Here is a 144,179-nt window from a genome sequence, read left to right as displayed (position 1 = left end):
GCATGGAGGTTAAAGAACACCCTACTAACGAATGAATGGGTCAACCAGGCAATTAGAGAAGAAATTAAAAAATATATGAAAACAAATGAAAATGAAAATACAACAATCCAAACGCTTTGGGATGCAGCGAAGGCAGTCCTGGGAGGAAAATACATTGCAATCCAGTCCTATCTCAAGAAACAAGAAAAATCCCAAATACAAAATCTAACAGCACACCTAAAGGAAATAGAAGCAGAACAGCAAAGATGGCCTAAACCCAGCAGAAGAAGAGAAATCATAAATCAGAGCATAAATACACAATATAGAATCTAAAAAAACGGTAGAGCAGATCAACGAAACCAAGAGTTGGTTTTTTGAAAAAATAAACACAATTGATAAACCTCTAGCCAGGCTTCTCAAAAGAAAAGGGAGATGACACAAATAGATAAAATCATGAATGAAAATGGAATTATTACAACCAATCCCTCAGAGATACAAGCAATTATCAGGGAATACTATGAAAAATTTTATGCCAACAAACTGGGCAACCTGGAAGAAATGGACAAATTCCTAAACAACCACACACTTCCAAAACTCAATCAGGAGGAAATAGAAAGCTTGAACAGACCCATAACCAGCGAAGAAACTGAATCTGTTATCAAAAATCTCCCAACAAATATGAGTCCGGGACCAGATGGCTTCCCAGGGGAGTTCTACCAGATGTTTAAAGCAGAGATAATACCTATCTTTCTCAAGCTATTCCAAGAAATAGAAAGGGAAGGAAACCTTCAAGACTCATTCTATGAAGCCAGTATTACTTTGATTCCTAAACCAGACAGAGACCCAGTAAAAAAAGAGAACTACAGGCCAATATCCCTGATGAATATGGATGCAAAAATTCTCAATAAGATACTAGCAAATTGAATTCAACAGCATATAAAAAGAATTATTCACCATGATCAAGTGGGATTCATTCCTGGGATGCAGGGCTGGTTCAACATTCGCAAATCAATCAACGTGATACATCACATTAATAAAAGAAAAGATAAGAGCCATATGATCCTGTCAATCGATGCAGAAAAGGCCTTTGACAAAATTCAGCACCCTTTCTTAATAAAAACCCTTGAGAAAGTCGGGATAGAAGGAACATACTTAAAGATCGTAAAAGCCATTTATGAAAAGCCCACAGCTAACATCATCCTCAATGGGGAAAAACTGAGAGCTTTTTCCTTGAGATCAGGAACACGACAGGGATGTCCACTCTCACTGCTGTAGTTTAACATAGTGTTGGAAGTTCTAGCATCAGCAGACAACAAAAGGAAATCAAAGGCATCAAAATTGGCAAAGATGAAGTCAAGCTTTCACTTTTTGCAGATGACATGATATTATACATGGAAAACCCGACAGACTCCACCAAAAGTCTGCTAGAACTGATACATGAATTCAGCAAAGTCACAGGATACAAAATCAATGTACAGAAAACAGTCGCATTCTTATACACTAACAATGAAGCAACAGAAAGGCAAATAAAGAAACTGATCCCATTCACAATTGCACCAAGAAGCATAAAATACCTAGGAATAAATCTAACCAAAGATGTAAAAGCTCTGTATGCTGAAAACTATAGAACGCTTATGAAGGTAATTGAAGAAGATATAAAGAAATGGAAAGACATTCCCTGCTCATGGATTGGAAGAATAAATATTGTCAAAATGTCAATACTACCCAAAGCTATCTACACACTCAATGCAATCCCAATCAAAACTGCACCAGTATTCTTCTCGAAGCTAGAACAAGCAATCCTAAAATTCATATGGAACCACAAAAGGCCCCGAATAGCCAAAGTAATTTTGAAGAAGACCAAAGCAGGAGGCATCACAATCCCAGACTATAGCCTCTACTACAAAGCTGTAATCAACAAGACAGCATGGTATTGGCACAAAAACAGACACATAGACCCATGGAATAGAATAGAAACCCCAGAACTAGACCCACAAACGTATGGTCAACTAATCTTTGACAAAGCAGGAAAGAACATCTAACGGAAAAAAGACAGTCTCTTTAACAAATGGTGCTGGGAGAACTGGACAGCAACATGCAGAAGGTTGAAACTAGACCACTTTCTCACACCATTCACAAAAACAAACTCAAAATGGATAAAGGACCTGAATGTGAGACAGGAAACCATCAATACCCTAGATGAGAATGCAGAAAAGACCTTTCTTACCTCAGTCGTAGCAATTTCTTACTTGACACATCCCCAAAGGCAAGAGAATTAAAAGCAAAAATGAACCACTGAGACCTCATGAAGATAAAAAGCTTCTGCACAACAAAGGAAACAACCAACAAAACGAAAAGGCAACCAAGGGAATGGGAAAAGATATTTGCAAATGACATATTGGACAAAGGGCTAGTATCCAAAATCTATAAAGAACTCACCAAACTCCACACCCGAAAAACAAATAACCCAGTGAAGAAATGGGCAGAAAGCATGAATAGACACTTCTCAAAAAAAGACATCCGGATGGCCAACAGGCACATGAAAAGATGCTCGACGTCGCTCCTCATCAGGGAAATACATATCAAAACCACACTCAGATATCACCTCACGCCAGTCAGAGTGGCTAAAATGAACAAATCAGGAGACTATAGATGCTGGAGAGGATGTGGAGAAACGGGAACCCTCTTGCACTGTTGGTGGGAATGCAAATTGGTGCAGCCACTCTGGAAAACAGTGTGAAGTTCCTCAAAAATTAAAAATAGATCTACCCTATGACCCAGCAGTAGCACTGCTAGGAATTTACCCAAGGGATACAGGAGTGCTGATGCATAGGGGCACTTGTACCCCAATGTTTATAGCAGCACTCTCAACAATAGCCAAATTATGGAAAGAGCTTAAATGTCCATCAACTGATGAATGGATAAAAAAATTGTGGTTTATATACACAATGGAGTACTACGTGGCAATGAGAAAGAATGAAATATGGCCCTTTGTAGCAACGTGGATGGAACTGGAGAGAGTTATGCTAAGTGAAATAAGCCATACAGAGAAAGACAGATACCATATGTTTTAACTCTTTTGTGGATCCTGAGAAACTTAACAGGAACCCATGGGGGAGGGGAAGTAAAAAAAAAGAGGTTAGAGTGGGAGACAGCCAAAGCATAAGAGACTCTTAAAAACTAAGAACAGGGGCGCCTGGGTGGCGCAGTCGGTTAAGCGTCCGACTTCAGCCAGGTCACGATCTCACGGTCTGTGAGTTCGAGCCCCGCGTCAGGCTCTGGGCTGATGGCTCAGAGCCTGGAGCCTGTTTCCGATTCTGTGTCTCCCTCTCTCTCTGTCCCTCCCCCGTTCATGCTCTGTCTCTCTCTGTCCCAAAAAATAAAATAAACGTTGAAAAAAAAAAAAATTTTAAAAAAAAAAAAAACTAAGAACAAACTGAGGGTTGATGAGAGGTGGGATGGAGGGGATGGTGGGTGATGGGTATTGAGGAGGGCACTTTTTGGGATGAGCACTGGGTGTTGTATGGAAACCAATCTGACAATAAATTTCATATATTGGAAAAACATAGAGAAATCTAAATAATTTAGTTTAGGCATGCATGGGTGGCTCAGTCGGTTAGCCATCCAACTCTTGATATCAGCTCAGGTCATTATCTCATGGTTTGTGAGGCCAATATCTGCTTCGTGTTCCATGCTGACAGTGTGGACCCTGTTTGGGATTCTCTCTCTACCTGTTTCTCTGCCCCTCCTGCTCGTGCTGCCTCTCTCAAAGTAAATAAACACATAAAAATAAATAATTCAGTTTAAATCATGAAACAGTAAAATAATCTATATATATCAGTATTGAGAATAGTCTAACTACCTAATGCCCTTAGAATGAAGAATAGCTTACTTCTTCAACAATTTTGTAGAAATCTTGTCTTTTTCATATTATTATAAATAGTGTATAAAGGCATTGCTGAATTAAAAAAAATCATTCAATAATCTCCGAATAGAAGTCTAAACCAAACATAGAAAATAGGTCAACCAAAATAACAAGTTCAGAATATTAAAGCAGTAGCATTCAGTGCTGCTTTTATATATGACTGAACTATACATATATAGCCATTTTCAACAACCAGTTGTAAAACTGTTAGCATAAGGAACTGAGCCAGGAGAAATAAATTAAAACTTTTATATAGTCCAAGAAGTTGAAAGATGCAAAATTCCACAAAAGCCATTTCCAGTGATGTCTTAATTGTTGGAAAACAAAGAAATGGCCTTCTTAAGTTAACTTGTGAGAAGGGTGGGAGACTCTCTTTATATCCTATTCAAGAAGGATGTACTACAGAATTCTTTAAATTAATCAAGACTATGAAAAGATAGTGGGGGGAAAGTCTCTGCTTCACAATGCTTTATAAAAATGTTATATAAGATGTATATTGGGTCATCACTCTAAAATGTCTCCAATAATTTATAGAGACATACTGGTGAGTGGAGTGTTTACAGAAAAGGTTGGTTCCAGATGAGGATGGAGAAGAGATGCTTGCTTAAATTGGAGAGATTTGGGAAGTTCCTGGCTGTACCCAAATCAGTTTGCAAATAGTCTCAGCAAAGATGAAAGAATGAACACAGTGGTAAGGGCAAGATGTTCACAGAAGAAGGGTTTTATTCCAGCCCAGGAAAAGAAATAAAATGTCAGTGTTTGTCAGTAAATTAAATTGATTTTGCAAACTAAGCTCAAGTTTGATGTTTGATATATCCACTATATAGCATTTTGATTTCTTAATAGAATTCAATGTTGTCCCATATTTTAGCTATTCCTAGGAATGCTATGAAAAGGAAATACATATTGGACACGACTTATGTTATTTCCTGCTTTCACACCTGGTTTGTTAGTATTGTTTTAAAAGGTACCATTCTTGAAGAGAATCAAAAGCCTACAACACTCTGAGTCTTATGTTTTTAAATTAGTGAAATGCTTACAAAGTCAAATGAATTTTCTTGTTATGTTGCCTACTTCAGCAAAGATATTCAGTAGTAGGAGAAGCCTGGATGTCCATGATCACAAAATATGAAGTGACACAAGGAAAAGAAAGAAAAGTACAATAGTATAAGTGTTCTGTCAGGTACAGAGTTCAATTTAAGCTAGTTTTCAGCAAAATGCAATGGACAGGATACATAATTTTAAAAAATATATTCCATAATTCATCTGTAATTTCTATGGCATTGGATCCAGGAGTTTGTAAGATGTCATTCACAGTTCAGTTTCTCTACCAATCAAGCCCATTTTCATCAGGCAATGGGCAAGTCATTGATTGAAACTCAAGATATATAAGACAGATATATACTTACAGCTTTGCAACATTTGTGATGAAAGTCAGTCTTATAAGCAAGACTTTCTCAATGGCAAAAAAAAAAAAAAAAGAAAAAAAAAAAAAGGCCTCCCTGGATTCAGGAGCCCATACCTGAAACACTTTGTAGAAAATCAGCACCTTTATAAGAATGAGGAGTTTGTTTCTTACCAGCAGGAAAATAAAAGAACTTAGACCCTGAGAATATTACCCTGGCCCACAAAAGGAATTTTTTCTGAACTTCATAAAGGAGGGGTCAGGTAGAACAGAGTTTTTTATCTGAGTGTAAAGAGGATTATAAGTGTTGTGGGATGGTAGGTGGTATTCCAAAAATGTAAATCAAGTGGCCAAGAATGTGTTTTAATATTTTTAATAGCCCTAGGCTTTATAATAAATTTTTGTAGGGTGAGAAGGTTTTTGTGTTGTTTTTTTTTTTAAATATATATGAGACTTTTCTCTTTAAAACCAGTCACTGTAATTTAATACTTAATGACTATGGGCTATAAGTAGTATGGTTTACAATTTAATTGATTATTTTTCATATCCTTTGGGGAATGTATTTTCAATTATTAACAGTGTAAAATATTACCTATTCTTCCTCTCATTAACACATTCCATCAAAAATGGAAAATGGAGACTCCTGTTAAAGTCTAATGTGATAAATTGACATTTTTCTTGCCAATTCTTTTCATAGTCGGGATACCAGAATTTTTAGAACCTGTTTAAAATGTAAATACTTAAATTAATAATTTTGAGATACAAAGAGTTAACATTTATATCTTCATGAAATCCAAATCATTCCAATGTTCTAAAAGAAATCTTTTGGAGAATTTCTATATTACCCATAATATTACACTTAGTAGATATACATGACTTTCAATAATCCACTAAAATTTTTACTCCTTATAATTCATATGAGAAATTAAAAGAGCATTCCATAATCATCAAAGTGCTTTTCAAATATAAACCAATATGAAAATTAAATGTTTTTAAATTGTATTTTCAAGTCATTTTTCAGTTTTACAAATACATGTTGAGTCCAGCTGAGTTCAAAAGTCATAATCTTTGTTTAGTTCAAAGTTTTGCTAAATGTTCATGTTCTGACACATGAATTAATTCAAAATTCAAAATTAACACATACGTATTTAATGTTGATTTGTTTAAAGTTATGCATCTTTCCACAATTGCCTGATTTCAAATACCTAAGAAGTTAGATCGATTTATAAAATGAATGTTAAAATTAGATATTTTTTGATATGAGTTTACATGGTCCACCAGGGAAAAGAAGAATAAAGTATATTAATATTGTAGAGATTATGTCATCATGTCTCCACCAAGTCCTGTTTCTATGTAAAACTCTACAATAGTGTCCATAATTTCATTTGGCTCCCTTTTCAACTAAAATGGCAGTTCTTCCTCCTTGGTATATTTCCTTTGTCACAAATCTTTATATTTTTTCTTGAAAATAAAACTTCTTTTGGTTTGGCTTTGTGGAATTCAGAAAATCTAAAAGTCAGATTAAAAATGTTAACTAAAAACCAAAAAAATACCCTGTAACTTTAAGGGTACAGAATTTATTGTACCCATGATATTATTTGTCCATTAGAATTCATTTTCTCTGAAGCGATAAAAAGCTTTTCTGCTTTTTCTGAAGACACATGTCTAGAGATATATATGTTAACCAGACAACTCTTTTCTCTAATTTTTTTTCTTTAAAATTAGTAGTCTAACTGATTATTTTTTCTAAATGAACTCAAAACTGTCTGACTTTTGACTCCAATTGCAACCTGTTTTAAATAATTTCTTGACTACACAGGTTTATAGTTGAATCAGTGAAGGACATTGCATGTAAGATTCATGTTTGCTGGTGTGTTTCTCCTTAATGTTTTTGGATTTCACATTCAGCAAACTGAGAAGGACTACTAATACCATAATTTAGACTTGAGAACTGTGAAATATAATGCAGAGTTTTATTTTATTTTTTTGTTTTGATTTTGACCCCAGGTACTTAGCAGTCATAACCTTGAGTATAATGAAATATATAAAACAAAAATTCAAGTCTTGAGAGGGAAAAAGAAGAAGACAGAGCCTGAATAAAATGCTTGCTGTCATAGTTTAGATCAAATTTTAGAAAGCAATGTGAACACAGTTCTATGTAGGTTTCATTCAAGGAACTTGAAAACAGAATCAGTCACTGCAGACTAAGTATAATTGATTCACTCATTCATCTATTCAATCATTCCTTTATTCAACAGGTAAATTATTCAGTGCTATGAAGTGCCTGGTTCTATGCTAGGCAATATATACAGCAGTGGGAAAGAGATGTGTCTGCTATCCAGGAGTTTAAAGTCTAATAAAAGAAATAGATATTAAACAAATAATGCTACAAATAAGTATACAATTACAACTGTGAGATATACTGTGAGGGGAAATGTTGACTGCTATTAAAGAACACAGACAGGAACATAAACAATTTGCTTATTCTTTGACTAACAGACCAAGGAAGGTCACCCCAAGGAAGCAGCATTTAAGCCAGGGCATGATAGGAAAGTAGAAGAGGAAAAATATAGTTGGTCACATATAGACCAACTCTTAAAAAAGCCCTACAGCATAAGAAGCTTAAAATCTTTAAGCAACTTCAAAAAGTTAAGTGGAATACCAACATGCAGAGTACAGGGTATAGGAGATTGAAGGTAATGCAAAAAACTAAACCTGGAGAGAAAGAGAAAAAAGTGAGAGGGGGGCATCAAATTATGCACAACCTTACAGGACCTGTTAAAGATTTTGAGCATTATTCTAAGAGTCAAAAGTAACTATTGCCCGATTTTCACAGGGGATGAGGGGATTTGCATTTGAGCTAAATTATTCTGTTTGTTCTTCAGAGAATGGGTTATAGACAGGAATTGTGAAGAAGGAGAAGAAGAAGAAGAAGAAGAAGAAGAAGAAGAAGAAGAAGAAGAAGAAGAAGAAGAAGAAGAAAGAAGAACAGAAGGAGAAGGATAAAGACTAATTAGAAAACTTCTGGGGGTGCCTCGCTGGCTCAGAAGAGCATGTGACTCTTGATCTCAGCGTCATGAGTTTGAACCCCACATTGGGCGCAGAGATTACTTAAAAAGAAAGAAAGAAGGAAAGAAAGAAAGAAAGAAAGAAAGAAAGAAAGAAAGAAAGAAAGAAAGAAAGAAAGAAAAGAAAGAAATCTTCTGTAGTACTCAGGCAATAAATAACAATAGCCAAGACTAATAATATCAGCAGAAAGAAGAAATGTGAGACACATTATGGATATAGACTTTTCAGGACTTGCTAACTTAGTAGACATGAGGAAAAAAGAAAATAAGTCTAAGATTGAAGCCATCCCAGTACAAACGAAGGCACAGAAAAACCTTGGATTGTGAGTTACTTGTTTTGCGAGTGTTCCCCAAAATGAACAAACATTTCTAATAAATTTTAACTTGATAAACAAGCGATTTCTCAAGCCACCCAGGCTATGGTACTTTGCCACAGCAGTCTGAATTGTCCAAGGCAGAGATGCTTATGAGACAACCAATTAGAGAATTTGGGTAGGGGGTCAGTAGAATAAGGTGTATGGTAATCAAAAACAAGTTTGTGCTGCTGTTGTAAACATACAAGTTGTAAAAGCCACACCTGTGGATGTAATCATCTAGGATTCTCCAGGACCAGCAAAGGGAACAAATGTACTGTACCTGCTGTCACCTTGATTTGGGCCCAGTGAAACCCATTTTGGATTTCTGACTTCAAGATCTATAAGATAATACATTTGTGTTTTTGAGGCCACTATATTTGTAGTAATTTGTTACAGCAGCAGTAGGAAACTAATGCAATCCCAGTTACCATAAATACAACAGAAGTTTATCCCTCTCTTCACCCTATAAGCAGAGGGAGGATATAGGTGTGAGAAGATAGATAAGGTTGTGAATAACATAAACAACAACAAAAGATACGGTTTACTGACTATAAAACATAAAACAGTTTTGTATCTCACTATCTAACAGCAATTTTATGTTTATTACATCGACTATACACGCAAAGACATATATACACACATTTCTACCTTTCTAAAAAACATTCTGAACCAACTGTAACATCTTATTTGTTCTCTCATTAATTCATAAGTTGAATATTTGATGAGTATTCATTTTATATTTGTATTAGAGTTATATATATATTTTAACCATTTTGAAAGTATACTTTAACAGAAGAAAAGTCATTAAAGCAGTCTCAGGAAAAAAAGCTATAGAAATAATAGCAGAGAGAGAATGGTGTCATGCAAGCCAGAGGATAATAACTATAAGAAGTATAAGAAGTATGTGCAAAAACAGCAAGCAGGTTGAGGATTGGGATGACTGATTGGGATATAACTAGCAGGAAGAGGGAAGTATTAGTCAATAAGGCTTAAAATAATTAAATGAATTAAAAAATCAGTGGGAGATAAGAAAAGGAGACAGAAGAACCACAGATTCTTTTCTTTTCTTTTGTTTTAATGTTTATTTATTTTTGAGGGGGGGTGGGGACAGAGAGACAGGGAGACAGAGAATCCCAAGAAGGCTCCACACTGTGAGCACAGCCCAATGCGGGGCTCAAACCTACTAACCATGAGATCATGACCTGAGTAGAATTAAAGAGTTGGTTGCTAAACTGACTGAGCCACCCAGGCACCCCATACCAGTAATTCTTATACGAATTAGGGTAATGATGGGTAGCTAGTGAAGAAAACAGCACTGTGAGAAATATCTCTTCAGGGTAATAAGGAAGGAGCTAGCAAAGAGGAAAAAGATGACAGTTCAAATTACAGGGACTAGGAGAGGGAGGAAAATTGCTGGAGAAAAGTCCTAAGAACATGCTTAAAGCACAGCTGAAGAAACTTCCTTGTGAAAGAAAAAGAAACTGTCTTCCACGTCACTAGAAAGGAAAGAGAGAGATAAACTGGAGGTTTTAGAGTGATTTTACACTCAATAAAACTTGTTTCCTTATTGGCTTCTGAAACAAGATTTGACCTAGGACTGTGGTAATAAAAAGACTCAAGCTAGGAATGGGTGAGGATTTTAATAGAAAATATAAAAAATACAAAGAAAGGTCAGTAAAATAACCATTAACCATCACTGGGGAAGAAAACTGGGGTTGAAAATCTGTATTAAAATCAGACTAATCTGGTTCTCTCTCATATTCTCAGATCTTCTCTTCAACATCTCATAAACATACAATGGTCTTCAGCATCTACTTATTTCTAATGTTTATTCAAGGTCTGATGTTCAATCTTTTAGTTTTTTGTTTGTTTTTAGAATTTATCTTTTAGAGAAGTTTTGGCTCATAGTATATTGAGCAGAAGGAGAGATTTCTCATACACTCCCTACCCTGACACATGCATAGCCTCCCTCATTATAACATGTATATACTCTGGTAGATATATGGCATTATAAATTTGTCCAAACCAATTGAATATAAACCAAGGGTGAAATTTAATGGAAACCATAGACTTTGGGAGATAATGATGTGTTAATGTGTAGGCTCATTAATTTTAACAAAGGCTTTAGCTTTTTAAAGGCAAATTATTTCTAAAATTCACCAACAGACCATGGGAATCTGTCACTGCTTCCTCACTACAGACCTACTGAACCAGAAGCATCAAACCAGAGGGCCTGAGAAGTACCAGATAGGTCTTTGATAAGATAATTAAGAGAAACACATTCTGCCCCACCAGGATTTTGTAAGAGTCCCAAACTTCCTTGCAACATATCTTGAAATGTCTAAGAAGGTCAGAATTCTAAAACTGAAAATATTTCCCGCAGTTATAAATTCTCATATACCACAAAAGCCTAAAAGGAAAATTTGGTCATCTATAACAATGTCACTCCTAGAGGCAGTGCCTAAGGTTCTTTAGCAGTTAGTAAACAGAACAGCAGTCCTGGAGAGTCCTCACTCTCCATTTCCTTTTTCTTTATCATGGGCTGTGGCACAAACTCACAGAGTCCACCCCTGTGATCAGGTAGGTACTGTAGTCATAGCAATTGTGTTATACTAAGTGAGGTAAGCCAGGAAAAGAGAAGTACTGTATAATATCACTTACATGTGGAATTCAAAAAGCCCAACTTATAAAAACAGAGAGTAAAATGGTGGTTATTAGGGGCTCTGGGAGGGAGGATAGTACAAATACTGTTTAAGGGCATGAACTTACAAGGAGTAGTGAATAAGTCAAGAGATCTAATGAACGGTATAGCAAATATACACAATATTGTATTATAATCATCAAACTTGTTAAGAGACTAGAACATAACTATTCCAACCACTAAAAAACAATAATTTTCTGACAAGACAGAAGTGCTAACTATTGCCACAATGGCAATCACATTACAGTATATAAATGAATCAAATCAGCATGTTGTACACTTGAAGTTTATACAATGTTAAATCTCAAATATAGTTCAATATTATTTTAAAAAAGAAAATGTTGAGAAACACTTATAATTACAAACAATGTGTATGGATTTAAATATAACAGAGGATTTAAAATACATTTATTATATATATATTTTTCCTTTTAGCTTCTGAAATGCCCTTCTTTTGTATATTTGGATTTTGAAAAATGTATAGTAAGGACAAATGCATATACTTTCTCATGTGGTAATGTGAAACTCTACTTCCAGTCTATGATGTTTTATGATATTTTTTCAGCTGTCATGTGATTCACCTATGAAAATCATTGGCATCTGAAACAACTTACTGTCTATATTATTTTTCAGTATGACTTTGGGATACTGAATTAGTGTATAAGATAAATAAACCTACCTATGGTATCCATGTATACAAAACCTATCACTTACTTTAAAATTTAAAAAAAATACAACTTTATAAGAACAATAGAAAATATGGATGAAAAGTATCTAGAAAGTACAAATATGAAAATAAGCAGAGTGGAAAAATAAAAGCAGGGTCGCCTTGAAGATCTTCTTTCATTTGGTCTTCAAATTCTGACTTCTTACAAAAATACCTGTAGCTATAAAATATAAATTAATGTAAAAAATGTAAACAAAACTCCTATTTTTAATTCAGATTGTGTTACTTGAAATTATGTTAATTCATTTTAAGTTACAACTACAGAAAATTAAATAATGTCCACATGTTTAGATAATTATCAGTAATAAACACCATTTCTTCAAGGATAGGAAATCCAGGGTTCTGTAATCTAAATTCCTAGCCTGTTTCTGTAGCCATAGCTCTCTATGTGATAAAGAAGTCACACACACATTTTAGAGGATACATCAACCCAATTCACAAATGTAACCAACTGGGTCTTTGGTTCCAAGCTTCTTTGCTCTCTTCTCCCCTGCTGAACTAGTATTAGCATATTGACTTGAAGAGAAGTCTCCATGTTTTCATATGTAATAATAAGATAGTAATAGCTAAACATTATGAGTATTGTCTGTGAGCCTGACCCTACATTAGCCACTTTTCATGAATTAATCTAAATTTCACAACAACCTTAATATACTCATTTTTTCAGATGATAAAACTAAGGCACAGAGGAGTATAGTAACTTGCCTAAAGTGACCTAGTGGGTGTGACACAGCTAGGATTTGGATCCAGACAGTTGAATTTCAGAGATTACATTCTTAACCACTGTACTCCACTGTTTCTCTCAAGGTAGTAACAAAGACTACAAGAGGGGAAGACACAAAGCAATTCAAAGGAAGAAGGGTCAAGAGTGCATTTCATAGAGAAAAGGGTACTGGGTACTTATACTTCCTTTCTCTGAAAAAACCCTAACTATAGCATATTAGACCTTCTTCTCTTTGGGAATCTAGTCTCTGCTGGATTACTCATGAGCATCAGATAAAAATAACAAAATGTTGCTAATAATGCAGTGTCGCCTCACTATGCTCATGATGTTTATACAATTTGGCACTAGTCAAAGTCAATACTCGAGGAGCTATGGAAATCAAAGTCCACATGTTACTGCCTTATCACATATTCAACCAAGTAGAGATTTAGATTTTTTTTTTTTACAGAAAAAATGTTCACAAGATTTTTATTTACAGTGTATAAATAGGGACTTGCAAAGGTAGCTATGTGAAGGTCTTAAAAACTTTTGTGTTCTCAATATTTAATAAAAATCAGTTTGGTTTTTCCTTTACAAAAAAATCACTGCCTTCACTTAATATGCATATCTTGCTAATCTAGTAAACATTTTTGTTTGATTTTTGTTCACTTATAATTCTCATTTAGTGAATTTACACTTGCTCTTTGCTCATTTTTACATTATCATGTTCATACTTTTCTTATTAATTAATAAGATCTCTAATTACTAATGTCATTAGCTCTATGTTCATTGATTAGCTTTTTAATTTTAATTATGGTAATTAGCCATACTAAATTTTAACGTTTTTATGTACTCAAATTTATGAATGTTTTTTCTTTAGGTACTGGGCCTTAGAAAATCTCTGAGTATATAAATATTCAGTTATATTTTGTTCTAGTAGATTTATAAGTTCAGTTTTTCCATATAAATATTTTACTCATCTGGAATTCAGTTTGGTATAAGGTGTGAGGTTGTTTCCAATTGGCTTCAACACCATTTATTTAATTATCCATTCTTTCCTCACTAGTTTGAAATGTCATCTCTATCATATGCTAAAATTCCATATATAGTTGTTCTGCTTCTGCATTTGTCTTCTGTTTCACAGATCTTTTTGTCTAGTCTGGCTCAAACCTACTGCATATTATTTTTATAGTTTAATAGTATATTTTACAATCTGGTGGGTACACTGTTCTTCTTTAAAAATAAAAGTTCTGGCTATTCATTAACTTTTTTCCAGATAAACTTTAGAATCACTTGACAAGTTCCAAGAAAGTCCCACTGGGAGTTTGATTAGAAATGTGTTAAGTTTATAGCTTAACTTGGAAAGAGTGGACTTCTTCCTCTCCAGAAACATCTCTCTCACCATTTAGTCAAAAATTTGTCTATTCCCCTCAGTAAAATTGGGCGATTTTCTTCAAATAGGCATGCATATTTCTTACTAAATTTATCCATATATAGTTCTATTCTTAACTAACTATTTTCCTAATATATTTCCTAACTATTTGTGTTGTATATTTTGTAACAGATGTGTTAAAATGGAAAGAATACAGATTCTCAGTAGTGCTTGTCTCCATTGTCTCCATATCTTCTTGTCTCCATCCTTTAATGGCCTCATGAACTTCAGCAAATTCTAAGTATTTCTGGCCTTTCATTTACTAAGGGGAAAGAACCTACCTTGCCTTTATTCCAGGTTTATTACAAGGTTCAAGTAAAATAATGCAATTAATACCATATTATTATATAATACTAAGCTATGTAAATGTCATGATATATTATGTATAAAGAAACACTAACTGTACCTCCAAAAAATAAAATTAAGAATCAAGATTTAAAACATCTAAATAATTGAGCTAAATTATTTGTATTGAGGTTAACCAGATGAAAGTTTGTGCATTCCACTTTCCTTTATACATATGTTCAATTCTTTTAAAATGAATAAGAACTATAGAATAATGAAAAATAATCTGATTTATATTTTACTCTAATATATTATATTTTGTATCCATATTAGGCTAAAATCCCATCACAAAAACATAAAACCTATGAATTCTTCAACTCTTCCAAAAATGGGACCAAAAACGGTATCAACAATACAAATACTTTTGTTTTTATTTAATTTGAAAATTCAGTTTGTTTTTTTTATTTAATTTACATTATATATAGAATATATACACATAAAAGACAAATGTCTCATCATTAAAAATGACATTTTGTCAGGGCACCTGGGTGACTCAGTCAGTTAAGCATCCGACTTTGGCTCAGGTCATGATCTTACAGTTCATGAGTTTGAACCCCGCATCTGGCTCTGTGCTGACAGCTCAGAGCCTGGTGCCTGCTTCGGATTCTGTCTCCCTCTGTCTCTCTGCCCCTCCCTTGCTTGCACTCTGTCTCTCTCTCAAAAATAAACATTAAAAAAATTTTTTTAAATGACATTTTGTCACATGCACAGTGCCATAAAAAATTGTATAATCATTTTAAATGGATATGATGAACCACACTTTCATATATCTAGGACAGTTACTACAATCATGTAAGTGGTATAAGCATTTAACTGCAAATACACACATTACCTATACATAAATAAAAATATCTGGAAAAAAATAGCCTTGCATTTTATTCTTGTGAGCTTTAGCAATTTGTAAAAATTTTAATTTTTTTCTATCTCCTTGAGACTAAAAGTACCTAATATCTCTCTCAGTACACATGCATATATAACAAAATTGTTTGTTAAAAAAATTTTTAAAAAGCCACCAAGCACATATGAAGGCCATCAAAATACTGTGCATTTTAATTGGCAACTTCTTGACTATATAATATAGGCTGTTGCCATACTTTTCAAATAGTCATGAAACCCTTAGTAAAGATCATTGTTAGTTTTTCAAGGACACAATGATAAAAAGTCCTTTCCTCTTTGCTGTTCAACACAAACACAAGCAACAAATGATTTATCTGAGGAAGTTGAACAACGCACCATAAACATGAACTACAAGGGGAAAAAAGTAGGCTTGCAGAACACAGGGGCATCTTCAAAAAACTCTACTACCCAGTGATCCCAACTCCGACACACTATATCCAACCATATTACTGCTCTGAAGACTTTTCCATATTAAAATTTCAGATCTACCAATTAGATTGAGAGTAAGATCTTCCCATTTTTCACTTAATTGAATTGATGCCAAAAATTGTTTATATGAGGGAGGAAATTATTTTCTTTAAATACCTAATAAAATTTGTTATTATTATTTTGATTTAAATGTTTGAAGTGATCAAACTTATAATTTTATTTGATTTGCATAAACAGAATATCCAGAATATTTCAAATATCCAGACTTTTCCTTTCATCTGGCTATAGAAAAGTCTACATATTAGTCATTACTAACCAGTGCTCTCTAAAGGTATAAAGAATTACTGAGTCTAACAATTTTACATAATTGAATCAATTCTACAGTATATTCCATTTTTCAGATAAAGATGAATTGTCCCTATGTCTTACCACATAACTCAAAGTGTTTCTGACCCATGTAAATTTTTACTATGATGCCTTCACAGGAGTCATTAAGCTTGGTCTGATAATCAAAATATGTATTATATTCATTGTGGGCATTTCAGTGTAATTGTTCTCTGGAGAATGATTTTCTTACTGAATTTTTACTCTGAAAAATTTGTCAAAATTTCAGTGTCTCATGAATCATTCTTGTAAGTTTTAAGTCACTGACAAATTTTAAGTGAAAAAAATATTTTAAGTTAAAATAAAAGCCTTTGCAAGCAAGATGCAACAATACATCTAATTTAAAAGGGATTAATCATTACCAATTTAGCATCAAAAGAACTGTCAAACAAAAGCAGTTCCACATGGGCTATGTCATGGAAGGCTAAAAAAGATGGGCCACTTACCTCCCCCCTTCTACCCAACTATAGAGGAAAAGAAATAAGCAAATAAATTAGAGTCTCAAAAGAACATGTGGATTTCTTTTATAACCATGCCTCTATAAGTAGAATCCACACTATCAGAGTCCCTGAAAAACATGGGGATTCATCTATAATCCATGTTTTCACCATGGAACATTGAGGAAGTCACTTTCAACATGTCCATTCTGCTATCCACATGTGCTTACTCTTTAGAATTTATTGGATTGATTTGATCTATTCCAGCAGTGACTCTGGCCATAGAGAAACTCTATTCCTCCTTCCTTCTGTCCCACTTTCCTCTCTAGTTTGCTCACAAAAAGCATTCTAGGGAAGACTAAAATTCTTTTTACACGCACGTGGGCAAGCACTGAGAGAAAAAGACAGAGGATGGGAGAATTATGGAACCTGAAAATGCAATGAGTAAACTAAGTGACTCTAGAGTCATATAGGTCTAGGTTATAAACACTCCTGAAGCTACTTAGTAACTGTCTAATATTGGGTATGAGGCTAGGTCTATCTGAATCCCAATTGTCTAATCTACAAAATGGGTTGGTATATCTACCTATTAGCAGAATTAGAAGGATTGAAACTATAAGAAAATCTATGGCACATAGTAAGTCTTTAATTAATAATATTTTACCATGAAGTATTTTGGAGGAAGAGAGTAAGGATTTATCTACTTATAAAACAGACCAAAACCAAATATTCAAGAATAACTTAATTGCAGTGTTGACATAATAATGTATAATGAAACTATACCCCTCTATATTTTTCACCTAAGAGTACATACAGAATATCTGAAGTTCTTAATTATTATATTAGATACAAGGTAGAAAATAGCTAGTCTTGCATTTGTATAATATTTTCATGTCCAGGAGATATAAAATAATTATAATAAAGATAGAAGAATTATAGAAGCATATCATGGTAAATATTTTATTTTATTTATATTTATCTCATTTTATGCCTGAGCTCTATGCTGTAGAGCCCCTGAAAAATTTTAATCCATTAAAATAATTTATTTCACATATTAAACACATTGTCTAGATGTGACAGATAAAAGTAACCTATAAAATATGTGATCAGGAAAAGTGGAAAAAGAGAAGAACTGACAATGCAGGATCAAAGTAGATATACTGGAATTAATTCAATGAATTTTAAACAGGCTAAAGCTTCCTTATTCACAATTATATTCATCTGTTTGAGTACTTTGAATTGCTGATAATAGAAAATGCAATTCAAAGTAACTTAACCCAATAAGAGAATTAATGTAGCATATTACCGAAACGTCCTGAGGTAGGTTTCATGTGGGATGAGATAAAGATTCTAGGTGCATATCTCTGATATTTCTCACCTCTGCCTTCATACGTGAGCCTTGCTTTTAGATCAGCTTCTCTTGGGGTCACAATATGATGTCATGAATAACTGGTGTCATACTTCCTCATTTACATTAAGGAAAAGGAGCAGGATATCATCCCATAATAATCTAAAAAAAGCTCTGGGTGTTCCACTGATTAGACTACCACTGTGCTGATTTCTATGGCCAAGGGGTATCATTTGTTGGTTGGATGAAGTCTTTCTTACTTGAACTAACCACTTAGGGTAAGATAGTCAAAATTCACCACTAGGGTTTGGGATGGGATCAATTGCTACCAAATTACATGGCTGCTACTAAGAACAAGTATAGTAAAAAGGACGTTGGAGAGGCAGCCACGATACAGTATCCACTATGTATATATACCACAGCTGAAGCTTTTTATGAAAACCAAAATTTCATGACAGAATGAAGAGACTGTTTATCACATGGTACACATGGTATAGTTCAAGTTTTATTGAGTGTGCCAGTTCCATAGCTGGCTATAATAATTAAAATTAGGCACACATAAGTGAAAAGTCTTACTGTGATGCCATAGTTGATTTAATATAAACGGGTAATATGAAAAGTATTATTTGTATCTTAGTAGTGATTGTGCCAAGGTTGTTTTGGGCAGAAAAGAGGGTGTGTCCAGAAAAACAGTATAAAAGTAGAGAAAATAATTTTATGGACTCAGAAATGTCAAATCTCAGAACTCTTTTTTTTTTTAAAGAGTGTAAGGAAACTCATGATTGGTTAAATAATAAGAAATCAAAGAGAATAAAGAAAACAGCCAATAGTGCTCTGCAGGCTAGCATATTTAGTCATTGTTGTATAAATTTATATTTTTAAAACGCATTTTCAGGGATGAGAGTAAAACAGAGGTTGAATAGGTAAAGTACAGATAATTTTTCAGTTGGTGAAACTATCATATATGATACTGTAATGATGGATACCTAACACGAGCAGGACAGAGTGAAACTCCATGTATGAAACTTAAAAAAAAAATCACTTAGGAGGTCAGGGGATCCCAGGATAGAATGCAGAATGTGACAGAATAACCTTTATTATGAACGCATTAATTAACCTTCCTAAAGGGAGTGAGGAAGAAAGTTGCTGACCTAAGCAACTTTGGAAATGTGTGGAGTTTAGAAGACTAAAGGCAAAAGGACTGCACATAGCACTATAAAGCTGTTTCCTGTCCAGGTTTCGGTTATCAATTCAGAAGCCACTATAATGTATATTGGAAGTGAATAATTAAATAAGTGGATAGTAGATGGTGAGGGCAAGTTTCTTTCTTGGTTTCTAATACTATTTTCTAGTAAAAGGAACCAAGAATCATTGGAGGAAAAATGGCTGATTCTAGGAATGAGGAAGAAAATATACAAGATGAATCTGGAGCACTGTACAGTGCCAGAAAATTAGGAAGTAGTCAAACAAAACCACAATAATGGTATATGTCAAAGGGACACAAGAATCAAATAAAACAGTTCTCAATGGCCAAAGCTGGAACAATTTGAGCGGCAAAATAAAGTAGTATTGGATTATGATGCATGTATAAAGTAAATATCCATCATTCTATACTGATACAAATAAATGATTGAATGAATAAATATATGAGAGATAATAGGCAAATATCCCATGTAGAATTCTAAATAGTTTATGTAGATATTTTACCCTTGGGGAGGTAGAACACAACTCCTCACTCCAAGAGTGTGGCCTGTACAGAGAACATAGTGAGAAAAAGAATAGCATTCCTTCTTTTCAAAGAGTGTAGTAAGAGAGAAAAAGAATATCACAGTTCAGAAACCTTACAAACCTTCACTACATTATCAAGATTAACACTGTGATAAGTCAGGTTGATAGTATGGACCCTTGATATACTTTTTCTCTGTGGTATTCCTCCTCAAAACTCATAACCCCAGTCTAATCATAAGGGAACACTAACATAAAAATACCAATAGAGAGAATCCACAAAATATTGACTAGTACTGTCCCTCTCCACCATACACACACACACACACACACACACACACACACACGTAAAACCTATCAAGGTCATAGAAAAGGTTTGGAAAACTGTCACAGCCAAGTGTAGCTGAAGGCAACATGATGATGAATATAACATGGGATCCTGGATGGGATCCTGACACAGAAAAAAATATGTGAGATGAAAGTTAAATCTGAAAAAAGTATGGATTTTACTTAATAATAATGTATCAGTACTTGTATAGTAATTTCATGTGACAAATGTACCATACTAATGAAAAATGTTAATAACAAGGGAGAATGGATGTGGGATATATGTATTATTTTAACTTTTTTCTGTATATCTAAATATATTCTAAAATTAAAAGTTCATTAATTTTTGAAAAATCCTAGTAAAGTAGGAAAATAAAGGAACTTCATTAAGTTTATGAAAGTTACCAATAAAAAGCCTCCATAGATGTTAAAAGTGAAATGTCAGATTCACTGTATTTAAAACTAGGAATGAAACAAACAAACAAACAAACAAACAGAATTCCCATCCCTGTTACAAGATTGCTGTGGAGGGTCTAGTGAGTATATTAGAATGAGACCAAAAAATAAAATATATATGAATCACAAAGAAAGAATAAAATCATTCTTATTCTCTTTAAAAAAAATGTTATCAGGAGCCATGTTCGATATTGGAAGGTGTAATGACTTACATCATGAACAGTGGCCAAAAGAATAATTTTGATATACAACATAAGCAAATAATCAGTTGAATTACCTATGTTTCAGTTGCTGGAAAAGAGAGAAAGTTTTCATATTTAATTGTTCAAAAATGAATCAAAGTAGTCAGTAGTTTCATTCTATTGATTGATTGATTGACTGATTTTTAAATGTTTGTTTATTTTTGAGAGACAGAGGGAGACACAGAATCTGAATCAGGCTCCAGCCTCTGAGCTGTCAGCACAGAGCCCTACACGAGGCTCGAACCCACAAACCGTGAGATCATGACCTGAGCCGAAGTTTGATGCTTAAACCGATTGAGCCACCCAGGTGCCCCACTTTCATTCTCTTCAAATGACAAAACCATATGATAATAAAACTATTAAAGTAAACCCTGGGGGAAAAAATTCTCAACTATACTGTGATTTTAATTACTTTTCACTATTGGATAAGTTGTTTTCAATGCAACAGTCAACTTCAAATTTGTCTGAATATTTAAGACAAAATAACACTGTAGTAGTTACTGTGAGTTTAAATTAAGATATAAAAATACAGTAACACTTGGTTTATTAACATTGTTGGAATATATTTAACAAAGGAAAGCTTTCCAAAAAGAGAAGTTTCTTGCTTTGTACACTGACTCTTTTTATTCTAGTCATTTTTTGAATTTTCTAAAAGGTAAAAATTCTCCACATTTTTTAAAGTTCTGTTCATTTATTTATTTATTTATTTAGAGAGTGCATTCGCAAGCAGGTGAGGGGCAGAGAGAGAGAGGGAGAAAAAAAATCCCAAGCAGGCTCCATGCTGTCCCTGCAGAGCCTGAGGTGGGGCTCAAACTCAAACTCACACACTGTGAGATCATGACCTGAGCCAAAACATGAGTCAGACACTTAACCAACTAGCCACCCAGGGACCCCAAAAATTCTCTACATTTTATTATTTGCTATGATTTAAATGTTTCTATTTAGGATCTTCATTCAGAACATTATAGGTTATATATTGTTTCTATACACATGGCTACAGAAGTTCATTTCTGCCACCAACAATTTTGTTCTAAATGATTACCAATGGGTATGTTTTTATGTTAGTTGTTTCTGTAAGTTTTCTTCACACCTGGTTGTTATATCACTCAAAAACATTCAACAAATATTTGTTATGCCCCCACAACTTGCCAGGAATATTCTAGAACCACAGATGTAGCAGTGAACAAAACAGACAAAATTCCTGTCCTCATAAAGTTTAGATCCAATCATTTCATAGCATCGTCAGGGTTTCTGTTTCTGCTGATTTCCCTCCTCTCCAACTGCAGTATTTGCTATCCATTGCAAATTCGTAAGATTCTTTTAAATGTGATAAGAAATTAAGGTCATTTATTTCATTAGATGCATATCACCTTAATCTGATGCACAAGAAATTCTAAATCTATGGCCTCTGAACAGCAAATAATTATGTATATTTCTTTAGAGCTAAATGCTTTCTCCACTAATTTCTGGCAGTGCCACTGTTTTTAAATATAAAAAGGAATTAGAACTCTGTAAGGAGGCTGGTATTAAATCTCAGCAAGTAGTTAGAAAAATATGAAGCAACTCAATTTCCTGGTCAAGTAAAATACTTTTCTGAAATTTACACCTGCAAGCCTTCCCACATTCTGTTTACTCATCTGCAGGGTTCTCCCAACAACTTTCCCCAAACATTTTCTACTGGTTCTTTAAGATACAGCACAGATATTACTTTCTCTGGGATGCCTTCTCTACTTTCACCAGGCAAATGCACTGCTCCCTCTTCTGGCCTCCTGTGGACATTGGTATGTACATCTACTGTGATACACATCACAACGTTTGAATTATTTAGTTGGATATCTGGTTACACTTGTGACTATGAACTCCAAAAGAATGGGGTGATGTGATCCCTGCTTCTACTCTCTGGACATTTACAGCTTAAGACATGGAATGGGTTTCCAAAACTTTGTTAGAGCAGTGTAGTGTAGTGGTGAGGAATATGAGCTCTTAAGACCAGGCTCTTGTCCTGACTCCACCACTCTGTCCAAAGTAAGTGCTGCCTGCAGTAGGACCTTAATACTCCCCTACCCCACTCTTAGTGTTTATAAAGCTTAGTGAATGACTCCTATCTCTTAGAGTTATTATATAATAAAAGAAATAACTTATCTAAAATATCTAATAGAGTGTTTTGGAAAGCTTCATTAACATTAATAGTATTATCCTTAATTTTAACTAAACTTACCATATTTGGTATGTAGTTGGTAAGACAACAATATTTACTGAACCACCATTGTAGATGGAGAAATAAATTCCATTGAGAAAAACTTAAAACACCAAATTCCTGTCCAAGATGAGTTCATAAACCTATAATTAACTATATGTAATTGTTGTAAATGCTGTGTACATATCTCTTGGTAGTTATACAGACATATTAACTTAGGTAACATTGTATAGAATCTTACAAAATTTTATTAACAATCTATACTATGTGCAAACATTTTTTGGAATGGGTTTAAATTAGACAGATGTGTTTTGACAGGCAGAATTAGAAAAAAATCATTGTCTCCCAAATTTTGCCACTTAGTAGATGAAATTTATATTTACTCTCAGGTGAAGATAGTAAAATAAATAGAAAAAGTCCTCACATTAAGATCATATATATTTGCTAGAATAAAGGGAATAGCTAAGGACATTTAGCCCCTAGATAAAATAAAAGCACAAAGGATTAATGTAAACATGATTGTATTTGAATTATCAGAAAACAAATACACCTCTGAACTTACTTTGCTTATGAATGACCTAATGAAAAGATAAGTTTTTTAGTATAGGGTAAACATGTCAGTTAGGGGAACAAATTTTAAAACCAAATTTTGGTTATGGAGCTAACGCTTAAATATTTGGTACTGAAATTTTAATATTCTTGTGCCAAACCTTTCTTATATATATTGTGAAACTGTGCAGTGGTGCTGAGAGCTCTTCCTTTTAAAATAATAAAATATGAAAGCTTTTAATTTATTGTTGAATTCAGTGTGCCAGCTAAATTTATCATAAACTCTTGAAAAAATGAAATAATGGTTTGCAGTTTCACTTTCCCAGATGATTAAGCAGGTTTATGGCAAGAACCAGAAGTTGATCTCCCATCAGTCCTGATCAGGCTAAATCAGCCAGGGATTAGCAAAGGCTGCCTGGAGCTCAGCTTTTAAAACAATGTGACAATGTAATAATTCCTTCCATCACAATGTTTCCTATCAAGAAAAAAAAAGATGATTCCCAAATAATAATTGATCCCAGCATCCTGAGGCATAAACCAGCCAAAACTTGTCTGATCTTTTTAATACAAAAATCACTATATATCAAGAATTCAAGTCCAGGTGTCTAGGGCTTTAAAATAATGTGCAAAACGTACTGAAGCCTCTGTGTTATGGTCTCATCTTTTGATTGGCTGGCCGAAGATTTGGAAATCCTTGGTCATGTTTATCTATTTCTGGTATCCCACTAGGAGTTCAATAATCTAGACCTCTCTGCAACTTGCCAGCCAATCAGTACTCAAGGAGAGTCATGCATTTGATGAAATGGGTGTGGAGAAAATCCCAGCCCCACAATCACCCCCTAAAATCTGGGGAGAGTACATACTTTTCAACACTTTCCATTTTCCCTCAACAGAGAGTTTGGGCAAAAGCAACAGTGATGAAGAGTAAGACAAGTAATGTCCTCAGTGGGGCCTGTACACCCAGGGAAAGTTATGGGACTCCCACAGACAGACAGTGATGGCAATTTTACTGCTCACTTACAGGAAGGCTTGAAGGATAATGAAGACAAAAAAACATATATCATGAGCATGAGCAGCAAAGAAAGGATGAAAGAGCAACTATGTTATTTTTCCCAGATAAAAAAAAAAATTCTGCCATTTATAATTTAAAATTTTGGTATTATTCAATTGCACTGGAAGAATTTGTATTTATTTTTATTTTTTATCTTTTAAGTTTTTTATTTAAATTCTGGTTAGTTAACACATAGCATAATATTCGTTTCAGTAGTAGAATTTAGTGATTCATCACATACAACACCCACTGCTCATCACAACCAACACCCTCCTTAATGCTCATCACTCATTTAGCCCATCCCCCCAACCACCTCCCCTCCAGCAACTCTCAGTTTGTTCTCTATAGTTGGTAGTATCTTATGATTTACCATCCTCTCTGTTTCCTATCTTATTTCATTTTTCCTTCCCTTTCCCTATATTCATCTTTTTTGTTTCTTAAATTCCATATATGTGTGAAATCATATGGTATTTGTCTTTTTCTGACTTGTTTTGCTTAGCATACTACACTCTAGTTCCATCCACATCATTGCAAATGGCAAGATTTCATTCTTTTTGATGGCTGAACATATACATATACATATATATACATATACAGCACATTTTCTTTATCTATTCATCATTCAATGGACATTTGGGCTCTTTCCATAATTTGGCTACTTTGATAATGCTGCTATAAACATTGGTGTGCATGTGCCCCATTCAAATCAGTATTTTTGTATCCTTTGGATCAATACTTAGTAGTGCAATTGCTAGATTATAAGGTAGTTATATTTTTAACTTTTTGAATAACCTCCACACTGTTTTTCACAGTGGCTGCATCAGTTTGCATTCCCACCAACAGTGTGAGAGGGTTCCCTTTTGCACTAGAAGAAACTTTAAAAGCTAAACACAGATAAAAGTATAGAGTGTGAAGTCAAGGAGAAAATTATCTAAGAGTTCTAATGCCCTTAAAGCGTCATCATTTCCCCATGAACAATAGAACTATTACAGCATATAAACCCCACTTGAATCCCTTATTTCTTTGTTTTTTTTTTCAATAACATTCCAGCAGCTGAAAAACTACCTTCACTTTCTACACTGTACCAGAGTATATAGTAACCATCACAAATTATCTTAAACTGACAATAAATTCTAAGCACTAATATAAAGCATGGCTTCAAATACTAATTTTTGTTCAAAATGTACATCATATGTTCTTTATGGATCAAGAATGTCTCTTTCCCATGTTGCAATCTGTATTTTAAATAGAACATTTTTTTAAAGTTTTGCCTATTGCTATAATATTCCTGATAAAAGAGACTGGATGGTTTTATTCATGGGACTTAGAATATTATAATAAACTGATCAAGAGGAAATGTTTTTGAAAACACACATAATAAAACACAGGGGCACATATATAAAGTAAGGCATCTGAATTACATTAAAAGACAAATATGGAAACTCAATAGTCTAGAAGCTATAATTTTAAAAGAAAGCATGAATGACTGGAAAACTCAAGAAGGTGCAGACAAGAGCTTTGATTGTTTGGACATTTTCTGTAAACTTTCTAAAATGTTCTTAGATAGCATCACCACAAAATTTTCTTTAAATATCATTATAAATCTTATCCCTACAATTGCTCAGAAAAAAATATGAAAGCATAGAATTCTAACTTTAAAAATAATTCAGTATGTGTGCATTCATACTGATCCACATACTATAGTAATAAAATCAGACTGACAAATATTAATAAGAGTTTCTTGCCTGTATGTGCAAGAAACAATACAAGTCCTCAGCTTCTGTGGGGATCTATCTGGTATGCCCCATAGTCTAATGGCCCAATGGAACCATCCCAGGCATTCAGTCTGGCACTATAGTCAAATCTGATATCAAGGCTTATCAGTGAAACGATTTGCATCACAATGAGAAAATATTTTACATTTATGCTGAATTCAGTACATTATACTTTTCCTAAAGCAGCATTCAAGGCATATTATTAAGCCAAACTTGAACATATATACTTACTAGATTCATATTTCACACTATTCCAATGTAGGTTCATATTGCAATAATACTTGTTGTTCATTTATTTCCTTCAAGGAGTGTGAAAATCCAACTGAATTGATGAAGTAAACATCAATTTGAGTTTAGAGGCTGGGGAAATTATGTGCCCCAGTTACTTTGGGGCTAAGGCAATGAATAGGAAACATGGGCATTTCTTAGAAGATCAGCATCATAGAACTATAATTTTAGATAAATATTGTTCAGCTAAATGTCTCACTTCTGGGGTATAGTTGAAAGCCATTTCAAATGCCTCCTTTTTTTAAATTTTTTAACGTTTTTATTTATTATTGAGAGAGCGTGAGCAGGGGAGGGGCAGAGAGAGAGGGATACATGGAAACCAAAGCAGGTTCCAGGCTCTGAGCTGTCAGCACAGAGCCCTATATGGGGCTCAAACTCACAAACCGCGAGATCATAACCTGAGCTGAAGTCGGATGCTTAATCAACTGAGCCACCCAGCCTCCCCTCAAATGCCTGCTTCTTACCAGATACTCCTTTTCCTGCTAAAAGAGTGCATATGTAAGACAAGTCACCATCAGATATTGATAGCTTTCATTAGAAACTTAAACAATTTCCAGGTAATAAGGTATTAAATGGCTTAAATAGAACAGATAAAGTCCGTGGAATCTTTCAAGTTTAGGGATCCTGGTTTGCTGCTTATAGCTTCCATTTTGCTTCCTTGCTTTTGCTCTTATTTTAATTTGATCTATCATTATTAGTAATAATACCCAATGTATAATATTTCACAATATTCTTTGAAACAGTGCTGTACCAGAAGAACAAGGACATAAATTTAGAAAGTTCAAATGTATTAATTTTATAAATGTATAAATTATTGTGAGCTGAGCTCTGTCTTTGCATCATTCCAGTTAAATAAATACTAACACTGGAGAGAGCATGAGAGAAATCTATTTAACTTCACATATTCTAATGTTGCTTGTGTTTTACTTTTCTTATTTTATTCTTCCTGGTGATTCTAGTGAATGTATACAAGAATAGTAAGTAGTCTTAATCAGAAATATCAAAAACATAAATTAAAGATTACAACTTAGGAATTTATAAGTTTAAACCAGGATGTTTTTTCTTATATAATGTAGAGTTGACCCTGAACAACATGGGTTTGAACTGTGCAGTCTGCTTGCATGTGGGCGTTTTTTTCCCCTGATAAATACAGTAGAGTACTGTAAATGTTTTTTTTCTCTTCATTATGATTTTCTTAATACTTTCTTTTCTCTAGTTTACCTTACTGTGAGAATACAGCATATAATACACATAACATACAAAATATGTGTTAATCAAATGTTTAATGCATAAGGCTTCTAGTCATGCAGGAAATTATTAAGTTATTCCTACCAGAGTCTCAGTACATTATTAATCTATCAACCCTAAAAAACATAATTTCTGAAGTTGATGTACACCATGAAAGAAAACTTTAAAAATTAGACAATAAAATACCTTTATGTTTTACCTTGTATTTCACAACAGCATACAAATATAAAATATATAAACTAAATTTGTGATATGTCACAAACATATAGTATCATTAATGTTCCATATACTCTCTTAAATACTAAAATAATAACAATAAAAACATCACAATATATAATAATTATCAAGGCTTATTATCTGCTAGGTACTATACAAAGCTATGTATGTAGATTATGTCAAACAATTTCCATTACAACCCTTCAAGTTAAACTCTTAATATTCTCTTTATAAATGAAGAAACTGTGGCATAGAGAAGACAAGCAGTTTGTTGGAGATAACAAATTACAAGGGTTAGAATCAAATTAAAGCTGAATTTTATTTTAAGGCATTTTTTAGCCTATTCATCACTACTTTAGGGAAAAAATAAAAGGATGAATATCCTTACAATTCACTTATGAAGAAGAATTTAAAAAGAAACATAGTAAGATGTGGTAAATTCTGCTAGAGAAGTTTATAGAAGTTGCCACTGAATACCTGGCCAGGTAGGTCACAAGAAGTTGCAAAGTTAAGAAAGACTTCACAGAGAATCCAATTCTCAAAACTTTCAAAAGATAAATCATGTGTACCAAAGAAACACCAAGGAAAAATGGAAAGTAGACTCCGTGATGTGAAAATATAGTAAGTCATGAAACACTATTTATCATAAATAGATATTTCATGTTATAAAATGTTAGTACAAGTTCAAGCAGATGTGTCATAATACTCAAGTAATCACTTATTTAAAAAGTTTATACCAAGAAATTTGCAACAATATAGTTTATCTAATGTATCTAGAACTCACTTTCTGAAAACCAAACCCTGAAATATAACACAACTATATGGTCCCCTTATACACGTTTTCTAGTTTTAATCTCATAACAACTCTTTGAAGTATATATTATTATTATCCTATTTTATAGGTAACAAAACTAAAAATCTGAAAATGTGTCATTTTCCCAAGACCACAGAGTTTATAGTTTGACTGTCACCAAGCCCATGCTATTCACCACGTTGTTATGCAGCAAAAAAAAAAAAAAAAAAAAGAAAGAAAGAAAGAAAGAAAAAAGAAAAGACAAAAAAGAAAAAAAGAAAAGAAAAAAGTGTGTTTATGTGAATACAAAGTCTGTGTTAGTCCTCCAACACAGAGATGGAGTTCTTACTCCATCTGAGTTCAAATGTTCAGCAAACTACAGTCCAAGGTCAAATCCAGCCAGTCACCAATTTTTGTAAAGAAAGGGTTGTTGTTGTTGTTGGTGGTGGTGGTGGTGGTGGTGGGGTGTGTGTGTGTGTTTTGGAACATAGCTATTTTCATTCTTTCACATATGCATGGCTGCCTTCACAGGACAACAGCAATTAAGTAGTTGCAACAGACACCCTCTGTCCTGCAAAGCCTAAAATACTATACGACTCTTTACAGAAAATATTAGCTGACCTCTAAATTACTTGACTGCCAAATATAGGGAAGTGGTGGTATAAAACTGTTTTGACAGGTGGAGTGTCTTTGCCATATATTAGCTTGCAGATAGGAAGCATGTCAAGAAGAACAGGACTTATGCATAAAGCAAGGGAATTAGGAAGGATGGAAATTAGGGCAAAGGTAAACAATTCATTCACAGAGCACTCAGAAGAGCACCTTGATCAGGCCAAGAGGCCTGATGACTTTCAATCTACTGAATGAAATAGACACCCTGATGTGATTTTTTTTTTACCAGCTTGCGTATGCATGAAATCCTTCTGTTAACAGCCTGTAGTTGTTGCTCTGCAAAGGTATTCATACTTTTTATGTAAACTGAAATTGTACAGGGTATCAGGAAAGAAAAGGTCCCTATGTTACTAGAAAGCTAATTATTTTTTTTAATTATTCTTTACTTTCTTAATGTTTATTTCTTTTTGAGGGAGTAGAGAGAACATGCGTGGAGGTGGGACAGAGAGACTGGGAGACAGAAGATCCGAAGTGGGCTTGGTGGGCGCAGAGAGAGCCCCATGCGGGGCTTGGACCCACAAACCATGAGATCATGACGTGAGCGAAGTGGGCCGCTTAACCGACTGAGCCACCCAGGCGCCGCTATTTTCCAATTTTAAATAATAAGTGTTCTTGTCTGAAAATTTTTCAGGTAGGTTTAGAATTAAGTCACTCTCCATTATTAATTCGATCACATGATTTTGATCATTAGCTCTAATGACTGACTTGCACAGCAGTCAGCCCCTAGAAGTAACTCTAAAAGTGAAAGTCCAATGGAATATTTATTTGCCCTAATAAGGTATATGCATTCAATGGAATTTAAACATTTCCAGCTTTAAAGGGGACTTGAGCTTAGATAATATGATTGTGTGTATGCGGATACACATCCTCCCCACACACATACACACCATCATACATACCAAGAAGCTTTCTGAAATTTTTAGCATCCTACATTATTGGCACATACCCGATGAATTTTAAAAAGCAGCAAAATTCCTAGTTGATGATACAGTTTCCCAAATCACATCCAAGCTGTTCCCTCAGCCACTAGTTCTTAAAACATGAAAGAAGAGGGCACTTTTAATTTGAAAAATGGGCTATAAAGTTCATATGGGAGGGAGAGAGAATTTGCCAAAGTGATTAAGTCCATGTGTGAAGGACTAAGCAAAACCTTCAGGCATTCCGTCGCACGTTATTTTCACTTTTTTTTTTTTTTTTTTAATTTACACAACCATGTGGGTGGCCACATGTCTATTTGTTTTCCTTGTTTTTCAACAAGTGAAACTAGAGGTTGAGAAGGGGAGGTTAGAGGGGCATGTTTTTTAACTCATAGAAGTCATGGTTTTATTATTTTCAGATTGAGCCAATGTGCAATTGAACAAAGTTCTCTCATTAGCTGAGCCCAAAAACATATGGTAATTGTGCCTATGAGGTTACTTATGTGCAGCTTATATATTTCAGACATTTCTACCTTTCATTTTACTTATACAATATTACACTTACACAGCTTACATTCTAAACCAACCAGAATAAGAATACCAATCTTTACATGAGAATTTCAGAGAAAAAAAACAGAATCTTTATCATGTTGATGATAAAAACTGTTGCTTCTAAAAGAGCATTCATATAACTTTCTTAATTTACATTATTCAAGATAAAGTAAATATTAAGTTGGCTTTTATGAATGGTCTTGCATGTTAAGTGTGGTTAACAATAAACAATGTGTAGAAGAAATTTTTGAGAATTTTGAGAATCCTTCTGTAATATACCTTGTTAAGCTCCTATGATGCACTTAGTAGAAAAACCTGGCCTGAGAATTTAGCAATTGGAACAAAATGCATGATAGGTTATTAACAAACTAGTATTCAGTATCAGTGTGTTTCTTATTTTAAACAGCATATTTCGGTATAAGTTTTACATGACTTCAATAATTCATTCTGGCAAGAAACTCCAACCAAAAATTTCTACTATTTTACTCAGCTCAATTTCACTTTTACAAATCTATGTGAAGAAGAATAAAGTGGTGTAAACCATCAGAAGATAAAAGCCTTACATCTCACAATGTAAAAATAGTGGCATGTGATCTATCTCAATGCAATTTTCCCTTTTGCAGATACGTGGTTTTATTTTATCCTAATGTGTTTATCATAACTTCTCTGTTCATGGAACAGCATCATGATCAGTCCTGCCAAAAGCCCTCCTTTGTTTTATATTACTTTTCTCCTTCATTTATCCTCACAAATTTCACATCTCTCTCCCATATATACCTTTTATTTTTTTATTTATTTATTTTTTTTTAAATTTTTTTTTCAACGTTTTTTATTTATTTTTGGGACAGAGAGAGACAGAGCATGAACGGGGGAGGGGCAGAGAGAGAGGGAGACACAGAATCGGAAACAGGCTCCAGGCTCCGAGCCATCAGCCCAGAGCCTGACGCGGGGCTCGAACTCACGGACCGCGAGATCGTGACCTGGCTGAAGTCGGACGCCTAACCGACTGCGCCACCCAGGCGCCCCTCCCATATATACCTTTTAATATGCTGCATCAATTTTCTTGCATATTCAGCTACCCTCACAAAAGATAGATTTCCTGTGTATATGCTATGCATTTTAATATACAGGAATGATACTTTGTTATAATTATACTGCCTTTTAATTTTTTATTGTTTATTTGAGGTGGGGGAGGGGCAGAGAGACAGGGAGGGAGACACAGAATCTGAAGGAGGCCCCAGGCTCTGAGCTGTTAACACAGAGCCTGATGCGGGGCTCGAACTCACAGACCATGAGATCATGACCTGAGCCGAAGTCCGATGCTCAGCCAACTGAACCACCCAGGGGCCACTAATTACACCGGTTTTTAAATTCTTACTCAAAAACCAATGTTGAGCACCAAGTCATGTTTCTTGAGGATACTTATATTTCAATTGTTTTTAATGGCTCAAAACATTTTGTGTATATGCCCATTATATTTAATCTATGTGCTCCCATAATGATAAACACCTGGATTATCACTACATACTCACTACCATACACACAGAAAACTGCATTGACATCCTTCATGATTTTGACTTTATGGACCTGTGCAAATAATTCTCTGGCATATATGCTTAGGATTTCCATAGAAATGTATAATTTCATTGTTCTCTCAATTGCTCTACAGAATGACTATACTGCTTTACTCCTATAAGCAGATCATGAGGCTTGTTGCTTCCACACATCTACACATTCACTTGGTGTTATTTGACATGTTCATAGTTTCCAATCTGATAGATTTAAACTGTCAAACAAAACCTTCTTTTTCTTCCCTCTGGTTACTAGTGAGATTGAAAATCACCCATTTTTTGGTGACTATTAGCCAATTTATGTATTCTTTCTTGTCAATTATCTATTCACATACTTTGTCTATTTTTATTCAAGGTTTCTCACCTTTTTGTTATCGTAGATTTGCAGAAGTTCCCTTGTGCTTTCTAGATTTTAAACCTATATTAATTTTAAATATTCTCTAAATCCATCATTCATGTCTTTCAACATAGTTACATCCATAAATTTTAATTCAGAGTTGGAATTTTCTCTCTTAAGAAGTCTTTATCCACCTTAAGGTACAATATTCTGTCTGTATGTGTGTGTGTATACACACATATGTATTTCACTGTATTACTTTTCATATTTAAGCCTTAGTTATTTGAATTCTATCTTTATAAACACTCTGATGTATAGATTCAATTTTATTTTTTTTTTATTTTGTATTCTTTATTTAGTAGGCTGGTTTCCCAAGACAATCACACAGGTCATCTTTGCTCAACTTTGCTTAATGATTTATGATGCTATCTTTGCCACAGATCAGTTTCTCCTATACCTATGACTCTGCATATCAACTCTGTAATTTTTTCCTTTAGTCTATTTAAATGTTACTATTTTTATACATATACTTTTTTTTATTTATCCATTTTGAGAGTGAGAGAGAGAGAGAAGAGGGAGGGAGAGATGAAGAGGAGAATACCAAGCAGGCTCTGCACTGTCAGCATGGAGCCTGATGCCACACTTGAACCCATGAACTGTGAAATCATGACCTGAAGCAAAATGAAGAGTCAGAGAGATGCTTAACCGATTGAGCCACCCAGGTGCCCCTTACTTATACACATACTTTTATTTTTCATTTGAAGTTTGAGAATAGAAACTCTATTGATAAAATAACAAAAACTCTCCTGATCTTTAACACTATGATTATTTTGAAATGTTTTAGTTAATTATCAAACATGTGGTAAGTTTTGGTAACTACTTATTTATAGCTTAATTCTACTGTGGTAGAGAACATACTCTGTATGATTTCACTCTTTTGAAATATGTTGACACATCTATTGTTCCCTGGCTGAAGGTTAATTTTTACAAATGTTTCATGTACACTTTTATATACTACAAAGCTAAAGTAATCACAACAGTATGTAATTGGCACAGATCAATAAAACACAGATCAAATGGACAAATGGATCAAATGCACAAAATAGACACAGATCAATGGAATGGGATAGAGATCCCAGAAACAAACCCATGCTCATATTATCAATTAATCTACAACAAATGAGGCAAGAATATACAACAGGGAAAAGACAGTCTCTTCAGTAAATGGTGCTGGAAAAACTTCATAGCTGAATGAAAAAGAATGGAACTGGATGACTTTCGTACACCATATACAAAAATAAACTCAAAATAGGTTAAAATCTAAATGTAAGACCTGAAACCATAAAACTCCAAAAAGAAAACATAGGCAGTAAACTCTCAGACATCAGTCTTAGCAATATCTTCTTTCGGGGATCTGTCTTCTCAGGCAAAAGCAACGAAAACAAAAATAAGCAATTGAAACCCATCAACTAAAAAGCTTTTGCACAACAAAGGAAATCATCAACAAAACCAAAAGACAACCTACTAAATGGGAGTAGGTATTTGCAAATGATATATTCAACAAGGGGTTAATATCCAAAATATAGAAAGAACTCCTCCAACTCAAGACCAAAAAAACAAATAATACAATTTAAATATGGGCAGAGAACATGGTAGACTTTTTTCCAAAAAAAGACATATAGATAGCCAATAGACACATGAAAAGTTGTTCAACATTGATAATCATCAGAGAAATGCAGATCAAAACCACAATGAGATACACCAGTCAGAATTGCTAGTATCAAAAAGACAAGAAATAACAAGTGTCAGTGAGGATGTGGAGAAAAGGCAACACTCATGTGCTGCTGCTGGGAATGTAAATTGGTGCAGCAATAATGGAAAACTGTATGGAGCTTCTTCCAAAAATTAAAACAATAAAAACCCATAAAATCCACCAATTCCACTTCTGGGTATTTATCCAAAGAAAACAAAAAAATGTGAAAAAATATATGCATCCCTATGCTTATTTGTAGCAATATTTATAGTAGCCAAGATACAGAAGCAACCATGTCCAATGGTAGATGAATGAATAAAGAAGATGTAGTGTGTGTGTGTGTGTGTGTGTGTGTGTGTGTGTGTATATATATATATATATATATATATATGAATATTATCCATAAAAAAGATTAAACTCTTGTCCTTTGTGACAACATGGATGGACCTAACGGGTATTATACCAAGCGAAGTAAGTCAGAGAAAAAAAAAAAAAAGATAACTTCTGTATGATTTCACTCCTATGTATAATCTAAAAAAACAAAACAAATGAACCAACAAAACAGAAATAGACTCATAGATTCAGGAAACCAATAGGTGGTTGCCAGAGGGAAGTGGGGATGGGGAGATGGGTGAAATAAGGGAAAGAGATTAAGAGGTACAAGCTCCCAATGATAAAATAAATAAGTCATGGGATATAAAATACAGCATAGGAAATAGTCAATAATATTGTAATAAATTTGTATGGCTACAGATGGTACCTATACTTATCATGGTGAGCATGTCATAATGTATATAAATGTTGAATCACTATGCTGTACACCTGAAAATGTAATTATTGTATGTCAACTCTACTTCAATTAAAAATATATTAAAATTGGGGCGCCTGGGTGGCGCCTGGGTGGCTCAGTCGGTTAAGCATCTGAAGTTGACAATTATTATTTCTTTAATTGTTTTTAAAATATAATTTTGTGATTTTTCTGGCTTCTACTATTTCTGTCAGTCTTATTTTTGCTCCTTTGATAGTAGTTTCTCTTATAAATTTTATTAATTTTTAATGTTTATTTATTTTTGAGACAGAGAGAGAGCATGAGCAAGGGAGGGGCAAAGAGAGAGGGAGACACAGAATCTGAAGCAGGCTCCAGGTTCCCAGCTGTCAGCACAGAGCCCGACGTGGGGCTTGAATCCATGAACCAAGGCTCCAACCCACGATGAGACCATGACCTGAGCCAAAGTCAGATGCTTGACCGAGTGAGCCACCCAGGTGCCTCTCTCATAAATTTTTAAAGTTGTATTGCTATCTTTGGTGTTCAAAAGGTTTACTACATTTTTAATCATTCTATTTTCTCCTATTTCTTAAAAAATGATTTTTAAAGCTAAGTTTTCCATTAAGTACAGCTTTAAATGTAGTTCACAAGTTTTTATATATAGTATTTTTATTGACATTCCATTGAAAGTATATCAAAATATTATTTGTAGTACTCATTGTTTGTTTGTTTCCTAATCAGAGAGAATATTTTAGCTATTCTCTATTGTTTCATTGTTATTGTGATAAAATCAGATTTCATAATGCAAATACAATGTCAACACATCATAATGTAAATATCCACACATCATAAATTTTTCTTTTGCATACACATACTTTCAATTTGCAGAAATTAAGTAAAGTCTAGTTCTAGTCATTTATTCTTTCAGTCACTGACATCACAGATTCATTAACAGAAATATTAAAATAAAAAATTGCTAAATTAACAGATTGATTGATTTTGGCGGGTTTCCTTTCACTCTTTTATGTATAAATAATCCTGAAGAAGGATGAAGGTTTTGTTTTGTTTTGTTTTTTAAAGTAGTCTTCATGTCGAGGGCAGAGCAATTGTGATCTCACAACTGTGAGATCAAGACCTGAGCTGAGATAAAGAATTGGATGCTTAACCAACTGAGTCACCCAGGCACCCTGAAGGATGAAGTCTTATTACTAGTATCCCAGTCTTCAGTCTCATTCAGTTCTTCCCACCACAGCCAGTGTTATAATTATAACATATAAATTGGTTCAAGTTATTTACATGCTCAAAACCCTTCAATATCATTCCATCGAACACAACCTAGAATCCAGATTTCTACAAGGCCCTATTATCTTCTTGCCTGGCCATTCTTCACTCACTTGTCACATATCCTCATTGCACAGGTCAAGATCATTTCTGTTTCAGTGATTTTTCTATTTGTTGTTCTCTCTAGACAACTCTGTAAGACTTGCTGTGGGAAGGTCTTGAGATCTTCCAAGGCTGGCCTCTTCTTACTACTCAGGTTTCAGCTAAGCTGTCACCATCTCACAGTATCCTATTGTGCTCATTCATTCTAAAATATATATCCGTACCACTCACTACTCATTTATCAACTTTTAATTTTGTAGGTAGCATTTTTGGAAATGCTTTGGAAATACTTTGTAAAATATTATATTTTCCACCTCAACAATATAATATACCAAAGAATAAGCGTCATTTCTGTCTCATTCCATAACATATATACTTAATCCATCACAGAAAATTGTGCTTGATATATAATAAATGCTCAGCTAATATTTAACACTTGTGAATACACACAAATTTATTTTCTGCTATGTATTGAATATATTCTGTCTATATTAGAACATAATCAAAGAATTATTATAGGCATTTCTTGAAAGTCCATATGTTTCTAGTTATTTTTGTCCTGTCACTTTTCCCAATTACCATCTGGAAATACTCTCTCATAGAATTCTTCCCCAGGATAATAAAAATGCCTGTGATTCTTCAATGCCTACATGATAAACTCTGAATCCCATTTCTACATTAACATTCTTCATAGCACTGATTGGATGTTTTATATTATGAAGGAATTACTGTTATTTTTAGGTGTGATAATATGTTATGGTTTTTAAAAAGGATGAAAGCTAGTTATCTCTTAGAGAAACATACTGAATTATTTATATATAAAGTTATATGATGGCTCATATTTGCCTCAAAATAATCCAGGGATTATAGGTGGGGGAACAAGATGGGCCCTATGCTGATAATTAATCTCTTCACCCTACTTTTGTAAATGTCTAAAATTTTTAATAATGAAAAAAAAAAGTCTTTAAAGCCTAACTCCATTTAACCTAACCAACTTTATTTTTGAATATTGATATGTGCTTTACTCCAGCATGTTAGCCTTCTCTGTGTTTTCTGAAGATACACATTCATTTCCCTTTCAACTGCAATATGTTATTTCAAGACCTACGTGCAGCATGAACCCTCTATTTTGGCTTAGGTGATGTGCAACTCCACTTTCCTACAGGATGCACTTGCACATCCATTTTGACAGTTAGTTAGCTAGTGTTCTAACACTTATTTAATTCTATTTCTTTAACAAGTCTCTTTTTTGTATGCTTATATACAATTCAATACAAAATAAACTGAATTTGAAACATCCCATATATCATCATCTGCTTATCAGTTGACCAAAATAAAATTTTATGAACACAAATAACTTTAGATGAGAATAAAATGTCTGTTAAATAAACAATATTCAAATTATATTAATTCTAAAGTATTTTAGATATAGAGGGTACATATCTATGGGCCATGGATTTTTGATAGTTTTACTGATGTATCATTGACTTATAAAAATTATGTATTTTTAAGGTGTAGTATTGTAAAAACCATGTATATTTAAGGTATACTGTTTGATGTTTTAGTATACATATCCATTGTGAAACGAGCACCACAGTCAGGTGATTAATGTGTCTATCATCTCCATATCATTACCATGTGACAGTATGTGGGTGTGTGTGTTAAGAAGATTTAAGATATAGCCTCTTAGCAAATGTCAAGTATACATAACAATATTGCTAACTATCATCACCATGTTGTACATTAGATCCAAAAATTTTTAATACCACATAACTGAATTTTTGTTTTTTCCCATCCCCCAGCCTCTGTTAGCCACCATTTTACTTTCTGCTTTTATGAGTTCAACTTTTTTAGATTCCATATTTAAATGATATCATTTAGTATTTGTTTTTCTGTGTCTGGCTTATTCACTTAGTATAATGTCCTCCCTGCCTATCCATGTTGTCACAAATGGCAGGATTTCCTTCTTTTGTAATGCTGAATAATATTTAATTGCATGTATATAGCAACTTTTGCTTCTCATCCATCAAAGGACATTTAGGTTGTTTCCACATCTGGCTATGATGAATAATATGGCAGTTAACATAAAATGCACATATCCCTTTGTAATTTGGTTATCAGCTCCTTTGGTTATATCCAGAATTGGGATTCCTAGATCACATAGTTCTACACTAAATTTTTTTGAGGATGCTCCATCTATTTTCCATAACAGCAGTACTAATTTACTTTTCAATTAACACTGTACAGGGCTTACCCTTTCTTCACATCCTCACCAACACTTGTTATTTTTTGTCTTTTTGATAATAGCCATTCTAATAGCTTTGAAGTGATATTTCATTTTGGTTTCATTTGCATTCCCTTAAAGATTAGAAAAGTTGCATGGCTTTTCATGTACCAGCTGGCCATTTGGATTTCTTCTTTGAAAGTGTCTATTTAGGTCTTTAACTCATTTTTCAACTGGGTTATTTGTATTTTTGGGTATTGAGTTGTATGAGGTATTTATATAATTTGGATGGTTTGGAAATATTTTTCCCATTCCACAGGTTACCTTTCCATTCTATTGATTATTTTCTTTGCTGTGGAAAAGCTTTTTTGGTTGATGTAATCCCAGTTGTCTATTTTTGCTTTTGTTGCCCATGCACTTGGTGTCATAACCAAAAAATCATTACCAAGATCAATGTCTAGAAGGTTTTGCTCTGTTTTCTTCAGGAGTTTTATAGTTTAAAGTTTTACATGTAAGTCTTTAATATGTTTTAAGTTGTTTTTTTTGTGTGTGTATGGTGTAATATAGGGATCCAATTTCATTCTTTTTGCATGTGTATATCCATCTTTTTGAAATATCATGTATTAAACAGACTATCTTTTATGTGTTATTATATGTTATAGATTAGTTGACCATAAATGTGTGGGTTTATTTCTGGGTTCTCTGTTCCATTAGTCTACATGTCTTCTTTTATGCTGTTATCATGTTTTGATTACAATAGCTTTGTAACATAGGCGTACCCTGGAGATACTGCAAATTTGGTTCCAGATTGAGGCAATAAAATGACTCAATAATCTTTTTTGGTTTCCCAATGCACATAAAAATTATGTTTACACAATACTGTAGTCTATTAAGCATGCAACAGCATTATGTCAAAACACAATGTACACACCTTAGTTAAAAATACTTCATTGGCGGAGCGCCTGGGTGGCTAGTTGGTTAAGCGTCCAACTCTGGATTTCCACTCAGGGCATGATCTCATGGTTTGTGGGACTGAGCCCTGCATCGGGCTCTGTGCTTAAAGTATGAACTGCTTGGGATTTGCTCTCTGCCTCTCTCTGCCCCTTCCTAGCTCACACTATCTCTCTCAAAATAAATAAGCTTAAAAAAATACTTTAGTGGCTAAAATCATACTAACCATAATTTGAGCTTTCAGTGAGTCACAATCTTCTTGCAGGTGGAGGGTCTTTTCTCAGTGTTGATGGCTGCTGACTGATAGGGTGGTAGTTGCTAAGGTTGGGGAGGCTGTAACAATTTCATAAAATAACAACAATGAAGTTTGCTGCATCAATTGACTTCCTTTCATGAATGATTTCTCTGTAACATGGACTACCTACCGTTGATACTATTTTACCCACAAACATTTTTTTTTTTTCAGAATTGGAGTCAACTCTCTCAAACCTTGCTGCTGCTTTATCAACTATGTAACATTATAAATTCTTTTCTGTCATTTCAACAATTTTCACAGCATCTTCATCAGGAATAGATGCCATCTCAAGAAATTACTTTCTCTGTTCGTCCATAAGAAGCAAGTCCTTATCTGTTACTGTCATCATGAGATTTTAACACTTCAGTCACATCTTCAGGCTCTACTTCTGATTTCTGTTACTATTTCTACCACATCTGCACTTCCACTGATGTCTTAAAATACTCAAAGTCATTTATGAAGGCTGGATCAACTTCTTCCAAACTCTTGTTAAAGTTGATATTCTGACCTCATGAATCACATATGTTCTTAATGGGATCTAGAATGGTGAGACTTTTCCAGAAGGTTTCCAATTTACTGCCCAGATCCATCAGTAGAATCCTTACCTGTGGGCAACTATAGCCTTACAAATATTTCTTAAATAATAAGACTTGAAAGTCAAAATTACTTTTTGACTCATGGGCTACAGACTGGATGTTGTATTAGGAAGCATGAAAACAACAATCTCATTGTCCATCTTAATCAGAGCTCTTAGGTAACCAGGTACATTGTCAAGGAGCAATAATATTTTGAAAGGATTCTCTTTTTTTATGATCATTAGATCTCGACAGTGAGCTCAAAATATTCAGTAAACCATATTGTAAAGAGATACACTGTCATCCAGGCTTTGTTGCTCCATTATAGAACACAGGCAGAATAGATTTATCATAATTCTTAAGGGCCCTGGGATTTCTAGAATAATGAGCATTGGCTCTAGGTTAAAGTCACCAGCTTCATAAGCCCCTAACAAGAATCAGCCTTTCCTTTGAAGCTTTGAAGCCAGCTATTGACTTCTCTCAAGCTATGAAAGTCCAAGAAGGCATCTTACTCCAATATAAAGCTATGTCATCTACATTGAAAATCTGTTGTTTACTGTAGTCACCTTCATTAATTACCTTAGCTAGATCTTCTGGAGAACTTGCTGCCCCTTCTACATCAGCGCTTCCTGCTTCACCTTGTATATTTCTGTTATGAACACAGTTTCTTTTCTTAAACCTAATAAACCAACCTCTGCTAGCTTCTTCACCTTCCTCGCATCTCTCAACCTTCATAGAACTGAAGAGAGTTAGGGCCTTGTTCTGGATTAGGCTTCAGCCAAATGAAATGTTGTGGCTGGTTTTATCTTCTAATCAGACCACTAGAACGTTTTCTGTATCAGCAAGAAGGCTGTTTTGCTTTCCTAGCAATAGTGTATTCAATGAAGTAGCACTTTTAATTTCCTTCAAGAACTTTTCATTTGCATTCATAACCTGGCTATTTGCTACAATAGGCTCAGTTTTCAGCCTGTCTTGGCTTTTGACCTGCTTTCCTCACTAAGCTTTCATCTTTTCTAGGTTTTGATTTCAAGTTAGAGATGGGCAATTCTTCCTTTCACTTGAATACTTTGTTTCACTTGAGCCCATTATAGGGCTATTAATTGATTTAAGTTCAAATTTGTTTTGTCTTAGGGAGCAAGTAGGCTTGAGGAGAGGGAGAAAGACAGGCAAAAAGCTGGTTGGTGGGGCAGTCAGATACACACATTTAAATTCACTGTCCTATAAGGCATGGCTCATGGAGCCCCCAAACAATTAAAACAGTAACATCAAAGATCACTGATCACCACAATAAATAACAAAGGAAAAGTTTGGAATATTGGGAGAACTACCTAAATGTGAAACAGAGACATGAACTGAATAAATACTGTTGGAAAAAAAGGCACTGATAGACTTACTTGATGCAGGGTTTTCACAAATCTCCAATTTGTAAGAAACACAAATATCTGTGCTGCTTTTCAACTAAAGTGCAATAAAATGAGGTATGTCTATATAGTATTAAGTCAAGAAGTGTGATGACTCCATATTTGTCATATTTAGGTTTGTCATATTTAGTCAAGACTGCTCTGGCTCTTCAGGATGTTTTGTTGTTCTATATGAATTTTAGGATTTTTTTTCTCTATTTCTGCAAAAAATGCCATTGAGATTTTGGTAGGGATCGGATAGAATCTATAGAAGCTTTAATTAGTATGGCCATTTTAACTATGTTAATTATCCAATCCAGAACATGGAATGTCTTTCCATTTAATTGTGTCTTTTAAAATTACTTTCATCAGTGTTTTATGATTTTCAGTGTACAATTCTTTCACTTCTTTGGTTAATTCTTAAGTATTTTAATTTTTGTTATTGTTGTAAATGCAAATATAGCATTTAATTTTTTTTATTTCCTGTTCAGATAGTTCATTATCAGTGTATAAAAATGCCCCTGATATTTGCATTTAGATTTAATATCCTGCAACTTGACTGACCTTATCAATTCTAATAGTTTTTTTGTTGTTGTTGTCATTGAGTCTTTAGGGTTTTCTATATATAGGATCATGTCATTAACAGACATAACATTACCTCCTCCCTTTCAATTTGGGTGTCTTTCATTTCTTTTTCTTGCCTGACTGTGTGGCTAGGACTTCCAATACTATGTTGAATAGCAGTATCAAGAATGGGCATCTTTGCCTTCTTTTGGATCTTAAAGGAAAATCTTTGTTTTACCCATTGATAATAATGTTACCTACAGATATTCCATATATGGCCTTTATTGTGTTGAGATAAGTTCTTTTTATACCTATTTTATTGAGGGTTTTGAATCATAAAAAGTATTTTTAATTTAGTCAAACAATTTTCTACATCTATTGACATGATCACGTGGTTTTTGTATTTTATTCTGTCAACGTGGTTTATTATCACATTAATGATTTTCATCTATTGAACCATCCTTGCAACCCAGGATAAATCCCTCTGTCATTTGTATGATCCTTTTTGTGTATCATTGAATTTGGTTTGTTCCTATTTTATCAAGGATTTTTTAATCTTTGTGCATCAGACATATTGGCATGTTGTGGGGGGTGCTTTTTTGTTTCTGTTTTTTTGTTTTTGTCTGGCTTGGAATCAGCATTCTGACTTTGTAAAATGCATGTGGAAATGTTCCTTCTTATTCTATTTTTTTGAAGAGTTTAAGAGTTTGTATTAATTGTTTGAATGTTTGATAGTATTTAGCTGTGAAGCAATCTAGTCCTGGGCTTTTCTTTGTTAGAAGATTTTTGATAACTGATTCAATCTCTTGTTTTTTATTGGTCTGTTCAGGCTTTCTATTACTTCTTGATTCAGTTCTTAGTAGGTTGTATGTTTCGAGGCATTTATCTATTTCATTTAGGTTATCCAATTTGTTGGCATAGAATTGTTCATAATAGTAATATGATTTATTATCAGTTATCAGTTATATTATTTCCTGTTTCATTTCTTACTTTATTTACTACAGTCTTCCCTCTTCTTGGTCTAGCTAAAAGTTTGTCCATTTTGTTTATCTTTTCATAAAAATCAATTCCATTTTACTGATTTTTCTATTTTTTCTCTAATCTCTCTTTTTAATAAATAAATTAAATAACTAATTAATTAATCTTTATTATTTTCTTATGGGTTAGTTTTTACTTCTTTTTCTAGTTCTTTGAATTATAAAGTTAGGTTGTTTAATTGATGATATTTTATCTTTTCTAATGTAGGTATTTAATACTATATACTTACCTGTCAATAGTTTTTGCTGCATCTCATAAGTTTTGGTAAGTTGTATTTTCATTTTAATTTGTCTCAAAGTATTTTTTAAATTCCCTTTTGATTTCCTCTGTTACCCAATTGTTGTTTAAGAGTGTGTTGCTTAGTTTCCATGTGTTTGTAAATTTTCCTGTTTCATTCTGTTACTGATTTCTAGTTTCATTTCACTGTGTTCTAAGAAGACACATAATATGATTTCAATCTTCTTAAATCTGTTAAGACTTATTTTGTGACCTAACATGATGTATTTTTGAGAATTTTTTGTGTGTACATGAGAAGAATGTATGTTCTGCTACTCTTGGGTGGGAAGTTCTGCATATGTCCATTACATTCATTTAGTTTATAGTGTTGCTCAAATAAGTTGTTACCTCATTGACTTTCTGACTGGGTGTTCTATTATTAGAAGTAGGATTATGAAGTCTCCTACTATTTTTTGTATTCTTGGCAATTTCTTCCTTCAGCTCTGAAAATATTTGTCCATATATTTAGGTGCTGTAAACTTGAGTATATATATTTTTAAATTGTTATTTCTTCTTACATGAATTAACCATTTATCTCTACAAAATGACTTTTGACTCTTGGAACAGTTTTGACTTAAAGTCTATTTCATTTTATATAATTATATCTAACTCTGCTCTTTTTTGGTTACCATTTGAATGGAATACTTTTTTTTTTTAATCCCTTAACTTTCAGTCTCTGTTTATCCTTACATCTAAAGTGAGTTTCTTGTGGACAGCATTTCACTGGATCTTACCCACTCAGCTACTCAATGCCTTTTGATTGGGAAGTTTAATCCATTTGAAGTGATTTCTGATAAATGAGGATTTACTATTGCCATTTTGTTAACTGTTTTTTCTGTTTGCAATTCCTTTATTCCTCTCTTGCTGTCTTATTTTGTTATTTGATTATTTTTTAACAGTTTGATTCCTCTCTCTTTATCTATTGTGTATTTACTATAGTTCTTTCCTCTATGTTATTTGAGAGGTGTATAGGTCTTCTTGCAAAATTATAACCATCTATTTTAATTTGATAACAACTTAAGTTTAATTGAATACAAAAACTCTGTACTTTTACCCCCCTCACACACACACACTTTCTTGTGTCAGAGTTTACTTATATATGCATCTGTTACCAAATTTTTGTGATTTTAGTTATTCTTAAACTTTTGTCTTTTAACTTTTATATCAGAGATACAAGTAATTTGTATACCACATTACAATATTAAATTATTCTGTATTTGACTATATAGTTACCTTTGCCAGTGAGATTTATATTTTCATATGTATTATGTGTCTTCTATCCCATTTAAAGAAGTTCTTTAGCTATTTCTTATAAGTAAGATAAGTCTAATGGTGACAAAGTCCCTAAGTTTTTATTCTGGGAAAACACTTTATGTCCCTGCATTTTTAAAGGATAGCTTTGCAGAGTAGAGTACTCTTTAGTTGACAATGTTTTTCTTTCAGTACTTTGAATATACCATCCCACTCTCGACTGGCCTGCAAGGTTTATATTGATATAATCCATTGGCAGTGTTAATGAGGAGGATTTCCTTATATGTAACAAGTTGCTTTTCTTTTGCTGCTTTCAAATTTCTCTATCTTTGACTTTTGATAGTGTAATTATAGTGTGTCTTGGGGTCAATCTCCTGAGTCTGGATATCTATTTTTCCCCACATTAGGAAAGCTTTTTGTTACTATTTTTTTTATGTTCCTTTATCTTTTGAGGGGAGGGGGGCAGAGAGAGAAGGATAAAGAGAATCCCAAGCTCAATGGGGCTCAATCCCATGACCATGACATAATGACCTGAGCCGAAGTCAAAAGTCGGAAGTTTCACTGACTGAGCCCAGGTACCCTGGTTATTGTCCCTTCCTCTCTCTCTTCTCTTTCTAGGACCCCCATAATGTGTATATTGGTTCCTTTGATCCCATTAATCGTGTAGTCATTCTTCACTATTTTTTAATTCTTTTTTTTCTTTTCCTCCTGTGATTAGATAATTTCAAATGACCTACATTTGGAGTTTACAGATCCTTCTTCTTAAGTCTGCTGTTGAAGCTCTCTAGTGCATTATTTAGTTCAGGGTTTGTATCCTTCAGCTCCAGGCTTTCTGTTTGATTTTTTTTTTTTTAATGTTTTCTCTCTGTTGAATTTCTCATTTTGTTTTTAGGTTGTTTCCTGATTTTATTAAATTATCTGTGTTCCCTTGTAGCTTGCTGAGCTTCTCTAGAACAATCATTTTGAAATATTTGTCAGGCCCCTCACAGATCTCCATTTCTTTGGTGTCAGTTACTGAAAGTTTATTGTATTCTTTTGGTGGTATCACATCTCCTTGATTTACTGTGTTCCTTACATACTTACATTGGTACTTGCACATTTGGAGAAGGAATCACCACTTCCAGACTCTCTATACTATCTTCATTAAGGAAAGACCTTCACCTGAGGGGAGGGACTACAGAGGCACTGACTAGGAGACTATACAGGAGCATGCTGTGGCACCATGTCTGGTGGAATGCAGGTTTCTAAATGTGAGGAGTGGTAGCTCTGGGTCTTGGGGTCACAGTGACTTGGTGGCTCAGATTGTTATGGTCTGCACTTAAACAACTCTGTGGATCCTTTGTGGTATACAATGACTGTGTGGGTCCTCAGAAATCCCTCCAGGCCCATTATTGAGCACACCTAAGTAGGCAACAAGATTTCAAGACTAGTGGCATAAATGTGTGTGGCTACTAAGGATAGCTGTGAGCATGTGTGCGGTAGTGGGGACCAACAGTAAGGATTGGGGCTACATGTGTGTGCATACATGACCACACTGGTTAGACATGGGCTTACACATAGCAGTAGGAGCCAGAGCTGGTGGCAGGGGCTCAGGCAAACTGAGTGCACACATGCTGGCCACACTGTTTCCTGGGGCCAGGGCTCCTGCAGTAGCATTAGGTGGACTGGTTCCAGGGAGGTGTCATCTCAGGCAGCTGTAGTCTGTAAAGGCAAAAAACGTAGGATTTTCACTGGTGAAACTGCAGAAGGTCCATGGTGGCTGCAATCACTGTTCACTGGCATTGGTAAAGGCTCACTAGCAAAAGCTACTGGCATTCTCTATAGAGCAGGTTGGTGTGGTCCACAATACTCAACACTGCAGGGTTTTCAGTGGTGAAAGTTACTGGATGTCCATGGCAGCCACAAGGACTGTGAGGTCCTCAGTGGCAAAGGCCAGTGAGATTCTCTGCAGAGCAGGCCATTAGGGATCCTGTTACACCCAACACATGGCTAAAGTGATGGTCCCCACCCTTCTTTGTTCCTAGCAGTCTCCAGACATCTCAGCTATGCCAATGTCCCCAGCAGCCTGGGTGGGATAAAATCAAAGCAGATTCTTCAGGCAATATCCCATAAGACTAGGGAAGGTGATCATTCATGCTGCTCTCCTTTTTCCTTATCAGAGGAACTCATGGTGTTGGAACTGTACCAGCATAGGGGATGGGATGATGCAGGCAAGATGAAATTGTCCCACCTACACTTTCTGTTTATTCTTAGGGTTTGGGGTTTTTTTGTTTTGTTTCCTCCACTGTGTTGCTGCAGCTCATTAACTGGACTCCTGAGCTTTCCCAGAGCTATTTTCATTCATGAATAAGCTATCTAACTGCTTTCTGTGAGGAGATGAAGGCTGGGATATGTACTCTTCTATCTTGCTGATGCCCATTTTTCTCTCTGAAAGAGGTGTTTTGTTTTTTTAAAAAAGCAAGGTACCTGGGTGGCTCAGTCGGTTAGGTGTCTGATTTCTACTCAGGTCCTGATCTCATAGTTCATGGTTTGAGCCCCACGTCGGGCTCTGTGCTGACAGTGCAGAGCCTTGGAGTTCTGTGTCTCCCTCTCTCGGCCCCTCCCCCACTCTCTCTCTCTCTCTCTCTCTCTCTCTCTGTCAAAAATAAATAAACATTTAAAAAAAGATTAATTCAAGTGAAAGTAAAGTTTAGTGGCTATTTCCCATTCTGCTTGTACCCTTCTAACAAGAAATTATTTTTCACCAACTTCAATCACATTGAAATCTGTTTTGTTTGATTGACAGAATAAAGTTCAAATCCATGTGGCATTCCTAACATATTCTATACATATTCTATTAATAGGACAAATTAAAATGTCTATATTAAAAAATTATGGAGTTGGCTTCTGTGTATTTCAGCAAGAAAGACACATTTTCTATCAAATTTTAATGATATAAACAAAAAGAACCTTAATAACTATTTAATGAAGAAAACAAGTTTTTATATTCTGTGCCTAAGGCAACATGGAATAAATCTAGATTAAAAAATAAATTAAAAAATCAGTAATCTTCCTAGTATTTCTAAATATCTCTATATTTTGTATTCTTCAGATGTTTGACTTTTTAAATAATGAGTTTTGTTCATATAACAAAATGACTAGGGATTTATTTCCTTGGAATTCTTTAGCCTTAAAGATAATTTTCTGTTACTTCCAGGTGCATTTTTTACTTCCACTATAAGAGTTACTACTACATAATGCAGAGCCTTGACACTTGCAAAAATATTTTTAAAAAATAAAAACATCTTCAGTACTTTTGAATCATTAAATGTAAAATCTAGTAAAGAGATGGGAAAATTAAATTATTGAATGTCAATTAATAATAGTGCTATTTCCTAATACTTTTAATACTCAATTTCTCAAATGATTACATAGGAATGATTCTCTTTGTTTCAGCAAGTTAAAGTGCTCTAGAAGTCATTTAATGCACTGTCTGCCTCTCTGAACACTTTCATACACTTTCAATTTCTTTAATAAAAACATACGGAATCTAGTATTCCTCTAAATTGACAAGGGAGAAGCAAGGAAGACAATGAAATAGAAAGGCAACATGAAAGGAACTGGAATGAGACAAACTCTGACAGGAAGATGAAAGGAATAACATAGTTGAGTATATTTAGATGTAGGATCTTAGTATTTTTAAGTACCTACTGAATTTCTTGAATATTATTTTGACTTCTTCCTCTTTAGTTTTCTTCTCAAAAGGTAATGTAGTGCTGTGTAGTACCTTTTTGTTAAAACTTTGTATTTAGTTTGGAAATTTGAGCTACTTAGTTTCACATATGCTAGATAGTACAGTTGGATACTACTCATGAAGTCATAGCAGTTTATTGACTCTGATTACATGCACTATGTCTCTTTGCATGCCTGAAGATATGCTACACAACAAAGTAAATAACACACGAATGACAGTCTCAAGGACAGATGCTCAGTGGGAAAAACTGTTCAACATCCAAGCCCTCCACTGTGCCCTAAAGCACCGCTATATAAAAGAGAGTGACAAGTGGATGGTAAAAGAAAAGGATCAGTAGGACTCCATCAGCTGTGACATGCAGCATAAGGAGATGACTGTTTACCAGTGTTGTGCTGAACTCCTGACACTATTTTATGCTTTGGCTTGATAAATTTGATCTCTATAGCTCAGATTTTTCCAACTAGCAAGGGGTTTTCAAACACTGCCAGATATTTTTGTTGTGAGAAAATACTGTGATTTCAAATGAAATTGTCCTTAAGGGAAAACTGACCTGAAGAAACCTTTTGTAAATTATGTCATGGAAAGAAAATAAACTATTAGGGAAAGATGTGTTTCTTCACTATTTCTTGCGCTATTGTGAGAGTGATAGATTTTTCATGGTGGCATTACCTGCAGGTTAGATTCATAATTATCTTTGGAGAAAAATTTGAATTATAATTATTTTTGGGCAAGGTGGAACTGTTTACATATTTGATTTATATCTTACTGGGATTTGTAATTTCTTATCACTACAATATAAATAGGAATGATACCTTAGTAAGTGTATGTTTATAGTAATAAGCTGGATCTCTTATAGTTGGTCTGTATTTAATACATTACGTGCTTCTTACTGCAATATTCCATTACTGGATTAAATAAAAAATAATAAATATGAAACAATTGTTATACATACAAGTTTCTACTAATAAAAAAACTGCTTAATTTATAATTAATTCTTATTTTTGTAGTCAAGAAGTTGGTGAAACTGAATCAGATTCAAATTCAATATTCTCCTAAATTAAATAAGATATTTTATGAAGTTTCTAGTTACCATTTTTTCCAATATATCTTACATAATTTAATAAACTCTATGGAATCAAAATAGTTTCAAAGACCTAATAAATAACTTTAGTGAAAGAAGATGGGGTCTCATAAGTTAAGAAAAGACATGTCAGAACATGGGAGGAAAATTTAGAAGTAAAAGTCAAACAAAAATAAGCAAAAAATTTCAGATCCAAGATGCTGCATAGTTTCTATGTAGACTCTAGATATCTCATAAAGGTTACAGTTAATAACATAAATATACACTATTCTTAAAACGTTATATTGAAACATTTTTTTAAATTTTTTTTTCAACGTTTTTTATTTATTTTTGGGACAGAGAGAGACAGAGCATGAACGGGGGAGGGGCAGAGAGAGAGGGAGACAGAGAATCGGAAACAGGCTCCAGGCTCCGAGCCATCAGCCCAGAGCCTGACGCGGGGCTCGAAAACCCACGGACCGCAAGATCATGACCTGGCTGAAGTCGGACGCTTAACCGACTGCGCCACCCAGGCGCCCCTTGAAACATTTTTAAATACCTTGTTTTTCTAATTAACTGTTTATTTCACCATGTGAGATGATACTTGACTCATGAAATCAGTTTAATACTTTCAGTATGCATCACATAATAATATAAATGCTAGAATTCATGAAGATCAATAACTGTAATGAAAAATTTCATATAAATGAACAGGCAAGCACATACTTTTTAGCCTAATACAGACACATTCTTTTCAAAGATAATGGCAGTTAGAAAACATGTAGATAATATTAAGAAAAATGTATATTTAAACAATATGCTAAATAAATTTATTCAATAATTTATGTTTTCTGATAAACATTTATAATTAAACTAAAATTTGTCATTTATATCCAAAGTACCATAATGTGAGCTCAGAGCCCCAGTGTGGAAAAAAACTCATAGATTAATATACAAATTCTCCATTCAAATTAATTTTTGACAAAATTATAGCAACATCTATAATATCTTTCTTAGACCATATATTGTTTTAGAAGTTAGGAAAACCCAAAAGATAAATGTATTATATCTTTTTATACATATATACATTTTTAGACATATGTATATATGTATATACAGTAAAATCTTAGATTGTGAGTAACTTGTTTTGCAAAGTGTTCTGCAAGGTGAACAAACATTTCTAATAGATTTTAGCTTGATAAATGAACGATGCCTTGCAATACGAGTATTACATGACACTGAATGTCACATGATCACAACTGAGTCAATGGTCTTCTCTCTCTCTCGCTGTGGGATTATGGGTGATTGACAATGCGATATCACATTTCTGTGAAATCCTCAAAAGAAGGCAAAAGTAAGTGTCACTGAATAGGCCCCTTGTTAAAATTGCACAAAAAGAAAAGATTCCGTTGAGCCAACAGATAGCAGTGACTCAGTTAGTGATAGTGTAAGTCGTCCTACACAATAACCCTCCTCTCTCTTGTCTCTCACACACCAGCCAGAAGGTTTTCTAAGGTAAGTGCAGGTTAACTTGTTTATTTTTCTTTATATTTTGTATTTTATTTATTACAGTATTGTAATCATTTTTATATGAACAATTTTGGTTTGTGGAACAAATCATCTGAGTTTCGATTATTTTTTTATGGGGAAATTCGCTTTGATATACAAGTGCTTTGGATTACAAGTATGCTTCCAGGATAAATTATGCTCACAAACCAAGGTTTTAATGTACATGAAAAGGGTTGCAAGAAAAAAAGTACTATTAGTTATGACATTTAACTAAGGCTTAATTCATATGTCTTTTCTTAATAAAATCTCAGACACTCAAAGCACCAATAACATTTGTCAAGAATTAGAACAAATAATAATAAACTGTGCATAGAACAATACAAGACTTCAGAGCAAAAGCAGTCTTGAAAAAGAAAAGCAAAACTGAAGGTATCACAATCCCAGATTCTAAGATACACTACAATGCTGTAGTAATCAATAAGCAGTGTTGAGAAACTAACAGCTACATGCAAAAAGATCAAACTGGACCACCTTCTTACACTATACACAAAAAATAAATTCAAAAAAGATTAATGACCTAAATGTAAGACCTGAAACCATAAAATTCCTATAAAACAACATAGGCAGTAATTCCTTTGACTTTGGACTTAGCAATATTTATTTAGATATGTCTCCTGAGGCAAGGGAAATAAAAGCAAACATAAACTCCATGTTTATAACAAAATATAAACTATATGTTTATATTAAACTATATGTTTATATATAAACATATATATATATATTTATATATATATATGTTTATATATATATGTTTGTTTATATATATGGTTTATATATATGTTTATATATATATTTGTTTATATATATATGTATATATATGTTTATATATAAACTGTATGTTTATAACAAAATAAAAAGCTTCTTCAGAGCAAAGTAATCAATCAACTAAACAAACAAAAAAAAAAACCTGTGGATGGGAAAAGGTATTTCCAAATGATATATCTGATAAGTTGTTAATATCCAAAATATATCAAGAACTTATACAACTCAACACCCAAAAAACAAATAATCCAATTAAAAATGCACAGAAGACACAAACAGACATTTCTCCAAAGAAGGCATACAGATGGCCAACAGACACATGAAAAGATGATTAACATCACTAATCATCAAAGAAATGTGAATCAAAACTATAATGACATATTGCCTTACACCTGTCACAATGGCTAGAATCAAAATGACAAGAAGTAACAAGTGTTGGCAAGGATACGGAGAAAAAGGAACCCTTGTGCACTATTGTTAAGAATTTAAATTGGTGCAGTCACTGTGCAAAACAGTATAGAAGTTCCTCAAAAGAGTAAAAATAGGAATGCCGTATGATCCAGTAATTCCACTACTGGGTATTTGCCCAAAGAAAATAAAAACATTATAATAAAAAAAAATACATGCACTCTGTATTTATTGCAACATTATTTGCAATAGCAAGATATGGAAACAACCTAAGTGTCCATTGATAGATGAATGAATAAAAGTGTGGCATATATACACAAATGGATTATTACTCAGCCAAACAAAAGGTGAGATTTTGCTATTTGTGACAACAGTAAGTCAAACGGAGAAAGACAAATACCATATGATTTCACTTACATGTGGAATCTAAAAACAAAACAAATGAATAAACAAATAAAAAGCAGAAACAGACCCATAAATACAGAAAACAAATTGATGGTTGCCAGAAGGGAGGGGATGGAGGGATGGCTTGAAGGGGAGTGGGAGATACAGGCTTCCAGCAATGGAATGAATAAGTCAAAGAGATAAAAAGTACATCATACAGAATACAGTCAACGGTATTGTAATAGTATTGTATGATAAAACATGGCAGCTACACTGTATTGTGACAAATGGTGCCTACACCTACAGAGGAGTAGAAACAGTATGTTGTACATCTAAAATTAATGTAACATTGTATATCAACTATACAATTTTAGAAAAAGGTCCCTATTTGGAAGACCTTAGAGTCAGGAATAAATGGATCAAGTTGCATAATTTTTAAAAATGCATATTTAAATATATCTTGTATTCCAAAATTAATTAATTTATTAATTAATTAAAATAAAAAATGAAGACGGTCTGTTCTCAGATTGACAAAAGAAATAGAATTTCTTATAAAGTGAGGTAAATCCATGGAATGATGATTATATATCTAAGGTATATACTAATAAATCTGTTTTAGCTTTTTGTTGTTTTCAACGTAACCATATTTTCAAAAATATGGTTACATAGATATATAAATACTGGGTATTTATGGTCTCCAATACATTCCTTCAATTTAATAAAGGATGGAAAAAAAAATAAAATCTCAGTTGCTAATATTGTGCTATATTCAACTAGATACAAATATACCAAAATAGAAATCCTCTAGCTTCATCCAACAGTTGGTTATTATATTTAACAACAACCAAAAAATCTGCATTGTGACAAGGTTTGTTTAAGATCTTTTTATGTAATTTTTCTTTGTTGAATTAATTAATCAAAGGAACATTTTATTGTTTATTATATGATTAGTCTGGTGTTCAGAGATCAACAATTAAAACGCTAGGATCCTTAAAAACCTACAACTACAATTGTATAACTCATACACAGAAGAAAACAAACTTCAATGAAATTCTGGGTTACAACATTTCTGTTCCTTGAGAATTTTTTTTAATGTTTATTCATTTTTGAGAGAGAGACAGAACGCGAGCAGGAGAGGAGCAGAGATGAGGAGACACAGAATCCCAAGCAGGCTCCAGGTTCCATGCTGTCACCACAGAGCTGGATGTGGGGCTCGAACCCTCCTACTGGGAGATCATGACCTAGCCAAAGTCAGACGCTTAACCGACTGAGCCACCCAGGTGCTCCACCTTGAGATTTTTTTTTTTTTTTAATTTCCACAAACTCTTAAACTTAATGAAAATAATTAGTAAAACTCAGTGTGAAAAAAAACCTTTTTTAAAAATGATTATTCCTTATATATCAAGCACAGACGTATAATTACAAAAGTAATGGATTTAGTGTTAGAAAACCTGGAGTCAAATCCCACTTCCAACTGTTACAGAGAAATTTACTTAATTAGGCTAAAGCTAAATTTACCTACTTGTAAAGTAAGTATAATGGTATCTGTCATACCTCTTTTAGAACTTCAAAACTTTTCTAAAGATCAAATGAACTGCTTCTACAGAAGCACTATGTGAACTGCCAAATAATAAATATAAATTATTTGATTACCACATTCACTAATAATATGATAAATGCATATATTAATATAAACTCTGGCATTTATACACATCAAATGCTAGTTTATTTCTGTATGTTTTCAGTTCCTAGAAGCATAGATCATAGAAATAATTTTCTTAATTACTAAAACATATTAGGACAACCCCTCTCAAAATTATACAGCACACTACTTTTAGTTAAATATCCTAATTCAGCACTGTAAAGGAGTATTTATAATACTTTCATCACGTATAACCCTTCCCATGTTATCACTCAGAATTCTCAGATAACCCATACACTTTTTTAAAAGAAATAATATGCAAATTTTACAGTTTATCAGTGCAGTGTTCTTCTGCTGGGCCAATTTACTCTATGTCATAGAGCAGAGGATAAAGAGAAGTTTAGTCACAGATCTACCATGAAATATGATACATTTAAAAATATTTGTTGTTTGGATAGGGATCAATGCAAACAGAAAAATTAACAATAAAATGAGTCCCTGGTAGAAGTAAATCAAATAAATCCTCCCTCAGGCTTCCCAGGATTGCCATAGTAAAAGGTATGCTAAAAAGAAGCATTCTAATTACAATTCCAAAATTATAAAACACCATAAGCAAAAGTCAGCAGACATAACACCAACAGACGCTTCAAATAGTAATCCTCTCAGATAAAACTATACAATAAGTATATTTAAAATAATTAACAACATAAGGAAAAGAAACAAAACATAAAAAGATTGGTGATTTGGGAGTAAAATAGAAGTATAGTTTAGGATACAGGAAGACAAAAAATAGAAAATAGGAGAAAAAAAAAAGCATCAAGGACAGAATGAGGAAACCCAAATAAGATTTCAAAATGAAAGACTAGGGGCTGGGTGGCTCAGTTGCTTAGTGTTCAACTCTTGATCTTGGCTCAGGTTGTGATCTCGCGGCTCCTGAGATGGACATAAGGTTGGCACACAGCCTGATTGGATTCTCTCTCCTTCTCTCTCTGCCCCTCACCCACTTACACATTCTCTCTCTTTCCATTTCTCTCAAAATAAATAAATAAACTTAAAAAAAAAAAAGACTAGACAGAATACAGAGGCAAAATTTGAAAAGATAACACATTTAAGAGATTGCTTCATAAAACAACACAAACTGAATGAAAAAAATGAAAAAAATCCAAAGCTAAATTTAGAGCAGCAAAAACTACAGAACCCAAGATACAAAAGGACTTCAAAGCAACTAAAGAAAAAACACAAATTATTAGGAAAGAATTATAACAAATAAAATGACTGATAGCAGGCTTCTCAAAAGGACAGAGAAGCCAGAAAAAAAAGGAATAATGCATTTGAAGTGCTAAAAAAAATATATTTTGACAATTAATACATACCCAGAAACATAATCAATCAAGATGATAATGAAATTAAGGTACTTTCAAGTAAACAAAAATTGAGACAATTTGCCATTAATGTATTGTTACTCAAAAAACCACTAAAAATGTACATAGGAATAAAAAACAGAAAAAAAAAACAATATTAAGAAAGGAAAATTAAGGGGTGCCTGGGTGGCTCAGTTGGTTAAGCATCAGACTCTTAATTTCGGGTCAGGTCATGAACTCACAATTCATGAGCTCAAGCCCCATGTCGAGCTCCCTGCTGACAGTGTGGAGTCTGCTTTGGATTTTCTGTCTTCCTCTCTCTCTCTCTCTGCCCCTATCCTGTTCATTCTCTCTCTCTCCCTCTCTCTCTCTCTCTCTCTCAATGAATAAATAAATAAACATCTAAAAAGGAAGGAAAATTAAAATCCATATTGCTCATTAATATAAATCTAAAAATTCAAAAAGGCAATTTAAATTCCACACTATATCTAAAAACAATAATTAAAAAATGACTACCTTTTCTTTGTTCTAGGAATTTAAAGATTGATTTTAGTTAGAAATTCTAGAAATACCCTTTATAACACTGGGATATTAAAAAAGGGAAATATGTTTATCCCATTAAATATACTTAAGACTGATAAAATTAAACACTCATACATGACAATACCTCTTAGTAAACTAAGGATATAAAAAATACTTTAACTTAATAAATTTGATAAACCTAGGGTACCTGGATGGCTCAGTCAGTTAAACATCTGACTCTTGATTTTGGCCCAAGTCATGATCTCACAGCTCAAGAGTTCAAGCCCCACATCAGGCTCTGTGCTCACAGTGTGCAGCCTGCTTGGGAACCTATCTCTCCTTCTCTCTTTGCCCCTCACCTCAAAAATAAATAAATAAAAATAAAGTTAAAAAATGAAAATAAGGGATGCTTGGGTGGTTCAGTCAGTTAAGTGTCTGACTTGGACTCAGGTCATGATCTCATGGTTCAAGCCCCGCAAAAGGCTCTGTGCTGATAGCTCAGAGCCTGGAGCTGGCTTCAGTTTCTGTGTCTCTCTCTCTTTCTCTGCCCCTCCCCAGCTTGCACGCTGTTTTTCTCTCAAAAATAAATAAACTTTAAAATTTTTTAAAATATATATAAATAAAATAATAAACTTGATAAACCTATAATCATATTATTTACAGTAAGGAACATTAGAAACTACCTTTTAAAATTAGGAATAAGAAAAGTGAACATACTCACCATTTCTAGTCAACACTGTAATACACTGAAGGGGCAACGGAATAAAACTTCACACCAGATGGAAATTCAAATCTGTAACAAAAAATAAAGCAATAAAAAAATGACAATTATGTAGATAAATATGAGTTATATGTTTTCCCCTTCTCTCTTTTTAAATTTTTAAAAAGACAAATGACTGAAGCAAAATTATAAAGCTTTCCTATTTAATTTTTAACACAGATAAAAATATATATATATTCTCAAATATATATGAGAACATGTCACAAAGGAGGGAAGGCACTGTTAGATGGAATTAAACTGTTATAAGCTTCTCACACTTTACATAAGTCCATTATGAACACTAATTGGACTGTGGTAACTTATAGATGCATTGTATAATTTCCAGAGAAAATACTTTAAAATAATGTAGAGTTGTAGGGGCACCTGGGTGGCTCAGTCAGTTGGGCGTCCTACCTCGGCTCAGGTCATGATCTCATGGCTCATGAATTTGAGCCCCATATTGGGCTCTGTGCTGACAGCTCAGAGCCTGGAGCCTGCTTCGGATTCTGTGTGTCCCTCTCTCTCTGCCCCTCCCCCACTTGCACTCTGTCTCTCTCTCTCTCCCTCAAAAATAAATAAACATTAAAAAAATAATAATTAAAAAATAATGCAGAGTTGTAGCTAAAATAAAGAGAAGAGGAATATTAAAAATATTTAATTAACATAAATGAAAATAAAAAATGATCAGAGGTACCAAAAACAGAGAAGACAGCATAAAGAACAAATGATAAGATTAGACCTATATCTAATCATATCAGCAATTACATTAAATATAAATGGACTACGTTTCCCAATTAACATGCAAATTATCATGCTGAATTAAAAAAGCAAGACCCATATGCTATGTGTCTTTTGATATAAAGACACAAAGGGGGTCCTGGGTGGTTCAGTTGTTTAAGCTTCCAGCTTCAGCTCAGGTCATGATCTCATGGTTGGTGAATTCAAGACTTACGTCAGGCTCTGCTCTGACAGTACAGAGCCTGCTTGGGATTCTCTCTCTCTTTCTCTCTGTTACTCCAATTGTGGTCTCTCAAAATAAATAAACAACAACAAAAAAGAAGCAGTTGATATAGATGCACAAAAATGTTAAAAATAAAAAGATAGAAAAAAGATAAACTATGCAAAAAGTAAAGCTAAGAAGTCTGGAGTGGCAATATAAATTCAGGCAAAAACGAACTATCATAAGAAGTACTGCCAAAATTGTAAAAGGATATCTCATAATGACAAAAAGGCAAAGTACACACAATTAAACATGCAAACACACAAAACAATGTAACATTATTTCTAGATACATATATATGAATTAAAGTGCAAATAGTGTCACTGGTCATAACATCACCAAGAAGAACAGAAAGGATGATATGTGGAGGATTAAAAAAATAAAAGGCTTCCCCTTTATTTGTAATAATTGATCAAAGAAGATCTGAGGCTAACAGAACTCCTTTTTCATCTTGGCTAAACTTCAAAAGCAATATTGGACTAAAAGAAATAAGCAAGTTTTGGGGTGCCTGGGTGGCTCGGTAGGTTGGGCGTCTGACTTCAGCTCAGCGAGTTCGAGCCCCACATCAGGCTCTGTGCTGACAGCTCAGGGCCTGGAGCCTACTTTGTTCATGAGATTGATCTCACAGTTCATGAGATTGAGCTCTATATCAGGCTCTGTGCTGTCAGAACTCTGTGCTTGGGATTCTCTTTCTACCTCTCTCTATGCACCCCCCCCCAACTTGTGCTCTCTCTCTCCCTCCCTCTCTTTCTAAAAGTAAATAAATAAACTTTTTAAAAAGTTTGAAATATTTGTCAGATGATAAATACAAAATTCAAAAGAGATTCCCTCTGGACAGGATAAATTTTAGAATAGGAAAAGGTACAAAGGTAATTTCAATCATAAAAACAATTGTTTATTACTGAAAAATAACCCTAAAAAATGCAAATACTATATACCATTCAGATGTCACCAGCCTAGAAAAGTATGCATTAGTACTCAATGTATTATTCTTTATACTTTTCAATTTGCTTGAAGTATGTGTGTTTATTTATATTACATTACAAAGAGTAAAAATTAGCCCACCTTTCAGCTCTGTCAGATCTTCACCAGGAATAGCGTAAGCTACATTAATCTATTTTCTAGTTTCCAGAACATTTTGCATTTCTGTTTTACCAGCCTCATAATCAAACAAAACATCATTAAGATTGAGAATAAAATATAAAAACTACCCTCCCAAGGCCCATCAATGTTCCAGATAAAAGTTTTCATCATCTAAAAATGCAAAACATCTGTTTGTGGTTCTACTTCCTCTAAGCATCAAAACCATTACTATGTCTAATGCAGTTATGATCTTTAAAGTAATCACCTCCTACAGGAAAGTACAAGCATGACTTCTCCAGCAAATAAGTTAAACAATTCTGTCCAATTGTTACCAAAGCAAAATAGTTTGTTGGTCAGTTCATACTGCTAATTATTATCCTCATGATAATGAAATAATCACATCACAGGAGAGAGGAAATCCCAAAATCACCATCATCCTTTCTAAATAACTGAATTAGACGAAAATCAAATGTGCTGGCAAACCAAGGAAAACTTTGACTATAATATTATTAAATCAGTCTTTTTCAATACAATACATATATTATCCTAATTTTGATATTTTACTATCTAGAATTAATGCTAATGCTCCAATCTGTGGCCAGTCACTAAGATAGGTGTATTATTCATGCATTCTTTCAACTCCATTATTACTCTGTCTCCCTTTTTATGCTAAATAAAAGAGAGTAGAATCACATATACCTGTATGATAAATTAGCTATTTCATGCTCTGTATCTTTGTGGGTGGTGGGTTCATGGATTAATACATAGGTCAAAAATCACCAGGCTGGACAAGTTGAATTCATGAACAAAAAAAGTTCTCCCTGATTATCAACTGTCAACCCAAATTTCTCTCCCAGAAGTAACTATGGTTATCAATTTACCATGTATATTTCTAGATCATTTTATACACACATGGATATTGTTTCCTTCCTCTCCCTTTCTCTCCCTCTCTCTCAGTCTCTCTTCCTGTCTCCCTCTCCCTCCCTTCCTCTCTCTCTCTCTAATTACCTAAGTGGCATGATGTTGTAGATATTAGCCTACAGTTTACGATTTCCACTATAATTTGAGGATATTTAACTGTCAGTAGTATTCCACATTTTATCTACCCATTCCTTTATTGACTATTTTCTTTATTCTTATGTTATATCAGGGCAAATAATATTTCAATAGTTTTTTTGTACGTGGCTCCTTGGGAATATACAAAATGTTTCTCTAGAGTAAATATAAAAAAATATTATTGATTCTTGAGGTATGTGAATATTAAATTTGAATAGAAACTGCCAAACTACCCTCTAAAGTAACTATAATGAGTTATACCTCTACTAATAGTGTATGGAATTACATGCTTTCCTATGCTCTCAGAAACATTTATTTGGTTATCAAACTGAAAGATTAAAAACATAAAACATGAATTTTACTTCCAGTAAAATTAAGAACTTTTAAAATTTATTACTGGTATTTTATACTTCTTTTCTTTATTATTATCTTAGAGAAAGAGAGAGAGAGAGAGAGAGAGAGAGAGAGAGAGAGAGCACAATTGGGTTAAGAAGGAATGAGAGAGAGAATTCTAAGCAGACTTCATGCTCAGCATGGAGCCCAAGGCAGAGCTCAATCCCATGACCCTGGGATCACGACCTGAGCTGAAACCAAGAGTCAGACATTCAACCAACTGAGCCACACAGGCACCCCTATATTTTGTATTTCTTATGTAAATATCCTGACCATAACTTTTGCTCATACTATATTACCTTGTTTTGCTTTTTTTTTTTTTTTTTTAATATTGCTTGGAGGAAACTTGTATATATCCTGGATAGTAACCGTTGCCAGTTTTTAGGGTATTGCCATACCATATTTTCAATAATACCATAATTTTCCAGTATTAATAATATATTTAATTTCTCCAATTCTGTTATTTATAATTTACTTTGTACTAAAATTCAAAAATTATTATGTAATTACATTTATAAATGTTTTCTTTCTTTTCTAAGAAAAGAACTTGTCACCTGTTTAGAAGAACTGCCTTACCATAAGGTCAAAACATTTCTGCTTTATTTTATTCAAAAACATTTACAATATCACTTACTCATTGCCTTATTTATTTAAACACTTTTATCTTTAACTGACCTGGTGATTATCTTCTACATGTATGAATGACTTGAGTAGGTATTGGGAGACAATTCTCTAAAGGTTTCTGATAGATGCATGTTATGTGAGAAAAGCATAACTGCCTTTTTTCCCAGACTATCATCAAGGATGCTAGTATAGTGAACAGTCTTGACATATAAAGATAATGCTTCTGTCAAGAGTAAATGACAAGCTTGCTTACTCCCCATTATTAAAGAAAAATTTCCTTAAGAAAAGGATCTCTCTCTGTAATGTAACCCACTTTATGGCACATGGCCTCTGGCCCCAAACCTGTGAACATCTAGAAAACATGAAGAACAGAACGATGTCAAAAAAATAAGTGAGAGAAGGCTTAATAGTTCTACATTCAAATAAGATGCATATCTAAATAATATAATTTATATTGACTTTAAATTCATTTCTAGAAAAAACAGAATAGGTAAATTTCATTCTCAAAATATAATCTGCTACTCTGGTCACATCTTTTTCCTAGTATCTGCTTCTAATAGGAAATTGGTGAAAGGCTTTGGAAAATTAGAATGACTACATATTTCAATTACATCCCATTGTGCTTTGAATATATAGATGCTGCCTAATTTATTTTTATTTAAAGGGCATTAAATCTTTGTCTCTACCACACTCCAATATTTGTTTTGATTCTGCCTTTAAGGATTTGAATATGCTGAGATGAACAGTAATTGGATAATATCTGAGACCAAGCATTCAAAATTGCAATCCAAGAAAGAAAGTTCTGAGTAAAGACAGCATACAGTAATGGAAAAAAGAGTAATATCCTTAATTCTAGTGTGTGCTACCACAAATGCAGGAGTTCATGTGACATACATAACTAATCTTGTTTTTAAATAGAGAGAGCCAAAAGCATTTTAAATCATCAAATACTGATGGCCAGCCATGAACTATGAATCCAAGCAGAAAACATGGTAAAAACTGACCTGATTTTCTTCAAAGAAGAAATAAGATTTCTAGAGGTTTCTATTTAATCCTTTGATCACTGTCTTCCCGCACATCTTACTTCTTGGGAGTTGAGGAAGTTGAAACTTATTTTAACTGGGCAATGGAGTCAAGAGGGAAATTTTATAGGAAGCTAATTAAAATTATAAACTTACAGTAGAGTGCTGGGTATGACTGATTCTACACATCATAGCCAAACACAACAAGGAAAGCTAAAATCTTTTTTCTTTAATTTAAGAGTAGGGGATTAAGGAAGTTGAGACAAAAGACCTCATGGAGGCAAAAACAAGCATATGGAAAAAGTTACTTAAAACATAAATGCTAAACTATACCAGAATGTTCCACAAGCAACTTAGTTTTGCAGTCAAAGACATGAGAAAGGAGAATGTAAATGAAACAAGAAAAAAAAATGAAGATGATAAAAACAAAATCAAGTCAAATAAGCTTTGTGAATTCTTGTCTAACTCTTACATTTATGTAAAAGAAGAATTTTTTGACTTAGAAAAAGTAAACTATTTTCAATAATTTTAAAAACACTCTATCCATTATAAAATCCAGTGCACTAACTGATTTCATTTTGAAGTGTGACTGCAAACATAGTGTCTTAAAGATTTGCATAGCTTACTAGATGAATTAAAAATCAACACAGCTTTGATCCTTAAATCTTTTTAAAAGCTGGTAAGTATTTTAGTGAGCAAATTCTGTTTTTTTTAAATTCTTTAAGTATTTAAGTGAGCTATGATTTTGATGACAGCACTCTGCTACAAACACCTAGATATAAAGTGACTTAAAAAAAAAAAAAAGAAAGAAAAGAGTTAATATAATGCATACTAAAAGTTTTCATTTTGACCTGAATACAATGTAGCAGTATTTTTCACATAGATTGTTTATGGTTTCCAATTTGGTGTGCACATCCTGACTGATTTTTAAAACCTAAATGAATAAAATGAACTCTTTATGGATCATTTTATATAGTTCCATGGCCTTTGACAAATATATGGATTTGACTAACCACTACCACAGTCACAAAGCCGAACATTTCCATTACTCCAAAATTCCTTTATGACGTCCTTTTATAATCAACCTGGGAATGTTTTTGAAACTCAATACCAATCCAGTTGTGTAGCTGGCCCTAATTTTAGATATTTCGGTTGTGTAAGAAAATAAATTCCTTTTTGGTTTTGTTTTTAGTTTGGGTCATGTTTTTTGTCAGTTGGATCTTAAAAATCCCTAACTGATGTGAAACACTGAGAAGAATAATTAATAAAGTTAAGATTATCTAGCCTACAAAAGTGAGGTTTTAGAAAGTTAAATTTATCTTTGAGTACTAAAAGAACAAACATTTGATAGCTTAATATTCAAGAAAAAGTAGAATGTAAATCCAGGATTTTGTGAAAATAATTAAAACATTCTTTGGACTAAAGTCTGTGCCTTCTAAGATTAATGACCTATGATTTTATAAGTCTATGAAGGGATGATAATAGAAGTTATAAATGGAGAATTTTTTTTTTAATTTTTTTTTCAACATTTTTTTATTTATTTTTGGGACAGAGAGAGACAGAGCATGAACGGGGGAGGGGTAGAGAGAGAGGGAGACACAGAGTCGGAAACAGGCTCCAGGCTCCGAGCCATCAGCCCAGAGCCTGACGTGGGGCTCGAACCCACGGACCGCGAGATCGTGACCTGGCTGAAGTCGGACGCTTAACCGACTGCGCCACCCAGGCGCCCCTATAAATGGAGAATTTAAAACACTGACTAAGAAGCTATTATACAAAGACCAAGTATCAAGGTGACTGAAAACTATGGAAAATATGAACAATATTAAAAAACAAAGTTAAGAAAAAGAATCATTGAGGAAAGAATGTGAGCACAGCATGGTTGAAGTAGTTCTGATTTTTGCAGTTACAAGACCTGGACTTCAATACCATTTTTCCTACAACCTGTTACCATGTTTTTGTATGACAATGAAAAATATTTAAATCCTATGGTATCCCAACCAAAAAATGAATAATAATAATTAAAATTATTCCTTAATTCACATTTTTCAAAATCAAACAAGATAATCTATTTGATAGAATATTTCTGAATTATGAAGCGTTTTTGAACATATTATTTTTCCTTACACTGTTATTATAATAAGTGGAATTTAAAGAATTGCTTATATATACAATATTGGAAGTAGAAACGTGCATCAAAGCTTAGAATAATTGGGGCACCTGGGTGGCTCAGCCGGTTAAGCATCCGACTTAGGCTCAGGTCATGATCTCACAGTTTGAGAGTTTGAGCCCCACGTTGAGCTCTGTGTTGACGGCTCAGAGCCTGGAGCCTGCTTTGGATTCTGTGTCTCCTTCTCTCTCTGTCCCTCCCCAACTTGTGCTCTGTCTCTCTGTGTCTCTCAATAAATAAATAAATGTAAAAAAAGTTATAGAATAACTATCAAAATAGAAGACAAAGTTTCGGGAGTTGTGTGTAGGAATAAGAGCACTTTTTTTAAAGCTAAAGTTATCCCTATGTATACTGGTCTTTTTGTATAACCCAGTCTTGAGCGAAATTATATCCTAGTGTTTAGTTCATCTTTCCTCTACTTTCCCCAAATCCCCATTAGTCTTAGAAGTAGTGAAATGGTGTCAAACATCTCAGGAGTTTTATTGACATCCATCTTCCCTGAAAGCCGGGGTAGATTTTCACATAATAGCAGAAAACTCTCCAGTTGGATGAGAATGTCCTTAGTAGTGAGAAGACTGCATGGATGACTGACAATCCCAGAGCTGTGCTCCAATGGCAGCTGTCTTACTCTTCTTAAGAGGCAAGGAAAACAAGACATTTGGAAGAAGAATCTCCCTTCATAGCTAGGGAGCTTAATTGTCCAAAAATATGTTAATAAAAGTCTATTAGCAAACCGGAGAGGAGGTTGGGTATTCTATAGCCGGGATCATTTCCTATTCAGTGGCAAAATGAATAGTGTGTTTTGTTTGGATTGGAGATACATGAAACATGAATATCAGGAAAATTCATTAAAACTCTAGGTCTGAGAATATATATATAATACTATAGCTGAGCAGCTAAAAGTTTTATATATCCAGGCAACGGTAAATTGAGACAGGACATGTGATTCAAAATATATGTGTATCCTAAATAGTTGTACATAGAACCACTAGCAAGCACACACACACACACACACACACACACACACACACACAATCCAGGCTCCCCTGAAATATATTTATAAGAATGAGGATGTTATAAAAGGCAACTCTCCAAAAGGTCTAAAAAACGAATTTTATAACCCACCCATCTCTCTAACATTGTGACATTGGGGTAAAAGACACACAGGTTTTGATGAAGAAAATATAGGAAAAAATCTATCACTGAGTGGAATAGAAAACTCAAATGATGATGGGACACTAACAAAATCTAATTAAACAAATTAAAAAGATAAGTCAAACACTTAAATGCAGTCACCTCACACCTTTCTATCCAATGTTCCCAGCACCCTTCCCATATAATACACATGTGCCTATACATGCAGGTAGAGGTACAGGGGTCATCGTTCTTATTTTGAATGAGTAAAATAACAATGTGGTGGTGACATGTTGCAGAACACATTCAAAACCAAGCTGTATTTTGTTTTGTTTAGCTATAGAGGTTGTGTTGTAATACTTGTTTGCAATCACAATACATTCTGGTGACTTTACTGATTTGCTCAGATTTTACTTAAAAGTGTATTACCAGTCACTGTTTATTAAAACTCTACTAAGTAGGACAACTTAGCCTTGAGACCACAGACAAGCAGCCACATCTGACTTTTGTGGATGTATAGGAGGAATGGGAAGAAGAGACCCTTGTTTCCTGGTCTCTCCGGCACCAAATGAACATCATCAAAATGGTTTCAAAAAAATGGCTACAACTCACATTGTCTCAATGTCAACAACCTGTGTGTACTCCAAAGGTTACTCTGGTTAATGTGACAAATGTGCTTATTACCAAGTTCTTCCCATCACTGCTTTTGCTGGCCATCTTTGCTAATGTTCCATCAGGAAGAACAAAGGAAAAGTTCTGGCTGCTGCTGGCATCATCTGGGAGTGCTGAAGGATTCGGATGGAACCAAAGCCACAAATTTCTGCAAGAATGGCTGGTGTGAAATCAGGGTTAGTGTACCCTTACGTTTTATTCAGAGTAGGGAAATGCATCTTTTAAGTATTACTTCAACTCTCTCTCTTACCAGTAACTAAGCATAGACCCCAGCCAAGAAGAAAGTCTATTCACTGCCATTCTTCCCACTCAGCATATAAAGCTCTCTGCAGAAAGTTTGTCATCATCTTCATCATTGTCACTTTTATTGTGTTGTTTTGCTGATAGATTCCTCAAAACTACCTTCCTGCCACTTTGTCAGTTTGCCAGATATGGCCAAAGCACGAAGTCTTTTCTAAGAGATTCCTTAACCCAGTGAAGTGATCTAGCTCCCACAAGTTCACCAAATATGCCCAGATGTGCCTGTGCCTCAGGATAGGCTAAAGGCTTGGACATAGGCTGAGATCCTTACTATGCATATTTATGTCTTGAAGCAGATGACTGGACTCAACTCTTACCAAGGTTAATCTTTTCATGTCCATCCATATTAAAAACACCTCTCGGCAACCAACTGCTTCCATTAGTGTTTAATAAATTATATTTCTTGGAACTTATGTCAACCAAAAGTTCCATGAAAAAAAGATAAAATTGAGAAAAGCTATATTCTATATTTCCCTACTGGACTGTTCAAATTAGCATATTAAAACCTTTGCTCAGCCAGATAATTTTAATTTTTTCCAAAACCAATTAACTTATACCTTCCTTAATGAATCTTTCTCTGACAATAATTTGAACAAATTATTCCCACATGCAGTTGTGTTAATTTTGAATATATATATATATATATATATATATATATATATATATATACCACAATGTAAGCTTTGTTTTTTTGGATATTCATTTTGAAATCCTGTCAGACTTATAAATGGTTGCAAAAATAAAGCAAATAATTTCCAATTACTCTTCACTAAACTTCTCTAAAAGGTAAGATACTACACAATAGGAAAGTATCAGAATCAGAAAAGTAACGGATTAAATAATAAATAGATTCTATAGATTAAATAATCTAGAGAAACTACTTTTTTATGATCTGGGATACAAATGAGGATCTTATATTACATTTAAATGCTATGTCTCCTTAGTTTTCTATAATCTACTACAGTATTTCTTTCTTTGTTGGGGTTTCATCAAGACTCTGTCACTTTTGAAAAGAACAGCCAGTTATAGAAGAGCCCTAATTGTTAAGTTTCACTGTTTCCCCAAAAGCTGATCAAACTCAAATTTTGCATTTTTTGGGGTAAGAATTCCACATAAGTAACGCTATGTTCGTTTCAGTGCATCAAATCAGGAGACAGGGCATGGCAATACATCTGTTACTGGTAATAACTTAAATCACTTGATCGAGATGGTATCCAGCAGGTGACTCCATTGTAAAATTATTAATTTTACTGTATAGTTAATAAGTATCTTTCAGGTATATATTTGGAGCCTACACAATAATCCTGTATGCCACACTTCCCCTAATTATAGCATCAATTGATGCAACAATTATAACTATGGTGTAGTGATTTCAATTTCCATCCTCCCTTCTCCATTTATTATTTAGAATTTTACTCCAAGAAAGAGCCCTTATTTTACTTATTTATTAATTTATCTACATCACTGTGAATTCACAGGTTTTTATTTGGTTCTATAAATTACATTTATCACTGTACATATTTATTTTGTTCTTCTAATTGTCCCAGATTTGGCCATTAGGAGCTCCTTCAAGCTGGCTCCTGTGTCATTTCAACATGAAGGCTTATCTGTAACCAAGACCTGAATCAAACACTTCACCATATTGGTTCTATTCCTTTAACTGGAGAATGAGATTTAGAAACCAAAATGTGAAAGCTAGATGATCTCACTGCTACTGGGGTTTTATTGCTTTTCAGTGAGCAAAGATAGGAAACATTATGTATGTCCATATACAGACACTCCCCAATTACAATGATTTGACTTATGATTTTTCTTAATTTTATGATAGTGTGAAAGTGATATGTATTCAGTAGCAACCACACTTCAGATTTTGAATTTTGATCTTTTCCCAGGCTAGCGACATGAGGTGGTATGATACTCTCTGTTATGATGCTGGGCAGTGGCAGCCAGTTGCAGCTCCCAGCCAGCCATGTGATCACAAGGGTAAACAACCAATACACTTACAACCATTATACATTCATAAAACCCAGTCTCTTTCATTTTCAATATTCAATGAATTAAATATTCAATGCCTTAATATAAAATAGGCTTTGTGTTAGATGATTTTGCTCAACTGTAGGCTAACATAAACATGCTGAGCACATTTAAGGTAGGCTAGCTATGATGTTTGGTAGGTTAAGTGTATTAAATGAATTTTGACTTAGGATAATTTCAACTTATGATGGTTTTATCAGGATGTAACATCATCATCAGTTGAGGAATATCTGTACACATATGTCTGTCAGTATTTCTACATACACATATGTGACTCTAATCCAACACCACAAAGTTGATTCTAGTATTTCCCCTTTCCATTTGTAACACTTTTCTCTGGTAGCATGGAACCTAGTTTTCATTATCCACAATATCTTTACACATAAAGTAGCCTCAGAATTGCAAACCCATAACCTTATGAAGAAAAATTTACCAACTATAGCACAATATTTGTATACATTCAACTGTGTCTTTGGCTTTAAAATATCAAGTCAAAATGCTATTTTCCAAAGTTAATTAGGTTAATTATTTTTCTTTCCTAATCCCTTAGTGTAATTGTCTGTAATACAGTTACGCTTATTACTTACTATTTTTATTCTAGTTTGGATTTGCCCCCATGTCCTGCTTGATTTTAGTTATTTATTTATATTTTAATTATGCAAAATATAACCAATGTACTAAAAGTCAAACTAAGCAAAAATGTATGCTTGGAGTATCACTACTTCATCATTCCTTCTATACCATTCCCTTCTTCCCATTCTTTCCAACTCTTTCAGTCATCTCTTGTAGCCAGCCAATCTCATCATTTTTGGTTTAAACTTACTGTATTTATTTTTTGTTCAAATAAGCATATATCTATATTTTTTTCAAAACCTAGGATTTTTATTTAATGATTAGATCTACTGTTTTTTAATCTCTAGCTCATTAACTTCTAATTTCATCTATATTATTTTTGTGTGTTTTATTTTGATTTACATTATCTTTTAAATGCTTATTTAGAGAGAGAGAGAGAGAGAGAGAGAGAATGCACATGCACAAGCAAGCTACGGGCAAAAACAGAGGGAGAGAGAGAATCCCAAGCAGGCTCTGCACTAGAGCACAGATTCTGATGTGGGGCTCAGTCCCAAGAACAGTGAGATCATGACCTGAATCAAAATTAAGAAATGGGTGCTCCAACCGACTGAGCCACCCAGGCACCCCAGATTTATGTTATTATTATTCTAGTTTTTAATTGAGTAATTAATTCATTTTAAATACTTAATTTTATTACTAAAGTGTTTAGTGATAGGAATTTTTTAATGCACCCTACATATTCTGTACTTTAAAAACAATAATATCATTTGTAACTTTCCTTTAACCTAAAAGTTTACTAAGTGTTTTTAAATTTCAAGGTTAAAGCTTTGTTGGTTTATGATTTTATTAAAAATTTCTAGTTTTGTTGTATAGTGATTAAGCAGCATTGCTTATAATAGTTCTATTTTATGGGACTTACTGAAGTTTCTGTGTGTATATATGAGTGTGACCTAATAAATGTATATTTAGGCAATGTTACATAGACATATATAGACAAACATCAATGTATTCTCTTATAAGGGTATAAAGTTTGATGTATATTTATAGAATTTACCTTACTAATTATGTTTCTTAGTAACTCTACCTTCTTACTTACTTTGTGTGCATTTAGTCTAAAAAAGAGGAAAGCAGACCCTGATGACCAGAAACTAGACCTCAGTGTTGTAGCTCATCTAGCATTCTCATCTAGGCCTGTTGTTCTCTTCTTGGACAAAACAACCTGATACTGACAAGGTCACTTTGTGACTATGATAAAGACAAAAACAAGACAATTACACATTTTTTTTCTAAGCACAAACTTAAAAACAAGCTCACTATTTAAACCATAAAATGGTAAATATTTCCCTATCAAGTTAATATGAGTGGCATCTGCCCTTTGACCATTTACCAGTTACTGCTGTAGCCTCACTCCTATTGCCCTCCTTCTGGATAAGACTTATCACTACAACAAAATACAATAAACTACAAATATAATTACCCCCACTTTCCAATAGTACTCTTCTATAAACTCTTCCCATATCTCCTAAATAAGCCCAACATTTAAAATAAGTCTTTTCTAAGACCCTCTTATTGGCTCACTCTATGTTTCTCCTGGTGTGCAGTTTTCTTCCATGCAACGAGCACTAATGTGACTTGTTCAGCTACAGGTGTTATGGTGGTCTTTGATTGGAGGACTTCATATGTGTTATACTGAGAGTGGTATGTTAAAGTCTTATATTGTCTGTTTCTATCTATGTATTTTGTTTCATAGAAATGGTTGCTATGTTATTGGATGAATAATTATTTATAAGTATTAATACATCATTATGATTTGTGATTTTTAGTACAAGTGCCCTTGATAACCTTAAATGATTTTTGGCTTGTATTCCATTTTGGCTAATAAGAGGATTGCTATCCTTCGATCTTACAGTTTCCATTGCCCTGGTAGACTTTTTCTTTATTTTGAGCATTCCTAAACCATTTTATGAGAGGTGAATCTCTATATACAGCATATAGTTGAGTCTTGCTTCATGAGCCAGATTGAAATCCGTTTTTTTCTTTTAACGTGTCAAGTAACTGATATAACTGATATATTCACCTTAACCTTTTCATAATGTTTTATAAACTATATGTCTTATGCTTGCTATATTTCTTTCTCTACCAGATAAATATATTCATACACACACACAATAAGACTATATACACACAGTATTTAGAAAGGTTTGACTTTTTTCTCTGGTGGACATATTTGTTTTTATTTTTTTCTATTTTTGTATATTTTATTTATTTTACTTATTTATTAATATGAAATTTATTGTCAAAATGGTTTCCATACAACACCCAGTGCTCATCCCAACAGGTTCCCTCCTCAATACCCATCACCCACCCTCCGCTCCCTCCCACCGCCCATCAACCCTCAGTTTGTTCTCAGTTTTTAAGAGTCTCTTATGTTTTTGCTCCCTCCCTCTCTAACCTTTTTTTTCCTTCCCCTCTTCCATGGTCTTCTGTTAGGTTTCTCAGGATCCACATAAGAGTGAAAACATATGGTATCTATCTTTCTCTGTATGACTTATTTCACTTAGCATAACACTTTCCAGTTCCATCCACATTGCTACAAAAGGCCATATTTCATTCTTTCTCATTGCCACGTAGTATTCCATTGTGTATATAAACCACAATTTCTTTATCCATTCATCAGTTGATGGACATTTAGGCTCTTTCCATAATTTGGCTATTGTTGAAGGTGCTGCTGTAAACATGGGGTACAAGTGCCCCTATGCATCAGCACTCCTGTATCCGTTGGGTAAACTCCTAGCAGTGCTATTTCTGGGTCATAGGGTAGATCTATTTTTAATTTTTTGAGGAACCTTCACACTGTTTTTCAGAGCAGCTGCACCCGTTTGCATTCCCACCAACAGTGCAAGAGGGTTCCCATTTCTCCACATCCTCTCCAGCATCTATAGTCTCCTGATTTATTCATTTTAGCCACCCTGACTGGCGTGAGGTGGTATCTGAGTGTGGTTTTGATTTGTATTTCCCTGATGAGGAGCGACGTTGAGCATCTTCTCATGTGCCTGTTGGCCATCTGGATGTCTTCTTTAGAGAAGTGTCTATTCATGTTTTCTACCCATTTCTTCACTGGATTATTTGTTTTTCAGGCGTGGAGTTTGGTGAGCTCTTTATAGATTTTGGATACTAGCCCTTTGTCTGATATGTCATTTGCAAATACCTTTTCCCATTCTGTTGGCTGCCTTTTAGTTTTGTTGATTGTTTCCTTTGCTGTGCAGAAGCTTTTTATCTTCATGAGGTCCCAGTAATTCATTTTTGCTTTTAATTCCCTTGCCTTTGGGGATGTGTCAAGTAAGAAATTACTGCGGCTGAGGTCAGAGAGGTTTTTTCCTGCTTTCACCTCTAGGGTTTTGATGGTTTCCTGTCTCACATTCAGGTCCTTTATCCATTTTGAGTTTATTTTTGTGAATGGTGTGAGAAAGTGGTCTAGTTTCATCCTTCTGCATGTTGGCTGTCCATTTCTCCCAGCACCATTTGTTAAAGAGACTGTCTTTTTTCCATTGGATATTCTTTCCTGCTTTGTCAAAGATTAGTTGGCCATACTTTTGTGGGTCTAATTCTGGGGTTTCTATTCAATCAGACAACAAAAGGAAATCAAAGGCATCAAAATTGGCAAAGATGAAGTCAAGCTTTCAGTTTTTTCAGATGACATGATATTATACATGGAAAACCCAACAGACTCCACCAAAAGTCTTCTAGAACTGATACATGAATTCAGCAAAGTCGCAGGATACAAAATCAATGTACAGAAATCAGTTGAATTCTTATACACTAATAATGAAGCAACAGAAAGACAAATAAAGAAACTGATCCCATCCACAATTGCACCAAGAAGCATAAAATACCTAGGAATAAATCTAACCAAAGATGTAAAAGATCTGTATGCTGAAAACTATAGAACGCTTATGAAGGTAATTGAAGAAGATATAAAGAAATGGAAAGACATTCCCTGCTCATGGATTGGAAGAATAAATATTGTTAAAATGTCAATAATACCCGAAGCTATCTACACATTCAGTGCAATCCCAATCAAAACTGCACCAGCATCCTCGAAGCTAGAACAAGCAATCCTAAAATTTGTATGGAACCACAAAAGACCTTGAATTGCCAAAGTAATTTTGAAGAAGAAGACCAAATGGGAGGCATCACAATCCCAGACTTTAGCCTCTACTACAAAGCTGTAATCATCAAGACAGCATGGTATTGGCACAAAAACAGACACATAGACCAATGTAATAGAATAGAAACCCCAGAGGGGCGCCTGGGTGGCTCAGTCGGTTAAGCATCTGACTTCAGCTCAGGTCACGATCTTGCGGTCCGCGAGTTCGAGCCCCGCGTCGGGCTCTGGGCTGATGGCTCAGAGCCTGGAGCCAGCTTCCGATTCTGTGTCTCCCTCTCTCTTGGCCCCTCCCCCGTTCATGCTGTGTCTCTCTCTGTCTCAAAAATAAATAAACGTTAAAAAAAAAAAGGAATCTAGAATAGAAACCCCAGAATTAGACTCTGGTGGACATATTTGTACACATACATTTTTGATGTCTGTAATCCAATGTTTCCTCATTTCATCTTTTACTATCTAGTTTGTCTAGCTTTTAATGGGATCCTTAATTACCAACGATTGCTTATACAACAATAAATGAGCTTATTCTATTTTTATTTTACCTTTCCCTAACTCCCCATTTTAAGCTACACTTTTCTGCTTTATTACAAATAGTATTTGGTCATTATTATTTAATACTCACTTCTTTGTTTTAAACTTTGATGTGTATGTACATACGTGTCTGTGTGTATGTGTATGCCTCACCATTAGTCCTTTTACTGTAGTATTCCAAGTCATCTCTTAAAGAATGAAACTCATCTGCTAGTAAATTTTAAAAGAAAAGTTCATGTATGTAGAATTTTCTAAGTTTTGTATGTTAACAGCTTATTTTAAAGCCTTGATGCTTGAAGGATAGTTAAGCTTGATAGAAAATCCTTGGTTAACATTTTTTTGAGTTTTATTTTAAAAACTGCTTCTTTACTGCTGTCTTGCTTTGTATGAAGCTTTTGGAAACCATGATGCCAGTCTAATTATTTTGCCCTTTTTTAATATTTGATTTTTACTTTGTCTTTGAAATCTAATAGTTTTATAAAGATGTGTTGGCATTGAACATTCCAATTTACTTTTCTCATATACTTCATAGAAACTTATAATTTGTAGATTCGGGCTTATATTTATTTCCTGAAATTTTTCTTAGATTATACCTTTAATTATGAGGCCTGCTAAATTATTTTATTCTTCTTTTCATTAGAGATACCAATTTTATAAATTTTATCCTTCCTTTCTGTATCTTCCATTTCCAACACTTTTTCTCTTTTTTAAAAGTATTTCCTTTATTACATTTATATTCCTTTGATTGTTTTCTTCACTAACTTCAAAGTTCCTCATGAAATTTTTATTTGAGTCTATTCTCTCATGCACACTTTGTACCTTAATCTTCATACCCAGGAGAATTTTCCTAAATTAACTGTTCTTTTCACTTTTTCCACTTTTGTTTTTATTTGGCCTATAGTTTTTGAAGTTCTGATTCAAAATATTTCTTTATATACCTAAATGTTTATTCCAATATATTTACTTCAGTTTGGAATGCTGTCTTACAGGTTTTTTCTGTTTCATAATTTTAGGGTGGGGATAAAATTTTATTCAATCAAATGTGTGGGATCACATTTTATGATTTTTTGGTAACAGCTCTGTAAGGATCTAGTTATCAATATCTTATGGCACTGGGGAAACATTCCTAGTTCAGTAAGTCCTCTTCTATCAGTCCAAATATTTAAGTGGATTTTGTCTGGTGAAGAGTAAAGTTGCGTGTATTTCAATTACTTGCTTGCCTTTTATTTTGCAAGACCTAAGTTTCCCCTTGTGCTGCTCGTTCTCTTTGACACCCAGTTTCTAAAGGGTGCTTCCTCCCTCCTATTTGCCTTTTCTCTTCATCAAAAGCTATGCATCTCAATCTCCTACTTCATATCATGAATATTTTAAAGTCCCTTCTCTCTGTAGTTTTTCCCTCACTTACCAAGACATCTTAAAAATATTTTCATACTGAGCACGGACTAATTTTTTTTTTTTAGAATACAAATTTTATTAGTGGAATTACAAAGCTACTTTTTGGTTTTCTTTATTATTTTCAATTTTTTATTTAAATTCTAGTCAGTTAACATACAGTATTGTACTGGGTTCAGGAGTAGAATTCAGTGATTCATCACTTACCAGTGATTCATCAATACCCAGTGCTCATCACATGTGCCCTCCTTAATAACAATCACCCAACCACACCATCCTCCACCCACATCCCTCCATCAGCTTGTTCTCTATTGATAAGAGCATCTTATGGTTTGTTTCCCTCTCTCTCTCTTTTTTTTTCTTCCCATATGTTCATCTGTTTTGTTTCTTAAATATCACATATGGGTGAAATTATACAATATTTGTCTTTCTCTGGCTGACTTATTTTGCTTAGCATAATACACCCTAACTCCATCCACATCATTGCTAATGGCAAGAGTTCATTCTGTCCAATATTCCATTCCAATATTCTGTGTAATATTCCATTAAAAATATATGCCATTTTGGGGTGCCTGGGTGGCTCAGTAGGTTAAGCGGCTGACTTCAGCTCGGGTCATGATCTCCTGGTTTGTGAGTTTGAGCCCTGCACCAGGCTTTGTGTTGACAGCTCAGAGCCTGGAGCCTGCTTCAGATTCTGTGTCTCCCTCTCTCTCTGCCCCTTGCCTGTTCATGCTCTGTCTCTGTCTCAAAAAATCAGTAAACATGAAAAAAAATTTTTTTAAATATATACCATTTCTTCTTTTTCCATTCATCAGTCAGTGGACATTTGGGCTCTTTCCATAGTTTGGCTATTGTTGATAAGGTCGCTATAAACATCAAGGTGCACGTGCCACTTCAAATCTGTATTTTTGCATCCTTTGTGTAAATACCTAGTAGTGCAATTGCTGGATCATAGGGTAGTTTTATTTCTTCCTATTGATTGTTTGAGATCAATTACAAGCTGTCTCTGGTACCCTGCTTCCCATCCCTTACAATTAATCTCATTCATTCTCATTGCTTGACTCCCCACCACCACTTCCACATGAAATCGTTCACTGGGATTTGGTTTTCTTTTATTTACAGTTATATTAAAGTTTGGGCACTCTGTCTTCCACTTATGCTGAAAGTACTGTTTTTGTGTAATTTTACTTTTTCCTAATGCTATTCTATATTATTTTTGGAAGAAATATTGAGAGATGCATAACTTGGCTGCCTCTATTTTCTTCAACTATTTACCTGTGTAATATAATCTTTTGCCAGCCTATGATGACTTGCATTCATAGAGGAATCTTCGAGAAAGTATAAAACATATTTATGAATTAGAAGTTACTAGTATTTTATAGCCATACTTAACTGTTTACAAATTAGAATGAAATACATTTCAATGGATTTTCTTAACGATTTTGGTTTAATATATGTGAGGGATTATTATTTCTTCTTGTTCCTGTTCTTGTTCTTGTTCTTCTTCTTCTATAGGCTAATTGGCACATAAGTTGGTTCCCACCAGTGGTAAAGGTGGTAAGCTTCCTATTCAGTAATATTTTTCCTTTTCCATGTCTGCTATGTACTGATTTTTGTTCTGGCCTTCACCTTTCTCCCATTTGAACTGTGGGAAAAATGATGGCCTTAAGCTAAACAGGATTATCCCACGCCTTTTGATGGCCTACTGAAACTTGAAAAGAATTCTTCCAGAGAGATCCAGTGAAAATTTTATTTATTTATTTATTTATTTATTTATTTAATTTTTTTTTAGTTTATTTATTTATTTTGAGAGAGAGAGTGTGAGTGGAGTAGGGACAGAGAGAGAGAGGAAAAGAGAGAGAATCCCAAGCAGACTCCACATTGTCAGCGTAGAGCCCAACATGGGGCTTAAACTTCTGAACCATGAGATCATGACATGAGCTGAAATCAAGTCCAACACTTTACTGACTGAACCAGCCAGATGCCCCTGGTGAAAAAAAATTTTTTAATATAAATATTGATACAACAAAAATGTAATCTTTTTTTTTTGCCTTTGCATTTTAGAGTGTGAATATGACACATTTAGACCATGTGAGATAATTTTGTAACTACCAGTCTTAATATTGAATGAAAAGAACCTGGACTGTTGATTGGGTGATAAGAATATTAACTTGGAATTTTAACCAACCTTGAGTCTGCCTTACCTCCAGACTTTTTATTACGTCAAGTAATAAATCCCTTAATGTTTGGGATAAGTTGAGCTAGTGTTTAGTATTATTTGAAACTGATATTGCTAATAAATTTAATTCACATTATAATTGGGTTTTATTTTTTCAGGCTTCTTTTACCAATGTAAGAGTAGAAGATCATCTATTGAAGCTTCTTTGGAGAAACATTACAAAAATCAAACCAAACTAAGGCCTAGATAAATGTTGATTTTAAAAAGGAATATAAAGCAAATAGAAAACTATTTCAAGCTTCACTTAAACTACCTGGACTGATTCCATTAATCTCTATCAAAATGAATATTCTGCAAATTTTTACAACTCAGTATATTTAAAAAGACACCAAAAAATAAGCAGGCAGTAAAATAAGACCACTCTTTCTTTTAAAGTTCATCAAATAGAAACTAAAATTTAATATCTGGATTTTCATTAAACTTGCGTTAGTCATGATAACTTAATTTTATTGCAAATGTTTGCAATTGAAGTCCACTAAAAATAGCAGTCCTTCATTTATTCAAAAGATTAAAGATGTACTATATGCAAAATTCTAAAATTATTTTCTTTCCATTTTTCTGAAAGTTTGATTAAGAAGGGTTGATCAGTGGGGTGCCTGGGTGGCTCAGTATGTTAAGTGTCCCACTCTTGATTTTGACTCAGGTCATGATCTCATGGTTCCTGAGACTGAGTTCTATGTCGGGCTCTGCACACCCAGCACTGTTTGAGATTCTCTCGCCTTCTCTCTCTGCCCCTCCCTTGCTCACACATGTGCTCTCTCTCTCAAAAATAAATAAAGACTTAAAAAAAATTTTTTTAAAGTGTTGACCAGTGAGCTAGGAGGGAAAATGGAAGGCAAAGGAAAATAGACTTTCAAAAGAAAAAGGAGCTCGCCTGTGTCCAATGCTGTGTCCAAAGTCAAAGGAAAGAGGACCATTGGGGAGAGTTGAGGAAGATGGCAGTGGAGTAGGAGGATCCTAGGCTCACCTTGTCCCACAAATATAACTAGATAGCTATCAAATCATCCTAAATACCTTAGAAATTGATCTGAAGACTGGCAAAACAAACTCCACAACTAATGGTAGAGAAGTGGCCACATGGAAGAAGGTAGAAAGTGTGAAGGTGCAAAGAGAAACAAATCATGGCTGCTGCAGTGTGGAGGGAGCCGTGGTCAGGAAGAAGGATGAAAGACAAACTAGTACACAGGGGAACACATGGGGAAAACAAATTCCCTGGAAACACTGCTCTGAAGGTCACCAGGGGCACACAATAGAGAGATTAGTTGCTCATCTTGGACTATATCCAGTAGAGGCAGTGTTCACAGAGAGACCCCTCCAGGAACAAAGGAACTGTCAGACACATTTCCTCTCACACCCCTCACCATAAGCACAGGGCCACTTGTGGGAACCATTACAGCACTGACACTTGTTACCTAACTTGCTTACCCCAATCCTCACCCCACACTCCACTCTAGAAAAACTGCCCCTTCCAGTCACACTTCCCTCAGTATAAGCAGTGGGCCTCCTTCTCCAGAAGACTGGCCCAAACCACTGCCAAAACCATGTCTCCTAACTTGAGAGTTTTGCAAGGCCTTGGTTCCAGTGGTAGCAGTGCCAGTCTCGTTTTACAGGCAGACCAGGGAATAACTAGTTAAAATTTGTCACAGACAAAACACTGCTCACAACAGCCAAAGAGAGCCTCTGGACACAACTGACCTAAAGGATAAAGCATCCAGGACACAACATCAGAGTGCATGCTGTACACATTGGAAATGTTCCTGGAAGCGCAAGGCCTTGGGGAAAAGGGAAGACTACTACAGAGCACAACAGGACCTCTTCTTCATAAAGCCATTACCCTCAAGATTCAGATATGTAGCTGACTCTCCTAATGCAGAGAAATAGGCACCGAGACTTAGACAAAATGAGAAGACAGAAGAATTTTCCCAAAATGAAAGAATAGGACAAGGTGATGGCCTTGAGATCTAAGTGAAACAGATACAAGTAATGTACCCAATGGAGAATCGAAAGCAATGATCATAAGGAAACTCACTGGACTTCAGAAAAGAGTTGAGGACATCAGTGAGACCATTAACACACAGATAAGGAATGACATAGCAGAGATAAGGGGCTCAATAAATAAAATGAGAAACATGCTTAATGCAATGAACAGCAAGCTAGAAGAAGCAGAGGAAGGAATTAATGACCTAGAAGACAAACTAAGGGAAGGTAATCAAGCTGAACAAAGGAGAGAAAAAAAAAGAACTTTGTAAAATGAGAATAGACTTAGGGAACTCAGTGACTTCATCAAACATAATAACATTCATATTATAGGAATCAGAGAAGAAGAAGAGAGAAAAGGGGAAAGATAATTTATTTGAAGAAATAATAGCTGAAAATTTCCCTAATCTGGTGAAGAAAAAATATATCCAGATGCAGGAGGCACAGAGAACTCCCTACAAAATCAACAAAAGTATATCCACACCAAAATATGTTTTTTTAATGTTTATTTATTTTTGAGAGAGACAGAGATAGAATGTGAGTGGGTTGGGGCAGAGAGAGAGGGAGGCACAGAATCCAAAGCAGGCTCCAGGCTCTGAGCTGTCACCACAGAGCCTGATGTGGGGCTCAAATTCACATGCTGTGAGATCATGACCTGAGCCGAAGTTGGATGCTCAACTGACTGAGCCACCCAGGCGCCCCTACACTAAAATATGTTTTAATTAAAATGGCAAAATATAATGATAAAGAAAATATTAAAAGTGGCAAGATGAAAGAAGACAGGTACATACAAAGGAAATCCCATAAGGCTATCAGCGTATTTTTCACCAGGAAATTCCAAGCCAGAAAGGAATGTCATGATATATTCAAATTGCTGAATGGGAAGAACCTACAGCCAAAAATACTCTATCCTGCAAAGCTATCATTCAGAATATAAGGAGAGATAAAGGATTTCCCATATAAATAATACTAAAGAAGTTCATGACCACTAAACCAGGTGTGTAAGAAATATTAAGAAAGGGGAAAGAGAGACCAAAAATGACAGCACAGAGGTAGGAAAACACAAAAAAAGAGAACTGAAGGTCAATATGTCTGATGAACATAAATCAAAAATCTTCAACAAAATATTAGCAAACGAAATCGAAAAATACATTAAGAATATCATTCAACATGATCAAGTAGGATTTAACCCTGGGTTGCAACAGTGGTTCAATATTCACAAAATCAATCAATGTGATGCACTGCATTGATAAGAGAAAGGACAAGAAGCATGTAATCATTTCAATAGATGCAAAAACACATACGACAAAGTCCAACATCCATTCATGATAAAAAACCCTCAACAAAGTAGGTTTAGATGGAAGATACATCAACATAATAAAGGCCATATATGAAACCCACAGTTAACATCATCCTCAATGGGGAAACACTGAGAGCCTTTCCCCTAACATCAAGAACAAGACAAAGATTTCCACTCTCACCACTTTTATTCAACATAGTCCTGAAAGTCCTAGCCACAGCAGTCAGACAACAAAAAGAAATAAAAGGGATCCAAATTGTAAGGAAGAAGTTAAACTCTCCCTTTTTGCAGATGACATGATACTATATTTAGAAAATGTGGGGGCACCTGAGTGGCCCAGTCGGTTAAATGTCCAACTTCCACTCAGGTCATGATCTCATGGTTCATGAGTTTGAGCCCCATGTCAGGCTTTGCGCTGACAGCTCAGAGCCTAGAGCTTGCTTCAGATTCTGTGTCCCTCTCTTGCCCCTGCCCTGCTCATGCTCTGTCTTTGTCTCTTTGTCTGTCTGTCTGTCTGTCTGTCCCTCTCTCTCTCTCAAGAGTAAATAAACATTAAGAAATTTTTATAAAATGTGAAATACTCCACCAAAAAACTTCTAGAACTTATAAACAAATTAAATAAAGTCTCAGGATACAAAAAGGTGTAAAGAAATCTGTGGCATTCCTATACACTACTAATGAAACAACAGAAAGTGAAATTAAGAAAACTTTCCCATTTACAATTGCATCAAAAATAATAAGATACTTAGGTATAAACCTAATCAAAGAGATGAAAGATCTATACTCTGAAAACTATAAAACACTGATGAAAGAAATTGAAGACACAAAGAAATGGAAAGACATTCCATGCTCATGGATTAGAAGAACAAATATTGTTAAAATGTTTATACTACCCAAAGCAGTCTACACATTCAAGCAATCCCTATCAAAATACCAATAGCATTTTTCACAAAACTAAAAAAAAAAAAAGTAATCCTAAAATCTGTATGCAACTACAGAAGACCTTGAATAGCCAAAGCATTCTTGAAAAAGAAAAGCAAAGCTGGAGGCATCATAATTTTGCACTTCAAGTTACATTAAAAAGCTGCAGTAATCAAAACAAGATAGTACAGGCACAAAAATAGATGCATCAATCAATGGAACAGAATAGAAAATTCAGAAATAAATCCACAATTATATGGTCAATTAATATTCAACAAAGCAGGAAAGACTATCCAATGGGAAAAAGACAATGTCTTCAAGAAATGGTGTTGGGAAAGCTGGACAGCAATATGCAAAAGAAAGAAACTGGACCACTTTCTTACACCACACATAAAAATAAATTTAAAATGGGTTAAAGACCTAATGTGAAACCTGAAACCATAAAAATCCTAGAAGAGAGCATAGGCAGTAACTTCCCTGATATTGGCCATAGCAACTTTTTTCTAGATGACTCCTGAGGCAAGGAAAACAAAAGCAAAAAGAAACTATTGGGACATCATCAAAATAAAAAGCTTCTGCACAGCAAAGGAAACAACCAACAAAACCAAAAGGCAACCTATGGAATGGTTGAAGATATTTGCAAATGATATATCCAATAAAGGGTTAGTACACAAAATATATAAAGAACTTAAAAAAGTCAATACCCCAAAAACAAATAATCCAATTTAAAAATGTACAGAAGGAATGAATGAACAAACATTTCTCCAAATAAGACACACAGATGGCCAACAAATGCATGAAAAGATGTTCCATATCACTTATCATCAGAGAAATGTGAATCAAAATTACAGTGTGATACCACTTCACACCTGTCAGAATGGCTAAAATCAATAACACAAGAAATAAAAAGTGTTGGCAAGGATGTTGAAAAAAAGGAATCCTGTTACACTACTGGTGGGAATGCAAACTGGTGCAGCCACTCTGGAAAATAGTACGGAGGTTCCTCAAAAAGTTAAAAACAGAAGTACGCTATGATCCACTAATCACACTACTGGGTATTATCCAAAGAATACAAAAACAGTAATCCAAAGGGATATATTCACCCTTGTTTATAGCAGCATTATTTATAGTAGCCAAGATAGGGAAGCAGTCAAAGTGTCCATCGACTGACAAATGGATAAAGAAGACATGGTATGTATGTACACACACACACACACACACACACACACACTGAAATATTATTCAGCCATAAAAAAAAAATGAAATCTTGCCATTTGCAATACCATGGATGGACCTAGAGAATATAATGCTAAGTAAGTTAAGTCAGTCAGAGAAAGACAAGTGCCATATGATTTCACTCATATGTAGAATTTAAGAAACAAAGCAATAGAACAAAGAAAAAAACCAAAAAACAGATTCTTAACTATAGAGAACTGATGGTTACCAGAAAAAAAAAATAGGTGGGTGGGGCAGATGGATAAAATAGGTGAAGGGGAATAAGAATAGACTTGTCAAGATGAGCTGAGTAATGTGTAGAATTGATGAGTCACAGTATGTACACCTGAAATTTATATATAGCTCTATATATTAACTGTACTGAAATTAAAATGTTAAAAATAAAATAAAATAGAACATGGGAATAGGACAGTAGCTAAAGGGAAATGGGGAGACTAGATCAAAGAATGTTTTGGTTGTTTTGTAATTTTCAATTGGAAGACATTATAGTTTTGGGGGACATTAGGGGGTGTTATTTTTTGTAGGCTGATACCAATAATCCAATAATGAGAAGGAAGTGATGAAGCAAAAGAGGGCAGAATTGGTCAAATGTGGCTTTTCAGTAAACGACAGGAAAATCATGTGATGCAAAAGTACAAATATTGGCTTGGCTATGGAAAATACATCCACAGTAACAGGCAAAGGGGCAGAGAACATGGTTACAGAGGATGGGACACTAATGTGGTAGGAAATTATAAGAGCTCTTTGATTTCCTCTTTTATTTCTGTGAAACTGAAAATAAATCAGGAGGTATTGAAAGTTTGTTCAAGGGGAGAAGTTATGAAAAATCACTCAAGAAAGAAAAGGTCTAGGGTAATATATGATTGCTGTGGAGCAGTAAGGACTTGTTTTTAGCATTCATGACAGTTGAATACAAGATACCTGAAAAACAGCAAAGGAGGCAAACAATGTTTCCATATAACCTACAGTGGGTATATGGTTAATAATGTATTTTCTTGTTCTGAAGGAATAGTAATATAATATTAAAATACATTTTCTTAAACTTCTCACAAAAAGTGAGGATTCACAGAACAGATTTATTGTCTGATGTGGACATGTCATTATATATCCCAGCACCTATTACCAATTTACCTATAAATATATCCATGTCTCTTTTACCTTTCCTTTGCCATCCAACCTCTATATTAAACTTTTCAGATGAATCTCTCATTTAAATCATTTTTTCTAATCCCATAGTTATTCAGTTACCACAATTTCAGGCCACAAACTTGTTTACAAAAGAAAAAAAATCTTATTTAAAATAGTACCATAATTCAACCCAATTTCTTGAGCTTACATTCTCTCAGACTGCCAGAAATTAATATCATTAGCTTAAACAACCCTCTCCCGGTTCCCCTGGTTTGTATCTACGTTCTCCAGAGATGACCCAGTGTCAAGATGTCATTTACCAACTAACCACACTGGCATGAGGTATACCGTCATGCCGTAAATTTCTTGCCCAACCGTCCTTGAGGATGATGTTTAGTCACCCTTTTAACCACACAGTCCTTGAGGACTGGAACCTTGAGTCATCCTGGAGCAGGAGGGGTTGGGAGAAGAGGGAGGAGGAGGTAGAAAGGGAGAGGGCAGGCAGAAATAAATGCTCTGCATTTTGCTTTTCTTCTCATTCCCCATCTCCCTCCCCAATCCTAAAGAATTCATCCAAACTCAAAAATCAAAAGAATTTTCTGCCTCAACATCCATTTTTTCTGAATCCATTTTGTATTCCTCAGTTTCCCTCAGGGGCTAAAATTTTGATACTCAAACCCAGAAGATTTTTTAATCTTTTTTTTTTGTTTTGTTTTGTTTTTATGTGACTAATTCCAAAGTATCGCTTTACTCAGGCCCAGGCCCCGAATTGTCAAGCTGCTAACCACACCACCATTATTGTGACCCAATTTTAAATAGCAGACTGCCCAGGTGTTACAGAAAATAGGAGGAGAGAGGGAGAACATTCAAAGTTTCAAAACTATTTTCCTGCCTTATTAATGTGATAATGATGGCACTACATTGCTGAGCTAAGAGGTGAGAGTCAGAATGCTGGAGTACAAACAGAAATAATAACACTGGAGATGACTTCCCTGTGAAAACATTACGTAAGGAAGCAACACAAATGCAGGGCATATTTACATTTGCAGCACAGTACTGCTTTGAAAGTGTTTCAATTGTATTGACAGAATACCAATAAAAAGAAGTGTCCTCAAAATACTAGAAATATATACGTATATATTTAATGTATACATTTATATTTAATCTGGCCACTTAATGAGGGTATCCTTCACAATAAAATCAAGTCAGGAAAAAAACTATAGCTTTCAGAATTTCAATCCCTGCTTTTACTTCCAGCACATCTGCAGGAAAAATAAGTTTTGTGATTTCTTGGAGGCTTGTGGTTAACCTCACAGCATGGAATAAATTATCTACAATTCCGTCCTTCATTAAAACGCCCTTTCCATGAAATGTGTCAATGAAGTCAGAACCTGGCTGGCCACAGATCAACCAGAGCACTGACCATCCACTTATTTTTTTTTCCATTATATCCCTTAATTATAGCAAAATACAGTCATTAATTCTCAAGAGTCTTAACTTGTTTATATCGTGCTCTAAGTTAAGAATACCTGTAATGTTTTAATTAGAACAAAGTGAATATATACATGTATCAGAAAGTAAAATGCTATACAACACATATAAACACAAATATCTTTAACCTCAAATGAGACTGAATGGTTGATTTAATTTAATCATTTCTCAAACTGCACAAATATATTCCTTGAAGCATATATAATAATATTTAGAAAAGTCTTTATTAACCCTGCCCACAAAATCTATAGTATCTAAAGAGTGCTTAAGTTTGCGAGAAAACAAAGGAGAATGTCATTTCAAAAGTTGTTTTGGTGACATTCATTCCATATTTTCACTTCTGGGTATATGAAAATTATTCGTTTGGCATTTCCAATTCCTCCCTTTACCTTTGTTCTTCCTCAGCTTGGTAAAAAGGGGAGAATTTATATAAAGAACATTCATTCTTCCCTATTTTATTTTTAAAGTCCATCTCTTTACTATTGTGACATAATCAACCATAAAGATCCCAAAATTAAAAACAGCATCCCTCAATTGAATACTTGGGGATATTTGTCATAGGCCATTGTTTAGACTTTAGCTGAAGACTATTCATTACGAGTCATTACCTTCCAATAGCTATTTGAAATAAACAGATATATATTCAGTAGATAATAAAAATAACACCAGAATTTGCACCTGAATTAAAATAGAAACCCAAAATTGAACTGAGTATTTTTTATAAGAATTCCATTTTGGGTCAGTGACTGTATTATCCTTCAAAACCTTTAAAATTGTCCAAAGACTAATGTAAGGACAAAATAAAAAGTTACAAAAGATATTTATATAACCTTTGAGTATTTGAAATATTCAAATCTCATTTCAAGAGAAATCATATAACCTAGTTACCCTTCCTCAAAAATATGACAGACTTTTTCAAGTACTTTAATTAAAGTGAACAGCTATTAATAGCTATTAATAAATAACCCTATCCGGGGCGCCTGGGTGGCTCAGTCAGTTGTTGAGCATTTGACTTCCGCTTAGGTCGTGGTCTCATGGTTCATGGTTTGAGCCCCACAGCAGGCTCCGTGCTGACAGCTCAGCAGGGCTTGGAGCCTGCTTCAGATTCTGTGTCTCCCTCTCTCTCAGCTCCTCCCCCCCTTGCACTGTTTCTCTCTCAAAAATAAATAAACATTAAAAATTTTTTAAAAAATAAAAATAAAATAAAATAAATAACCCTATCCATTCTACATAAATGACATTAATAGAAAATGTATTTTTCAAGTTTGAATAATTCATTACTTTGAATAATTGTGTTGATACATGTGCCAGAAATAATTAGGGTGCCAAACCATATATAAAAATCATGTTTATTTTTAACTTAATATATACTAGTCCTCTCTTTTACTCTGTATATTATTCTACAATTTATTAATATGGAGTTTTATAATATTTATGATAAAATTTCTAGTCATTAAATGCAAATTTTTCTTAACTTGTTATGGTTTCTACAGCTGTCCTTGGAGGTGTAGCTTGATGAAGAAAAATAGTGGCTTTGTTGTAATAGCAACTAAGAACACTACTTAATAAGATTTACTACTATACTGGAAGAAGGATTTCTAACAGAAGCAAACAAATTGTGTCACAAACTATTTTCAAACAGCTTTTAAAACTTTCTGGAATTGATTCTAGGGATTTTTATTTATTTATTTATTTATTTATTTATTTATTTATTTATTTATTATTTTTTTACTGAGAGGAATCTTGGCTATAGAATACCATAATTTCACTCCCTTCTATTCCATAAGCATTCTTGTCACTGATATATGAAAGAATCTTTGGATACACTCCTGTTGTTCACATTCTCTTCAGAGTGGGGATTATGAGTCATCCGCATTGATAACAGATTTATGCATTACATACAACTTTCTTTATTAAGATTTCTCTTTTTTTCCGCCTCTTTAAATGATGCAAAACTTACAATAGTGTTTTTGGTTAATCGTCCTTATGCTCAAGTAAATTCTTACTCATAACTGCAGTATTTGTTCAAATAATGCCTCCCTTATGATTGTGGAACTGAAATTTATAAATGAGTTTTACCTTTACTGCAAATGAATTATAACTAGGTTCAGGGAGAAGAAAAAGATAAATTTTAGGGATGATGGCTAAAATGATAGGATTTTCTTACCACCATTCTTTAATTCCCTAGGTTCACCAAGGGTTTAGTACAAAAGTAGTGAAGATGCAGATTAGGAAGTTCTTTTTTCTTCTGTAATTATGGAGTTGCCAATCAGATAAAGGTTTCAGAGGACCACATTTGAGATTAATGGAGGCATACTGATGGAACTAGGGCTCCAGACCTTCAAGAGTACATCTCTCCTCGGTAATTCTGAATCAAAGATGAATCTACCCTTGCTCAAGTATCTTAACTAAGTCTTTGTTTTATTCCTAAAAGCCGTCAAAGACCTGTACTTTCAAGAATTTACTCTGATACACTGAGATATCCTTGTATTTGATCCTAGAAATGGTCTTACCATTTTACCTGGGCTCTATTACCATCAGAATCCTACACTATTCTTGGTCAGAGCAATAATTGAAGGCAGGGTCTGTAGAGATATTTGCACACTCATGTTCATAATAATACCAGTCACAACACCCAAGAGATGGAAGCAACCCAAATGTTTGTCAACAGATCAATGGATATATAAAATGTGGCACATTTACAAAACGGAGTATTATTTAGCCTTAAAAAAGGAAGGAAATCCTGTCACATGCTACAACATGCATAAAACCTAACTACATTATGCTAAGTGAAATTAGCCAGTCACAGAAAGACAAATATTCTGTGATTCTGCTTTTATGAGGTATCTAAAATTCATAGAAACATAAAATAGAATGGTGGTTATCAGGACATGGGAGGAAAGAGAAGAGGAAAGTTATTATTTAATGAATTACAGGGTTTCAGCTTTGCAAGATGAAAAAGCTTCAGAGATCTATTCCACAACAATGTAAATATACTTAAGACCCCTGAATTGTACAATTAACAGTTGAGGTGATAATTTTTATGTTATGTTTTTTTACCACAAAAAAAAATAGCTGTTTAAAAATTAGTGGACTCTGAAACAAGATCTATAAGCTTTTCACACTCTGTGGTCTATCATGCCTTTCTTTTTCTTTTTTTTTTTTAATATGAAATTTACTGTCAAATTGGTTTCCATACAACACCCAGTGCTCATCCCAACAGTTGCCCTCCTCAATGCCCATCACCCACTTTCCCCTCCCTCCCACCCCCCCATCAACCCTCAGTTTATTCTCAGTTTTTAAGAGCCTTTTATGGTTTGCCTCCTTCCCCTCTCTGTAAATTCTTTTGTTTTTATCATGCCTTTCAATGGATCTTTTTTCTATGCATGATTTAGTAGCAGCATGTACTGATAAGATAGGTCAGGGGCACCTGGGTGGCTTAGTAGGTTAAGCATCTGACTCTTGATTTTGGCTCAACTCATGATCTCACAGTTCTTGGCTTTGAGCCCCATGTTGGGGCTCTATGGGATGCTCTATGGGGCTCCTGACAGTGAGGACCCTTCTTGGGATTCTCTCTCTCTCTACCCCTCTCTCTGTTCCTCCCCTGCTTGTGTGCAAGTTCTCTCTCCCTTAAAATAAATAATAAATTAAATTAAATTAAATTAAATTAAATAATTTAAATTAAATTAAATTGAAATTAAAATAAAATAAAATAAAATATACTAGTTCACTGAGATATGCAAATAATCAAATGTTGATTTATCAAGAAATCATATTAATATCACCATCAGTTTTATCAGAATTTTTTTTTTTATTGGGAAGCTGTCAACTCACTGTTAAGCACAAATTTTCCAAAATCCTTATTTTTAAATTAAAGCTCAGGTTTTATCATTGATAACAAACGCCATCAGGTTTTTTTTTCTTTTGTAGTGGCAGGCTGATTTTGCTCATTTTTAAGAAAATATCTGTCAAATACTCTATTCTAAAAACTGTAATTGTCTATTAGTTATTCTTTCAGTAAAATGTTTGTACCTTGAAAAATGGGCTGGTTCAACACACCTCAAATAACTCTCACAAATTCTTTTCCCCAAAGTAATCACTACACTTTTGTATATAGCAAAGGTTCTTTGCACATACTTTCAATTTCATCCCATAGAACATTATAAAAAGTGAGCCAATGGGTCAAACACTAATAAAATTAATAATTTCTACCTCTTTTAAGTTTTTCTTAATGTTTATTTATTTTTGAGAGAGAGAGAGCAAGAGAGAGAGAGAGAGAGAGAGAGCACAAACAGGGGAGGGGCAGAGAGAGGGAAAAACAGAATCAGAAGTGAGCTCCATACTCCAAGGTGTCAGCATAGAGCCTGACATGGGGCTTGAACTCACAGACCATGAGGTCTTGACCTGAGCCAAAGTCGGACGCTTAACCAACTGAGCTACCCAGGTGCCCCCATAATTTCTACTTCTTTATCAAGGACATTCCTAGATGAAACTGGTATTTAATTTTTTTAAATTATTTTTTAATTTACATCCAAGTTTTTAGCATATATTGCAATAATGATTTCAGGAGTAGATTCCAGTGATTCATCCCCTATGTATAACACCCAGTGTTCATCCCAACAAGTGTTCTCCTTAATACCCCTTACCCATTTAGTTCATCCTCCTACCCACAACCCCTCCAGGAACCCTCAGTTTGTTCTCTGTATTTAAGAGTCTCTTATGTTTTTGTCCCACTCCTTGTTTTTATGTTATTTTATTCTTCCCTTCCCTTATGTTCATCGGTTTTATATCTTAAATTCCAAATATGAGTGAAGTCATATGATATCTGTCTATCTCTGACTGACTAATTTCGCTTAGCATAATACCCTCTAGTTCCATCCATGTAGCTGCAAATGGCAAGATTTCATTCTTTTTGATTGCCGAGTAATACTCCATTGTATATATGTATATATACACACCACATCTTCTTTATCCATTCATCTGTCGATGGACATTTGGGCTCTTTCCATACTTTGGCTATTGTGATAGTGCTGCTATAAACATTGGGGTGCATGTGCCTCTTCAAAACAGCACACCTGTACCCTGTGGATAAATACCTAGTAGTGCAATTGCTGGATCATAGGGTAGTTCCATTTTTAATTTTTTGAGGAACCTCCATGCTGCTTTCCAGAGAGACTGCACCACTTTGCATTTCCACCAGCAGTGCAAAAGAAATCCTCTTTCTCTATATCCTTGTCAACATCTGTGGTTGCCTGATTTGTTCATTTTAGCCATTCTGACTGGTATGAGGTGGTATTTCATTGTGGTTTTAATTTGTATTTCCCTGATGATAGGTGATGTTGAGCACTTTTTCATGGGTCTGTTCGTGATCTTGATGTCTTCTTTGGAAAAGTGTCTATTCATGTCTTTTGCTCATTTCTTCACTAGATTATTTGTTTTTTTGGTGTTGAGTTTGATAAGTTCTTAATAGATTTTGGATATTTGCAAATCTAATACATCATTTGCAAATATCTTCTCCCCTTCCATCAGTTGCTTTTTAGTTTTCCTGATTGTTTCCTTCACTGTGCAGAAGCTTTTTATCTTGATGAGGTCCCAATATTCATTTTTGCTTTTGTTTCCCTTGCTTGTGGAGACATGTTGAGTAAGAACTTGCTGTGGCCAACGTCGAAGAATTTTTTGCCTACTTTCTCCTTGAGGATCTTGATGACTTCCTGTCTTATGTTTAGGTCTTTGATCGATTTTGAGTTTATTTATTTATTTAAAATTTTGTTTTTGTTTAATGTTTATTTATTTTTGAGACAATGCAAGAGACAGAGTGCAAGCAGCAGAGGGGCAGACACAGGGAGACACAGAATCTGAAGCGGGCTCCAGGCTCCAAGCTGTCAGCCCAGAGCCCAATGTGGGGCTCAAACTCATGAACCGTGAGATCATGACCTGAGCTGTAGTTGGACATTTAATCACCTGAGCCACTCAGGCGCCCCTAGGAAATTTTTTATCTCTTCTATTTTGAATGACAGCCTTGCTGGATAAAGAATTCTTGGCTGCATATTTTTCCAGTTCAGCACATTGAATATATCCTGCCACTCCTTTTTAATGTGCCAAGTTTCTGTGGATAGGTCTGCTGTGAACCTGATCTGTCTTTGTAGGTTAAAGACTTTTTTGTCCCTTGCTGCTTTCACGATTCTTTCTTTGTCTGTGTATTTCGTGAATCTGACTATGACATGCCTTGTTGATGGTCAGTTTTTGTTGAATCTAATGGGAGTTCTCTGTGCTTCCTGGATTTTGATGTCTGTGTCTTTCCCCAGGTTCGGAAAGTTTTTGCTATGATTTGCTCACATAAACCTCTGTCCCTTTTTCTCTCTATTCATCTTCTGGGACCCCTATGATTCAGATGTTATTCCTTTTTAATGAGTCACTGAGTTCTCTAATTCTTATATCATGTTCTTTTGCCTTATTTCCCCCCATTTTTTTTCTGATTCTTTATTCTCCATAAGTTTGCCCTCTATATCACTGATTCACTGCTTTGCTTTATCCATCCTTGCTGCCATGGCATCCATTCAAGATTGCATCTAAGTTATAGCATTCTTTATTTCATCCTGACTAGATTTTACTTCTTTTATCTCTGCAGAAAGGGATTCTATGCTTTTTTTGACTCCAGCTATTATTCTTATTATCATGATTTTAAATTCTGGTTCAGGGGGCGCCTGGGTGGCTCAGTTGGTTAAGCAGCCGACTTCGGCTCAGGTCATGATCTCACGGTCCGTGAGTTCGAGCCCCGCGTCGGGCTCTGTGCTGACAGCTCGGAGCCTGGAGCCTGTTTCAGATTCTGTGTCACCCTCTCTCTGACCCTCCCCCGTTCATGATCTGTCTCTCTCTGTCTCAAAAATAAATAAATGTTAAAAAAAATTTAAAAAAAATAAATTCTGGTTCAGATATCTTGCTTGTATATGTAGCTTGACAGAATAAAAAGGAAAAGAAAGGAAAAGAAAAAAAAAGGAAAAGAAAAGGACATTTGAAATTTTTTTAAAGTGAATATAATAAAATAGTATAAAATGAAATGATGAAAGTAAAATAAAATTTAAATACTTACAAAGAAGTAAAAAATATAGCAGAGAAAAATTAAACAAATTTTTTTATAGAAATGGAAAATAAAAACAATTTTTTTCTCTTTCTGTATTCAAGAATAAGAAAAAAGAAAAAAAAATTGAATAGCAAAAAGAATGAAATATTATTGAAATTACATCCAGTTTCACCTATAAATCAAACTATGAAGCACTTTAAAGTCCATAAACTAAGTAGGCAAAGAAACTTGTGGTGTTCCTCTAGAGCCTAGCTGGGGCAGTTGGACAGGGCTTGGTGTAATGGCTCCATTCTCCACCAGATAGCACTGCTTAGTTTACTGGGGTGGATCATTGTGGCGTGTGTATGCATGTATGCCTATGCGCAGGAGGGGTGAAATGGCATCATCCAGCTACCCAGTTTCTAGTATCAGAACTCTGTGGTCTTCCAGACCATCAATCAAGCACCCCTCCTTTGTCTCCTGCTTCCATCCACTCCCCACTTCTACACTGTCTGCAACCAATCCGTGAGCCTACCAGGTGGCACCTCCCTCCTGAGCTTTATCTCAGATGGGGCTGTGTTTCCAAACCCCTCACTTCTGAGGGCCCTGCAGCTTTAACCCACTCTGACCTGCTGGGGTGGGTCTAGCCAAGCAATGGACAAATGCCGGCCCGCCCCCAGGAATGTTTGCATGAGCACACTGTTGCAGATGCCCAGAGACTGTGGCCAGGTGCTGGCCTGCCCCATAAAAGTTCGCACTATCATGTAGCTGCAGTGTTTTAGGGATTATGGTAAATCACAACATACATCTGGTATCAGGTTTCAACTTTAACGTCCTTGTTCCAACTCCAGCAAACATGGCTGTTCTCTGGGGTGCCTTGGGACCTTTACCTATGGGATGGCCACAAAATCTGTACCAAATGTCCTCTCATCAGGGAAATAACTTTTCCCTGTGTGGCCCAAGGACCCCTCAGACTTTGTTTCTGCTCCTGGGGATTCGACTTTCCCACCAGAGCTCTGCCAAGTATCAAGCCGAAGAGTTTCAGACTCTGCACCTCCCTGTTTATAGAGTCTTAAAGGTATTTAAACCCTTCTCCTTTCTCCCCATCTTATGGGTGTTTCCATTTTTCTCTTTATCTCCAGCTGCTTTCAGGGGGAGTGGTTTTCCTGTACTCTCCCCACTGTCTCCATAAGCAAACACAGCTCCCTACCTTCCGTGGCTTCTCTCTCCCCCAGTTCTCCTCTCCACGCCATGTACCTGCTGAGTTCTGTGGTTCAAGTTGTGCAGACTGTTGTGTTAATCCCAAGATCAGTTTTCTAGGTGTGCAAGATGGTTTGGTATTGATCTAGCTGCATTTCAGGGTGAGAGAGGCAAGCAGCTCCACCATCTTGGCCCCTTCTCTGGCATTTAATTTTAATGTGAGTGCATGGCAGTAAAGAATAAAATGACTAGTATAATTTGGTGTCACTGTCTTTGTTCATACCAAGGTATCATCAGTCTCCCCCACTAATAACTTATTACCATCAGTGTAAGTTGTCTCAGGAAAATCATGAGTTGAAAAAGATATTCAACAATTTAAATGATGTGCCTCATAATAACAATTACATTTAAAAAATCCACCCTCAACTTAACACTGTAATGGGAAAGTTTCTCACTACTACCATTTTTAAGAAAAACATGTATTCAAGAAGCCCAGATTCCCTTTCTCCTACCACTACTGTCTGCCCAATACCAAAGCCACAAGACCAGTTAATACAAAAGAAATATTTCCAAAGAAACGAAGAACGATTTGATTAATAAACATGGGAGGTAGCATAAAACAAAAAGTAAATTTCAAAAGATTCAATCTCAGATGAATATTTAACCATCAATCCATAGAGAATATTATGGAGCCACGTTTCTATTTCAAGCAATTTTTTAGATCACTTTGTCCATTTTCTTTAGTTTGCTTCTTAGAGAAAAATGTATATATATATATATATATATATATATATATATATATATTACTTAGAGACATACATACAACATTATTTAAGATTTCCCAATTAGAAGGCTATACACAGGAAAATGAGAGATATTGTAATTCATAAATTACATTTTGCTAAATCTTTAAAAAACTGAATCATGAAATGCGAAGAAGTCAAAACATATACCAAGTCTGTTTGCTTACTAGCATGTTTCAGCACTCCTGTAATACACAGTGGGTGTTTCTTTCAGTGTTAATCAATTTGATAAAAAAAGGATTGTTCTTACCCTCATCTTTCCATTCCTTGTTACTAGCCCATCTGCCAATCTGAACACATACACATTCATTTTGTATTCTCTTTCCCCATGAATGTTGAATGAAATTCTTTCACTTCTTTCTCCATGTCCACAGTGAAATAATCAAAATCCTTTGGGATTAGAGGGAAAGTTGGAATAAACAATTATTAAATATAAAAAACCAGAATATTTAAGTGCCACTAGTGTTTGTTGCTAAGCATTCCCATAAAATATCTCCTTCATGACTAATTGGGATTAAAATCAACAGATAAAAGCAAAACAGCAAGTCCAGTGATGTCTATAGATATTTCCATTATAGAAACAAAAGTATAATGCTGAAGACAGGATATTAATTCAGTTTTTATATTTGTATAAATCATTGATATAATGAGTTATTATACTATTAGACTGTGGCGGTGTCATCATTTCTTTTATTTTTGTCATTTATTCAGAAAACGTTTAGCAAAGTCAAATGTTCAAGGTTTATTATTTTCTCAGCATTTACGCCTGACTTCCCAACGAATATAGTATAATATCTTAACCTACAAGATGCGTAAATGGGTTTTACATCAATAGTTGAAAATGCTATAAAAAATGAAGTATTTTTTCAAGAGTTCACCATGTCTACATTTCAAATACTCCATTCCTTTTCTTTCACTCTGAATGACTTGCCTCAAAGTGATGGCATTAGAGTGACAAAATTATCACACGTCATATAGCCTCTGGAAAACTCCACTGTATAATTTTGAGCAAATGAGAATGACAAGTGACATCAGTGAAAATGATGGAATAGGTCGCTCCAAGGTCTGTCTTTTCACAAACACATCAGAAACAAAACTGTCAGAACCAACTCTTTTAGAATTCTAGAGAATAGTCAAAGGTTTATAGCAACCAAGAAAATGCTAAGAAAAAGCAATGTAAAAATGGTGGGAATATACACCCATATACGTAGCAGCATTATTCACAATAGTTAAAACGTAAAAGCAACTCAAGTGTCCATCTATGGAAAAATAGATAAGTAAAATGTGGTGCATATATGCAAAAGAATATTATTCAGGCTTAAAAAGGAAAGACATCTGACACATGATACAATCTTAACAAACCTTAAAGACATTACGCTAAGTGAAATAATACAGTCATAAATTCAGAGAAATAAGTTCATAGAGACAGAAAATAGAATGATGGTTGCCAGAGGCTGGAAGAAGGGGAAAATGAGGAGTTATTGTTTAATGGGTAAAGAAGTTTAGTTTTGCAAGATAAAAAATGTTTTGGTGATGGATACTAGTGATGGTTGCACAACAATGTGGACATGCTCACTTAAAATGCACACTGAAATGTACACTTAAAAATTATGAAAATGATAAATATTTTATCTGTTATATCATAATTTTAAAAATAAGAAGACAATATTTTGAGAGCCGTGTTAAAAATAGACTCAAGCAAAAAGCAAGGTATGCCTCAAAATGATAAAAGAATAATCAAATTTTTCAGTCATGGAATCAAGTTGCTAAAGATAGTAATAAAAAACATTAAAAATTATTTCAACAAGGAGTATTTAATTATAGTATATGTGGGCTGTATGAAAGGATTGTAGAATTTGTATAAGAAATTAAAGAAATACTAAAATATTATAAGTTTCTTTTTTAATTTTTAAAAAAATGTTTTATATTTATTTTGAGAGAGAAAGAGCATGAGTGGGAGAGGGGCAGGGAGAGGGAGAGAGAGAATTCCAAGCAGGCTCTCATGTCAATGCAGAAAACAACACAGGGCTTGATCTCACAAACCATGAGATCATGACCTGAACTGAAGTCAAGAGTCAGACACTTAACAGACTGAGCCACCCAGGCGCCCCAATATTATAAGTTTCATAAGTATATTTTTACAAAAATGATATTTGTAAAAATACTGTTTCAAGTATAGAATCATCACATACTAAAGGTTACTGTAAGAAAAAAAAACACTAGGAATTCTTTGTGGCATTTTTTAAAGGTTTATTTATTTTGAGAGAGAGAGAAAAAGGGAGAGAGAGAGTGAGTGGGGGGAAGGAGAGAGAGGAAGAGAGAGAATCCCAAGCAGGTTCCATGCTGACAGTGTAGAGCCTGATGTGGGGCTTGAACTCACAAACCTTGAGATCATGACCTGAGCCAAAATCAAGAGTTCAATGCCTAACTGACTGAGCCACCCAGGCGCCCGTGGCATTTTTATTTGGCCTGAACTACTCCTTTTTCTGGCTTGGCAGCAGTCTTGAATATGGCAGACAACATTCCCATTCCTGGTTCCTGGTTCCAGAGAGAGTAGAGAAGACCTTATTCTTGAAGAATTGTATTTGTCATTCACAACGTAATTAAGGAATAACTGAAGGAATGACCTAAGGTACTTTGTCTTACCTAACTCAAAATCATTCAGTTTGGAAAAGTAGTAAGAATTCCTCAAAAACACTGTAAGGCATATAACAATACACAGTAAAAAATAAACAAATAAATAAATATATAATAAATTATATATGTGTGTGTGTGTGTGTGTGTGTGTGTGTGTGTGTATGTGTGTAGTTGAAGGAAATAACAGAGGATGGAATGCCTTCAAAAGAAAACCTGGAGAGTGATTTTTTTTTTTTTTTAGAAATTAGGGCATTCAAAATCCCCCACATATAATGGGGGAATTTAGAAAGTCACATACACGCCAAAAGCAGAATGCATGCTGTTATGAATTGAATGTTGTGTCCTCCCCAAATTCTTATTTTGAAATCTTAACTCCCAATGTCATGGTATTAAGAGGTGGGAGCACTGGGAAATCATTAGGTCATGACAATTGGGCCCTTAGGCATGGGGTTAATATTCTTATAAAAGAGACCCCAGAGAGCTTGCAAGTCCTCTTTCCACCATGTAAGGACACAGTAAAAACAGAGCCTTCTATGAAGTAGGAGGTGGGCCCTCACTACACACTGAATCTATAGTGGTTTGGTCTTGGACTTCCCAGCCTAAAGAACTATGAGAAATAAATGTTTGTTGTTTAAGTCATCCAGTCTATGATATTTAGGTTATGGTAGCCCAGGTGAACTAAGACACAAACTCAGAAACCTGAGAAGACCCTAAGCTTTCAGCTCTGACAGTTCTTTAGGCTCAGTGCAAGCAAGAAGTGCTGGTAAGGCATTAAAGGAATGTCTCTCTCTCTCTCTCTCTCTCTCTCACACACACACACACACACACAGTCTGCAAAGAATGGACAAAGTTCACACAAATAGACTGAAAGTGAAAGAACAGATAAATATATTCCATGTAAATAATGACCAAGAGAACTGAGGTAGCTACATCAATATCAGAAAAATTCTACTTTAATTCAAAACCGGTTGCAGGAGACGAAGAAGGGCATTGTATATTGATAAAAGAGAATTCACCATCAAGATAAAACAATTATAAAGCTATATGCAGCAAACAGCAGAGACACAAAATAAATGAAGGAAACAGGCAGAAATTAAGAGAGAAGTAGATAGTTCTACAATAGCTAGAAATGCCAAACCCTGCTTTCATAATGGATAAAATATTTATATAGAAAATCAGTAAGTAGGGGCGCCTGGGTGGCTCAGTCGGTTAAGTGTCCGACTTCGGCTCAGGTCATGATCTCACAGTCTGTGGGTTCGAGCCCCGCATTAGGCTCTGTGCTGACAGCTCAGAGCCTGGAGCCTGCTTCCGATTCTGTGTCTCCCTCTCTCTCTGCCCCTCCCCTGCTCATGCTCTGTCTCTCTCTGTGGCAAAAATAAATAAAAACAAAAAATAAAATAAAAAAAAGAAAATCAATAAGTATAAGACTTGAAAAACACCGTAAACCAAATGGACTCAACAGATGTATATTGAACATTCCAGTCAACAACAGCAGAATGAACAGTCTTTTCAAATATATATGGACTATTCTCCATGATAAATCATATGTTGGACCACAAACAAATCAATAAACTTTAAAATATTAAAATAATGCAAAACATCTTCTCCAGATACAATGGAATGAAGAAATCAATGATAGAAAGAAAACTGGAAAATCCCCAAATATCTGAAAATGTAAACAACACACTCTTAAACAACCACTGTATCAAAGAAGAAATCTCATGAAAAATTTAAAAGTTCTTGGAGAAAAATTTTTTAAAAAATAGAAAAACTTATGTTATGCAGCAAATGCAATACTCATAATAAGTTTATAGTAGTAAACACATCAAATAAGAGGAAAGATCTGAAATCACTAACAATATATCTTAAGGGACTAGAAAAATAACAAAAAGCCCTCAAAGATAGCATAAGGAAGAAAATAATAAAGATTACAGCTTAAATAAAGAAATACAGAAAAGAAAAACAAAGATTGACAAAGCTGATTTAGTTTATTCAAAAGCCCACAAAATTGGCAAACCATTAGCTAGACTCGCAAAGGTTAAAAGGGAAGATACAAATAACTAAAATCAGAAATGAAATTGGAGATATTACTACCAAACTTAGAGACTCAAAACAAGAATCAAATCAGTAACCAAAATCATTCCCTTCCCACCCCACCCCCCACACAAAGCCAATGATCAGAGGCTCCATTGGTGAATTTTACCAAACATTTAAATAATTAATATCAATCCTTCTCAAATTATTCAAAAAACATAAGGAACGTTCCTAATTCATCCTGTGAGGCCAGTATTGTCCTGATATCAAAATCAGAAAAAAAGACACCACAAGAAAACTACAAATATTCCTTCTAAACATTGTTGTAAAAGTTATCAACAAAATAGTGGCAAACTGAGTCCAACCAAATATTAAAAGTATTACACACTGTGACCAAGTGAGATTTATCCCAGGAACACAAGAGTGGCCCAACATAAGAACGTAATATACCACATTAACAGAAGAAAGCGGGGGAGAAAACCAAATGACTATTTCAATGGAGAATAAAAAAAAAAATCATTTGACAAAATCTAACACCTTCTCATGATAAAAAAAAAAACCTCAAAATTAGAATAAAAGGGAACTTTGTCAACGTGATAAAAGGCATCTGTGAAGATGTCATAGTTAATATCATACTCAATGGTGAAAAACTGAAAGCTTTTCTCCTAAGAGCAGGAAGAAGACAAGGATGCCCACTGTTACTATTGCTATTTAACACTATGCTAAAAATTTTAACCTGGGCAACCAGGCAAGACAAAATAAATAAATAAAAAGCATCCAGATTAAAAAGGAAGAAATAAATCTATCTCTATTCACAAATGGCATGATCTTACATATAGACAGTCCCAAAGAGAACACACACACACACACACACACAACTAGTTTTCTTCTTGCATGCCTTCTGTCACTGACCACCAGGTCTCTTTAGTTCTGCTGTCACCCACTACCAACTCCCTGAATACACAGTAACATCACTAACCTTTGTGCTCTTCCATGTGGCACCTTGAAAAATGCTAGAATTCTCTTCTGAACCCTCTGAAACTATAGACAACTTGCTTATAGTAGAGATGGTCTCTTCTCAGGCATCCCCATGACACTGTTCTTTCACCCCTGCTAATGGCTAATGTGGGCAACTGCTATCCTGATCTATAGATTCTCTAGAGTTGTAGAAATCTCTAGGCCTGATTCAAGAACAAGTATCTCATTTTGAAGACACCCCAAAATTTCCAGGGACACATATTATGCTCCCTTCTCATCTTCCCCATAGCAGGGATGCCACATCTCTAGACACCCAGAATACTCTCCCAAAAGCATTCTTTCCAACTCCCTTTCAGTAACACACAGCACCATTTTGGCCCTGTGGGTTCTGTAGCTCAGCAACAGTGCCACTGGACGTTTGGGGAATAAAATGCTAATCTCTTCTTGATAATCTCTTTAATGTTTCAGTGATCTTCTAAGAGGCCTCATCACAGGCCGATGAAAGAGCAGATCACTCCCTTCCTTCCTCCCCATAGGAAAATAAGGGAAACAGCTTTTACTATAAGCATTCTTCTGTAAAAAACTGAACACTTGAACTTACAGTCCTCTAGTTATACTGACAGTGATATATTGATGGTGACATTGGTGGGGAAGTGGTGGTAGAACTGAGCATATACTGGCATTTTCAGGGAAACAGCTGGCCTCATCTGCTACTGCATTTCTTAAGAATAAGTTACATTTGGGTTCCTCAGTGGCTCTATCGGGTGAGTGTCTGACTTGAGCTCAGCTTATGATCTCACAGGTTGTGAGCTCCATGTCTGGCTTTCTACTGTCAGTGTGGAGCCCACTTCAGATCCTCTGTCCCTGTCTCCCTCTGCCCCTCCCCCCTTGTTCCCTCTCTCTCTCTCTCAAAAATAAAATAAGAAACATTAAAAATAAAAAGAATAAGTTACATTTACAATCTTTTATCCTTAGTCAGAGTTGCAAGTCATGTACATAAAACAATACCTCCTGACATGATGCTACAACTATTTTATAGGTATGTGGAAAAAAGTGATAGCAACCTTAATAATTCTGCAGTGTGAATTTCAAAATATTTCTCTGATATTCGTTATTTAGAACTGGAAATTCCGAATTATAAGTTATCTTTTCTGTAAAACTTAACATATTTAATCTAATCAATATTTTATCCTTCCAAGTAAATTTTATATAACTTTTTATTTTTAAATTAAAATTATGCATTATTTTAAAATCTAAAATATGAACAAAAATTTGAAATGAAGTTATATGGCCCTTTTCTAAAATAAAATTCACTTTAAAAAACTTAGTTTATCCACAATGGTTTTAACTTATTACAGTCACTAAAATATGTATAATCTTTGAATATATCTAGCTTTTATTAAAAATAAAAATAGATTCAGTGACTTATATGCATAACAATGATATGTGGCCATGATTTCTAGGAAATAAAATGAAGCCTTCACATCATCATTTCGTGTTTATTCTTTACAGTTATATTATCTATCAAAGTATTCCAACTCATGAAATTGCTAAATGATGTTCTAATTATGGAAAATACATGTTAGTTATTAAATAAAGTTACAAATGAGAGAAATTTTCCCTAAATTCCACTGTCAAATGGAGAGAGTGCAGCACTATTAGGAAAACTAATAACAATAATAGTCACGCTACTTTGTTTTTGTAGCTTGCAGTGATACTTGATATCAGTGCCCAGAGGCCCAAGTCCATGGGATACCATTCAAGTTGTATTCTATGTGAATGGAATTGTGCAACAAAGACTGTAATTCTCATAGACTCTATGACACAGAGTACAATATGAATGGTATCCCTGAGTGTTGTGCAACTTGGCCACTGTGCTCAGAAAATCTTTTTTTGAAAATTAATTTTATTAAAGCCAACAACGATTTACAAAGAGATGGGAATTGAGTTTGAAAATAATAAATGTGAAGCCAGTAACAAGATTACTTGTCAATAATAAAGTTAGAGGGGCGTGAATTATTCATTCATTTCAGTATGATCATATGCCATTAAGCATATAATATGTAAACAGAATCAGACTGGAGTACTACTATGAAGGACCACCTCCGAATTACATCAAATTAGGCCCATCACAATTTCCATGCCTTCAGTGAGACTCTTCCACCAAGACTAGAAATGAAAAATAAAGACAAATAAATAAAGGGAGAAATACAAGCTTGGAACAAGAGCTTGCCATCTCTAGGCTAGGGGATTTGGAGTACAGTAGCAGAGGGTAGAGGTAAGTCTCATGACCAAATGAAACTTCAAAAAAAAGTATTTTCTGCTCTTCTGCACACAATCAGTTCTCACCAAAGTACCAGTTCTTATTAATATGATAACAATAGCACAGTGGAAATTTTCCCATGTGCCAGGTACTGAAAAGGTATTTATGTACCTGACATTTATTTATACCTTCATAAAAACTATGAAGGAGATATTTTTCTTGCCTTAAAGATGAAAAAGGCTAAGTTCTGTAAAGGTTTAAATATATGTTCTCAGTCATAGTCCTGGCAAGTGAACTCAAGAATCTATCTAACTGCAAAAGCTATAGACTCATAACCACTATTTATTTCCACCTTCTGATACTATCCTTTTTCTCTTATTCCACATATGTATTCCATTCATTCACTGAACTTTTTTTTAGCAATTTCTCAGTGTTACTAACCTGATTACTATGTAAAAGGGACACAAAATTGAATAAGGCATAGTTAGCTTCCATTCTAAAAGAATTCAGTCTAGAAGGAGAAAAAGCAATACATACCAGGATATAAAAGTATGGTGTTACAGGCAGAAAGAAATAAATGGGTAGATGAGGAAGCAACAGGAAACCTCAAGATACAAGGGCAATAAATGCTTCTCAAGGGATGAGATTTAAGTAGTTTTTGTAATACTCCTCAAAGTCTATTTATTTGTCATACGGTAACCTCTGTGTATAAAAGTTTAACCTTGGGGCGCCTGGGTGGCTCAGTCGGTTGAGCGTCCGACTTCAGCTCAGGTCACGATCTCACGGTCCGTGAGTTCAAGCCCCGCGTCAGGCTCTTGGCTGATGGCTCAGAGCCTGGAGCCTGCTTCCGATTCTGTGTCTCCCTCTCTCTCTGCCCCTCCCCCGTTCATGCTCTGTCTCTCTCTGTCTCAAAAATAAATAAATGTTAAAAAAAAATTAAAAGTTTAACCTTGGTCATGTAGAATATCCAGATTAGCAAATCTATCCTATGCTGCTAGCCTTTAGTAAATAGGCTTCTTCAATGAGGGAAATTGTCATTATTTCCAGCTCGAGAGATAATAAAAAACAAATCTCAGTAAAATATAAAAATAGAGATTTTTTGTTTGTCCCAACTTTTGTTCCTTATCTCTTTGATATCTTCTTCATTCCTTATCTGTTTGTGATAACAACCAAGACTGTGATAGTGACAGGCCATCCCAGATTTTCATAGATGTCTTTATTGCAGCAAATAACCGACTACACCATTCTTTCTTCCCTTAAGAGTGATTTAATTGGTGGGGTGAATTGTATAGCATACTCAAACTAAACAACATTCATTTTGAATGGCAGCCAACAATTAGAAGCATAAATACACCATACACACACACACACACACACACACACACACACACACACAAAACTGAGGTCAGGAACTATATCTATTTACTAACTCACAAGTGGAATCAATTTCCTTTTCTTATGTTTTATATAAGAATATTCTATATTCTAGTGGCTGATGCTTGGCCCACAATCACTGAGGACCATCACGGACCATGCCTACATTAAATATGAGAATATTCCTGTTGCACAAGTTTTATTTATTTTCTAAAAAAAATTTTTTTAACGTTTATTTATTTTTGAGACAGAGAGAGACAGAGCATGAACAGGGGAGGGGCAGAGAGAGAGGGAAACACAGAATCTGAAACGGGCTCCAGGCTCTGAGCTGTCAGCACAGAGCCCGACGCCAGGCTCGAGCTCACCGACCGTGAGATCATGGTCTGAACCGAAGTCGGCGGCTTAACCGACTGAGCCACCCAGGCGCCCCAAGTTTTATTTTTATTAAAAGTAATAATTCTGCTCTTACTTAAGAAAATACGATGGCTGCTTCTATTTTTATAAAAATTCTAAAGAGGAAAAGTCAATCAGACCTGTATACAGAATATGGAAGAAATTGTAAGATTTAGAACCTGAGCTATTAACTGCACAGTAAGAATTAAAAGAAAAGTAGTATGAATTTATATAGTGACAAGTATGGATCTCCAAATGAATATAATATTAAGGAAAGAATAAAAATTCACCAAAAAGAAGTGGATAAAATTTCATTCCATGCAGAAGAAGCAATATATAAAAGGCACCAGGGTAAGAAAAACAGTGGCTTGTTCAGGGAACTTGTCTATTTGGTTGTAACTAAAGATTGGAGACTGTATGGTGAAAATGTAAAAGACAAGATTATAACAGAAGTAAAAAGAAAATATCGTAAAGTATGTTCTTTGAAAAAGTCTGTATATTATTTTCTAGAATTGTAATTCCCAAATACTATTCTGTAGATAAAACTTTTAATCTACAACAGCTGAATGTAAATTTCTATGAAGCAAATATATAATGCAGAATTTCCTAAATGCATTATGCATAATACATCTGATATTAGGCAATATCTTAAAATTAGTACATTTTATGTGATAGCATTTCTTTTTAACATTCTCCTCAGCAAATAAGTAAGTTATTGGTTTGTTTTTTCAATATATCATGTGTCATAAAATCTATGGAGCTGTGAAAAAAAAAAGAATGTAATATTTGGCTATGCAATTCTTCCCCTACTAAACTTCTATTTAAGTTACTGAACTAGTGTTCTAGTTTAGAACAAAGTACTGTAAGCATTCATCAGTGTCAAGCTTTGTTTATTTTCAGGGGAAGGAGGGTTCAGCTTTTACCTCCAAGGGCTAACTTCAATATGAACCTAGAGAGAAAGAAATGATGAGGTTGAGCAGTAGAGCCCCTAAGAATTTCTCTAGGGTCCAATACTCTTTTTGGGAAGACTCAATTAAACATCATCAGCTGATGAAATGTTATCCCACAAATGCAACCATATATAGAAATAGTACAAATAAAAAAAAACAAATTCCTGCTTTTCATATTTATATCTTATTGGAAGGAAATAATTTCTCCCAGGTAACACTTTTCTACCCCATACCCCATAGAAACTTTGAAAATAATGTATGCATGTATGTTGATAAGGGGTTAAGGAAAAGAATAAGGACTATTTGAATTGTTATTTGTATTATATTACTTTTAAGTTGAAAATAATTAAACTCAAACTCTTAAAAACTGAGAACAAACTGAGGGCTGATGGGGGGTGGGAGGGAGGGGAGGGTGGGAGATGGGTATTGAGGAGGGCACCTGTTGGGATGAGCACTGGGTGTTGTACGAAAACCAATTTGACAATAAATTTCATATATTTAAAAAAAAGAAAATAATTAAACTCGACAAAATTTATTGTATAACTTTATAAATTAATTTCATAGATTGCATCACAGGTTATGCAGGAAGACAATAATCTTGAAGCTAAAAATACCCTAAAAATTTTCACATCACATGCTCTAAATGAATCTATAATCCTTCCTGTACTGACATTAATTATATGAAACCCAGGCAATGTGAAGAGGAAGGCGCCATGATTAGATGGCGTCCTTAGAGACTTTACGGTCTCATGAAAATAATCAATCTGGAATTGATTTTGGATGGTTCATCCAGTATTTATCATGGAAGATGAGAGTTATTAAATATAAAAATTGGGTTGTTGACTTTGGGAAGTAAGTTAAATTCATTATAATATTTGTCAATAAGGCAACAAAGTATGTTATGCTTTTATTCTAAAGGTCCTTTCAGTTTGAAAGTAATTTTTTTTCCTCAGTATTGATCTATATCATACTACATCAGGGAGTCACATTCTCTTCCACAATTTGAACATTTTGAATTGAGTACACAGACAAACCATAAGCATAGATAATCACAGAGTTAATGATATGACACATTTTGCTACCAATAATTTTAAAGCTATGTCTGACTTCTTTGTCTATTGTCCATTTCACACAATCCATGACGATATATTCAACAAGTTCACTGTGTATTTCACAAAGGAATATTGACATGAATAGTGATATGCTTCTGGAAGACCCTGAAGTCAGTTTAGGACTGACTCCTCCTAGCATCTTTCCTTCTGCTTATACCTTCAAACCACAGATGTGGGTGAAGAGGGCAGATGGCTGGAAAGTTTAACAGAATCTGGAAAGGTCAACAGATGAGATGACAAACATCTAAAATGTTTCAGATTGTTCACTGAAAAGCCCTATTAAAATATAATTGGGCTATCAGGGGTCATATTATGATTGCTTTATTTGACATATAAACAAATATCATTATCATGGTCCCTAAGAATTGTTTTACATATTGAATCATATTCATTCCCATAGTGCCACGGTGCTTGGTACTTTATTAATCACAAAAGATAATTACAAAGAGTAGTTGAGATCCAATTCCTGACCGCAACCAATGAAGCCTGCAGCTAAACATGGACCTGCTAAAGCAAATTGATTATCAAAGTAAAGCGGCATATGAACTCATGTATCTTAGAAGAATGAGTATGGAGCAACAGTCATGTTGATTTGCTGAATATGAAGCAGATATAATTTGATAATGTGAACAGCAAAGAAGAAATATGAAGATTCCCATTTGCAATTGCAAAGAAGAAAAATGCAAGATATACAAGTGGAAATGATGATAACATTGATAATAAGGGAACTGGAACAATATGATAGTTTGAAATTTACAATCAATGGGAGGGGAAATAATTAATTTCCCTTTGAATATGAAAAGGTAAAGCTAGTAGTTCTACTGTGAAAAAAAGTGGCACTGTCTTCCATACAAACTGAGGCATGGAATTAGAAGAAAACCTGGAAGCTCTTCACATTCAACTGCTATAAATACCCTGAAAGAGTGGCTAGTTACAAAGGGAGAAGAAAGGAGAAGTAATGTGATACCTAGTGGGTTATCTTTCAATAGATTTGGAATCTATGGAGAGTCTTTAAACTATTTGAAAATAAAATATAAACACAAGAAGGTATATGTACAAATGAATTATTGGCACTTTTTTTCTGGCATTATCTTAGAACCAATTTTTATCAGTAACCTACACACAAAAATCAGGTGTATTGTTTTTAAGTGACAGTCTAGAATAAAAATATATTATCCAGCTTATATATGCTCCCTACTGATGAAATATGTAACCAAAGGACTTTGGCCATTTAAAAAAATATAACAATCCACAAAAGACTAGTAATTGCCATCAACTGGAGCTATCCTACAAAGTATCCAATGGAATCTAAAAAGCAATGTAAAGGATCATACTGTGTGATTAAGCTTATAGCATCCTACAGCATCTACTTTGAAGGTGAAAATACATTTAAACAAATTAATTTTGGCATGGTGATTTAAAAAATACCTCATTTCATATTTCTACCTTTTATTTCTAAAACAGAAAAAAATAGTTATTTACTCTTTGACTCAAATCCTTTGAAATGAGATGGGATGATAACCAAGTTTAATTTTTAAATTGTATCCTTTTTGGCAATTTCTGCAAGTTGATTCCTGGGATAAAAGTCTGCCTTCAACTTTTTTACTTTATATTTCTTTTTCTCCTGCCTTTCCTTAGTTTTACATGGTCAAGATCTGGTTTTCCTTGCAAGTAGCCTGAGAGATTTAAGTTTTGTCATGGTTCAAAAAACCAGAAAGCTAACATCAAAATCTTCTTACCCTAAACAGATTGCATACAGGTTAGGAACTTTAAACATAATAATCAGCAATATGTTTTCAATTCTGGAGGGGCTGCAATGAAGTCTGCAGTCAATGACACAGTCTGGTCTAGTCTGTCACTGTGGGTAATGGTGCAGAAAAAAACAATATATGATGCATGACAGATGAAGAGTGAGGACTGAAAATCAAAACAGACAGAGAGCTTTGTTCACAGAGCAACTGAGCTACAGTAATCAATTTACCTATGACCAAGTGAGTGTTAGGATGGTGAAAATTCCAGGGACCGATTGCATTCCCAACTTGAGAATCATAGGATCCTGCAGACAAATAAAAGCACAAAAACAGGAGAATGCCTATCACTTCCAGAGAGGAGGATCTAGAACTCTTCATCACCAGTAGCCTGGGTCCCCTTAAATAAAAGGGGCTTTCTTTAGGCAAGAAAACATTTAAAAAAAATTTACTTCATCGAGTGTCAGATTGCAATTATGCTCAACATTTCCAGACATGGGGATTGAGTTTAAATACACCCTCTCAAAGTGGCACCTTAGCTAAAACACAGGGCTATATGGCATATACTCTCCCTAATAGAGTCTAATATGCTATCCTCCACCCTCACACTCTCATGCTGTGGGGAGAAAACAGATTTTCATTTTTTTTTCCATTCATATCAACTTTCCGTATCATTTTTAGAAGCTTACTAGGTTGAGAATGTGAATTTTAAAAAAGGGTATGCAAATAATACTCCAATTTAAGAACATAAGCCTCTAAAGAGTGACAAAATTATCAGAGACCTTTCAGTGGATAAACATATGAAGGGCTGTCTTCCACATTCCAAGACTCTAAGGAAGAGACTTTTTTTAAGGAGAAGGGGAGTAATTATGAGGTTGTAGAGAAATCCATATTTTGTTTGCAAATCTCCTTAATCATCAAAGTCTCCCATTTGTTAAATTATTAACAATATTAGAAAAGATCTTTGGACTATGAAAGTGATTTTTAAATTCAATGGTCCTCACACTGGTCTATAAATGACCTGTGAAGAGTATAACCACAACGTCACCAACAAAATTTAAATAAATTTTACAAAAGATGAAAGTAAGAATATTTATGCATTAGATAAAATATTAGTTATCACAATACAGACTATTAAAAGATAGGCCATAAAATGGAAAAATACCAGGAGAGGAGCCAAGATGGCAGAACAGCATGGAAGTTTTTTTTTGCATCTCACATCCATGAAATATAGCCAGATCAACACTAAACCATCCTGCACACCTAGAAAACTGATTTGAGGATTAACACAACAATATGCACAACCTGAACCACAGAACACAGCAGATACATGGCACAGAACTGGGGAGAGAGAAGCCACAGAGGGCAGGGAGCTGTTTTTGTTTGCAGAGAGAGGACAGAGACATGGTGGGGGTAGAGTATGAGAAAAGCACCCCCCTCCAAAAGCAACTGGAGAGAAAGTGGAAAAGTGGAAACAACCACAGGGACTGAATTAAAAAAGCAGAAAGGAGAAAGGAGAGGGTTTAAATTCCATTAAGACTCTGTAAACAGGGGGAGGGCACAGTCTGAAACTCCACAGCTTCATATCTGGTGGTGCTCTGGTGGGAAGAGCAAATCCCCAGGAGCAGAGTGAGGTTCAGGAGCCCAAGGGCCACAGTGGAGAGGTGGTTCCCCTGCTGGGAGGACATTTGGTAGAGGCTGTGCACCCTGCCCCCATAGGCAAAGGTGCCAACAGACCCCAGAGAACAACCACATTCGCTGGTGCTGGAACAAGGTTGTTAAGGGTGAAGCCTCGTGCCAGATGTGTGTTGGGATTCTCCACAATCCCTGATATGCTGTTGCTACATGATCGCGGTGAACATTTTCTGGGGTAGGCTGGCACCCAGCCACAGTCTCTGGGCATCAGCAGCAGCATGGTCCCACGAAGGTTCCTGGGTGCGGCCAGCACCAAGCCACTGTTTGGTGAGACCCCCCTCCCCAAGAAGGTCTGAGTGGGCCAAAGCCATAGTCCCTCAGAAGTGAGGGGTTGGGAAACACAGCTGCATATGAGATAAAACTCATGAGGAAGGTGCCTCCTGGCGACATGACAGCTTGTTCACAGACAGTGTAAAAGCGGGGAGTGGACGGAAGCTGGAGACAAAGGACGGGTGCGCAATTGCTGATTGGGGAGAATAAAGTTTCGATACTAGAGACTGGGTAGCTGGGTGACGCCATATTCACCCCCCCTGCGCATGTACATACACACCTACAAGTGCCACAACAATCCACTCCAGTAAGCTAAGCAACGCCATCTAGTGGAGAAGGGAGCCATTACACTAAGACCCTGGGCCAAATTTGCTTCTCAGGAACACCACAAGTCTCTCCAACTGCTTAGTTTGCAGACTATAAATTGCTTCACAGTTTGACTTCTAGGGGAAACAGATGTATTTAATCGTATTTAAGTCTGTTCACTGGTCCATCTATTCAATTTTCTTTTTTTTCTCTTTCTCTTTCATTTCTTTTCTTTTTCTTGAATATAGGAAGAGAAAAAATTATTTTTATTTTCAATTTTTATTAAAAATATTTTTCTTTTTTCTACTCTAGTTTTTACTTTTTTGTAAATTTTTCAAATTCTGCTTTACTTCGATCATTTCATTTTATTTCATTGTATTCATTTTTTCAAATTTTTCATTTTTCCCCCCTTTTCTCTAATCTCAATGGCTTTGAATGACACTCTGGACCAAATGGACTTAACAGATATGTTCAGAACATTTCATCCTAAAGCAGCAGAATATACATTCTTCTCCAGTGCACATGGAATGTTCTCCAAAACAGATCACATACTGGGACACAAATCAGTCCTCAACAAGTACAAAAAGATCGAGATCATGCCATGCATATTTTCAGACCACAACACTGTGAAACTAGAAATCAACCACAAGAAACAATTAGGAAAGATAACAAATACTTGGAGACTAAAGAACATCCTACTAAATAATGAGTGGGCTAACCAAGAAGTTAAAGGAGATCTTAAAAAGTACATGGAAGCCAATGAAAATGATAACATCATGGCCCAAGACTTCTGGGACACAGCAAAGGTGGTCCTAAGAGGGAAGTAGATAGCAATCCAGGCCTTCCTAAAGAAGGAAGAAAGGTCTCAGATACACAACCTAACTTTAAACCTTAAAGACATGGAAAAAGAAGAGCAAATAAAACCACAAAACAGCAGAAGACAGGAAATAATAAAGATTAGAGCAGAAATCAATGCTATCGAAACCAAAACAGTAGAACGGATCAGTGAAACCAGAAGCTGATTCTTTGAAAGAATTACCAAAATTGATAAACCAAACTCTTTCTATGAAGCCAGCACTACCTTGATTCCAAAACCAGACAAAGACCCCACTAAAAAGGAGAACTATAGACCAATTTCCCTGATGAACATGGATGCAAAAACTCTCAACAAGATATTAGCCAACCGGATCCGACAATACATTTAAAAAATTATTCACCACGACCAAGTGGGATTTATACCTGGGATGCAGGGCTGGTTCAATATCCGAAAACAATCATGTGATTCATCACATCAATAAAAGAAAGGACAAGAACCACATGATCCTCTCAATAGATACAGAGAAAGCATTTGTCAAAATATGGCATCCTTTCTTGATAAAAGCCCTCAAGAAATTAGGGAGAGAAGGATCATACCTCAATATCATAAAAGCCATATATGAAAGATCCAACGCTAATATCCTCAATGAGGAAAAACTGGGAGCTTTCCCACTAAAATCAGGAACAAGACAGAGATGTCCACTCTCACCATTGTTATTCAACATAGTATTTGAAGTCTTAGCTTCAGCAATCAGACAACAGAAAGAAATAAAAGGCATCCAACTCAGCCAGGAGGAGGTCAAACTTTCACCCATTGCAGATGACATGACACTCTATATGGAAAACCCAAAAGATTCCACCAAAAAACTTCTAGAACTGATCCATGAATTCAGCAAAGTTGCAGAATATAAAATCAATGCACAGAAATCAGTTGTATTCCTATACACCAATATTGAAGCAACAGAAAGAGAAATCCAGGAATCGATCCCATTTACAATTTCACCAAAAGCCATAAAACACCTAGGAATAAATCTAACCAAAGAGGTGAAAAATCTGTACACTGAAAACTATAGAAAGCTTATGGAAGAAATAGAAGAAGACACAAAACATTGGAAAAATATCCCATGCTCCTGGATAGGAAGAACAAATATTGTTCAAATGCCAATACTACCCAAAGCAATCTATATATTTAATGCAATACCTATCAAAATAACACCAGCATTCTTCACAGAGACAGAACAAACAATCATAAAATTTGTATGGAACCAGAAAAGACCCCAAATAGCCAAAGAAATCTTGAAAAAGAAAACCAAAGCAGGAGGCATCACAATCCCGGACTTCAAGGTGTATTACAAAGCTGTAATCATCAAGACAGTATGGTAGTGGCACAAAAACAGACACTCAGATCAATGGAACAAAACAGAGAACCCAGAAATGGACCCACAAATGTATGGCCAACTAATCTTTGATTAAGCAGGAAAGAATATCCAATGGAATAAAGACAGTCTCTTCAGCAAGTGGTGCTGGGAAAACTGGACAGCAACATGCAGAAAAATGAACCTGGACCACTTTCTTACACCATACACAAAAATAAACTCAAAATGGATCAAAGACCTACACATAGACAGGAAGCCATCAAAATCCTTGAGGAGAAAGCAGGCAAAAACCTCTTCAGCCTTGGCCATAGCAAGTTGTTACTCAACACATCTCTGCAAGCAAGGGAAACAAAAGCAAAAATGAATATTGGGACCTCATCATGATATAAAGCTTCCACACAGCAAAGGAAAAAATCAGGAACACTAAAAGGTAACCAACAGAAGGGGAGAAGATATTTGCAAACCACATTTTAGATAAAGGGTTAGTAACCAAAATCTATAAAGAACTTATCAAAGTCAACACCCAAAAAACAAACAATCCAGTGAAGAAATGGGCAAAAGACATGAATAGACACTTCTCCAAAGAAGACATCCAGATGGCCAACCGACACATGGAAAAATGCTTAACATGACTCATCATCAGGGAAATACGAATCAATATCACAATGAGATACCACCTCACACCAGTCAGAGTGGCTAAAATTAACAAATCAGGTAACAACAGATGTTGGTGAGGATGCAGAGAAAGAGGATCAATTTTGCACTGCTGGTGGGAATGAAAACTGGTGGAGCCACTCTGGAAAACATTATGGGGGTTCCTCAATAAACTAAAAATAGAACTACCCTATGACCCAGCAATTGCACTACTAGGTATTTATCCAAGGGATACAGGTATGCCTATTTTGAAGGGACACATGCACCCCAACGTTTTAGCAGCACTATCAACAACAGCCAAAGTATGGAAAGAGCCTAAATGGCCATCGATGGATGAATGCATAAAGAAGATGTGGTATATACATACACACACACACACACACACACACACACACACACACACTGGAGTATTACTCGGCAATCAAAAAGAATGAAATCTTGCCATTTGTGGCTACATGGATGGAACTAGAGGGCATTATACTAAGCGAAATTAGTCAGATAAAGACAAATATCATATGACTTCACTTATATGAGGACTTTAAGATACAAAGCATATGAACATAAGGGAAGGGAAGCAAAAATAGTATAAAAACAGAGAGGGGACAAAAAAATAAGAGACTCAAATATGGAGAACAAACAGAGGGTTACTGTAGGGATTGTGGGAGGGGGGATGGGCTCAATGGGTAACGGGCATTAAGGAATCTACTCCAGAAATCATTGTTGCACTATATGCTAACTAACTTGAATGTAAATTTTAAAAAATAAATTAAAAAAAATATATATATATATAAAAAAATGGAGAAAGACCAGTTGGTGATCATGAAATAACCATCTCCCCTTACTGAAAACATATTTATAAAACACCTACACTCTCTTAGGTCCTAAAGAAAATAAAGTGATTAAGATATTAATTATATGGTGTCTGCTTTCTTTTTCATTTCTCACCCCATAACCACTTCAAGAACTTACCATACTACATGGGAGAGACTTAGATACATAAGCAGGCACATTCAGTAAAATACATTAAGTTTTATAATACAGATATGCATATACCATAGGAATTAGGAAAGTCTTTTAGGAGATATCATTTGACATAAGTCATAAAGGCTAGAAGAGAACAAGGGATAGAAGACCAGGTGGCCTAGGGAAAATGTGATTCACAAAATTAATGTCCATGAGGCTGTTTGACTGCATGGCAAGTAATCACTTAAAACTTTGGTAGAATGTTAAGCATAAGAGAATTAGATGTAATATTCAATTTTCAGTGGCTAGAGAGTACTAGAAAGAGAGGAGTTATATGATTTCCCCTTCTCCACCTTATGATTTTATTCAAAATATACTTTATGAAAAGAAAGTAAACATCAGGTCATTGAATACTATTCTTCAAATTGGTAAACTATGATTTTCATGTACTCCTTTAGTGATCCCTTTAATCGCTAAGAGTTCAGTTTTCAAACTCTAATAGCTTATAAACTTTTCAGTCACATTAGTTTGAATGGTTAGTAGTTAATAGCAGACTAATGGTGCAAAAATGCTGCTTTGTTTGTTTTTAATATCATATCTACATACATATGTGAAAGGAAGGACTAATTATTGCATTTATTAACATTATTTTTGGAGATGTAACTGATAGAGAAATATAGTAACAAATGTATTTGGGTAGGAAAAAAGTAAAATAGTGTTAAATTTGAATTACATGAGCAGGTACAGAAAAATATCTTACAGAAAATGCTCCTAGGGTGCCTGGGTTGCTCAGTCAGTTAAGCGTCTGAATGCAGGTCATGATCTTGTGGTTCCTGAGTTGGCCTCTGTCATGCCTTAGAATTCTCTCTCTCCCTGCCCCTCCCCTGCTTGTGCTCTCTCTCTCTCTCAAAATAAATAAGTAAACTTCAAAAAAAAAAAAAAAGAAAGGAAAAGAAAATTCTCTCACTTGATTTTGAAAAATATGTATATAAAACAGGGCAATTCTCTGTTGAATCTGTCTCTCTTTGTATATCGTCCTACTCCTCTTCAGCATCTCCCTTTGTTATTCCTTTCTTCTCAGATCTTAACAATATATCCTACATGTGTGTCTATTTATTGTAAAGCCTGTTCAATTATAAATTATACTTCTCAGTGATCTTTTGTAAATTAACTAATAGCTAGATGAATTATAGGGTAAATACTGCTTCACACTAGAAGTTGTGAAGCTTTGTAAGAAACTTCAGAAAAAGTGTTTTCACACTACAAGAACATAGAGAACATCTCCCATGCAAATACACTAACAAAAAAACAAAAGAATATTCATACCTGTAAAACAAATTTGTGCTATACTAGAGGACCTTAATCTTTAGGGATTTTTACTTTTGGTAAAAAAAAATTACATATTTGGAGTTTTAAGGAGTAAACTTCACATTAAAAATTCATTAAAAATGTCATAGAACTTACTCATTTCCGTGAAGTCATTCTTTGAAGATTCATTAATCTTTCCAGTCACATGGGTCCATTTTATAAGTTTTTTTTTTTCTAAATTCAAATACCATTTCTCAGTTACTACATAGAACTTTATTGCAAAAAGCAAAGCCCTTCTAAAAGGTGAGAAATTTGTCTCTATATAAAACAAATGGGAAGTTCAAAATAATATATAACTATATGAGTCATAAATATGTCACAATATGAATGTATTATTAATTTTAAAAATCTTAAGATCACTCGAACATTTTAAGATATTATGAGAAGCTGAATTAAAACTAATATTTTATATGTATACATTCTTCCTCTTATTTTCATCTTATTTCCCAAACAAAGCATTAAATGCCTATAAGCAGAACTATTGCCCTCAGGGACCACCATGATCTCCATCATGCAGAGCACTAGGAAAATATCAGGAACATACAAGGTTCTCATAAGTGTTGTTTATTTGGAACATAGCTTATATATCATTGTTAGCTGCCTTACATAGTATCCTGTATAAAACATTTAAAATAAATATACCTTTACTGAAAACTTATTTTGCATGCATTTTGACATATTATGAATCATATCATTTAGAAATAGCTTAAGCAAACAGATTGCATTTGAGTCATTTAGTTGGTTGGGGACAATGACGTTTATTTTTAGTTTGACTCAGCCTTTAATTATTCAGACTGTTGTTTTGGTTTTGAGTTGATACAGCCTAAAAGGTTAATTCTGAATAAACATTATTTCTGGAAATGAAGATCTTCACTATGGGGGCATCTAGGTGGCTCAGTCAGTTAAGCCTCCAACTCTTGATTTCAGTTCAGGTCATGATCTCATGGTTCATAAGATCCAGTCCACAATCAGGGTCCACGCTGACAGTGTGAACCCTGTTTGGGATTCTCTCTCTCTCTCTCTCTCTCTCTCTCTCTCTGTCTCTGTCTCTGTCTCTCTCTCAAGACTAATAAACTTAAAAAAAAAGGGGGTGGGGGCGCCTGGGTGGTTCAGTCAGCTAAGCATCAGACTTCAGCTCAGGTCATGATCTCACAGTTTGTGGGTTTGAGCCCCACATCAGGCTCTGTGCCTACAGCTCAGAGCCTGGAGCCTGCTTTGGATTCTGTGTCTCCCTCTCTCTCTGCTCCTCCCCAACTCATGCTCTGTCTCTCTCTATCTCTCAAAAATGAATAAATGTTAAAAAAAATTTAAAAAACAAAGATCTTGACTATGAAGCCAGCAGGAATATTTTCTGATGTTTTATATTTTGGAGGAATTACACAGCTATATTTTTACAAGAATTACAAATCAGGTTGAGAGATAGTTATCAGAGCTCTTTAGAGATACACTTGTAAATAGTTAAGGTACTTTACAACACTAATTAGTTTATAATAACTGAAATAATATTTGTAGTTGAAGGTATAGATTTACTTTTCTTGTGGTGAAAAGAAACAATAGACCCTCTCCAAGTAATACACTCTTACAAGGATTGTAAAACTAAACTATAAGTTCCCTCAAAGTCCACATCCAATCCAGCAAATGTATAAAAACAAATTCTGAGATCTTCCTGTTTGAACCTTTGGTACTAAAAAAAAAGAAAAAAAACCCTGAAATATTTTCACTTAAAATTGAAATGACAGTGGTGCCTGGATGGCTCATTCAGTTAAGCATCCGACTCTTGATCTTGGCTCAGGTCATGATCTCACAGTTCGTGAGTTCGAGCCCCACAGCGGGTTCTGCACTGATGGTATGGAGCCTGCTTGGGATTCTGCCTCTCCTTCTCTCTGTCCCTCCCCTGCTTGTGTTCTCTATCTCCCCCTGTCTCTCAAAACAAATTAACTTTAAAAAATTAAAAAAATAAAATAAACTTGAAATGACATTCCTTATGCTAGTTTTAAATCCAACCTAGTAATAGTAAATTGGCATGTTTAAAAATTAGTATTTTTGTCTGAGAATAAACTAGACCATATAGATACAGACATTCCTAACACCCAGTTTGTCCCACATTTCTTAGAAGTCAAGATATCCAGCCATAGGCTCAACTCATAACATTTAAATGCCTTGTGACTGTTCCAAAGACTTTTAATCTATCTGTGCCCCAACTTCTTCATCTTGGTAAGCAAAGGGTCTTTTTTTTTTTTTTTTTGGTAAGCAAAGGGTCTTGAGGAATAATACAAGTACATGAGGTGACTGCATATCAAATGACTTTCTACTTGTGAATAACTGCTGCAAGGGAGCCAGGCTGGGGTTCACATGTGAGAATCTGAGAATGATGACACTGAGAGGTTACAGAGCTGCAGCAGTAACTCCCATAGGCTGCTCAGAGGCAGAGGAGGGAGAGCATGTGAAGTGTGTCATGGAGGCATGGGTCAGCAGGGGCAGTGAGAGCAGTGAGAACATCTGGAGGGACAGGCCTGTGGGAGTTAGGGAAAAGGCAACCCGAACTGTGTTCCCCTTGCTTCTGCCAAGGGTCTGGTGAGTCTCAGCTATCATCTATAATCAGGACCATCGAGGGGAGGAATTACAGAATAAAGATAAAGTGGAGCATGATGATAGAAACGAGGCATGAAGGAAGGGAGCAAAGTAAGGTGAAAAAGGAAAGAAATCATGTCTGTGGGTCTATCTCCTTAGTCATTTGCAAAACTATGGGATGAAACTCACAAAAGAAAGAAGAGTGAAAGTAAGAACATCTAAGAGACTCTGGGAAGGAAAAGAAGACCATGAAGAGCACCTTTTGTAAGTTGTGCTTCAAAGGGATGAAAGTAGCTGTATAACAAAGGCTACATGATGGAAGCCATTAATATCGTGTGAATCCAAAGTAAATACAAGATTAATAGCAGGTGATAATAACAGTTTGCCAAGGACTGATAATTTGTTATAATTCAAATATGATTAACACATGAACTTAAAACTGAAAAAGAAGTTAATTACAAAATAAGGATTAAGTGTCTAAGTCATATTGTTATCATTATGATGAGTTTATTAATCAGATCTCAGATAAGGAGCTTGTTTTCTTTAGGAACAATCAGTGGAGATAAAGAAATTACAACTTGATTAAAGAAACTGTACTATGAAAGTTAAACAGAAGTGCAGGCAAGATTGAGACTTTTATTAAAAGGAAGACAAACTGCAGCCAGGGACTGATAGATTGAATCCACTGAAAACTACTACCTAGCATGATGACTGCTTCATGGTAGAAACACAGTGTTTATGGACTCACCTTATCAACATATAAAATTTAATATTTTATTGCACATAATTTGATACAGCTCTCATTCTGTCTCATTTCTGGAATCACCAGAAGACATGGTCCAGACAGAGAGCCAGAGGCTAAATTAGATGTGTAGTGGCAGTGGTCAGGCTCCAGAAGGCAGAGATTGAGCTGCACATCCTGAAAAGTAGAGAAAAAATACATTTGCAAGGCAGTTGGCATACAGAGGCCAGGATCAAAGAGTGCCCTGAGAGGAAAAAGATGGGTGCTAGTGTCTGGACACTGTACCAACAAGTTATAGATCCCCAGGCTATGTAGTCAAGAATAAGAAAAGAGTATGATATGAGCTAGGCAAGGCTCCCATCCCATTAAGGTCCATATCTAGACAGAGATATGAGTATTAGAGAATGTCTGGTTGGCTAGGACAAGGCAAAATGGCAATAATGACAACTGTGCAAGTGCCAGAGGGCAACATTCTAACAGAGTGCTTATTCTAACAGAGTTGAGCTAAAACTACTTCACCTCTTCCTTCTAAAGCCAGAATTTCCCCCTTACTACAGATGTAGAACTGAGCTTGCACATTACAATCAATTGGTACTGGCCCTGAAAAATGGAGGTTTAAAATCCTAGGAATTGACAGGTCCTGACAAACGGGATATTAATGCTTTGTGTCTTTAAAAATGACCCTCGGCAAGGGGGCAGTTGGCCTAGGTGGCACAGTCAGTTAAGCATCTGACTCTTCTTGGTCTCGGCTCAGGCCATGATCTCACAGTTCATGAGTTGAAGCCCTGCATTGGGCTCTGTGCTGATAATATAGGGCCTACTCTGTCACCAACCCCCCCCCCCCAACCCACCCCTTGTGCTCTCTCTAAATTAATTAATTAATTAAAAAAAATAAAAACAAAAATGACTCCTTGGAAGTACAAAGGATAGAACTCACCTTTGGCAGTAGACAAACACAGTATTATGAATGCAAAGTATTTTATGATTTTATTGAGTTTTAGACATGAGGGAAGACACAGATGGCTAGGGAAAGTCAGGCCTAAAATTAGCTTGCTAACACAGTAAGAGTACAAACCAAAGAAATATGAGGAAAATTTTTTAAAAAGAATATTGCTGATGTTACTAGAGCAGACATGTGGATGACTCGTACACAGTATGATGCAAAATAAGCTTGCATTATGGGAAGTATATACATGTTTATAACTCAAAACAGTTAAAGGAAGGACTCTTCTAGGAATTTAGTGGACATAATTTCACAGCAGCAGAAGCTATAGAAGATGGATGACTGTGGAAGGATCAGATGGGGAAAGAACTGGGAGGAAAATTAGAGGACCCTGATGGGTGACAGCAGAGCCTGAGACCAAGTTCTTGGTCAACAGGGCTCACCTCCAAGTGGCAAATGGCCAGGAATAGCACACTAAATACACTAATTACATTAAGTTACAAAGGGGTGATTTTGTAGTTGACTCTAAATGATGGTGGCTTTTCTACTTTGAAGCATTTAAGGGTCAGCACCATGCTAACTTTAAGCTACCATTATAAACATGGGGAAAAACTATTCTGTACCTTGGCGATTTTTCCATGTGGCAACTCCACACACCTCTTCTCTTAGACAACTGAAGCTCAGATCTAATGCGATAACCACCCAGCTCTAGCAGAAGCTAGAGATAATGGTGGAACAAAAGTAAGGGCAGGGCAGTGGAACAAGGGAGAAGTCCCAAAGCAGATGCAATGATACTGATATGTTCAAAACCTTAAGTTGAATGTTGGATTCATGGTTTTCAAATTTTTGTGCTTCATCACTTACATGTTACATATGCTTTTTTTCATGTTTCAAATATTAAGTAAAAATTTGAAAATAAAAGAGAATAAAAAGGAGTAGAAAATAAAAGTGTGGATTTTAGAGTTAATGAAAGACAAAAACAAAGGAGAGGCACCTGAGTGGCTCAGTTGGTTAAGCGTCCAACTTTGGCTCAGGCCATGATCTCATGGTTTGTGAGTTTGAGCCCCACATCAGGCTCTCTGTTCTCAGCACAGAACCTACTTCAGATCTTCTGTCTCTCTCTCTCTCTCTTTCTCTCTGTTCCTCCCCTGCTGGCTCTCCCCCTCTCTCTCTCTGTCTCAAAAATAAATAAATAAGCTTAAAAATAAACAAAGGAAATAATTAAATACAAATACAACCATATTTTTCCCAAGACATCCCCAGTTTCTACCTATTGTTTCAGTTTAATCATTAATAAAGTAATGGTGGCAGGTGCCTGGGTGGCTCAGTCGGTTAAGCGTCCTACTTCGGCTCAGGTCATAATCTCATCGTTTGTGAGTTCAAGCCCTGCATCGGGCTTTGCGCTGACAGCTCAGAGCCTGGAGCCTGCTTCAGATTCTGTGTCTCATTCTCTCTCGCCCCTCCCCCACTTGTGCTCTGTCCTTCAAAAAATAAATGTTAAAAATAAATAAATAAATAAATAAATAAATAAATAAATAAATAAAGTAATGGTGCCCCTTCACTTCAAAAGTGTCCCATTTTGCACGCTTTAACTCAAGATTTCTGCCTACCAGGAACTATGACTTTGTTAGATTTCACTGTTGTGATTAGGTTATGTTACATGGCATATTTGGCTTTATGAAAGAGAGACTATCTGGGATAGACTCAACTTAATCAAGTGAATCCTTAAAAGAGACAGAGCTCTTCCTGAAGAAAGAAATTTAAAGTGTGACAGGAATATGATGTAAGAGAGATTTTCCATTCCTTGTAAAAGAGATGGGGATCGTGACAAGGAATACAGTCAGACTCTAGGAGCTGAAAGTGATCCCTGGCTGACAGACAAAAGGAAATTGAAAACTCAGTCCTACAACCACAAGGAACTGAATCCTACCACGACCATATTATCTTGGAAGAGACCCCTGAGCTCCAGATGGATTACAGGTGGCCAACATCTTGATTTCAGCTTTGTAAGACCTGGCAGACACTATCTCCAAACTTCCAACCTGCAAAAAGTATGAACTAATAAAGCATCTAGGTCGTGGTAATTTGTTACACAGCAATTAAATGCTAATGCAGTTAACCCTAGGAATATTTGAGTATTCAAATTTTAATTTCAAGCTATATGGTATAAGAAAAGTTAGCAAAAGAGAAATCTTACAGGTTTTTTAAGTTAAAAAAATTTTCAAGTTTAAAAGAAAGCACAGATTTCAAACTTACAATCAATCAGGTGCTAAGGGTATATTAATTAATCTGGCTAAATAGAAGGATATACAAGGAGCATGTGGTCTTTGTGAACACTGAAAACTCTTAGACCACAGCTGGTAATAAACAACCACATGCTTTACTTGCAAAACTTGACAATTCAGGTTTGGGATTTGTGGTTCATATATTGAATAAGAAATATTTCCATTTGATCACAGAAAAATTCTAGGTTGGCCATACATTCAACCTATGATAATTTGAAAAAATAGTAATAAAGTGAAGTTAGAGTAGTGTTGTATAAGTATAATATATTAGTAAAAGTTCATGTTATAAAATATGGTTATTTTTATACTCTTGTTTATATTCCTAACTACAAGTATATAACTAAACAAAAAAGGAGGGTGGGTAATCACTTATAAAACAAAACTGATAAAATAACCCTGTGATTTTAAACACTTCTGTAGGTTTGCTGTTACAGTTACATGAAGAAGACAGTTATTCAAAAGAAGAAATAAAATACTATATGATAAGAACTTCAAAACAGACAAAGTGTCAGAAGAACAAAGATGAAATAACAGTTGAATTTACCTTTAGAACTGCAAGGATGTTATAAAGAACACATGAACTATTAAATGCTATAACTATTAAATGCTATAAAACAAACAACCAAGATAGAATCCAAATTCTTTGGCCTGGTATGACCTACATATGTCATCACAGTTGTTTCCCAAGCTATTTTTGTAGTCTCTCTTTAGAGACTCTTGTTTATGTCTATGTCTCCTCTTGAACCTGAGTGAGGGACTTTGTGATTGCTTCAGCCAACATGAAATCCGAGGCTGAGTTGAGGAAAAAAAAAACAAAAAAACAAAAAACGATACATATCTTCACCTGTTTTTCTTGAAACCTTAGCTCTTAGAACCTAGGTACCATGCTGAGTAATCCCAAACAGCCTGTGGAGAGGCTCATTTGTAAAAGGCCCAAGCACCTCTCAGTCAGTAACCAGCACCAACAAGCCAGGCAGTAAGGGAGTCACCTTGAAAGGAGGTCTTCTAGTCACTATTTAAACTGCCGCAATAGAGCAAACATGATTCGTTTCTACCAAGCACTGCACAAAGTACAGATTGAATAAAATAAATGATTGTTGTTTAAGTCACTAAGTTTTAGTGTTATTTTATAGTAATAAATAATTGGAACATCATCCTTAAAGATGCAGCTCAAAATTCGCCTGTTCTTTATAGCAGCGTAAATTCAGTTGTTTCTCTTTGCTCCCCTTCCATTTGGTTTATATCTCTTCTGCAATATCTAAAATAGTTTTTTATTTCGCCTTTTGAGTAACTGCCCTCTTCTTTGGACTAAGAGATCCTCAGAGTAGTAACTGTTTCATATGTCTGTTGCCTAAATCAATGACAGGAACATATAAAATAGAAGATTAGTAAGTGCTTATGGTTTTCTGCATCAATGAAGGAATTACAGAAAAGACGGCAATGATAATTTGCTGTGTTGAAATGGTCATTCCCTTTGTTTGCCCAGAGGCTTCCCTCATGGGTCCTCCCTTTTGTTTGTAACAGATTCCATTGCCTTAAACACACACAAAAAAGCTAGTCCAGTTATAAACTGATGCCCCATCTGTGATCACAGGTCAGAGGATGGAAACTTGATCCAAGTTTAGTTGAGTTTATCAGATGCTTAAAATGAGTGGAGACATTACCACTGACGGGTATTAGAGACTCATTTTAAGTCTATTCTCTAGTTCAGGGGTCAGCAAAATTGTCCTGTAAAGGCCCAGATGGTAAATATTTTCAGCTTTGCAAACAACAAGGTCTCTATCACTACAATTCTGTCTTTGTAGACAAAAGCAGCCATAGATAATACATAAATGAATGGGTGGGCTTATGTTTCAATAATACTTTATTTACAGACACTGAAATTTAAATTTTATATAGTTTTTCTGTGTTACAAAATAGTATCCTTTTTATTTTTTTCAGCCATTCAAAATTTTAAAATAAAACAAATCTTTCTTAGCTTGCAGTTTGCACAAAACAGGCCATCGTGTTTGGTGGTTGGTAATTGCCATGTGGACTATAGTTTTCAGACTACAGACCAAGAGAGAAGCTCTGCTAGAGCCCTACTGCTGAGTCCCCCAAGCAGCCTGACCCTCCTCCAAGAGTTTTGTCCACCAGTAATCCCTTTGATTATGTGAACACTTGAGTTACCTTTCAACTAATCTTATTTACTTATTTATTTGTTTGAGCTGACCAGTTTTTGCATGTATGTTCAAAAGACACCAATGCACATTTAACAATTACAAGATGTTATAATTAATTTTTATGACTCAGTGGCAGGAAAAGAACTATAAATATGCAGCAAGAAAATAACTCTCCTAGTTTAAAAGAAAACCATGTCTCAAAATATAGTGTGTGAAAATAGCTTGAGGAGTAGTACAATTCACTATTTTACTATTTCACTAGACTGTAAGAATACTAGGAGTAGCAACTGTGTCTAATAGTTTTTACCCATAAGTTCTCAAAAAATGATGAATGGATAAAATTTAGAAATAGAAAGTTTAATAAAAAATGAAACAAAAAGTCTCCTGAGTGAGGCCTTCAAATGAGACTGTCAGAGTAAGCCCTCAGGTATGAATAAATTGACTAGGTTCCTATGCTACTGTATGCAACTTAGAGTTGAAAAATAATTCTAGACAATAAATTTAAATATAACCTGAACCTAATACTGCCTCTATTACCACACTAAGTAACTAAGTAACTACATGAAAAGTTTTTTTAGTCAACTTGGTTTTTGTGGTGCATTAATGAAAACACATGAACAATTCAGTCGGCATGTGACTACCCTATCCCGTGATTCCACTATTTATATAGACTAGGAATAAGCTGTCCAGCTGCACATAAACACTAGCTACTAGACAAATGGCACGAGAATAAATTGTGTTAATATGTTGTCTCCCAAAACAACTGTGCATATCCATCCATACATACATACATAAATTTTCTGCGTAGTAGATTGTTTCTTCACAATACCACTCAAAATAATAATATAAATGCGTTGAATATCTTTGGTAACTATGAACTGGTTATAATTATTAAAACTAATTTTAATGGTTTAATTTTGTAAAAACTCTCTACTGGTAACTGCATACTATCTACATGACAAGTATCAGGTTGCTGTTTAGCACTGACAAATGTCTGTCCTGTTTGCTATTCACTGTGAGTCACATGTGGGTGATGTGGTATTCTATTTAAACCTTTTTTATTTGCTGTCACTGATTTGAAGTCAAAGCCAAACAACAAAAGTCTATTAGAAACATGAGGGATACTTGAGTACACCCAACTCTTTTAGGTCAATCTTCTGCCCCTTCTAGAGTCTGGATTTTTTTTCCACTCGTGATATTTTTATGTTCATGACTCATCTATTCTTATACTTTTACATAAATAGATTTTGTATCCCAGAGGCTATGAATTATGCCCCCTGCTTAAATATTCCCAGGGACCCCTGAGTTGGTTTATTCTTTTCTTCACAACTATAGGATGACTGAATCTAAGACAATATTCTGAAGTCTTAATTTTAATTACAAAATGTATGTATGCCTAGGTACACACACACAGAACTTCCTTTAAGAAAAAATGAGATTGCGAGGCCCCCTTTAAGCTTCTCTGGAAGATCATTTAAATGGCTGTCACTTCCAATTTTTCAGTGTGTTCATCAAATTAGGAAAATATTCAAGTGAGAAAATTAAATCCTTATTTATCTTCATACTTTCAAAACTGCCACAGGCAGTATTAAATGACTTTACATTTCTCTTGAAAATATGCACATGAATATTTTCAGCTGTAGTTTTCTGTAGTTGTTTAAAAAATTCAAAATTGGACTATGTATATTTATTTAGACAAACTCTGATTTTATTCACATTAAATCATGTTAAAGGGACTGAAATAAAAACAGGCATAGCTGTGCTTAGCAATGCCCATATTATGAGTAATGCACACGTGAAAATCCTAAACTTACAAAATAACAATTCTCAAAATTCCTCTTCTTTTGTCATTCTAAAGTCACTCTGCTTCTACTCTTGCTATATTGAGGGACTCTTAAAACACAGTAATGTCACTTTCTTGGCCTATTCTGCAAATTCTCTGACCATTTAATTATTTTCCCCCTCTTCATCAAAGAAACACAAGGTGTACACAGCTTAATGGGTTTCCCATTCTGTCTATCATTATTCACAACTTAGTGTATGCTACCTCAGATACATATACTTACAGCATGGACAAACAATATGTATGAGTTAATGTGATTTTTGCAGTGTACTAGTGAAAACACCTGCATGTTCAGTCACTGGATTATTCTACCCAGTGGTTCTATTAAGTATAGACCTGGGATAAGTTCTCTAGTTGCATATATTCTACTTATGACTATGTCAGATATAGATATTTATTATTTATATAAAGTCTATATAACATGAGAAATAAGTGGGTGCGATTCCAAGCAAAACTTCCAAAGTTTAGAACCCAATTCCACAAATTTCTTAAATGTGTGAAATTGAGAAAGTTATTTAATTGCTTTATGCCTCATTGTACGCCTTAGTAAAATGAGATAATAACAGCAGTTACCTTACTGTATGAAGATTAGTGTATTTCATATGTGGGAAACTCCTAGAACAGGATCTGGCATATGGTTTGTATGCTAATGAAAGTTGAGCTATTATTGTCCTCTTTAACTCCTTTATTTTTCACCCTAGGTTTTCCAATTCTCCCAATTACTTCAAGAAAACCCCATTATTCTATTTTTCAGATAGATATATAGAAAAACACATAGATCTAGATCTAAATATGAAGGAAAAAATGGTCTGTACTTCCCTAGGAACAGTTTAAGAAAACCTCAAAGAAACTGGGCCACTTTCAACTGAAAAGCCTTCTAATGTAATGTGCCTTTTTAGAAACTTTGTCCTAGTATCCATCTAACTCCTTATCTTTCTATATTTTTTGAATTCAAAATAGCAATGTTTCTTATTCATTTATTTTTGTTTATACACATTAAAACAGTCTATTTTTCTACTTAAAAAAATTTTTTTTTAAATTAATGTTTATTTTTGAAAGAGAAAGAGAGAGACAGAGCATGAGCAGGGGAGAGGCAGAGAGAGAGGGAGACACAGAATCAGAAGTAGGCTCCAGGCTCTGAGCTGTCAGAACAGAATCCAACATGGAGCTCAAACCTATGAACCATGAGATCACGACCTGAGCCAAAGTCGGTTGCTTAACTGACCGAGCCACCCATACACCCCTATTTTTCTACTTTTTATAAAGCACTTTATTCACATTATGGGTTTAGTTAGAGTTGCCCAGATAGTTTTCAATCTTTGATAAAAAAATAATAAAATATTTTATAAAATAATAATAATAAATTATTCCAGCTTTCCACATAAAGAGCAACCCAATGGCAATGGAACTGACCCCCCCACACACTTTTTTTTAATAAGCTTTTCTTTCTCTTTAGTGCTGACTCTTGGTTTAGCTGGGTTCAACATGTCTGCAGTGAACAAATCATCAGCAATTGCACTTTCTCTGCACACCTACCTCTATTCCAGATTTCACTCTAGACTCAGATGGCACAGCCTGAGTGAGGATCATCTTTAAATCCTTCCTTCTCCTCATTTCTCATATCCTAAAACTAATTAAGCTCCATTGAATTTGCCCTTTAATATCTATCAAATCCTTCCAGTTGGCTTCATCACCACTGCCAAGATCCTAGACTAGGGCTCCCACATGAACTTCCTGAAGTTTCCCTAACTGACCTCCTTATATCCAGGCTCTTTCCCTCCAACTCATTCTTCATGATGTCAGCAGTTTGAGTTTTCTAAAGTGCTTCTTGTTTCTCCACAGATTACAAACTTTCAAAAGCTTGTTATTACTCTTAGAATGACAGAACCTTTAACAAAATGACTACATCAGCATGGCCCTTTGCCTTTCTAGTCTTATGCACTCAAGGTCCTGGCCAACTAATTTTTTTCTACTTCTTCCGAAATGCAGTAAACTCTCTATCTTCTGCTTGCTGTTGGCACACTATAGTTCACCTGCTTTGCCACTGAATCCTATTTTAACCTATTGTCTCTCAGTCATATATCCTTTCTTAATTTAAATGGCTTATGCTCTACACAGAGTCCCTTGCCCATACTGGGTAACTGTGAAGCATTTTGTATTTCCTCTTTCAGACCACTTGTTATTCCTTCTAGTAGTTTTTTGTTTAAAACAAAAAACTGCTTGTTGACCTCACCACCCACCACCCACTCCACCTATTGTAAGTAAGCTTTGTGAGGCTAAGACATATTTTAGACATAAACACATAGTTTACTTCAGTCCTTTGTATATGGAATAATGTTTGGCACAAGAATGAAGAACAATAATTACCTGTTGCACTTAGCGTACTTGTCAGCCTCACAAGGCTCCATAGACTGACAGTATACAACTGCAAAAAGTCAGACAGGAAATTGTAAAGGAGATTCATCAAGTAAATATGAAATCTCAATACATGTCTGGAAGAAAGCAGACAAGTAAGTGTACCCTCTAATGACAGAAAGAGGAGGAAAACTGTCCCAGGATATGCTGTGAGGGGCTATATCTAAGATGAGACTACATATCCATTGGAACCTAGAAGAAGATCTCATCTCACAGTCAATGAATATGTCAGAGGGATACAGAGGGTGGGATTGGAAGAACACATAAGGAACTGCTGGTTCAGTCCCATTTCATTATTCCAGCAAGAGGCAAAGCAAGGTTTACACCCAGGCATAAAAGCAAATATGTTTTCTTTTTTTTTTAATCTTTTTCTTAAAATTTTTTTAAAAAGGGGGGGCACCTGGGTGGCTCAGTCGGTTGAGTGTCTGACTTCAGCTCAGGTCATAATCTCAGGGTCTATGAGTTCGAGCCCCGTGTCAGGCTCTGTGCTGACAGCTCAGAGCCTGGATGGAGCCTGCTTTGGATTCTGTGTCTCCCTCTCCCTCCGCCCCTTCCCTACTCACGCTCTGTCTCTCTCTGTCTCTCAATAAACTTAAAAAAAAATAAAATAAAAAAATTTTTAATGTTTATTTTTGAGAGAGAGAGAGAGACACACACAGAGCGTGAGTGGAAAATGGGAAGAGAGAGAAACACGCAGAATTTGAAGCAGGCTCCAAGCCCTGAGTTGTCAACAAGAGCCAGTTGCAAGGCTCAAAACCACAAACTGTGTGAGACCATGACCAAAGCTGAAGTTGGACACTTAACTAACTGACTGAGTCACCCAGGTGCCCCAGCAAATATATTTTCTATAAGTTAATTTTTTTTTAACATGAGGGGGGCTCTGGCTTTTAGAATTGGCATTTTATTGCAGATTTATATGTAGGGCCCACAACCTGAAAGTTGTCATCCCACCCTCTCACTCAAAGTAGGACCTGACAGTGGACTTAATTCACCCAGAAACAGAAGATTCCTCATCAATCATTCCTCCTCATCAGGTATCCTATCAGGAAACAGAGCAGAGGAATTCCAGAGGTACCTAGAAAAATCAGTCTGGTTCTTCAACTTTCAATTTAAATGGACAACTAGGATCTTCAAACATGGGAACAGTTGGAAATAGGAAGTCAAAATAAACAGATGATTGGTCTCAAGAGAATCAGAATAATCCAGGGGGATAAAAGAAAACATTTAAAAATTCCTAATAGATTTCTTAAAGCAGTGTAAAAAAATGCATTTGTCATGCAAGATCAGGAAGTTTTGAAAAGGGAACAAAAAGAAAACAAAGAAAATTTTGTGGAAATTAAAATACATAACTGCTAAACGATTCAATAGAAAGTTTATGATATAAAAGTCTATGATGAAGAAAATGTCTCAAAATTTATTACCAAAGAGAATATGACACATATGAAAGAAAATATACAATGCAGAGGACCAGTTTAAAAGGTTCAATACCTAACTAAAAATAAATACATGAAAAGGAATTGGGTAAAGAGATGTTATAAAAATTCATATAAAAATATGAAACAGTACCAAAAGGGCACACTCAACTGAGTACCACGTATGCTAAATTAATAAAATATCTAGACCTAGATACAGCCTTGTGAAATTTTAGAATTCTAAGGAAAAAGAAAAAAACCCTAAAAGTTTCCAGAGAAAGAAAAAAATACCACATACAAAGGAACCAAAATAAAACTAGAGCAACCAAGTCAAAATTTGCATAGTACAACTCAAATATAGGGGGAAAAAAAGAGGAACTTTGGATTCCCACTGACGTAAATTGGATGGAGGGCTTGGTAATATGAAAAATTACACTTACACATAAAGGTCAACTGCTTTAAGTGAGCCACTTTGTGGACAATATTCCATCATTTTAGTTACAAATATCCGGTCAGGCTCTTTCTCAGTTCCCAAGTGTTCTTTCTACTCACCCATCTTCTTTCCAATATATTATCTGGGTAGTGGAATCAACTGTGGGTCTCATATAAATAACCCTTTTCCCACTGGGGAGCAGCGCTGAATGAATTAATCCAAGACAACATGAGAAGAAGCTCTATATCATTCCCTATCAGCTTATGGCAACCCATTGGTTCAAGGACAGTATCAAAGATGAGCATATAAAATTTAGACGCATAAAAGTTAGGGAGAAACAACCTCTCCAGAGGTTCCTTACGAAAAGTAGCCTTGTTATTAGGAAAGAAACAGGAAAACAGTGGCTGCTCTCTTTCTCTGGCCTTTAGCCAACATAGATAGGAGGCCCAGAGCATCTATAGTCATCTAGATACTATCCTGGGAATGAAGTCAATACACAGAGAACAGAACCAGGGGCATCATGGTAAAAGAGACCAGAAACCACCCTGAAGTCTACCCTACATGGAGACTTCAAGTTGTCTTGAAGTTCTTTCATTATTTTAAGCCAATTTGAGCACAGTGTGCTGTTATTATCAATGAGCAGCCCCAGGATTCTCAGGTGGAAGAAGGGGGAAAATCTCTGCTCCATACTCTGTATTTTGGATCTCTGGCCTCCACTAGATATTCCGTGCCCCAGGCCATGGGCCCTCCTGTTGGTCTTTGCTAAGATAAAGCTTGATTGGTCAGCCATTATAAGTCCCATACTGGTATTTCTATTCAAGTCCATGGTTTCTGTTGTACTCTCATTTTCTGCAGCCCCCTTGTTACTGCTTCAGCCTTCTTCAAAAAAATTGGATTCTCTCAACACTTCTTTACCTGTTCCTGCTAAGTACACCAAAACTTTGTTATGCCCAACCAACAATACATAGGCCCTAAACAACTTGGAGTGATAGCTCAGGTCCTTCTATTAGGACACCTTTATCACTGAGGCTGCTCTACTGTTTCCATGCTATGTTGCAGAAAATATTCATAAAATTCATTATACAAAAATTTGATGCACCAAGATGTGATCAGGGCTCTTTCTCTCCTTTTCTCTCCCTTATTTTATTTTTACTCTTTACCCAGGCTTCTGAAACTCAAATTAATTTACACTTCCAACCAAAGAGGATACTACCTTAAAGCACATTATTTTTCACTATAGTTTATCCTTAAGTTCTAAGTTCTAAAATAACAAAACTGGGTCACCTGGATGGCTCAGTCAGTTAAGTGTCTGTTGATCTCAATGGTCATGGGTTCAAGCCCTACACCTGGTTCCTCACTAGGTTTGAAGCCTAATTAAAAAAAAAAAGAATTAAAATAACACAATCTTGCTCTGGTTATATTAAAAAAAACATATAATTTAGAAAGCTTTTTTTTTCACCAAGGCCAGGCTTTCAAAATAACTGTATTATAATGCATTGAGAAAATATAATTTGAAACAGCAAACTAAGCATAGATCACTATTTTCTAGACTGAACCGCTCTCCCATTGAAATGGATGTCATTGATTATGGAGCCATGGGACAAAAAGGAACAAGGATTACCCAGAGTAGAGATACATTAGTTTAATAAATAACTTACAATATTATTCTGTTGCATCAGCATCAGTTTTCTCACCAGAAAACTACTAAAGACAATCAAGCAACAATTTCATTTTTTAAAGGAAAATTAGTTGAACCTAGAATTTTATACCCAACAAACTGATAATCTGGAAGACAGAATAAAGAAATGTGCATAAATTAATGGTCAAAAGAAGCTTATCTTCCATTTTTCTTGAAGGATACTTAAAAACATATTTATCAAATTTATTTTTAAAAAAAGAATAAAAATCTAGGAAAATATAAATTTAAAACAGAAAAGCAATGTGAAAAAATTCTTAGGTGTTATAAAAGTAAAAATATAGTCAAAGGAGGTAGGATATAGAAAGGGTAGAAAATATATAGGAAAAGTTTTCCTCATCCTACTCATAAAAGGACTGAGTTTCAGATGAGAGCCAACGGAATGAGGTGTAGTATATTATTTAAAGTTGCAATGATAAAAAAACCCATAATTATTAGATTATCAAATTAGTATATTATGTGTTGCAAAGATAAGGAATATATCATCCTTCAAATGGAGTCCTGCCTCTTCTCTTTCCTTAGTAACAGCAACTCAAAGCCAAAACAAGAGGCAATGGATAGATTACATCATAAGGTGAGATCATTAACCACCTAAGCTTTAATATTATATAACCTCAGCTGCTGAGAAATTAGGCACCTGTCTCTTCAACTTGGACCACCTTCTTATCTGTCTCTCCATATCCACACTGAACTCATTCTTTCTGCTGCAAATCAACTTAGCTTCTACTTCTCCAGCCAGGTTTATAAAGGTCCACATCTTTCTGACAAAACAGCTCCATACATGCCCATTTTTATACTAAGACAGTTTTTCCCTAAGAGAAAGTCTCCCACTATTAAATTTCTCCTTTCTTCTCCTCTTTATCTCCAGGTAATATATAGGTAGCCGTATGTGAAACACAGGTGTGTTGTTATATCATTAAGATGTCTTTCATCTTTAAATAGCTGTTATTTATGAAATAAAAACTACCCTGAGGTTAAGAAGTAAATCACTTCATATATTTGTCATTAAAAAGAAAAATTATTATCTTGTAGATTTTGAATTTCTTTGTAAGTATGTTCACCAAATAACATGTGATGAAGGCATACACAGAACCCAAAGAATCTGAGAAACATATTCCAATGCCATCTGGGAAGTCAAGGAGATGCTTAAGACATCTCCTTTGGTGGGAAAAAGGCATTGATTATATACCAAGGGTGAAGAATTTTACAAAGTAAAAGTTTTGAGCTTATGTCAAGTACCTTTTCTGTAACTTCCTCTTCAAGCACTAAAGGTTTGAGCACAGGCTCCTCCTAAATTATCTACTCCTTTCCAAGTATGATTATATTTCTCTACAATGACTAAAAATCTTGGGACTCAAACTTCAGAAATGTTTCCACCACAATAAAATGAAATATTTCCTTCTTGACTTTTAAAGTTTATTTATTTTGAGAAGAGAGGGAGAGAGAGGGAGGGAGGGAGGGAAGGGCAGAGAAAAGAGAGACAGAGAATCCCAAGAAGGTTCCATAATGTCAGTGTGGAGCCCATCATGAAGCTCTATCTCACAAACCCTGAGATCATGACCTGAGGCAAAATCAAGAGTCAGTCGCTTAACATACTGAGCCAGCCAGTTACCCCAATGTAATATTTCCTTCTATCATGAGTTAATATCCAAATAAATGTTAATGGGTTACAATAAACTTTTTTAAAAGACCTTGATGGTCAGCCCATTAAGCATAAATTATTATAACAGACAAAGATTTAAGAGAACATGGAAGAAACTGTGGAACTGTGAAACTGTTATGTAAATAATGTGTATGATTAAAGCCGATATATTCTATCCCTAAACATCTTTTTTTCCCCCAATCCACTTTCAGAATTGCTTTGCTAAAAGTATACCACAAACTTATTAAGATTGTATCTCTGTTACAAAGTTGGACAATCTTTAGGGTATGAGTTGTACAATGAAAGTGGGAAGGTATTGATGAGATTGAACAGCACTATGGCAAACGATTTCAGAGGGAACCAAAGGAGAGAGATCAATCATTACAGAATTAATGGATCCAGTTTATACATAGGCTCTATAAATCACATTATGTGCCTTCACTCCTTTTTTATGTACAATAGTTTGACGTTGCAAAGCACTTCTGCTAGAATTGTTTTACTGAATAAATACAGCTTAATGTTTTTTGGGTTTTCCCCCTCCTTTTATGAGAGCCATGAGTTTGTGAGTTTTACTTGAACCTGAACTGAGCTAATAAATATCAATTTTTTTTGTAAATTAAATTATAATCAAATACACTAGGAAGGTAGGCTACTGAAATTACTCATAGATAAAACAAAATGTTATTATAATACTGATATTGACTCCTAATGCACTGTTTCCCAAACTTCCACGCTTCACTGATCTTTATCATTTTGCCACACCATCACACAATCTGTACCATCTATGACTTAGCATGTCTCCTTCTAATGGTCTACTTTTTTACAGATATCCTTCTAACTCTCCTGCAATCAAGATTTGAATGTAGTTTCCTAATTCACATAAAAATAATTAGCAATTTGCGGTGCCTGGGTGGCTCAGTCGGTTGAGCATCTGACTTCAGCTCAGGTCATGATCTCACAGTTTGTGAGTTCACGCCCTGCATCGGGCTCTGTGCTGACAGCTCAGAACCTGGATCCTGCTTCAGATTCTGTCTCCTTCTCTCTGCCCCTTCCCCACTTATGCTCTGTCTCTTTCTGTCTCTCAAAAACGAATAAACGCTATTTTTTTAAGTTAGCAATTAAAATTAAAAAGATTGTTCATCTGCTTACCCCTAGTATTACTTTCAGATTCTATCAGTAATATATTTACCTCACCTTGGGAAATTCTATTTAAATGATATCTTTTTTATGCTGTACATTATTTAATATTGTATTTTTCCTCAAACAAATATGTGTATATTGATCAGTTCATATTAAAGAGAAGTCATGAATTAATAGAAAAATATAGGTAAAGAGTGTGGTCAACAATATGTTTTGTCTTTAGATACAATTACATGGAAATAAATATCTGTTAAAATATGTATGATATCCAAGATGTCCAAGAAAATAAGAAAAATGAACAGTACTTTTCCTCTTTTCTTCTTTATTTATCTTTCAGAGTTAGGCTTTTGTTGAATTTGCTGATTCTGTACAACTTTTAGATATATAAAGAATCTGTCCTTTCCAGCACATATTTTAAATAAGTCTATTCACATTTTTTCAATAAAGATATGATTTCAAAGTTTGGCTTATTCTTAAAGAAAAATGGTATTATTCTTTTAAGCTCCATTAGTTTATTAGACTGATACTTCTCCTAAATTGATAAATGAAATGATAAAAAACCACAATAAAAACATTTATGACATAAGGAATTTTCCAGGCTCTATTTATTGACTGAAATATTTTGTTAACAAAATTTAGTAAATTCCATAAGTTCGTTGTGTTTCAAACCTACAAAGATGCCAGGAAGAAACATCATATGCATGGCTTACAGATGGTCCTAATGTTTACAGTAGCCAGATTATTTAATAGTTTAAGCAAAGAGTACTTATGAATGTTTCAAAAGATAACAAAAAAAATGCTGAACTCATCCAATATATTTCAGGGTTTTATTTTCCCTTGAGGGTAACAGTTGTTAGAAAATGAATTTAAAAGAATAGTGCCAATCATAGTATACAAACATACTGCAATGAGATTAATGTATTATGTATTATAAAATATCTTAAGTTATATTATTTCACAATTGGTTGAACTTTCTTTCCCCCAATGATTGAACTTCCTTTCCCCAATGAAATAATTCAGTGAAAGCTTTCAAAAGAAGAAACAAAAAAATTGATTGCTTAATCTGATTTTAAGATTATTTAAATTAAAATGTTTAATTTCATTGTGCCATGATTAGAGAAATATTCCTATTGTATTTCAAGAAGAAATGGAAATACAGAAGAACAGCATAGGCAAAATACCTAAAACAAAGAAAGGAGAAATGAAAGATAAAAGATGTCAAAAAGTAGTTTTAGAAATAATAAAATGTTACACTAAAAAATGAGCCCAATCTCAAATATATACAGTCTAAAAATTAAAAATGTCTTGTCTAGAAATATAACTAACAGTGTTAAGTATCACTCTTTTTTTCAGCAGTAATATATTATTAATGTTTGTAGGCCATTGGATCTTAATTTTTTTTTTTAATAAAAAAGATACTGCTACCTCAGGTTTCCAGTCCACTATGTAAGGAGCTTAGAAGTCACCATTCCAAGCTAACAAGTAAAGAAGTTGAACTGAAAAAATTCTTCTTAGATCCATCAGAGAGTTAGACCACAGGGTGAAATGATGCCTCCAAAAATGGACAGGCAAATAGGTAAGATTCAGAGACTTAGAACTTACAGAAGCAGAAACTTACTAGCAGAAGCTCCATGGGAACCAGCCCAGGGAGGAAAACCTAAACTATAATTGACAAATTGCTAAAGGCTCAGTGTGGACAAGTCTGTAAGTCAAAACTCCAAGGAGATGCAATCTTAAGGGAACTTCCCCACTTTGTAAGTTTTATTTCCAGGAGTTCTACCAGGACCTCACAGTGAGTATCAGAGAAAAATCCTCTTATTCTTCTGGCAGAGGCAGGAAAAAATTAATCATTTGAAATACACAAGAGGTTTCTATTGTAACTATTTTACCAGAAACTAACCTGTTGGGTTTTATCAGAACCTAACCCACCTGGGGAAAGGAAATACCCAACTTTAGCCTACTCTAACCATCCTGTCCAAACCAGGCTGATAAAAAATAAACTGAAAGACACTAGTAAATTTCCCAGTCCAGGGACACTGACTCAACCAAAAGACTCAAACCTAATCATAAAACTACAGATGATTCCTCTTCCGCTGCCCCTTATTACTATATTAATTATTCCTGCAATTCCTTCAACTCAGTACATCATGTCCACCTGTCAACCAAAAATTACAAAACATTCTAAAAGGCAAAAAACATAGTCCGAAGAGACTAAACATACATCAGAATCATAGATATGGCAGAAATGTTGCAATGATCAAGAATTTTTTAAAACTATGATTCACATACTAAAGGCTTTAAATGGAACAGTAAAATAACAACAAGAAATAACAGGGAGATAATACAAGCAGAGAAATGGAAATTTTAAGAAAAAATTTAAAAGTGTTAAGAGATCAAAAATGCATCAGAAATGAAGAATGTCTTTAATAGGCACATAAACTGATTGGACATGGCTGAGGAAAGATCTCTGAGCTTGAGGATATGACAATAGAATTTTTCAGAAAAATTCAAAAAATAGTAAAACAATAACAACAAAACCAGAATATCTAATAACTGTGGTACAATTCTAAAAGGTGTGCTTAAAGGGAATATAAGAAGGAGAAAAGAGACAGGAACAAGAAATATTCAAAGCATAATGACTAAGAATTTCTCCACAAATTAATATCAGACACCAAACAACATATCAAGGAAACTCAGATAATACCAAGCAGGATTAATACCAAAAGCCAAAACAAATGAAAAACAAAACAGAAAGAAAGAAAGAAAGAAAGAAAGAAAGAAAGAAAGAAAGAAAGAAAGAAAGAAAGAAAGAAGAAAGAAAGAAAGAAAGAAAGAAAGAAAGAAAGAAAGAAAGAAAGAAAGAGGAAAGAAAGAAAAAAGAAAAAAAATTCTTACCTACAGAGGAACAAAGATAAAAATTACACCTGACTTGCTCTCAGACACTATGCAAGCAAAAGGAGTGAAATAAAAAATTTTAAGTGTTGAGAAAAAAAAAAAACCTAGAATTCTGTAGCCTGTGAAACTGTCCTTCAAAGTAAAGGAGAAACAGGCATTCTCAGACAAATGAAAACTTATGAAATTTGTTAAGAGTAGATCTGCCTTGCAGAAATGTTAAAATAAGTTCTTCAATGAGAAGGAAAATTGCATAGGTAAGAAAATCAGTTTTACATAAAGAAAGAAAGAAAAGGAATGAGCAAAGAGTAATAGAATACACACAATAGAAATTGTGTTTTTTTGTATTCTCTTTTTTTTAGTTTTTATTTTCATTCCTGTTGCTTAATAGTGTTTTATTACTTTCAGGTCTACAATATAGTGATTCAACACTTCCATACAACATCCAGTGCTTCATCATGACAAGTGCACTCCTTAATCTCCATCACCTATTTAACCCATTTCCCCATTTCCCTCCCCTCTGGCAACCATCAGTTTGTTCTCTATAGTTAAGAGTCTGTTTCTTGGTTTGCCTCTCTCTTTTTTCCTCCTTTACTTATTCTGTTTCTTAAATTGCAAATATGAGTGAAATCATAAGGTATTTGTCTTTCTCTGGATGATTTATTTTGCTTGGCATTACACTCTCTAGTTTGATCCATGTCATTGCAAATGGCAAGATTTCATTCCTTTTTATGGCTGAATAATATTCCATGGTGTGTGTGTGTGTGTGTGTGTGTGTGTGTGTGTGTACACACATCTTCTTTATTCATTCATCAATCAATTGACACTTGGACTACTTCCATATCTTGGGTATTATAAATAGTACTGCTATAAACATAGGGGTGCATGTATCCCTTTTAATTAGTATTTTTGTATTCCTTGGGCAAATAAACATAGTCTTATTACTGGATCATATGGTAGTTATGTTTTTAACTTTTTGAGGAACCTCCATACTGGTTTCCAGAGTGGCTGCACCAGTTTGCATTTCCACCAATAGGGCAAGAGGGTTCCCCTTTCTCTGCATCCTTGCCAACACCTATGTTTCCTGTGTTGTTGATTTTAGCCATTCTGACAGGCGTGAGGTGCTATCTCATTGTAGTTTTAATTTGCATTTCCCTGATGGTGAGTGATGATGAACATCTTTTCATGTGTCTTTTGGACATATGGATGTCTTCTTTGGAGAAATGTCTGTGCGTGTGTTCTGCCCATTTTTAACTGGATTATTTGTTTTTTGTGTGTTGAGTTGTGTAAATTATTTATATATTTTGGATACTAATCTTTTACCAGATACGATATTTGAAAATATCTTCTCCCATTCCATAGGTTGCCTTTCAGTTTTGTTGATTTTTCCTTTGCTGTACAGAAGCTTTTTATTTTGATATAGTCCCAGTAAGTTATTTTTACTTTTGTTTCCCTTGCTTCAGGAGACATATCCAGAAAAAAAGGTGCTACAGCTGATGTCAAAGAGGTAACTGCCTGGGTTCTCTTCTAGGATTTTTACGGTTTCAGGTCTCACATTTAGGTCTTTAATCCATTTTGAATTTATTTTTGTGTATGGTGTAAGAAAGTGGTTCAGTTTATTTTCCTTTTTTTTTTTTTTGCATGTTGCTGTCTGTTTTTTCCAATAACATTTGCTGAAGACACTGTCCTTTTCCCATTGGATATTCTTTCCTGCTTTGATGAATATTATTGACCTTATAACTAGGTTTATTTCTGGGTTTTCTATTATGTTCTATTGACTTATGTGTCTATTTTGTGCCATCACCTTACTGTTTTGGTTATTACAACTTCACAATGTAACTTGAAGTCTGCAATTGTGATGACTCTAGCTCTGTTTTTCTTTATCAAGATTGTTTTGGCTATTCAGGGTCTATTTTGGTTCATATAAATTTTATAATTGCTTGTTTTAGTTCTGTGAAAAATGCTGTTAGCATTTTGGTAGGGATTGCATTAAATGTGCAGACTTCTTTGGGTAGTACAGACATTTTAACAATATTTGTTCTTCAATCCATGAGCATGGAATGTCTTTCCATTTCTTTGTGTCCTTGTCAATTTCTTTTATAGTTTTCAGAGTCTTTCACCTCTTTGGGTAGGTTTATTCCTAAGTATCTTATTATTTTTGGTATAGTTATAAATAGGATTGTTTTCTTAATTTCTCTTTCTGCTGCTTCATTATCGGTGTAGAGAAATACAACAGATTTCTGTACATTGATTTTGCATCCTAAGATTTTACTGAATTTGTTTATTAGTTCTAGCAGTTTTTTGATGGAGTCTTTTGGGATATATATATATATATATATTATCATATAATCTGCAAAGACTGAAAGTTTGGCTTCTTCCTTACCAATTTGGATGCCTTTTATTTCCCTTTTGTTGTCTGAGTGTTGTCGCTAGGACTTCTAGGACTATGTAGAATAAAAGTGGTGATAGTGAACTTCCTTGCCTTGTTCCTGATCTTAGGGGAAAAGCTCTGTTTTTATCCATTGAGGATGATATTAGCTGTGGGTTTCATATATGGCCTTTATTATGTTGAGATATGTACCTCTAAACCTATTTTGTTGAGGTGGTTTGTTTTTTTTTTTTTTGGTATCATGAATGGATGTTGTACTTTGTCAAATGCTTTTTCTGCATCTATTGAAATAATTATATAGTTCTTTATCTTTTCTTTTATTGATGTATCACACTTACTGATTTTTGAAGATTGAAACACCTTGAAAACCAGGAATAATTCTGCTTGATTGTGGTGAAGGTTTTTTAAATATTTTTTCATGTTTATTTATTTTAGAGAGAGACAGTGTGAGTGGGGGAAGGGTAGAGAGACACACAGAATCCGAAGCAGCCTCCAGGCTCTGAGCTGTCAGCATAGAGACCAATGTGGGACTCAAACCCACCAACTATGAGATCATGACCTGAACTGAAGTTGGATGCTTAACTGACTGAGCCACCCAGGCGCCCCAGCAGATGGGTTTTTTTTGTTTTGTTTTTGGGGGGTTTTGTTTGTTTTCCTTTAACGTATTGCCAAATTTGGTTTGCTAGTATTTCATTGAGGATTTCTGCATCTGTGTTAATCGGGATACTTGCCCTGTAGTTCTCTTTTTTGGTGATGTTTTTATCTGGTTTAGGTATCAGGGTAATGCTGTCCTCATAAAATGAATTTTGAAGTTTTTCTTCCTTTTCTATTTATTGGAATACTTTGAGAATGATACATATTAACTCTTCTTTAAATGTTTGGTAGAATTTCCCGTTAGAGCCATCTGCTTTTGGACTTGTTTCTTTGCTGGTAATAGAATGAAAATTTTCACTTCTGCCTGTTTCAGTTTTGTTAGTTTATATGTTTTTATAAATTAATCCATTTCTTCCAGATTGTCTAATTTGTTGGCATATACTTTTTCATAATATTCTCTTATGACTGTATTTCTGTGGTGTTGGCTATTATTTCTCTTCTCTCATTTGTGATTCTATTTATTTGAGTCCTTTCTCCTTTTTTTGTTTATAAGTCTGAATAGAGGTTTATCAGTTCACTGATTTTAGAATTGTTGATTATCTATACTGTACACCTGAAACTAGCATAATATTTCTTGTAAACTATACCAGAATTTTAAAAATTAATAAAAAAGAAACCACACATACATATAAACAAACACATTACCATTTATATGAGCACCCCAAAAAATGAAACACTTAAATTTAAATCAAACAAAATATGTACAAGATATATATGAGGAAAACTATAAAACTTTGATGAAAAGAACCAAATAAGAACTATATAAATGGAGAAATATTACACATTCACGGACAGAAAACTCAGTAATGATAGCCAAGATGTCAGTTCTTCCCAATTTGGTCTACAGAGTCAATGCAATTCAAATCAAAATTTCAGCAAGTTGTTTTGTGGATATCAACAAATGAATTATTAAGTTTTATAGAGAAGCAATAGACCCAGATTAGCCAGCCTAATACTAAAAGAAGACAAAGTTGGAGGAATGACATTACCCAACTGTAACACTATCAATCTGGAGCAATCAAGACTGTGTAGTATTGGCAAAAGAATACACAAATAGAAAATTGGGACAGAATAAAGAGCCTATAAATAGACCTACATAAACACAGCCAAATGATCTTTGACAAAGGAAAAAATTCAGTACAATGGAGCAAACATAGTCTTTCTTACAAAAAAAAAACACAAAAAAACCAAAAAACAGTGACTCTAGATACAGACCATACACCTTTCACAGAAATGAACTCAAATGGAGTAAACATAAATACAAAATCACAAAACTCCTGGGAGATCACATAGAAGAAAAACGATGTGATCTTGGGTATATCAATGACTTTTTAGATACAATACCAAAGTCATAATCAATGAAATAAATAACTGATAAGCTGGAATTCATTAAAATTAACAACTTATGCTCTATAAACTACATTGCAAAGAGAATGAGAGGATAAGACACAGACTAGGAGAAAATCTTTGCAAAAGAAATATCTGATAAAGTGCTGTTATGTAAAATGTACAAAGAACTCTTAAAATTCAACAACAGGGGGGCACTCAGGTGGCTCAGTTGGGTGAGAGTCCGACTTCAGCTCAGATTATGATCATGCTGTTCATGGGTTCAAGCCCCAAGCTGGCCTTTATGCTGATAGCTCAGAGCCTGGAGCTTGTTTCAGATTCTGTGTCTTCCTCTCTTCTCTCCCTCCCTCACTCACACTCTGTCTTTCTCTCTCAAAAATAAATAATAAAAACATTAAAAAAAATTTTTTAATTCAACAATAAGAAAGTAAACGACCCAAATGAATAATTGGCCAAAGACTTGAATGAACAACTCACCAAAGAAGATATACAGATGGAAAATCAAAATGAAAAAGAAAAGACATTTAAGCATATGAAAAGATGTTTAACATCATATGTCATTAGGAACAACAAATTAAAACAACAATTAGATACTCCTTCATACTTATTAGAATAGGAAAATCCAAAACACTGACAATACCAAATGCTATAGAGGATATAGAGCAACAGGAACTCTCATTTATTGCTGGTAGGAATGAAAAATGGTACATCCATTTTGGAATACAGTTTGGCAAACCTAAACATAATCTCACCATATGATCCAGCAATCATGCTCCTTGGTATTTACTCAAATAAATTGAAAACTTATGCCATGTTAAAATAGATGCACATAGATGTTTATAGCAGTCTTATTCTTAATTGCCAAAACTTGGAAGTAATCAAGATTTCCTTTAGTACGCAAATGAATAAATAAACTACAGTACAATTAAAAAATGGGCAGAAAACCTGAACTGACATTTTTCCAAAGAAGACATACAGATGGCCAACAGACACAAGAAAAGATGTTCATCATCACTCACCACCAGGGAAATGTAAATCAAAACTACAATGAGATATCCCCTCACACCTGTCAGAATGGCTAAAATCAACAACACAAGAAACAACAGGTGTTGGCAAGGATGCAGAGAAAGGGGAACCCTCTTACCCTATTGGTGGAAATACAAACTGGTGCAGCCACTCTGGAAACAAGTATGGGGTTTCCTCAAAAAGTTAAAACAGAACTACCCTACAATCCAGCAATTGCAGTATGAGATATTGACCCAAAGAATACAAAAATACTAATTCAAAGGAATACATGCACCCCACTGTTTATAGCAGCATTATCTACAACAGCCAAATTATGGAAACAGCCCTTGTCCATCGACTGATGAATGGATAAAGAAGATGTGGTATACGTACACAATAGAATATTACTCAGCCATAAAAATGAATGAAATCTTGCCGTTT

At 34.7% G+C, this 144,179-nt stretch overlaps 1 long non-coding RNA gene across 1 annotated transcript; it reads right to left on the bottom strand.

Annotated features, from left to right (window-relative positions):
- Positions 1-57,689: 57,689 nt before the first annotated feature.
- LOC131507097 (uncharacterized) lies at positions 57,690-119,850 on the bottom strand. The gene is made up of 3 exons (XR_009259326.1): positions 119,487-119,850; positions 95,481-95,620; positions 57,690-57,762 (listed from the first exon to the last, which is right to left on the bottom strand). It is a non-coding gene; the product is annotated as an uncharacterized LOC131507097 (long non-coding RNA).
- Positions 119,851-144,179: the final 24,329 nt, after the last annotated feature.

This window comes from Neofelis nebulosa, chromosome 3, assembly GCF_028018385.1.
Source record: "Neofelis nebulosa isolate mNeoNeb1 chromosome 3, mNeoNeb1.pri, whole genome shotgun sequence".
Classification (NCBI taxonomy): domain Eukaryota; kingdom Metazoa; phylum Chordata; class Mammalia; order Carnivora; family Felidae; genus Neofelis; species Neofelis nebulosa.
Note: the sequence above shows the minus strand (reverse complement) of the source record. Positions and strands in the feature narration are given on the sequence as shown.